Source organism: Haemaphysalis longicornis, unplaced genomic scaffold (genome assembly GCF_048455015.1).
Source record: "Haemaphysalis longicornis isolate Haplotype H1 unplaced genomic scaffold, Haemaphysalis longicornis Haplotype H1 scaffold_9, whole genome shotgun sequence".
Taxonomy (NCBI): Eukaryota; Metazoa; Arthropoda; class Arachnida; order Ixodida; family Ixodidae; genus Haemaphysalis; species Haemaphysalis longicornis.
In genome coordinates, this window is record NW_027526460.1 from 34,252,044 (window position 1) to 34,395,638 (window position 143,595).

General features: G+C 49.0%; 4 protein-coding genes, 2 non-coding genes and 3 pseudogenes across 7 annotated transcripts in view; 3 read left to right on the plus strand and 6 right to left on the minus strand.

Annotated features, from left to right (window-relative positions):
- The first annotated feature begins 5,598 nt into the window (after positions 1-5,598).
- Positions 5,599-6,983, plus strand: LOC144151673 (very long chain fatty acid elongase AAEL008004 pseudogene; annotated as a pseudogene).
- A 15,149-nt stretch (positions 6,984-22,132) lies between these two features.
- Positions 22,133-24,127, minus strand: LOC144152359 (membrane metallo-endopeptidase-like 1). The gene has a single exon (XM_077683625.1). It carries the CDS (start codon positions 24,125-24,127, stop codon positions 22,133-22,135), a length of 1,995 nt encoding a protein of 664 aa, XP_077539751.1.
- A 28,502-nt stretch (positions 24,128-52,629) lies between these two features.
- LOC144152892 (uncharacterized) lies at positions 52,630-54,306 on the minus strand (annotated as a pseudogene).
- Positions 54,307-54,512: 206 nt separating this feature from the next.
- Positions 54,513-65,695, minus strand: LOC144153136 (uncharacterized; annotated as a pseudogene).
- LOC144153635 (uncharacterized) lies at positions 65,511-82,401 on the plus strand. Its single transcript, XM_077685286.1, has 4 exons — positions 65,511-65,936; positions 71,336-71,650; positions 78,269-78,364; positions 82,375-82,401. The coding sequence occupies exons 1-4, from the start codon at positions 65,712-65,714 to the stop codon at positions 82,378-82,380; spliced, it is 642 nt and encodes a 213-aa protein (XP_077541412.1). The 5' UTR covers positions 65,511-65,711; the 3' UTR covers positions 82,381-82,401.
- Positions 82,402-98,147: 15,746 nt separating this feature from the next.
- On the plus strand, positions 98,148-113,058 carry LOC144151581 (vascular endothelial growth factor A-A-like). Its single transcript, XM_077682686.1, has 6 exons — positions 98,148-98,442; positions 100,014-100,110; positions 103,272-103,489; positions 104,725-104,847; positions 108,090-108,253; positions 112,991-113,058. The coding sequence occupies exons 1-6, from the start codon at positions 98,314-98,316 to the stop codon at positions 113,019-113,021; spliced, it is 762 nt and encodes a 253-aa protein (XP_077538812.1). The 5' UTR covers positions 98,148-98,313; the 3' UTR covers positions 113,022-113,058.
- A 19,170-nt stretch (positions 113,059-132,228) lies between these two features.
- LOC144154014 (U2 spliceosomal RNA) lies at positions 132,229-132,419 on the minus strand. Its single transcript, XR_013319435.1, has one exon. It is a non-coding gene; the product is annotated as a U2 spliceosomal RNA (small nuclear RNA).
- A 3,747-nt stretch (positions 132,420-136,166) lies between these two features.
- Positions 136,167-136,357, minus strand: LOC144154015 (U2 spliceosomal RNA). Its single transcript, XR_013319436.1, has one exon. It is a non-coding gene; the product is annotated as a U2 spliceosomal RNA (small nuclear RNA).
- LOC144152658 (organic cation transporter protein-like) overlaps positions 136,178-143,595 on the minus strand; it is a 56,261-nt gene continuing 48,843 nt past the window's right edge. For both annotated transcript variants that reach the window (XM_077684023.1, XM_077684024.1), the window contains exon 11: positions 136,178-142,696. In XM_077684023.1, coding sequence (XP_077540149.1) covers positions 142,621-142,696 — 76 coding nt within the window. In that variant the 3' untranslated portion in view covers positions 136,178-142,620. The remainder of the gene's footprint in view (positions 142,697-143,595) is intronic.

Sequence of the window (143,595 nt, forward strand, 5' to 3'; positions counted from 1 at the left end):
GCTTGATATGCATTTATTCTGAAGACACTGTAGCATACTGGTGCCTCCGTAGCATTACCGGCTCTAGTAGGGGTTGATTTTTGCGTGTGCGTTGAGCATTCTGCTACAATATTACGGCCCCCTCGTTATAATTAACAGACCAGTCGGACAAGGCAGTTACGTTGTAGTTACGTTACTTTAGGTAACAATCACCAAACGTTTGTGATAATGAATCGTTAGCCTTCTTCATCATTTCTAGATTTAAGCATTTACCGCGCAAGTAGGACAAAGGCCGTATATATTTACTCTTCGCTCCTAATTTTTTTAGTCTCGTCGTAATATATATCAACGACTATTATTGGCGCACATTTGAGGTTCAGCGGCAACCAGTGCTTGCCAGGTTATAATATGCAGGCACACGGAATCTTGGGCAAATAATTAGGCCCCCGCAGTCAACATAAATTATGGCACTGTGGTGGTTCGGAGCGGTGTTTTTCATTCCAAACAAATATTACCTTACCGAGGCATATACTTGCAAAATAAGTAATGTGGTGGTCTTGGTTCTGTTACTTTGTAGGAATGCATTTTACCTTTTAACCTGGAAAGAACTTCTATCAGGATTGGCCCCTTGTTTGAGTTTCGCCAGAAATTGGGTTTTTGAACACTGTTGTAAGCCCATAGGGAAAGAAAACCGACGCGTTTAACGAAGCAGGTATTTCCTGAACAAATGTGACTATGTTTCTGGAACGGAACGAAACACCCCCGGTCAAAGTACAGCAGTATTCCCCATCCTTCATAAATCTAGAATCCAATGTGAACATTCACGTCCGTCGCATCAAAAAAAAAAAAAAAAAAAGAAAGAAAAACGAATTCGACCGTTTTACAAAGTATCTAACGTAGTGTAGTATATTCTCTGTCATCAAGCACAGCCATCTCGGTTGTCGCTTCCGTATGTTATCAAACATCCCGGCGTGCATTATCCTGCTTAGGATTACGGCATGGTTAACGTATGCCTCGTTTGGCGTTCGTGCATACTTTTTGAATACGAAAATTGTACATATAAGTGCTATCAACCCCAACAACGACAAGTATCATTCACAAGGAAACACGCCGAAAAGAGCATGGCAGAGGCGGCTGATCCGGCCGGAAGTCCAGGTATGACGTTTTTCAGCCCGCTTTCGCCCGCGCTCTTCGGTCTTCCGGCACCGCGTGGCGAGATGGAGGCGGGGCATCGGGCCATTTTCGTTTGCGCATTGCGCCGCTTCTATTGGATGTATTGCGAAAATATTTCGTACACGGGAACTATTCAATGTGTACTTGCTGCTAGTCAACTTTTCTTTTAATTCTTCTAATTCTAAAAAAATCCGGATCACGCCTGGGTTTTTTATTCATTTAAGATACGCATACCCGGCGGCGACCATTTTGTTGACCGGACAACCGCGATTTCTCTCAGAATTAGGCACTTGAAACTTTTGAGATTACTTATGTAGAATAAATTCTGGAGTCCGAAAATCATGTTTCGTCCGCTCTGGATGCGTTCACGTGAATTTATTTCGTAGAAAGATAAATTCAAAAGTGCGGTTTTCTTTTCTGCATCCTCCTCTCCGATTTCCGATGACGTTTCCGATGACGCACCCTCTTTAGAATTGGCTTGACTGCACGGACCAGAAACTTAAGCGCTTATCACGTAGAGATCAAAAAAGCTAGGCGATGAAGACCGCTTTAGAAAACTGCTTGCTCTGTCAAGCAGGTCTTCCTATCTTTGCATGAAAGGCTACTACCCATAGTTATTTTTAAAAGGTAAGCGTTCTTTGCGGGACCAACACCAACACTGTAATATCTTCTGCACCTGGCATAATTCCTAACGCCTAATTTCCCCTCGTTCGCGAACATGAGGGTCGGCCGGATATATGCACATGTCTTGCTGCGTATTAGATATCCGAAACACGGCGTTTTACCCGCGTTTCACGTTATCCACAAAACAAATTCCGTTTGTTTGTAATTTGCGATTGAGCCTACTTCCTGAGCAATTTGCTGAATGGAACTTGGAAGGGCTCGAGCTTTATTCTGGCGGACAAACGTGGATCTGTGTTTCCTTCCCGCGTCTCAGGCATATTACTGTCTGTGTGACACACCAACGCAATCAGCTTGACCACTGAGGCACCGGGCTGGTCGCATTGGGCTGCTTAACATGCACGTCTAAACCTCCCGCCAGCACAACAGACAGGTCATCAATAAGGGAGTGAAACCTATAACTGCGCGTGTACCATCCACCCTTCTTATAAGCCGCGCACAAATAAACCGGCAACCGGTTATCTACGCGCGCTTAAAAGTGGAAAACACAGTGGAGACGTCGCTCTGAAAGCCCTTCTAGCTGAACAAGAAATATTGGCTCACGTCGGCGTACAAAGCGGGCAAGTTGCTATTCATTCGGAAGCGATTTGCAGCTTCTCGACGAGCTGAATTTTGCGGCGGCAACGACGGCGGCAGTGGCTTTCAGTTGTTTTGCGGTATTTGGCGCTCTTGTTCCGGCCGACACTCCTCCGATTTCCGCTCTTCTTCCTAAGAGCGATCGACACGTGTCCGCGTCCCATAGCGAGTTATGGGAAGGACTGTAGACAGGAAGACAGGAAGAACCTGTAAGGACTCGAGCTTTATTCTAGCGGACAAACATTCAGGTGTCTGTTTCCCTCACGCGTATTGGACATCTTATAAGAGGGTTTTAGCTGACCGTTTCTGACGGTCCGCTCCGCTCCTATAGCTAGTGGGGGGCGCCAATGCGCATGCGTGGCGCGCAAGGCGCGATAGCGGTGATACCGGAGCGGCCCTCCGCTCCGCTAACCGGGGCCTCTTAGCGTACCGTCGTGGCAGCTTACGTTACCGTGCGGAATAACAACATGGCTGCCCCGCTATGCGAGCGCGCTCCCGCGAACTCCGTTTCTTTCGTTGAAACGCGAGCGACGAAATCGCGAAAGCTCTTCCGAATAAGCAAAGGTGCCACACTCCTCAACGAGCTTTAGTACGGAAGCGAAAAACGTCGACCGAAGCGCGTGTCTACTGTGTCTACTTCTATGCAGCACCGAGAAAATCAGCCTTGTCTTGGCTATTCCAAAGTTTATCGGCTTCTTTAAAATAATTTAGAACCATTATACCGTGTAAAAAGGTGAAATGAGGCACTAAACACGGTACTTTACACTACTTGAGCTACCAAATTCCAATTCGTATCTTTATTACTTTGCGATGACGTTTGCACACGCGCAGGGCACGACCAGTGACGCGAATCATTCCCCGTCGAGGGAGATACGGTTATAGCTAAGCTAAAAGCCTTTCTGCCGTTGACGCTGTGGTTGGGCTTAGCGCGCCGTCGCGAGCATAGCGGAGCGTCAAAAACGGTCAGCTAAAACTCTCTATAGTCTGTGTAACACACCAACCCAAACCGCTCGGCCACGGACGACAGCTGACAGGGCGCATTGAGCCACGAGACTTCCACGTTTAAATCTTCCACCAGCATAACGGGCGCGTCATCAGCAGCGGCACAAAGCTGTTGGGACTGGGCCATCTCACCGCAGTCACTACTGCTGCGACTGGCCATCCGAGCTCAATCACCACTGTTGCGACGTTGCCTTGCTCCGTCGGCTACCGACGCGGCGCAGAGCAGAGCGATGAAGTTCTCGAGCCGACGAAGAGTTGAAGCAACATTTATATACAGTATATACAAGGGTAACAAAAGTGTTACATGGCTCGCACAAAGGCGACAGCACGTCTCAACTCGGTGTCTCCGAAAAGTTCCGCCCTCGCCGATGCTTCCGGGTTGTTTTATACCCCCGGGGGTCTGTTGCAGCCGCGAGCGGTTTGAATCGCTCCAATCATGACTCTCGCTAGCCGAAGTTTGAATCCGACGAATGGAGGCGAAGTGGTTGCGTCAGCCGAGCCGGGAGGACGGGGAAAGGGAAGGCGACTCAGCGGCGCCGTCTCCAGGCATGTCGCTGCGGGTCTGCCGCGGGCCGTTCGTCCGAGGCATGATGTGGTCCAGCCGTTGCGAAGGAGAAAGGAGAGACGACTGCGAGCGCCGTCAAGTTGGGGCACGTCTGCCGCGGGGGGTTTGTCAGAGGCGCGAATCGGCCCCGCAGTCGTGCGTCGGACACAGCGCATTTGAGCTGGGCGCCCTGGCACAACAAAGCGGAGCTGTGCGTGCACGCCTCTTTCCTTCCACCCCGAACCTGTGCGCGCATAAACCGGCAACCGGTGAAGGGCGCGTGCTTAGGCGGGAAATACACGGGCGAAAATGCCGCGCGGAAACCCTTTCAAGCTCAGGAGGAATTATGGGCTCACGTCGGCTTTCAAAAAGGGCAAGTTGCTCTTCATTCGGAAGAGATTCACTGCTGTTCCACGAGGCAGAAGTCGAGGCGGCAATGGTGGTGGCTACACGTTCGGCGGCGGCGCCTTCCCGTCGTTTATACGCCCATTCGCGCTTCTGTTGATTCTTCGCAATCATTCGATAACGGTGCCACAGCCGCTATCAGCCGGTTGCGCAACTTGTGAAAGAGACATCGGGGGTGGCGAGAGAAATAACAGTTGTGGAAGAGGGGTCGGCGGGGCAGCGCCGGAGCAGCGCCAAGTTAAGCGGTTTCACGGAGTGAAAACTGGAGGGTAGCGGGGGAGAGTTGGACATACACTGCTTCGCAGTTAAGACAACATCGCCTTTGAACTTGACGCTACAGCCACTAATGACATCATGTTCTTGCTCGCCGATCTCAACCTGCGCTGATAAAAGGCTAGAAACAAGTGCGGCGGAGAATGTTGAACGTTGTTATACGCCAGGTTAACCAACGTGCAAGGGTAACCACGATATGGGAGCACCCATGCCGCGGGCCACTTATCATCATCATCATAAGCCTGGTTGTGTCCAGTGCAGGACGAAAACCTTTTCCGAGGATCTCCAACCACGCCTGTCGAGTGCTACCTGAGTCCATGCGTTCCCCCAAATTTTCGTAGCTCATATCTCCATCGAGTTCTCGGCCGACGCCTATATCGTTTGCGGTCTATTGGCAACCCCTCTGTTAATCGGATAGTCCAGCTTTTGTCCATCATACGCACTTCGCGACCCGCCCATGCCTATTTCCTTCGCTTAATTTGAAGTAGAATGTCCTCCACCTTATTCTGCTCCCTAATCCATGCGGCTGTTTTCTTATGCCTCAGCGTGACCCCTAGCCTTCTCCGTTCCAATGCCCGTTGGGCCGATCGAAGTAAATCCTTTGGTGAGACCCCAAGCCGCGCACCACTAACAGACGTTAATCCAGCTGTGCGCATTCATGAAATCCGACTTCGAAAGCCCACGTCTTTTCCGTCCGCTGTGGCGGCACGAAGGTTATCCGCACTAAACTTCTGGTTTTGCGCTATTGCGTCGTACCATGCAGTATCAGTAATCTATAAGGCCTTCCGCGTCACCAAATCGCGCGGCGACACACACGCGCCGCAATGAGCTTGATGCAGATGACTCAGGAGGAAAGCGTCCATCACTCGGAGCGGATTCTATAAACGATGCGCTGACACGCGTTGCGCGCCTCGGCCAGGCTTTCCGCTACGCGAGGAAGCGCCGGGCGAGGAAAGTGATTCCACTCTTTTCACTTCACTGCGGCCGGGGACGAGTTCTTCCGCTCGCAGCGAAGTTATCGCGGTGGCAGGCAGGAAGGGGCGGGATGGTGATAGCCCTGATCAATCCGAGGATGGTGGGCGAGGAGGTGGGCGAGTGGGGCCTCCGGCGGGCCAGCATTGCATAACGACATTGACCCAGGAAGGGTCTATAAATGGCGGCTGGCCTAGTTTGGTAAAAAAAGAGGAAAGCCCGGCCTTGGCGGCTTTCTCCGCGCAAGGTGCATTGACTCGGCTGGGAGAGGGGCCGATCGGAGGGCGGCGCGGTATAAGAGGCGCGGGGGCCCGATCTGGGCCAGTCGAGCATGGCCAACTCCGAGGTCCACCCCGCGTCGCAGCAGCACTCGCTGTCGTCCATGCTGCTGTCGGGGGGTGACCCCCGGGTGCGGCATTGGCCCCTCATGGGCTCGCCGGCGGTCATCGTGTCCATCCTGGCCGGCTACCTCTACTTCTCGTTACGCCTCGGGCCGGCGCTCATGAAGAACCGCAGGCCCTTCCCCATCCGGCCGCTCGTGGTCGCCTACAACGGCGTGATGGTGCTGCTGAGCGTGTACTTCTTCGTCCTCACGCTGAGCCTGACCTACCTGCGCGACCCGGCCTCGACGCAGCAGCTGCTCAAGCCCTACAGCCTCTTCTGCCAGGGCACCGACCCCACCGTGGACGCGAACCCGCTGCTGTACCACGGCTGGTTCTACATGCTCATGAAGGTGGGCGAGCTGCTCGACACGGTCTTCTTCGTGCTGCTCAAGAAGAACGGCCACATCAGCTTCCTGCACCTGCTGCACCACTCGCTCGCGCTGTCCACCGTCTGGATGGACATCAACAACGGCATCACGGGCCAGGTGGCCATGTTCCCCATCCTGAACACGGCCGTGCACATGGTCATGTACACCTACTACGGCCTCTCGGCCCTGTCGCCCGAGCGGCGGCCCAACCTGTGGTGGAAGAAGTACGTCACCCAGCTGCAGATCGCCCAGTTCTTCGCGCTCATGGTGCACGGCGGCATTCCGCTCTTCTACGACTGCGGCTTCCCGCGCGTCATGGCCTGCTTCATGGTGCTCGAGACGGCGCTGTTCACGGGACTCTTTTCCGATTTCTACTACCGCAACTACCTGCTGCGGAAGGCCGATTGAGTCACCTGTTCCTCCGTGCCCCCCGCCCTCCCCCTCAAGGACTCGCCGCCGGTGAGCTCGGCGCGCCTCCGTGTGCTTCTGCCGTGGCGTGCCGTGTGCTCCTCCTGTACATAGTTGACCGCGCGCTAGCGTGCATGTTGTGTTCGTGTGTGTTTCTTCTGCCCGGTTATTATTTTTTTAGCGTCATTGAAAATAAATCCGTGCTTTTACGTACCCTGAGGCTGGTGGATTGCTGCGCAAGCGCGCCGGTGCGCCCACGCCCTGGTGTCACCCTCACGCTCTCGGTAAGGCAGCCCCGTCGTTCCTGGTGAAATCTAAGCTCTCGGATAGCGTAATCGGTCAAGGCCTTGTGCTCTTTGCACTCCTGTTCCTCCGCAGCGCGGCACGCCAGGTGGTGGGACACATCGCGTCGCCGCGTACGTCGCTTCTAGGCCAAGGCGCGTCGACGCTGGCGCACTCGGGGCGCGTCCCCGCGCACCCGGACCGTCCCCAGTAGGTCAGTGAAAGTGTGTTCTCCGGCGTTCGACGTTTCCCGTTTTCGGATACACCCCGGGATGCCAACGCGACCCCAACATGGCGGCGGCCCGGAAAGGACAGTGACCGGCGGGGACGTGCCGGCATCCTGTCCAGTGGCCGGACCCCTCCCCGAGCCGGGGCCCCACGCCGGAATGCTGCTCCCCGTACCGGGGGCCCACGGTCAGGCACGCCGGAGCAGGAAAGGGGCCGGCGAACTTCCCCCGTTGTCGCCCTCTCCGAAGAGCGGCTCCGAGAATGTTGCCAAATTTATCGCATCACCGGGCGTATGCGCCTCTCGACGCGTTCTCAATCGAGCCAGCAGGAAATCCTGAAATAGAAAGCGAAAGCTCGAAAAGTAGGCTAGACGAGCCGGCGGCAAAGAGGAAGGAAGGCTCGCGGGCCCGTTGCGAGGGAGAGGCCACTTTTTTTGTCAACAGCGGCGATCGAGACCTCGTTCTGCTCCCACCTCTTCCGACTGCCGCCGGCGTCGTCGTCTTCGCGATGCGGAGCCGCATCTCCCCGCCATCGCCGCCGCAAGCCGGTTCTCTCGGGGCGCCCTGCAGAACACTGCGGCGGCGGCGGCGGGGGGCTCAGCGTAACAGCGCCGTACTTCCGCATCACGGCCGAGACACGCTCGGCGGCGCCCTGGTTTCACTGGAAGGGGCTTTTCCCCTTCCGGATTCACTGCGGCCGTCCTCGGCCGAGCCGCAGACGGCCGCCGATCTGGAGGTCGTTACGCAGGCCTTGACCCCTTCTCAACATAGAAGCTATACCCGATGCGGAAACGCCCGCGGGCTGCATTGTTGGCATGCGTCCGCCCAAACAACACGGTTCACATCACGCGGAAGGGCTGCGCAGTTAAAATTTTAGTTCCACACGATCACTAAGCACGAATTTGACGCAAGCATACCACGCACTAAAAGACGTTCAGCATCTGTGCGTGGATTAAAACTTTGATGGCATCGCAAACAAGTTCAACACAACCAAGCAGTCGTCTACTTTGCAGTTGACGGCACGGTTTATCTACAAATTTTTCGGACTCCTGTATGCGCTGATATGGATAACGTTCGGCAAATACGTGCTATGGTTATCACTGGGAACCATGTGGGAGAAAAAATAAATAATTTCGCTTCAGTTTTAGCTACAATGTTTCCGTTCCTACGGTCCAGACGTAAGTATTTAGGTAACATCACTGCTATCAGACAAGAGCACAACCTGTTAGAGGGCTGAGTCATGATGTTTTATTTTTCCGGTCCGTGATGTTGTAATCCGCCCGTGCTCGTAAAAAGGCCGTGTGTTTCATCACACGTAAACATAAGTCGCTCACCAAGTTGTGCAAAAGCGAAGAAAAAGGAAAAGGATCCACCGAAAGTGACGTTGACATTGTGCGGCACTTTTTTTTTGTACGCGAGAGGAAGCGTCCCAAAACTGCTGAACACTTATTTCTTTATTTTGATTTGCAGGTAATGGCGGGACTGCATAATGTCGCAAGTTGCAACTTCGTCAAGGCCGGTTTGTCGAACGATTGCGTCATGAGTCTTCTCACAGCGACTCAGAGTAAGGCTCACAGATGTTTCTGCCGACACTGAAAACAAAAATCGCGTAAAGACGACGGCGTAACTTTTGCCATCCCTGAAATACAAACATCATCGTCGCGTCTAATTTGGGAGCAGGTTACGCCCCTTCATGAAAGAGGAAACGAGAGATAGTTCAAAAAAAAAAAAAAAAAAAACAACGGCGCCCACCACGCGCGTTTCTTTCTCAAGATCGTTATGAGAGCAGCTTGCATTTATGCTGATGGCCTGGCATGATTTGTATTATCTGTTCCTCTCAACGGTAGCTGTTAGCATTTCCGGTTTCGCAGCAATATTTATCGTTTATGTTATCGTGCTAATAATTCCGATGCAGTAACACGAGGATCACAGAAGTAAGCAGGAACATTACGGGGGATGCTTGGAGCTTTCAAAGGCGAAAGCCTAGTTTTTTTTTTTAGTTTATTTTACAAGTACTGCCAGCCTTGTTACAAGGCCTTAGGTATAGGAGTGGGCATTCGGTACAAGCACAGATCAACAAGATAGAAGACAATAAACAAAAAAAATGCACGATATTCAGCACAAAGAAATGCTCTTCCTTGTCACTTCAGAAGCAACAAAAATTAAACAAGATAGCAGACAACCAAGAAGAAACTGCACAATAATCAGCACGAAATATCTTTCCGTGCCGTGATTTTACGGGGACAGGCGGGAGATCAAAGCTATGATTTATTCGGAAGTGCAGAAAGAAATGATTCGCTTTTCAGCCTTCTGTTGAGCTTTCGTATTTCTTGCGTCGGGCCGCTGGCGCAGCGCCACCCACAGCCGGTTCTTCCGACGGCGGGTACGATGAGTGGCATTTCGAGCTGCTCTAGCCTCCTCCGCCGTGGCGTGCTTTCACTAAGACGTGGTGCGTCGTCACCCATAGCGAGCGGCAACGTATTCCAGGCGCATGTACAACGTTCTACGTTCCGTCGCCTTTTCTCAGAACCCTCCTCCGGCACAGCTGTTCCCCTCTCTCTTTCGCGTGCTCGCCGAGAGAGAGTGCGAGAAACAACTATATTGCGCAATAATGTACCAAAGTGCTCGCCGACTCGCGCTCCGATCCTCTCTACTTATCACGCTTCATGAAACGTACGTGGAACCAAGGCTTCCGGCTGAAAACGTATCACGCACGCAAAAAGGGCTGTACTATGATTGGCGTCGCTACAACACTGTAGCCATCTCCCTAGCGTCTGCAGTCAAGTTTTTTACTCAGCGCCCTTAAACAGGACTCTATTCGTTTTTAATTTTTATTCTTTCTTTTTTTTCTTATCTTTGTCTCCTACTCTTCTTCTACCACCTTCTTCCTTTGTTTCCTTCTCCCCCCTTCCCCGCAGAGTAGCATGTCAGCGAATTCATGCTGGCAAACCTCTCTGCTTTCTCTGTAATAAAGAGTCTCTCTCTCTCTCTCTCTCTCTCTCTCTCTGGGGATGCTGAAGCTGACCTCCAGCACTTGTTGTGGTCCTGCATCTCCTTGCGTTCGAGGAGGAGGCGGAATCGCGCAGGCGAAGGGCCTCCGCGCAGACGACACACCTGCTTGCTTTGCGTGGATACTGGGACCCCATCATTCGTTCCCTTCTGGACATCATTCGTGAGCGAACCGTTTCCTATTCATCAGAACAGCTTTCCTTGTGATCATCTCATCAGCCACCTTTATTTATGCTTTACGGGAAAACAAACACTTAAAAAGTAAAACTTTTGCAAGCGGGGAAATGGATAGTGCCTGCTCGTATTTACGCGCCACATGACAGGGACTTTGAAAGAACGTTGTTCTGTTAATAACTACGCTAAGTAATAGTTAAGTGGCCTGGGTATTTTTAAGAATCTAACGGCACTGCTTGTGCATCATTTACGCGCCTTTTAGCCAGTGCCTTCTGTGAATGGCCGTTTTATAACAGCGGTTTCATTGATACGTGTCAACAGGCCAAGATAACTCCTTATACGCGCTTGTATTTTGTATAACTTTAGAAAACGACAAAAGCCTCAGCTGATCCTCTGTGCAGTCACGTCAAGAGAATCTGTGCGACTGTTAGCGATAGCAAACCGTGGGCTTTTGCAACGCGCGATGTGTGAACAGCCCCAGCGCGCACATGTAGTTGCCGGCTGCCAGAGCATCCTTTGTAGACCGTCGCTATCGCAACATAAAATCACGTTTTTGAAACTACACGGTCCCTGCCCAACTTACATGTGTCGAAGCTGTTACCATTGAAATACAAATACTACTTTTGCTATTTTTTTTCCGCCAGTATTAGTGATCGTTAACACAGGATTGTTATTGTTCGTTAACAGTACAGCGAAACCACTGCATCCTAGTTGTTTCATCCGAAAGTTGCAAGGGTGGTCGGGGCGCATGCTTCGTGGGCCAAGGTTTCACGGGGTGCCATTTTTGTTCCACTTGTTCCGAACGTTGCGCAACGTTTTCGTCTGCAAGTATTTCAACCAAATGGTCCTCGGTCAGTTTAGGTCGCTATTGTCGCTGTACCCCCCTCCCCTCCTTTATGTTTCGCCATCGCGCGCTCAGAAAAACAAATTCTATACTGTCTGCAGGATTCGCTACCCAAGCTGTGCCTGGGATTTTTTATGGACACTAGCACTGCCACACCAGATATGTACAAAAAAAATGATTTGCACTGCTTTTTAAGGTTTGAATACTCATTCGAGATACACAAATGTATTCATCTTGAGACAAGTAAACGGTAAACAATACTGCAGTGCTTTTATGAATATTGCTATGGAGCATTCCTCCTTGATGAAGCTGAAGCAATGAAGCAACATCGACCAGTAGGATATGTGGCCCAGCCCGAAGGAAGACGATGACTACAATCGCTGGAGCGCGGGACATTAACAGCTGCTGTGTCTCCGATCCGATGTATCCACCTATAGAGCCATTCCAACCGTCTACTTCTCAATATATTATTAACAAGCGCCGCGAGATCGATATTTCGGAGGTAACTATTGTTTTTTATTTATATTTCCCCAGCCAGAGGCGTATGCACAATAAAATTTCAAAGTTATAAATTTAAAATTTAAAGCCTCACAGGGGTTGGAAGCCGAAATACTGCGAATACATATTGGGTGTTTCCTCCAATCTCTATTAGATCTCACCTCCTACCTCAACCAGATATGGCGGGCTGGTGTTCTCCCAGCTGAATGGAAAACGGTGGAGGTCCGCCTAATACCGAAGCCGGGAAAACCACCTAGCATAGAAAATTTACGCCCCATTTCCCTCACGTCCTGCGTGGGGAAGCTCCTGGAACATATTGTCCTCAACCGGCTTCAAACGTACCTAGAAGACACAGGAAAGCTTCTCGGGACTATGGTAGGCTTCCACCGTAATCTTTCCACGCAAGATATCCTACTTCAAATTAAAGAGGAGGTAATGGCACCTGCCACACGAAATTCTCCTACTGCCATTTTGGCACTGGACCTAAAGGGCGCATTTGACCATGTGAAGCACACCGCCATCTTGCTTCGACTCAACTTCCTTGGCTGTGGCGCAAGAACCTACCAGTACGTCCGAGACTTCCTCACCACCAGGCAAGCCATCCTCAAGGTCGGGAACCACGCCACTGATCTTTTCTCTGTGGGTGGGCGCGGCACACCTCAGGGGGCAGTCCTATCCCCCCTGCTGTTTAACATCGCCCTGCTCGGCCTTCCTTCTCTCTTAAACGACATACCGGGTATCCGGCACGGCCTATATGCGGACGACATTACCATCTGGTTGTCCACTGGATCGACAGGGGAGATTGAGAACCGTTTGCAAATGGCGGCGGACGTAGTGAACCACTACGCCCAATCGAGCGGTCTTAGTTGTGCCCCCCAGAAGTCTGAACTGCTACTGGTCTCCCGCCAAAAAAACCAACCACCTGGATCTCCGACGATCAAAATCCGCATGGACGGCCATACCATCAGCCCCTCTCAACACATCAAGATCCTTGGCATGACATTTCAAGCAGACCGCACATCCTCCATTCTAATCAACAAGTTAAAACACACCACAGAACAAGTAACCCACATGATCAGACGCATTGCCTCCAAAACGCGAGGTATGGGGGAGGCAGACACGCTTCGACTAGTCCAAGCGTTCATAATATCCCGGATCACCTACGCTATACCGTATGCTCTTCTGTCCGCGGCAGAACTCAAGAAAGTTGATACGATAATCCGGAAAGCCTACAAGCAAGCCATCGGACTCCCAGCAAGCACCTCCACAGACCGACTTCTCCAGCTTGGAATCCATAACACCGCAGAAGAATTAATCGAGGCCCACCTCTCAAGCCAAAGAGTGCGACTGGGAGCCACAAAAGCGGGCAGAGCCATTCTCTCCCGCCTGGAACTTTCAGTCCCACTTCAACACTCACCTCCTGACCTAAGAAGCATACCACACACAATCCGTCAATGCCTCATTGTTCCCCCTCTACCGTGCAACATCAACCCTGTGCACCACGCGGCGAGACGAGAGGCCAGAGCGAGAGCCATTTCGAGGCGATACGGAAACGAATCCGACAGTGCCTACACGGATGCTGCCACATACCCCGGGATTCAGGCCACGACCGCTGTTGTAGTCATGAAGAAACACCACCACACCAGTCTCACTATACCACACCACAACCCATTGCAAGCGGAGGAAGCGGCCGTCGCCCTCGCCGTGAGTCAAACCACAGCTACTGTCATCATCACGGACTCGCAGCAGGCGTGCCGAAATTTCGCTAACGAAAGAATCCACCGCAGAACCCTCAAGATTCTTGCACAACGCCCTCCAAACCGTTTCATCAAGATCATCTGGGCCCCCGCTCATCTCGACGTTCCTGGCAACGAGACCGCCCATCTCCTGGCTCGAGAGCTATCCCTCAGAGCCGCTGTTGCCGGAAGTGAGCCTGAGCGCATGCATCCGATGGCCACGTACCGAGAAATCACGCTACACTACCGACTAGAGCGACAGCATTACCCCCCAGCGCACAAACAACTCCCCAGAGATCTGGAGCGACTCCTACGTGCCATTCAAACGAATACTCTCCCCCACCCCACCAGAAGTCACATTTTGGCCCCTACCTGTTTCACCCCACAGTGCCGCTTCTGCGAGGCCCCCGGGACACTCTATCATATTGTAGGAGGCTGCGACCAAGCTCCGCTTCCCCGCCCCAATCCCTATCCCACCCATGAGCTTTGGGAGAGAGCTTTGGCCAGCTCCACCCTCGAGGATCAGCGTCAGCTGGTCGAGAGGGCTGTGGACGGGGCCCGAGCTCAAGGCGTCCTGGACTAGGGAAGCCACCCCGAAGACTCCATTTTAGTTTTTTTTTCTCAATAAAGAAAGTTGATTCTCTCTCCTCCAATGCAGACGGCCGCCACCGTTCTTGGAATCAAGACTCTTTTGCTTACCCTCATTGGCTGTTTCCTCCAATGCAGACGGCCGCCACCGTTCTTGGATTCAAGACTCTCTTCCTTACCCTCATTGGCTGTTTCCTCCAATGCAGACGGCCGCCACCATTCTTGGATTCAAGCCTCTCTTCCTTACCCTCATTGGTTGTTTCCTCCAATGCAGACGGCCGCCACCGTTCTTGGATTCAAGACTGTCCTCATTACCCTCATTGTCTGTTTCCTCCAATGCATACGGCCGCCACCGTTCTTGGATTCAAGACTCTCTTCCTTACCCTCATTGTCTGTTTCCTCCAATGCAGACGGCCGCCACCGTTCTTGGATTTAACACTCTCTTGTTACCCTCATTGGCTGTTTCCTCCAATGCAGACGGCCGCCACAGTTCTTGGATTCAAGACTCTCTTCCTTACCCTCATTGGCTGTTTCCTCCAATGCAGACGGCCACCACCATTCTTGGATTCAAGCCTCTCTTCCTTACCCTCATTGGCTGTTTCCTCCAATGCAGACGGCCGCCACCGTTCTTGGATTCAAGACTCTCTTCCTTACCCTCATTGTCTGTTTCCTCCAATGCAGACGGCCGCCACCGTTCTTGGATTCAAGACTCTCTTCCTTACCCTTATTGTCTGTTTCCTCCAATGCAGACGGCCGCCACCGTTCTTGGATTTAACACTCTCTTGTTACCCTCATTGGCTGTTTCCTCCAATGCAGACGGCCGCCACCGTTCTTGGATTCAAGACTCTCTTCCTTACCCTCATTGTCTGTTTCCTCCAATGCAGACGGCCGCCACCGTTCTTGGATTTAACACTCTCTTGTTACCCTCATTGGCTGTTTCCTCCAATGCAGACGGCCGCCACAGTTCTTGGATTCAAGACTCTCTTCCTTACCCTCATTGGCTGTTTCCTCCAATGCAGACGGCCGCCACCATTCTTGGATTCAAGCCTCTCTTCCTTACCCTCATTGGCTGTTTCCTCCAATGCAGACGGCCGCCACCGTTCTTGGATTCAAGACTCTCTTCCTTACCCTCATTGTCTGTTTCCTCCAATGCAGACGGCCGCCACCGTTCTTGGATTCAAGACTCTCTTCCTTACCCTCATTGTCTGTTTCCTCCAATGCAGACGGCCGCCACCGTTCTTGGATTTAACACTCTCTTGTTACCCTCATTGGCTGTTTCCTCCAATGCAGACGGCCGCCACCGTTCTTGGATTCAAGGTAGGTAGGTAGTGGTTCGTTTGAAAAGGAAAAGAAATGGACTGGGGATAATTTTGAGCCCATCTGGGGGCTTACCGGCATGCAACCCAGTCCGGGGGGTAGGGAATATAGATGGGAGTGAATAGGATGGGGTAGAGAAAAAGGAGATAGGTAAAGAAAGAAAAGAGAAAAACCTCCATCGCATGCCCCCGCGCGAGGGACACGAGTAAATGCAGAGCATTGGGGGTGGTCACGTGGCGTAGGTTGTGGTAGTTGGCGGTGGTAGTTGTAGTTGTTGCTGTCGTAGGGGTTGGGTAGTTGGGTTTCGACACGAGAGAGAGAGAGAGAGAGAGAGAGAGACGAGAGACGTAAGTACGTAACATGTTATTTATTGTCATCGTTTGCACCCCACCCTCTCTGCGGGGCAATCGGTTGGATCTTGATTATTATTCTTTTCTTTTCTTTCTTATTATCCCTCTCGGGAGGGCAGTGCGCCATCGTCGAAGTTCATAAGCGATGGAAGCAACACCTTCAACCAGTACCGCGACGCGAGCCATTGTCATCGTTGCAGTACCAGTTCAAGACATCGTGCCATCCTCTTCATCGACGGCGGCAGAAGACAAGGCGTCGAAACGGCGTGCTGCCGACGCCGAACGCAAGCGTCTGAAGCGCGCTGCCGACGCCGAACTTCGTGCACGAGAAGCCGCGGCCAAACGTCAACGTCGGGCCGCGGATCCTTCGCTCGGGCAACGAGTATATTCGTAGCGGGCGCAGTAGAGGGAGAGGAGGCAGCACCTGCTGCTGTAACGCCTCTTTCAGCGCCGGAGCACGCGCATGCGCCCCCGCACCTGTTGTTGAGAGCGAGGAAGAGCGGGGAAGGGGCGCATGTGCTGGCTGGCTAAGGACGCCGAGTTACGGACGCATAACATCGTGATTTAAATAAATGCTCTGCATTTAAAAGTTAAGGCGCCGTGAAGAAAACAAGCGTTGCCACAGTCACTGGGGGCCCCCGAACGCAGTACACACCACAAACACAGGTCCTGGCGCCATGCTGCGTCCGGGAGAAGTTCTCGAGGGGAGCGGTGAAGCGTAGAGGCGAGGGTTTGCTGCGATGAGTCGTGCACGTTGGTCCGAAATGAGGGGAGCTTACTGGGTGAAATTCCAGGCAGACGAGCGCTTACTCGCGAGCGGGAGCTAGCGCTCGACGGCCCCACGCAGCAGAGCACGCGCCGCCCGAAACAATCACCCATGGCTCGCGACGCTCACTTCCTTATCCTCATTGGCTGTTTCCTCCAATGCAGACGGCCGCCACCGTGCTTGGCTGCAAGCTTCTCCACCATACCCCCATTGGCTGTCTCCTCCGATGCAGACGGCCGCCACCGTTCTTGGATTCAAGACTCTCTTGCTTACCCTCATTGGCTGTTTCCTCCAATGCAGACGGCCGCCACCGTTCTTGGATTCAAGACTCTCTTCCTTACCCTCATTGTCTGTTTCCTCCAATGGAGATGGCCGCCACCATCCTTGGCTGTAAGCCTCTCCTCCATGCCCTAATTGGCTGTTTCCTCCGATGCAGACGGCGCCACCGTGCTCGGCTTCAAGACTCTCTTGCTTACGCTCATTGGCTGTTTCCTCCAATACAGACGCCCGCCACCGTTCTTGGATTCAAAACTCTCTTTCTTACCCTCATTGGCTGTTTCCTCCAATGCAGACGAACGCCACCGTTTTTGGATTCAAGCCTCTCTTCCTTACCCTCATTGGCTGTTTGCTCCAATGCAGACGGCCACCACCGTTCTTGGATTAAAGACTCTCTTGCTTAACCTCATTGGCTCTTTCCTCCAATGCAGACGGCCGCCACCGTTCTTGATTAAAGAATCTCTGGAATTTCCCTCATTGGCTGTTTCCTCCAATTCAAACGGCCGCCACCGTTCTTGGATTCAAGACTCTCTTCCTTACCCTCATTGTCTGTTTCCTCCAATGCAGACGGCCGCCACCGTTCTTGGATTCAAGCCTCTCTTCCTTACCCTCAATGGCTGTTTCCTCCAATGCAGACGGCCGCCCTCGCTCTTGGATTCAAGCCTCTCTTCCTTACCCTCATTGGCTGTTTCCTCCAATGCAGACGGCCACCACCATTCTTGGATTCAAGACTCTCTTCCTTACCCTCATTGGCTGTTTCCTCCAATGCAGACGGCCGCCCTCGTTCTTGGATTCAAGCCTCTCTTCCTTACCCTCATTGGCTGTTTCCTCCAATGCAGATGGCCGCCACCATTCTTGGATTCAAGACTCTCTTGCTTACTCTCATTGGCTGTTTCCTCCAATGCAGACGGCCGCCCTCGCTCTTGGATTCAAGCCTCTCTTCCTTACCCTCATTGGCTGTTTCCTCCAATGCAGACGGCCGCCACCGTTCTTGGATTCAAGCCTCTCTTCTTTACCCTCATTGGCTGTTTCCTCCAATGCAGACGGCCGCCACCGTTCTTGGATTCAAGACTCTCTTCCTTACCCTCATTGTCTGTTTCCTCCAAAGGAGATGGCCGCCACCGTGCTTGGCTGCAAGCCTCTCCTCCATGCCCTCATTTGCTGTTTCCTCCGATGCAGACGGCCGCCACCGTGCTCGGCTTCAAGACTCTCTTGCTTAAGCTCATTGGCTGTTTCCTCCAATGCAGACGCCCGCCACCGTTCTTGGATTCAAGACTCTCTTCCTTACCCTCATTGGCTGTTTCCTCCAATGCAGACGAACGCCACCGTTCTTGGATTCAAGCCTCTCTTCCTTACCCTCATTAGCTGTTTCCTCCAATGCAGACGGCCGCCCTCGCTCTTGGATTCAAGCCACTCTTCCTTACCCTCATTGGCTGTTTCCTCCAATGCAGACGGCCGCCACCATTCTTGGATTCAAGACTCTCTTCCTTACCCTCATTGGCTGTTTCCTCCAATGCAGACGGCCGCCCTCGTTCTTGGATTCAAGCCTCTCTTCCTTACCCTCATTGGCTGTTTCCTCCAATGCAGACGGCCGCCACCGTTCTTGGATTCAAAACTCTCTTGCTTACCCTCATTGGCTGTTTCCTCCAATGCAGACAGCTTCCACCGTTCTTGGATTCAAGACTCTCTTCCTTACCCTCATTGGCTGTTTCCTCCAATGCAGACGGCCGCCACCATTCTTGGATTCAAGACTCTCGTCCTTACCCTCATTGGCTGTTTCCTCCAATGCAGACGGCCGCCCTCGTTCTTGGATTCAAGCCTCTCTTCCTTACCCTCATTCGCTGTTTCCTCCAATGCAGATTGGCCGCCACCGTTCTTGGATTCAAGCCTGTATTCCTTACCCTCATTGGCTGTTTCCTACAATGCAGACGGCTGCCACCGTTCTTGGATTCAAGACTCTCTTGCTTACCCTCATTGGCTGTTTCCTCCAATGCAGACGGTCGACACCGCTTTTGTCTTCCATACTGTCTTCCTTACCCTCATTGGCTGTTAATGCAGATGGCCGCCACCGTTCTTGGATTCAAGCCTCTCTTCCTTACCCTCATTGGCTGTTTCCTCCAATGCAGACGGCCACCACCATGCTTGGCTGCAAGCCTCTCCTCCATACCCTCATTGGCTGTTTCCTCCGATGCAGACGGCCACCATCGTGCTCGGCTTCAAGCGGAAGGCGCACATAGCGGCAGCGGCTCCAATGTTATTTGCCTTGGAGCACATCGGCAACTGCAGAGCCCTCACTCACGTGTATACGATGATGGCTCAGTGACGGCTGCATAGCCGGCGATAGGTCACATCGCCGGTCTATTGGTCACTCATTACCCAGACAATAAACATTATTATTATTATTATTATTGTTATGTCATTCCAAATTTATGTGCCGTATTTATTTTAAGCAAATCACGTTCTTGCTTGTTTGTTTTTCACTTTTCCTGTTTTTGCGTTGCTTGAATTTCTGTAGGTTTGAGTGTCAGTGCTTGTAACGCTGAACCTCTTCTTTCCATTTTGAAACTTCCTAACATTTTGTTATACAACCTTCGTTTTTATGCGTATAACCTATCTCTGTCATGTTCATTGAGTGTTTGCTTATATATTTCTTATTTTTCACGTACTTTGAAAATTTCGCTGTCCGAGTGTCATGGCTTGCAACACTAGGCCTCCTGTTTCTTTTTTATTTTTGCTGTTTTGCTTTCAGAGATCTGTAACTATTTTTACTTTATTGTTTCTGTCATGCATATGGTTTTGTGTGTTGTGTTGTCTTGATTTTAGTTTGTTTTTATTAATGTTTTGTATGTGGTGTACCAGTACCAAGACGCTAGGGTTGTTCCTGGGCACCGAAAATAAAGGTTGATTGATTGATTGATCGATTGATTATTATTATTAAAGGCAGATATATAAGGTTCGCCTTTAAAATGCTTCGAAACAACTGCACACCACCGGTTGCTTAAAAACGCAGCTGTAGTCCAAAGAGATGTCCATATCTGCGTTCCAGTGAGCCTTTCTGCTCCATGTCTTGCAGCTACGTTTTGTAAGCTTCTTACGTGCTCGGGGAAGTACACAATCTCGGGCTTCAATAACACCCACAGTAGCAAATTTGATACGTGGTGTTTGCCCTTAGCATCGTTTTTGATACCCTGACGGAGTTTTCTCGTGTGTGTAGACAAGAAGGGTGCGGCCGGGGGTTTTTTGTCTGCCCAAAAAATGCTCGCACCGGAAGCTCGCGCGGTGGCATCCTACCGGTATCATTTTCTTAAAAAAAGAGCAAGTATTTCCCTCTTTTTGGTTCTACATTTGGGTATTTTCTTCTTCAGAAAATGCTTCGCAGCCAAAATAATCTCTGTTGTCGGTTTTGATGGCCGCCCACTGTTTATCGTTGCTTCCAAATTTTCTTGTTACATTGAATACAGTGGACCTTCATTGATGGCAGAATTTTCGTATCGTTGGTACTACGTTTTTTAATACAGTTTTCAACAGTAAGCATTTTACCAGTTTGCCATAGTTGCCGTCGAAGATGGCTGCGAAGAGGCGAACCATTTCGAGATAAGCGGTGATGACCATGAAGACCACAAATAGCGAAAGGGATTGATCACAAACAGTCAAACAGCCCACCGAACAGGTGAAATGGTATGATCGCAATGCTTGAACCTACGTTGACGACCCCTGCCCAACGACCCCTGCCCTGCAATTGTTGGCGTGTAAAAGTTTTATGGGGGATTGACAAGCATAAGAATCGGGCGTCGCTGCTTAAGTATACCATCGCTCCAGGCGCTGGTATAAGTATACCACACATCTTCATCTGCGTCGTGAATGCCTGAAATGTCCACAGGCTCCAGAGCCATCTCTTCCTATCCTTCGAACCCCCCTTTCCCTTCCCTGGACTGGGTTGTATGAGGGTGAATTCCCTGTTGAGCTCAACAATATCCCCAGGCCTTTTCTCTTCCCTCCTTTGTTAATAAATCCCCACCAGGAGTTGCCACTGAAGCTGAGGACCTTCATTGCCAATCTATCGGAAAGCCTGAACTCCGAAGGAAAATGCCAAGTGGACAGCCGGCCAAGTTGCATTCTACTGTGCAGAAGACGAAGGTCACGCCGAGTCAGTCCCACGACGACGTTCGGAGAGACGGGGTTTGGAATCTTCCACTTGAGACGACCAAGCGACTTCGATACAGCAGCTGTTTACCAAGCGCTAGCACGGTTGTGTTGAAAATTCAATGTTAACTGTCCGCCTGAAAAAAGCAACGCAACTGCTCCTTACAACACCAATCACCAAATGAGTGCAGCTGGCAAGGAGATAGCACCTTTTTGTTTTTGTATGAATGCAGTCCCATTGGACCTCAAAGGACCCTGCAACACTTTTGAAAAACGCTTCCCTCTTTCCGTCGCGTCTGGAATTACTTCGCAAGCTAAGTTATCGCCAGCACGGAGCGGCACTGCGGTGCTTGCTCGTCGCACCAGATACGCCTTCCGTTTCTGCTTTGTTTTTGTGGCTTTGTTTTTAAATTTGCTATCGAAAAGCGTTTTTTTTTTTTTGCTGCAATTGAAGGAAAACCGGCCAACAGCCGCTCCATGGCCTCAGTGACGTAATTCGGGCCGTCGAAGAATGCCAAGACCGGGAATGAGAAATCTTTTGAACGAGTTTACAAGTTATATGATGGTCATACAGCAGTAATTTTTGGCTGATGTACTTTGCGATCCCCTAATCTAAGTACTGGGTGTGTTGGGTGGCTACATTCTGCGAGCATTTAAGATTTTAAAAAATAGTTCTTTAAAAAAGGTACACACGTTTCTGGAATTTTTATTTTGCGTGTAAATATGCTTGGGCTTTTTGGGGTTAAGGCACTGTGTTTTTTGCCGCTCCAAGAAGGTTTACTGCAGAGTAATTCATCGTACTGGCCCAGATTAGCGCCTTACTGCAAAAGGTGAACACGCGTGAGGAATAGCTGGCAACACAAAGTAGAAAATAAAAATAAATACCGAAATAATGCATAAGAAATTAATGAAAAATGTGTGCTACCATCACAGGGTAATTCGCTGAAACTAGTCATGCCGCAAAATAAAGCAATTCAGGCAACGGCAACAGAGTCGAATGCGTGATCAGGTACACAAGGCCACAAGGTGCACAAACATCAACGTTGATACCATTTTGTTAAGCGGAACGCACAAATGGTACTAGCGAGATCAAAATACGCACAGAAGTGCAAAGAATGCAAAAGCAATAAGAAAAACTGAATGTTCGGTGAGCGTTCTTCAAGCAAAGAATTCACATTTGTCCGTCGGATTCATGCGAGTGCCCGGGGGGCACTGAAAAGCTTGGGCAAAAGCGCGGGTGTGCTGAAGAGGCACGTTGCACTTGAGCTTATCAAGCACCGTATAGGAGCAAGTCATGAGGCAGTAGGTGAGAAAAAACACCTGGGCGTCGGTGAACTTTTCAAGGTTTCCAAGCCGGACGTCGTACGCGTTCTCGTACTCCCGCGTCCCGTCGGCGGCGGCCTTACGGAGCGCAGCGTACGAGGCCGCCAACGCTGGTGGTAGCGGGAACAAAGCCGAAAGCAACTGCTGCTTCTGGTCCTCGTTAGGGTTGACGAGATTCGCCCCTAGCAGGTCGCACTCGGCGCGCTTCTTGTAGTCGGTCGAATTGGGGTTCCACCACCAGACGGAAGAGTTGCCCTTCTCGTCGACCAGGACCCCGTGCGTGTCGAACGATCGCACCATGCACTCGGCGAGCAACGTGCCCAGGCTCCCGTAAATCATGGCGAGCGAGCCTGACTGGTACAGTATGGGCGGCTGAAGCGCTCCCAGCGAGAGGAACGCGATGTTGTAGTAGTAATTGTAGCGGCTCGGGGCGCCCCCAGACTGCCGCTTCGAGTAGACCTCGATGTAATCGTTCAGACCAATGATGCGCCGGTAGGCCTTGGCGAAGTTTATGTAGTTCTGCATGAATAAGGTGCTGACATCGGCGGAGAAGTCCTTGTACAAAGTTGTTAGCCCGTCAGGCGCGAAAAAGTGCTCACTGGGCAAAGCGTTGAGGCCGATGGCCGCGAGTTTTGAGTGGACTTTCTGCTTGACGGCCGCTTCGATCCAGCCGGAACGTTCCACCGCCTTCATCACCTGAGCCCCAGTTGTGCTGAATATCCTCTTCAGAGTCTCGCGCAGGGCCTCGTCGTAGCGCGTGCGAATGTGCTTAGCCATGACGACGAGGCCGAAGGATTCCTCCACGAAACGCAGGCAGGCCGTTTGCAGCCCGGCCTTGCTGCCTTTGGGGAGCAAGTCTGGCTTTCCCACGACGACCCAGAGGTTCTCTTGAATGAAAACCCAGGAGAACCCTTTCAGCAGCAGCGATACACGTTCTTTGAAGTGCTCCAGTAAACTGTCGAGGTTGGTGAGTATTTTGGGGTCTTCGAGGAACAAAGGGCTTTCATCGTTCCAGGTGAAATCGGGGCGATGCAGTTCGTTAACGTACTCCATTAAGAGGCGGGATCTGGAGGGCATATACGACGTCGTGTTCTTCAGTGGTATTTCGCGCTCCTTGGTGGTGCCCGGAGGAGCGATCTGAGACTGTTTGGTCATATTACGGACAGCGTCGTACACCTCCTTGATGTGTTTCTCGCTTAGCTCTGTGGCGTTCAGTTCACGGCAATGCTGCTTAACCCTCTCACTGAAGCCCTCCAAGGCGTCCTTCAGCCATTCGTGGTGAAGTTTGCCGCGCCTGATGTAAAGCGTGGCCGGTCTTCCTCTGTACTGGGGGAAGGCTCGCAAGTTGAAGAGCATGTGGTAGTTCCAGTTGATGCTCAGGTTCAGCAGCAGCTTTAGTGGGTGGGTCTTTTCGCGTTGCTCCTTCTCGGGCCACATGAGACCCACGTCCTGCTTGAAACGCGTGAACGCGTCTATCTCGCCCTTCAGGTCTTCCGGCGTACGCTTCTTCACGCAAGTCTGGTAATACATGGCCGCTGCCGGCAGCGCGGGGTCCTTCGTGTTCTCCATCTCTGCGACGGCGATCCTGGCGGACTCGCGGAAGATGCGCCTAACCATGGAGTCTTCCTTGTCCTTGCGCACCAAGGATCCGCAGGTGAACCTGTGGAAGTCGTCGCAGGGACTGACGCTGGTGTCCATGGCGGCATTCAGCTCCTTGGCGTGCGTTAGGCAACACTCTGTCTTGCAGAAGAACACAGATGAGCCGGACCGCAGCCATACCAGAAGCAAGACCACGACTAACAAGATGATGAGAGCGGCACCAATGACCATCGCGATGCTCATCTGGGATAGAAGTTTCCGGGGGTCCCTGGAGGCGCCCTTGGGAAAAGGAAAAAAAAGAATTGTCAGGGAATGGCTGCTCTCAAACTAGAACAACATTACAGTCGATGAGGCTATCTTTCCTTTCGGTGAATCCCGAAGTCGGTACAAAATAATGCCGCATTTTGCGAATACTTTACGACTCAGCAGCTTAATGCGGATCAGTGGATTCGTTACAAATAAAGCGAATCTGTATGGTATTTGTTACTAGGAACAACAATAGCGCTCGTGTCGGTTGCCGAAGAGCACGAATAGCTTGGTAGGCCAGCAGAGCTCAGAGCGGTAGAAGTGCTCTATATATGAATTGTACTTTCTTTGACTTGACTCTGCAAAAGACCCGACAATGAACATACGTGCGGGAATCGCTGGCTGTCATATTATAATGAGCAACGTACGGGTCGCAATTACTTTATTTGACACCGTGCTGTGAAGTAGGCCTATGAATGCGCCTTAATCCACGCACTGTCAGCTTGTCTGCTCCTCTCGGTGGAACAAAAGCCAGAAACGTTACATGCGCGCAACCTAGGATTAATATGCGTTGCGGGCTCGGGCAATAAAGACATTTGTTGTTACGGTGTTGAGACTGCAGGTTTTGGCTGATGAGGCATTTGTAATGAAAGCGAAGAAAATTAGAAGAGATACTTCCAAGGGTTTCTGGGGTGTGTAGAGGGCTGGGGAACTCCGTCAGCTCGTCTGTGCCTTTAGCCCCAGTCTCTTCTTGCTTAGACGAGAAAAAAAAAATGTTTTTTTTGCAAATTCAAATTCAAAATTTGTGAGATAGCATTAACTTGCCTACCGTGCCGCCGTTAGTGAGCCCATGCGCACACGCCTGACCGCCTACCATCCTGCCTGCCTGCCAGGCGCATATTATCATTAAGAGAATGCTTGACTTACCTCTGCTGGGTCATGTAACGGGAAAAGGTCTAATGCGAGACCCTGAAAAAAGAAAACATCGTCAAACAATCCACATGCATCCAACGTTGAACAGTTGCAGTAGATTTACTACGTCCAACGCTTATCGCTATCATGCTCTTATCAAAAGTTCAGTCTCAACACTTGTTTTAATCCGGCTGTTTTAAAGCGTATTACATCGTGGCTTGCCGCCGCAAATATCTGCAAGCGTGTGGAATTTAATTCAGCTTACTACATTTTTAAACACCTTTAGGTTGGCTTTGAAAACAGCGCCTACTATAGTAGTGAACGTCGACATTCTATGTATTAGCTCGTACAAAAAAACCAGAAGTGTGGGAGGTTGTTGGGAATGAACTGTACCATTAGTAGTAGAGTAAGTAGAGTACGAACTCGCATAACCTCTGTTGCGGCAAAGTGAACTGTGATTGCTGGCCGTTCAATAAATGTATATATACATGCTTTCTATCCTATGAGTAGCCCTCGCATCTGCGACCGTACGTAAGTAATGCTTATGAGGGAACAATATTGTAGTTTATTACTCACTCACTGGTCAAATTTTCATCCTAGTACCTGGAAATACCGGTACCCGTATCCACCTGGCGCATGTTATTATTATAAGAAAACGCTTGACTTACATGTGTTGTCTCGGGTAGAGGGAAATGGTCTGATCCGAGACTCTGGAGTGGAGCACTCTTGAAAAAAAGAAAAGGTGGTGGCACTTACTAACAGAACACTAACCAGCTACTTGCCCCACTATAAACTAAATACTCAGTGCCTTTACTAACTGGTCATGCATAACCCAGTAAAAAGCTACGCGTGACAACATGGATCTGCTGAGCGCGAAGCACGACACAGACACATTAAACACGCACATATCACACGTATACAACCAACAAGAAAATTGAGCAAGAAAACCAACGGGGGGGGGGGGGGGGGGTAAAGAGAATTTATTATAGCACACATATCAGGGTGCAGCGACTAGTGATAACAGCGCTGCCCTCCAATCAGTTTGCGTGTAACATGGTCATTCTACACACTACACAAAGTTTTTGGCATGGTCAACAAGCCACTACAAATCAAGGCACACAAAGTTCACCAGTGTTAAAAAAATGAGTTCATAAACTATACTGAACTCAGTACGGCACTAGAGAAACGCTCAGGATGTTGCTCCTGACCACTATAAAGCGCGTAGATCAACGCAAAAGGAAGGCTTCTTCCCCTAGAGCTGCCAACTCATGCTCCAAATGTCTCATCAGAGTCGACCGGATACGCCACAGCAGTGGGAGCATTGCCCGTTTCGGCCGGGTACGAAGACATGCAGCACCACGATTTCTCCACAAAACGTAAGAATCAGCGCACATCAGAAAGTTGACGAACACATCTTTTGAACGAGCGTCCATTCGAAGTGCGAGTCCAAACATCCTGCTTAATACAGTCCAGAACGTTGCCGCTACACGACAGTGAAACAAGGTATGTTCTGATGTTTCAGTGTGGCCGCAGTGTGGACACCGTGCGGAACGCACAACGCCGAATCTCGCCAGACGGTCACACGTCGGGAGAACTTCCCAGCCACGTAACCAGCCGAAATCCCGAACATCAGCCGGAAGTGCCGCCGAAGTCAGCTGATGCCAACGGACACTGCGTGACCTTCCTATCTGTTGGTTGTCTAATTGGGTTATTGCCAATTTTTCGCACACTTCACTTGCCGTACTTTTCCTAAAACTTAGGCTTGGCAAGGAATACTGGATATTTCGCAATGTTTTTATAACATACGCGTAAAATGGCGGCGGCTGCTTAGCCGAAGGACCGGCGATGTGCACGGCATAAAATAATGACCGGGAAGTTCCCAGAAAGTTCTGTAGCAGCGCCTTTCCTGGGTACTCGTCTGAGTCTACAAGGTCGATCACTGCACGTACCGCCAGCACGCTGCTCATGGTTTGTAAACAAGGCAGACTAAAACCACCCATTGAATTGGGCAGCCTCAGCAGCGCTCGTGACACTGTTTCTGTTTTGCCCGCCCAGAAGAACGATCCAAACTTCGTGGCGAACTGTCGGGTGAAATGGCGCGGCGGTTTTGCTCCGCGTGCTACATAAAAAAGCGCCGCCGAGACGGACGACTTAATTATGTAGCTTCGATCTGAAAGGGAAAGCCTGAACTTTCCTGCAACTGCAAGACGCTGCTCCGCAGTCTCAAGGAGGCGCTTCCACGTACTACGCGCCACTTCACCGAGGAATGGAAAACCACACCTAGTACTCGAACACCCGTCACCCATTCTACATCGCCCGCCAAGCCAGACGCAAATGTGCCGAAACGCACCACCATACTTTTTCCCCTGTTCAGTCGAGCTCCAGACAGCTCACCGTACTCCTGAAATAACCGCTTAAACGCTTGGTAGCTGTCCTCGTCCCGAATGAACAGGGACACGTCGTCCACATACGCGGACAATTTAACTTGGCCTATGCCTGGCAACGGAAAGCCGCGGATGGCAGTGCTTGCATCAACACGGCACAGCAGTGGGTCGAGACAAATGACAAAAAGCAAAGGTGACAAAGGGCAGCCCTGCCTTATCCCAGGGGTGACAGAGAACGGACTACTTAAAAGCCCGTTGACAAGGATTCGAACGCTCACGTCCGAGTACAACAGCTCGAGCATAGCGACAAAGTCTGCCGGAAAGCCGTATTGGTGCAAAACGCCCAGCAAGTATCGGGGCTCCACTCTGTCAAAAGCTTTCGCTTGATCGAGAGAGATGAAGCACCCAGACGGGCAAAACGGTACTGGTGCGTCTGGCCAAAATGGATGCTACAATCTTGTAGTCAGTGTTCAGTAGTGTAATTGGTCGATATGCCTGCAGCTGCGTAGGATCCCCGCCTGGTTTTCCGATCAAGATGACACGGCCTTCACTGAAGGAGTCAGGTCGCACTCCGCGCTGAAGAAAGCCGTTCATCATGTCGAGGAGTGCACCCCGAATGGCCGGAAAAAACTTCTTGTGAAATCCAGCAGGGATACTGTCAGGCCCAGTCGCCGACGCACCGTTCAATTTTTTAACACACTCAACTCGTCGGTATCCGCAGGAGCACACAGCTACTCAACCAGGTGACCTGGCACCCATAGCAGCACCGCACAAAATGCGCTAAGCTGGTCCTTGAATTCCTCTGCATCCCAAGACACGCTCTCGGTCGAGAAAAGGGTGGCGAAATGTCCCACGAATGCCTCGGCTATGTCTCCAGCCCTCGTGCTAACCGAACCATCGGCGTCGGCGAGTGTAACTTGTGGAACAGCGGCTAACCCAACCTCGTCAAGCGAGCCAGCTCTAATATGCCGGAGTACGGAGGGGCCCGAGACAGGCCTACCCAGGTCTGCGCACGGCTCGCCGCTTGTGATGACTGCCGTAACAAGGACTCGTAGCGTATTTTCAGCAGGTTGACATATTCCCGCATCGCGAAGGTTAAAGTGCCCCCTCTCTGTACGATGCGAAGTCTCCTCAAAGTGTCGTTAAGCGCGGCCGTGATGCGCACCTTACGCGCACGACCCTCCTTAACTAAAAGCACGCGCCAGTGGTCCTTTAACTCGTCCCAAGTGTACTCGCTGAACTGTACTCGCACAGAGCAGTCAACGAAGCCGTTAGTGCTGCAGAACTGTCCCTGTCGGCTAGCAGACGCTCGTCGATCCTCCACATCTGCGTACAGTTGCCAAGGTTAAGCGGTGCTAACACAGGCCGGGGGTCGGACACGCGACGAACTCCAGCCGGGAAGGACAGGACGTCACAGCATTCCACGTAGCAGCTCAGCTCGGGTGGAAAATAGAACTTATCTAGCCGACTGCCACATTGTCCTATTTCCCAAGTGGCGGCAAACCTGTCGCCGTGAAGCTGCACCCACGCGTCGGAAGGATGGAATTGACCGATCAGGTCCTTTAACTCCTGGGAACCGCTTGGGTCGATCTTCCCCACGTCCCCGTACATCACGCTGAGATCCGGTTACACAATAAAATCACCCACCAAAAATGTTGGGTAAGGTTCGATAAGGAGTTAGTAATTACGGCCGTTACTACCCTTTTACGAGCTTTTTTGTTAAGAGTGAATCACAAGGTGTTGTGTGTCACCGATTCACCTTTTATGTCGCGCGTTCCCCGAGTAGAATTAAGCCCGGCTGTGAGGCTAGCTCTTGACGCTGCTGGAAGCTGGACCAGAGTAGAGTTAAGCCCTGCTGGGAGGCTAGGCCAGGAGGCTAGCGCGTGCCCTCCGCTGTTATCTGACGTGTGCTGCTTTCGTGCTCTTCCTCCTCACCAGGAGGCACCGCGCGCTTTTTTTTTCCTTGTTTTTTTTTTTTTTTGCTCACGCCACCGGACCACGCTCAAGCTTAAGAAGCTCTGCTGTTAGAAATTGCGGAAACTTCTAAATGGGAACTGTCACCATCAATGCGAAAGCGTTCTGCTGTATACACTGAGTTCCTTCAAATATGCTTTACTACTATACACATAAACGTTACTCGGGGACAACTTTCTGTGAAAATGGAGTCAAGGCTACAGAGCAGAACCACGCCGTTTCGTTGCACAGCTAAAAGTAGTTCAACAAAAAGAATTGGATGGGTGCAACCTGAGCGATTAAAAATATATATATTGTGGTGAAACAGCGCTCAAGACAGTGCGCAAAAATATATATTCTTATTTTTTAGCGTTGAATTGATAATGCCAATAAAATGATGGCCAGAATATGTGAAACAAAGGGCATTATTTTTAGTCTTTCGGGTTCTTTCGGTTGCCGCATTCGCCACTGATGTCGCATGGGTTCTCTTGAAAAAAAAACAAGAAAACATGGCGACCTTGTTGACGGCAACTTTCTTTCCGTCCGGTAGCTCGCCACTTCATCCGCAGCATTGGATTGATAAGAAGCTTGACAACCAAAGCTGTTGAAACAAACAAAGCAAAGAGACTAACGCAACCGGGACCCTTCGTCGTTTCCGCATTTCGTTCGGTTAGACAGCTTTCGTAGCGTCGCGCGGCCCAGGGCGGAGGTTCTGACTGGTACGCTGACGTCGCCAAAGGGTAAAACGGCTACATTTGGAGACTGGAAGACCGCCTGGAGTTACGGAATGGCAAGAGTGCAGCGGTGCTATAGTATCACCCTTCAACGCACTCAAAGCGATACAAATGGGAATTGACTTAGCGCTGCAATGTGTGTGTGTGTGTGTGCTGCCCTTTCGTTATACAGTCGAACCTCGTTATAAGGAAGTAGTATAGGGACAGTAAATTAGTTCGTTATATCCGATATTCGTTATAACCGTAGATGTAAAAATCGGCTTTAATTAATCGGCAATCTGGCTCGAGCAACAACTTTGTTCTAGGCTTCCAACCTACTATAAACGAAGTACTCCTTATCCGACTCCTTGTGGCATTTCAAACTAAACAGAGCGAAACGTGATAACGTGAAATTACGACAGAACAAAATTCGTTCGGCAAAACAGGCCGGTTTTCTTATTTACTTGGAGGAGGATGGGGCCTTCGCCTGGTGGCATTTCACAGTCTGAACGGAATGAAGCTTTTCACAGTGTCCACGCAATAGAGGGTCTTAAGCTACTAAAAATGCAGTTGTTCTGTGTCCCTTTTTTGAAATTTTGCTTTTGTTATTCTAGCTGCCGAGTTTTGAGCCTCGCGGGAACCAAATATTTCTTCGTTATAGCCGATATCGCGCGGCTCTCGAGGTTTCGGTTTCGTTATAAAAAGGTGTCATTGAAATTAAACGTGACCAAAAACTTCAGATTTAGTTCGCTATATCCGATAATTCGCTATATCAGTGTTCGCTTTACAGTCAAACCCAACTATAATGAACCTGGATAGAGCGAATTATGCTATATATCGAACAAAAATAAATCAGTTACGGAAATACACGCAAAACATATTCCTTATAACGAACTTCACGTCTGATATATCGAACTCGGCGTGCCTAGAATGGCCGCCAAAATGCATGGTCTCAGAGCGGCGATTGAGATGTTGACTGGCCGCGACCACTGAGCAAAGACCGCGACTGAGACATTGCGCCTCGTATGGAGTGACATGACGCCCAACACTTTCCGTAACTTTCCGACGCGCGGAACTCGCGATGGAACCCGCCCAGTCAGTGAGTCCGGTACAAGACGGCAGCTCGCCAACGTTCCCGATGCTGTGCCGAAAGCAGTGTCCTTCGAAGGAGTGTCTACGATGACGTTGCCGTCACTGTAAGCCCCTCGGACGCGGGCACCGTCAGTATCACCGTCGTAATGCTGGGGAAAAGCACCGAGGAGGCAAAGCATGTCGCGAGTGAAAACCAACCGACGCTTAATGAATTGCTTTCGGTAGTAGATGTCCTCCGCCAATATTTCTTCGATATTGAAGGACTCCAACTGGTGCAAACAATGTCTCGTCTAAAGAACGCTGTGCTAGTTGATGCTGCCGAAACGAAAAAGAAAACAAAAATCACCACTTTTTTTTTTGAAGTAGGCGGTTAAGTCGTTAAGGGGGACTGTAGTTTTATTATTTGCAATAAATCGATTGTTTTCTGTATGGTAATGACCTACTTTTGTTCGTATCTGAATGCGGGGATGGCAAGGGGATTCCGACGTATTGCAAACTCGTAAAAATAAACTCGTTAAAGGCAGGTTCGGCTATATCGAACTATTGGATATGTCGAACTAATCGTGGCGCATATTGGAGTTCGCTATAACCGGGTTTGACTGTATCAGTGTTCGCTATAACGAAATTAGACTCTACCATGACTGCGGTGATGCCCAGTTTTTAGCTTCAGAATAGTTTACATATCAGTGCATGCCCTCAAAACTGCAGCGCTGACAAAATTCACGTCATTTCTGGACGCTACGGAGTTGGACGGAGTCATCCACGTTATAGTTTATTAAGTCGGTCCGAGTTCTCCAGTCAAAGCGTTGGCTTGTGTTGAGAAACAAATGAAGCGTAGGGAAGGAGAGCTATTATGCCTGCATGCTTGATTGATTGATTTGATTAATCGGAGGGTTTAACGCGCCGATGCAACGCAGGCGATGAGGCGCGCCGTAGTAAAGGGCTCCGGAATAATTTTGACCACCTGGGTATCTTTAACGTGCGCCGAAATCTCGTACACACGGGTGTTTTTGCTTTTCGCCTCCATCAGAAAAGCGGCCACTGCGGCCAGTAACCGAACCCGCGACCTTGTGCTCGGCAGTGCAACGCCTTAGCCACTGAGGTTCCCTGTCAAAGGTTATTTCAGTTACTTTTTAGTGGCTGCATTAAGCAGGCACGTTTGTATTGAATTAGACGCAATCGTGTTTCTACGCAGTTTCATTTGGCAGAATTCTTCTAGCTCACCCGTACTCCTGGATATCGAACTGCGAAATTTAATTGCCGTTCGCGTGATCACGCATGCTAGACAGCGACGATCGGCGCAAAGCCCCTCCCCCTTTGTTCTGTGTTTCGATAGCGGTTCCGCCTACTACAGATTGCGATAACTCCAGCCAAGACTGAAAGGGTGCCAGTTATTACTTTTGCCTGTGCCCCCTCGCCGTTGACGAACTAAGCACCGTACACAGCAGGCACGTCACAAAAGGGAGGAGCCTCGCGCCGGTCTTACTGTCTTGCATACGTAATCGTGCGAACGGCAATTAAGCTTCGCAGTTCGATATCTCGGAGTACTGATGCGCTAGAAGAATTCTGCCAAATGAAGCTGCGGATTTATTTCAGAGTGAAAAACCGCGTGATTTGTACCTGGCGCTTCCCCACGAGCTTGACACAACACGGTATACTCCGAAAAAGCAGGGTCACTTATCCCCGTATTCACAAACGTAACTTAAGTATCGCTTTTGCCTTTTGACACTTTTCGGTGTCATAACGCGTTTCAAGGAAAGGGCATCTTTTTGCAAACTTGATGCTCTTTTGTGCCATCAAAATTGTTGAGAGGGTGCTAGATGGGATACAATACCGGGAGGCGACAATCTTAGTTCTCGCCGATGGCGGCAGTATTTAAAATTGCGAGCTTTTTTTTGAAAAGTTTTCTGGCAGCAGAACTCATCACCGACAAACCGACAACAAAGACAGCCGTGAGGCGTGACTAGCCGCCGACAGGCAGGGCTAGCACCTAACCGACGCCGCACTCACACGTGTAAACGCACGGTAGTTTGTGATGTGGGTGCAATTCGCTAAATTAGTGTGTTTTCCAGTCGATTTTCCAGAAAAGTGCAAAAAAAAAAAAAAAAAAACGGCTCATCAGCGTAGCGGATTCATTACATCGAAGTTAACCGTCGCAACTCTTCCGTTACATAGAGGTCTCCAGCACATGGGCTTCAATGGGGGTGGCAATGGGGAATTTAAAAACTTCGTTAAATCCAGAAATTCGTTGCATAAAGGTTCGTTACATCCAGGTTTAACTCTATATACACCGAGCCAGCTTAAAGCCGGCTTTGTTATCATATCAACGTGCATTGCTAGAAAGAACAGTGCAATATAAGAAGTCTTCTAAAAGTATGGTGCTCATGCCTCTGAAGCCTCTAAAGCACTAGAGGCATCCATAGCAGCGAAAAAAATGCAACGCGAAAATTTCGTCAGTATTCATTTAAGTACCTGCCTAAGACTGCATGCATGCCTATGAAGCGCCATACACGGAACTCCTTTCAAGTCGGCTTTGCAACTGCACAAAAGTGCATTGCTGGGGATACTTTTTTTCTGGGCCACAATAAGGAGCTTGGTGGAATCCAAATAAAAAGTTCCTAGCTTCTTTTATTGTATACATCCGGGTTCCCCATATATTCCAATGAAGCTAAAGCGCTATGCGCCGAGTTCCTTTGAACTCGGTTTCACAAATGCCTGGCTCAAAAAACATCTTTATGGGTGATGTAAGAGGTGTTATATCAAGAAGACCCCAGGTACGTGGAATGCAGGTACGTGGAATGCACACCTCTACAAAACCCTATGTATCCCCCCAAAAAAACGCCGCGCTTCCAGCCCGTTTAAAGTCAGCCTCACTACTTCGCATGCATGTATTGCCGAAAAGGAATTGTCCCAGGAGCAATCTAGGTGGTTTTTGCGGCGAAACTGACACATCGAGCATTATTAGACCACCAGAATGGCCCCATAGAAGTGCTAAAGAATTTAAAACCTTGCAGAAGCATCAAGCAGAATGACCTGCACTGACCAAAGTCGCCGAACCAACCTTTCTAATCGTTAATATTATCAATTACACAAAATTTTCAATGGTAGTGACGAGCACTTTACACTCTTTCCCAATCAGAAAAGATAGCCGGGCGTTGCTAGACACCAGGACTCGCACACAGCGCGTAAAAGTAGGCTGAGGGATGAGTCGCACACGGGGAAAGCAACGACGAACTTCATCACAGTCGCACACGGGGAAAGCAACAACGAAATCTAATACTTACGTTTCGGCAAGTGGACTTGCCTTCATCACAGTATAATTCTACTCTCGCGAGTATAATTGTGCCTGTGCTACGCGGTCTACAGTTGAACGCTCACCTAAAAGTTCGCCCTATGTATTTACAATGGGGCACTCGATCGACAAATGGTTCGAAGGCCTTCGAAAGGCATTTGAAACCGCCGTGTAGCACAGGTATTACTCATGATGAAGGGCGGACTCCGGCGGAAACTTTGAATAACCCCTTCTGTTTTTACAGACACCATGCAGACACCGTGCTGGCACTGATAGACACCATGCTGGTCGGCCCCACCGACACCATGCTGGTGCGCGTGCGTGCGAGCCCACACGCGCACACTCAGCTATTATTACGCTTTAGCGCGTCTCCTTCTGTGACTATAAGTACTACGCGTATGTCAATGTACAACGGAGTTCACCAAACCGAGCCGTGGATCAGCTTGGTTTATGTGAAAGCCATAGATCACAAATGCAGCAGTAACGGAATTTACAGCTTACGCCAGGAAGATTTCATTCATGAATTTGTCTTTACCAAATTTCTAACCCTTGAATGTATATTGGAACGGAAATGAATGGATATTCCCTTAATAAATAGCTGTCTACAATTTACCGCATGTCAGTGCGTCAATCAGGATGTCTCGGTAGCTACGATCGAGCCTTTTCGGCGGCAGAGATCGCTCACCTGGACTGTGGTGGCTTCCGCAGTCGAAAGCGAGTGCGTTCGTCCCTTCGAGTCCTTTCCCGGCTGGCGTGTTTTCGGCTTTTTCGGCGTTGTTCCCGAAGCCGCCTGGGTGATTTTCTGTGAGCAAAGAAAAAAGAAACTGTGGTTGCTTCCTCTTTTATAGGAATCGGTAAAACACGAAAGTGAAAGGTCAGCGAAATCTGCAGCTGAGCATGACTTGCGGGTCGGCGGCTGTCTTGTGGGTGTGCTTGGCGAGCGACGTCCTTCTGGCGGGTCACTTCGGCAAAGGTGTACTGGCGTCATTTACGTGACGGATATGACGTCAGTGAGATCTTGGTGTATCAAAACACTTTCGTGTTAAAATATAAAACCCGAAAAGGAACAACCTATAAGTATAACACCCTTAAATATTAAAAGCCTTTAGTACTAAAGGTTTATTCTCCGCAAGAAGGCCCTGTGGGCAGGGGTGCACCCACTACAGGCCGCTTGCTTCGTTGTACTGGCGTCATTTCCGTGGCGAATATGACGTATGTGAAATCTTTGTGTATCCGGGAATGAAACGCTTTCGTGTAAAAAAAAAACAATTCCGCGAAACACTCAAAACTGCTTATGTGTGGGAATAGGAAATCATTGCCGCTGAAGCAGACGACATGTAAGATGCGCGCACACAATCTCACGCGGCCGCTGAAAGCTTCTCGAGAAGACGGGAGATAGTTTGCGCTCTTTTAATGCCATCCCAACTTCCCCAGTATCAGCGTTCTCCGTAGCTGGGGTGCGGCTGTTCCCTTCACGTGCCGTCACTTGCTCCTGCCACACGATATGACGTCAGCGCTGCACTCTTTTTCCGCCGCAGGAAACGTAGTGTGGTGGCAACGCACTCGGATCTTAATTTAGAGACCCTCGTTCGACTTCCATACGTACGCCAGTGAAGAGAAGTTAAAATTCATTAATTTACTCACAAATTCAAATAAATGCGTAGCATTCCTTGCCGAGTACCCCCCCAGCCAGAACCGTGTAACGCCCTGCATTTCCTCAAAAATGTAGATATCGTGGAAGTGCCACCTGTAATCGCTATAATGGGGCAAATGGAGGTAACTGGTCACACAAAATTTTGAAAAACTAAAAAATAAGAAAATTGTAAAAAAAAAGTGCGGAAAATGGCGAAGCATGTAACGCCCCGAATTTCTACAATAATGCAGATTTAGCAAAAGTTCCACCTGTAATAGTTATAATAGCGTAAACGGATAATAGCGTAAACGGAGATCATTGGTCAAACGAAATTTTGAAAAATTGAAAAAAAATAAGAAAAATGTCCAATCACGGAAACTGGCAAACCGTGTAACACCCTGCATTTCCAACATAATGAAGATTTCGAAAAAGTTCCAGATGTAATCGTTTTAATAACGTAAATGGAGATAATCGGTCGGACGAAATTTTGAAAAACTAAAAAATAAAAAAAAATATTTTAAAAATTACGGGAAATGGCAAAACGTATAACACATGGCATTTACACAATAGTGCTGATTTCATGAAGGTTCCACCTGTAGTCGTTATAATACAGTAAATGAAGATAATTGGTCGGACGAAACTTTGAAAAAAATAAATAACATATGAAAAAATACGAAAATGGCAAATCGTATAACGCCGTGCATTTCCACAATAATGCAGATTTCGCGAATGTTCCACTTCTAATCGTTATAATGGCGTAGATGGAGATAATTGGTCGGACAGGATTTAGAAAAACAAAAAAAAAAAAAGCTGGCTAGGAAAAACTCACACTCAAGACAGGCGGCGTAAGAAAGCTACGCATTAGTAGATGATTCTCTGAATTTCTGCAGAATTTTTTTACTTCAATTTATTGAAGATCGATGTATTTATTCTCATTAATGTTCTATTTTTATTATTTTTATTTATTTATATTTATTTTTATTTGAAATTTACGGTTTATTTTAGGTTTACCTAATTTACTTAAATAAATCTTATTTTCGAAGTTTAGTTTTGAAATAACTTTACTTTCATGCAGTGATTTCCTCCATTGCATGTTTTTTAGCCTATAAAGCTGCGGGCTTCCAAGAGTGGAAAACACCTAGTAGAGTGGCTCGATTTTTAGTGTCAAAGGGCACGACGTCTGAGTGCCCTGGGCGTTGGAATTCTCGCATGGACGATGGATGGTATCTTCGTCATCGGGACACCGCTGGCTGTTCTGATAAACCGGACTTGTATTGTGCTTTCATGACCCCTTTAAGGTGGTATGTCGGTCGGCCGTACGTGCAGTCTTTTCCGCTAGAATACCGCAGCGTCGTTACATCACTGAATTCCTTGTCCTATGAAATTGTGCCGCTGAATGGGTATACGCTGCTAAGTGTGGCTGTTGGATAATGCGGTATGTATACCTACCTCGAGGCTTCATTATGATTCAGTTTAATTACGCTTATTTCGCCAGTTAGCTCAGAAAAAAGCCCCGAACCGTAAATCAAAATTAAACCCTTTCCACTCAATGTGAAAAATGTCTAAAGTGCAGAGCAGTGATTCGCCATAATGGGCTGTAGCGCCGTTATCCGCTCACTGCTACCACCCAATGGAATTCAAATTTCCCGCCTTCGCAGTGCTGGTGCGCCCCCTGCCTGAAGCTGCGCCTACGGTACTTCTGTTCTTTTTGTGCTTGCTTTTCCTCCCGCACGGGCTGGCGTCGCACTGCCACTTTTTTTTTCGCTTAGTATCATAAAAACCAACCCAACGAACGTTCCTAACTGAATGAACGCGGGCGCGGCCGGTTAATTACGTATATTTGGCCTCAAATGTACCTCCAGTTTTCATTGCGCTAAACAACGGGGAGATGTATGACAAGCGCCAGCGGTTCACGTGTTTCGAACGTTTATGACTATATAAACCGCTTGGCTTTCGAAGCCTCTGGGTTACACCGCGACGACAGCCGCTACGACGGAACGCCGTGTGGCTCTACTTGAGTCCAACGAGCGAGCTACGACTACAAGGCGAGCCCCTAAAGTGCTCTGAACTTAAAAGAGCAGCCAAATGGAACAACTTGCCAATGGTAACTGAAGCACGCTCCGACATTCAGCACACGTACAACATAAAAAAATAAAGGTATCGATTGTTTTGCAGGCGAGCAACCCGTAGAGAACATTTTGAATATTAGGCACTGCAATAATAAATAGTAAAATCGATATACCAACGATTAATGCGCCATTACCCCAAAGACTACGTGTGAACACGTATGAAAACCAATGTGACATGGCAATAAAACACCGCTTATTAATTAATTAAACAGTACAGATGAAATATAAATTTCTTGCGTAGGAAATTGAAATTCATGCCTAACTCTGTTGACGCATGCAGATCGGCGTTGCAATTGTTTTAGCTGCAGCAACAGCGCCCTCCAATTAGCAAATATTGTGGAATTGGAGTTTGAGCTGCTGAAGCGGTGATCACTGTCAACACAAATTTTGTGGCTACGAATCCGATAAATTGTATTATTTGCAACCGTTTCTATTCAGCTGTGTGATGAGCACAAAATATTTGAAAAACTGCTCCCTGTTAAGTAGCGGCAGTTTTATTTGAGGCTGCGTCTAATCGCACGGCAGCCGTGAGAATAACTTCCGGGAAATTATCACAGTAGTTTCCATAAAAGCTGTCTGGCCTAAAATTTGCTGCATAATATTACGTCCCAACGTAACGTACGGTTGGAGACAAATGGGCTGATATGTAGGCAACGGCACGGGTTTGGCCAAGGGCTTTCCACGCTATCCCAACTGGTTGAAACCCTCCACGATTTTGCCGCTGCTGTAGATAACGAGGAACAAGTCGATGTAATATGCATAGACTTTGCAAAAGCGTCCGACAAGGTCTCGCACCATAAATTCTTCTTCAAGCTCAAAGAAACAAGCGTAAACGAAAATATTTTAAAGTGGATTCAGGCATACTTAACGAACCGCAAGCAGTCGGTGCGAATTGATGGGTTTGAGTCTGAATCTCTTGATGTTTATTCCGGTGTGCCACAAGGGTCCGTGTTGGGCCCGTTGCTGTTTTTGGTGTATTATAAATGATGTGGTTGATGTCGCTGACCCTCCTGTAAAAATTAGATTGTTTGCCGACGATTGTTTAATCTATGCCCCAGTGACGTGTTTAAATGACCAAGATGTAATTAATGATTGCCTCCAGGATGTTCAAACATGGTGCGATAAATTGGAAATGAAAACAAATTACTCTAAGACAACATATACGCACATAACTAATAAGAAAAATATTCTACCATTGGCCTACAGCATTGGACGTAATTACTTACCGCAGGTAGGTGCATTTAAATATTTGGGAATGCATATTACGAGTGACCTGAAATGGTGTGCCCATGTTGAGAAAGTATGCTGTGCCTCTTACAGAAAACTGCGTTTCTTGCGTACTAAATTACCGAATGCTAACGAAATACGTCAAGCTGCTTGCATAAAACATTTGTGCGCCCTGTTTTAGAATATGCTGGTGCAGCCTAGTGTCCCCACCAAAATGATTTAATAGGTAAACTGGAACGAATTCAGAGAGTTTCCGCACTATTTATATGTTCGAAGTATAAAAGAACGGATTCAGTTACCGATATGCTAAAACTAAGCGGTTTGGAAACTCTGGAAACTAGACGAGAAAAGCAACGCTGAAAAGTATTCTTCCAGATATTACAAAGTCAAAAAATAGATAAAATAAATTACGTACACCCCCTGAATAAGCTCAGCAGCCGAATAAACCATGACGGGGCAGTTCGCCCTTTCGGTGCTCGCACGGACGTCTTTCGTAATTCGTTTTTTACTGATGTTATAGAAGCATAGGACAAATTGCCGCGACATATTGTTGAAAGTCGTAACGTTAAGAAATTTGAATGTGCTCTTGATGTTTACTTCGCGCAACAATGAATATGTGATTGTGTTTTTGTTATTAGTTGCTGAAAGCGTCAATGTCTATTTGATTTCCGTATCGTTTGCTGCCTTCTCTGTAATGACCCTCAAGGGAGGGTTGACAGTATAAATAAATAAATAATAAATAAATAAATATCGTAACATAACCTCCTCGAACCAAACATAAGCTAACCGAACGCGTTATACCTACCCAAAACCAGCCCAACTGCAACAAACCCAATCTAACCCAGCCCAATGACACAGAACACAGCCTATATTAAACATTCTAGAAGTCCTGTGCGTCGATCTCTTGATATAGTAAAAACCACAGTAAAAAAAGCATTAAGAAAATCACGATGACCGAAAAATTCCAAATGTTTAAAAACAAACATCGCAATGATGGACTCGAACTTGAGACTTCTCGTTTATAACCAAGCACTATACCACAGCACTACAGGGGAAGCTGCAAACACCGCTTTTTAGGGAATATTTATACCATAGCATCTCCGGGTAGCGTTCTTAGCCGTGAGAAATTTCTGACGGTAATTCTCACGGTTCCCGTGATAATAGCCACTACCTTTATTTGATTCACTCAGATTTCTCAGGATTTGAAGCCATCCTAAAAGCTTCTGCGAACGCCGTTGGAAACGATTGGTTCATTGCAAGCGCCATCCTACTTCGCCCCCTCTGTGACGAAAAGGCAAAGTTACCAGGCTGTTTTCAGCTAGCGTTATCAGATGACGGGCAAAACAAGAGTATTCTTAGATGCACTTATTTTTCCCCTCCCTTTTCAAATTTCGAAATATTCCAAGTTAGAAAATTTGCTGTGAGTGAAAATTCCTTAACTGCGTTTTGCAAGTTGGCGTCTCATCAGCATTCGCTATAGACATGCAGCTCTATCCCAGAGACGAGAAAGCCCGTGCGAGAGGGTAATATTTCCTCGAACCCTCCGTTAACGTGACGTTCACAATAACACGACTGAGGCAGCCCACCGCTGTGCCGTAAGAAAGCGCATGACGACGTCACTCGGCCCAGCGCCAAGGGTCGGAGAGCGCTAGCTGGACCAATAGGAAACCTCTGCGCCTTGTCGGCTACCCTTGAGCTATAGTGAACTAGAATATTCTAGTTCACTGTACCTTGAGCTGCGGGAGTGCGCGTTGCAGAGTTACCAGGTCGAAGGCTAGGAGTCCCCAATCTCTCGGGCGAGGATGGCAGCCACAGCACGCGGCCTACCGGAATAGGATGGCCACACCTGCCTCTAGCTTTTTTTTCCCCCATTACCCCTTCTCTTGTTGTTCCAATAAACTACTTTCTTTCTCTTTCTCTGTCTCTCGTCGGCTGAAAAACGGCTTCGGTTGATGACTTGCCGCTGTGCTCTCGTTGGCCTGTGTTAACTCTCCATGCTTGGTTGGCGCTCGATATTCCTCCGTTGTGCGAGTACTAGCAAATCCGAGGGAGCCCTCGTTGGGCTCCCAAAGGGCCCACAAAATCTGCGGTGCTTCGTGTTCGGGACAGGGTTACGTCGCTGAACGGCGAAACACTTGGGCGGAAAAGGACGCGTGTGCCCAAGCGTCTCCCGCATCTAGAACCGGTTTTGTTGCCGGAAAACCCCCGGACGGGCTGCTGCCGCGCTAGTCCAACCTGCTGGATATTTCGCCGCGCCGCGTAGGAAACCGGATTGCTCACCCGCACATGCGTCCTTCGCTGGACGTCGCAGAGGTCCCGTGGTTACTTGTGCGGTAACAGCTTAAAACCTCAAAACCCCGAGAATCCGCCGGCGCTACTTGCTCGAACACAACACGATGGCTGGCCCAAAGGTTTCAGGCACTCACCCCAGATTTGGACGAGGTCTTGCTAAAAGAGGTGGTCGACGTCGTTGTCCTGGAGGCCCTGGGCTTCCTGACGGAAGCGTCGCCCCTGGTCGCTGTTTTGGGAGGCATTGGTAGTCGCTGGTTCGAGGGTGACGGGGTACGTCTTCGACAGCGGAGGAGAACTCGCGGTGGAAGCGGCTGCGTTCGGCCGCTGTCGTCCGGGGAGCGCGTGAATTAGTGCTCGTGACTACCGCGGGCTCGAGATTGTTATCGGCAACTCCTTCGTTTTCACTAGGCCGAGCTGCTGCGAAAAACACTAAAAAGGTTTTTGAATGTCACCTCGGCCACCAGAAGACACCTACATTGATACGCGCGTTCCCTTATGTACCCTTCCCAATTACGGATTTTGTCTAGTTTTTTTCTCATCTGTCTTTCTTATTTGTATTGTCACAGTGTGCGTCAGGCGCTGAACAGTGCAACGATAGTACGTAGGACCAAGCATTGTGGACATGCGCTATGGCTCAGCTAAAAAGAAGAAGACGCTAGGCACGCCGAGGCTCCGAAGGGCCGCTAGAAAAAGAGAAAGAGATTCGTGCTATGGTCAACATTCGTTAAATGTATTGCTTTGATTCCCGAGAATATAGTTTTTCTCGGTGAGCGCCCCTTTCCTTGCCAATCCCCCTGAGTGCGTATGAACTCTATCTTCTGGCACCCACACCACCACGGTGTTCGCTTCTCTGCAAATTCATGTGCTAAATTGTTGTTGTTGTTTTTGTTGTTGCGCCTTTAGATATGGCACAGACCCAATCAGGGGATCGACCAATCAACAGGGGACGGTTAAAATAAATGGAATTATTATCTAATTACGAGACGCTTAGAAAAGATAATTTAGACCTGTTGAAAAGAGTTCTGGTTCCATAAACAACAGAAAAAAATGCAAAATCAAAGCGAGGGTGACCAATCGCAACCATAAAGTGAATCTACTGGAATTTTCAATGAAGCGCAGGAGGGCAGAGCATAGATCCTGGCGGCAGAACCCCATTTCGGATGCCCCGAAGGATAGTAGAGCCGGCACTGTTAGGGATATCCCCATACTTCAAAGCGGCACCTCCAGGGACTGACGTCTGAGACGTGAAAAACGTCGGCATGTCAAGAGGTGGTGTTCCACAGAACTCGCCTTCGTTACAATAGCTGCACAGAGCTGTTGGCGCCAGACGAGACCTGTGTAAGTACCTATTTAACTGGGGTACTCGACAACTTAGGGCTGTAATAATCACCTCTAAGTTGCGCGAAGGGCACCATTGAGGTTTTCATGAGAATTTCAGATGGTTAAAATTACTTAATGACAATAAAACTGATTCTTGCTGTTCTTGGAGTTTCAGCACCCAACGGTACCTAGCGGCGGTTATTAAAGGTGTCGGCTCAACAACGTCTACTACAGGCCCAGAAAGTGCGATCCTCGCTAGAGAGATGAGAAAGGAGAAAGGAACTTCTGTACCAAAGTGATTTACGGTCATAAGGATATGGACCATTGGAGCACCAGAAACGCAGCTGGTTCAGCAATAAAGATGAACTGCTCCCTGTTCACCCCAGACCTATAAGCTCTCGGAAAAGTTTCCACAGTAAGTATCCGACACCTATAAGGCAGTGTGATCCCCGCATGACCAGGAACCTAAAAAAGGTTAATTTCAGTGAGGTGAGGTGGCAGGAGTGACCGAAACGTCCGCTGAAGGGGGATTTCTTTAGGGGAAGAAAGGGCTAAACATACAGAAAAAGAATCTGAAATTATGATTGGAGTTGTAATTGATGCATCCAGCTTTCGTAGTGTCAGGACAATTACCAGGAATTCCGCGTAGAATATGGGGATAAAATCAGCCAGACGAACCGAAAAGGACCAGTTAAGGGAAAGGGAAAATATACCTATACCGGATTTTTCTTCTCGTTGAGAGGCATCTGTATATATTATAGCACCTGGCTGCATGAAGGCCAAATATTCTTGGAGAAGACGATTGAGCAGTCGGGCTGGTAACAGTTTAGTATTTTTGGGGAAAATGTTCCGGAAATAGATAGACAGAGGAGAACTCCTGTCAAGATATGTAATAACCTGATTTATTGCTACACCCAATGGAGAAAGGAACCTCTGTACCAAAGTGATTTACGGACATAAGGATATGGACCATTGGAGCACCAGAAACGCAGCTGGTTCAGCAATAAAGATGAACTGCTCCCTGTTCACCCCAGAGCTATAAACTCTCGGAAAATTTCCACAGTAAGTATCCGAAACCTATAAGGCAGAGGAGGAACGCGCGCTTCCAAGTAAACTACTGCATTAGCTGCATTCTTAGGTAACCCTAAGCAGCAGCGAAGAACCTGGCGTTCCAGAAGAACCAGACGATGTAACTTATACGCCACGGACCCAGCGAATAGCACACACCCAAACTCTAAAATGGGGCGAACGCACATTTTGTATATCATAACGAGTCTCTCTCTGCGCATATATACCTTTTCTTTCTATGACTGAGACGCCTCAACATCCCAACAGCACGTGGACCTTTGGCCTCTATGAGGGCTATATGGCAGGTAACAGTGCAAACTGGACGAAAACACGAAAAGGGAGAGACCGAAACAAGCGCTGACTTACAACTGATTTTATTCGAAAAAAAAAAACACAGAATTATATACATATGTCGCATACTCATGGAGCATACGCGAAAAAAAAAAAGATGGAGAAAGAAACACCCTAACTGCTTACACCGGCGGTACAGAATGTACAACTTACATTTTACCCTATGCCCAGATAAGAGATCTCTTTTTCATGTAAAAGAACAGAAGGCTGGCTGACACAATCCGTCGATCGATTAATAATGTGCGCAGCCTCGACCAGCTCCCTGGCCGTCTGGTTCCTATGGGATAACAAAATCGAAGAGTGGGCAAAACGGGGTGTGCAACCGCACTGCTTGCAATGTGGCCCCTTCGATTGAATTGTAATGTTCTCTTAATCGCACGTTAAGGCAGCGCCCCGTCTGCCCTACGTAGACACGCTTGCCAGGCAGAGGAATGGAATAGACAACGGAAGTACGGCAAGGTACATAGCTATGAATACGCTTCACAGTGCAGCCAGGCATGGCAACTGCCTGTTTTTTGTTTATGCGGCGATCGACTTTCGCGCACAATCGGGCCACCCTGTTGCGCGCAGAAATTAACACCTGTACACCATAGCGAGATGCAACCTTTTTTAGGACATGAGTAAAGCCATGTATGAAGGGCAATACAGCAATTTTCTTGCGTTCTTTTTCTTTTTCAGCGGATGCGAGCTCGATTCTACCAACTTTATTAATGTTCTGAACCAGCTTTTGGCAAGCCAAAGAGAGCATGTCCAGCGGAAAGCCAGCGTATTTTAGTTACTGCGCCTGACCAGTCAAGCTCTCTCCCTTGATCAAATGGGAGCACGACTTAGCTACCGCCGAACGAAAGCAGGAAATAACCAGGGCGTTTTTCACTAAATTGCTATGCTCTGAGCTGTACTTTAGCAAAGGTTTGACCGACCTTGGAGCTCCATGTCCGAATCTGAAGAGGGCGAAAGGGGGGGGGGGGGGATACGAAATACGCTGTGTCGACCGTAGAACCACGAACAGACGAAGTACCAGCTAGCCTCAGTGCAAGTAAGACGTTCCGATCCACGCACAGAAGTAGTGAGAGTAGGCGAGACAATAACAGAATCCGAGGCAAGATTTGCTGCTGAGAGCAGCGGTCTGTCAGGGGCGGTGGAAACTTGTAGAATCACTTGGGGAGAAGAGGTACACGAAAGCGGAGCGGGCTGCAAATATGGCACCAGCTGAGTCACCACTGTGCGAGACACGCACTCGATTATGCGGAAGTTAACTGCGTGATTACTGAAGGGACACACTTCTCAACAGCCGCTGCAACTACGGAAGCAAAAGCTGGGTCAGCGAGGGAAGGCTGCGTTGGAGCTTGGCAACGGATTTTTCCACCGCTGCAACAATGGTACTCCCTACGTCTGGATCAGCGAGTGACGGAGAGTGCTTAGCCGTAACTCCAGCGTAACCATGTGGCCTTTCTTTGACAATGGCAACAGCATCCACGCGCGAGTAGCGACGCTTACGCATGACCTCGACAACTTGGACTTCTTGAGCTCTAGCAGGGCAATTTGAATAGTCAGCTACTCCTTCGTTTTCACGTCTTCCTCTCCGTAACATCTCGATGGATGTCACTACTATATTTTTACTGCGGTCACTGTATTCTTACGTATGCACCTTTAACTGAATAACATCTTCGTCATTTCGCATCTCTCCACCTGTGCTCCCCACCTCCCCTTCCCAACTCAGAGTAACTGGCCAGAGCACTTCTTCAGGACGTCCTCTCTGTCTTTCCTTTCACAAAAGTTTATTTCTCTCTCAAACCGTTTACAAGCCCTGGTCAGTCCCCCTCCGTGTGTGTATGCGTTCACTATCGTAAAAGAAAAGAAGAAAAACACGGGTTTCTACCATAGAGTTTCATACTAATATATACTAGAGGAAAATCTGGCACCACTGTCTAGGGGAGCCGCGATTCGGCGAGCCTTCCGTCACGAACCGGACAGGCATGCTCCACTTGTCCTTGGCAAGGCTCATGAACAGGCGGAAAATTTTACTCGGGCTACAAAAAAAGCAACAATATTACTGTAAAGGTTCATCAAATTTGTTCTGTTATTATAAAATTGAACCCTTAAAAGATTAAATTGTTAGAGTGATTATTTAGAAGCTTCAGGCACGATGATAAAAAAAATGTTACCCTTTTTTATTGATTTTGGCTTCGAGACAAAAAGGAAGCCATATGGCTAGCTAAGCCAAGTAGGCGAGGAGCGTTGCTAGCGGCAATGGCGTGGCCCACGGCGGCCCGCGACAGCGACAGATTTCCCTCTAGTATATATTAGTATGAAACTCTATGATTTCTACAGAGCATCATTCATCATCATCATCACCACCGTTATTCATCATCCCATTTTAGTAGCCCTGAGTCCGCAAAGGCTTTTCCGCGAAATGTCACAATAGTCGCAAAGGAGATTACGCGGTCTCTACCTCAGATTCACGGGGGGTATGCAGGCTCAATCCTAAATAATGACGACTTTGTTCTGTTAGTGTTTTTCAAGTATTTGCTATTAGTTTCCGCCGACACACGACACACGATGTGCTAAGATGATTGGGGTACTGCTAAAGGCAATTAAAGCCTAAACATTTCTTTGCACTGTACGCGAAAGTTATGCGACGTTCAGTGCCAACTAAAAACGCTCAAACGTGTCGTTCATATTCGGGAGGGGTCATGAAGGCAACACAAAATTGTGAATCGTTCAAAATATCTGATGTTTTGTAGATTGTAATGCTCTCAGCGCTTGTCTTTCAACAAGCGATGCTGTGTTCATTGAGAAACTTACCGACTGAAGACAAAATTTCAAACCATCCGCTTCCTGTCACCAGCGGTGATGTGAGAGATGGAAGTACCTAAAACGAATAGTTAGTATGTTGACTCCATGTAGCATCCAAAAGCTGCAAACCAACAGGAACTGGAACTGAGGTTGCCATCATTAACAATAATATCTATGTCTAGTGCGCATTCCGTTACGAGTTTTCCAGCTACGGACAAGACAGCTCTCACCGAGGAGCTTGGGCTTGAATTCAACGTCTCAAGCCGACTTGAACTATCCATGCTGCTACAAGCACGAGTGGCTGAGGTTTAAGCATATTGGAAACGTGCACGAGACTACTTTTCAGTTCCCTCAATATGTCGCTGTCTGAGTCATAGACCCTGTATTCTGTCATTTCGCTGCTCGCAATGTTCTTTGCTCATCATCATCATCATCGTCGTTGTCGTCGTCGTCGTCGTCGTCGTACTCAGGTCCACTGCAGGATGAAGGCCTCTCCCATTGACCTCCAACCGCTCTTGTACTGCGATGCTCGAGTCCACAGTCGACCCCGATTTTTTTTTATTTCATCCCTTCATCGGGGCAATGGCCTTCCCCTTCTTCTAGAGCCATCTCTTGGTATCCACTCTGTTACCCTAATTGTCCACCGGTTGTCGGTTCGTCTCACTACATGGCCAGCACAAGTCCATTCCTTTTTCTTTATTTGAACTATGATATCGTCAACTCTAGTTTGTTCTCTGATCCAGGTAGCTCGTTTCCTGTCCCTGAGTGTTACTCCTAACAATATTCGTTCCATGACCTGTTGAGCCGACGTACGTTTGCTTTTTAATTGTTCAGTAAGACACCAAGTTTCAGTACGTTATAACCGGCAGTATGCACTGGCCGTAGATTTTTCTTTTAAGTGACACAGGTAGCTTACTTTTCATTATTTGGAGTACTTGCCGAGTGCTCCCCAACCCATACCTTTTCTCTTGCCTTTTTTTCTTTTTTCTTTTTCAGGTGCAGCATTCGGAAGAACGCAGTGCAGGGACATTAAAGAGCAGCCAAGGTCTTGTTTTCTTATACCAAGTCAACCAGCGGTCGGGCTTGTAGTTTCGTCGACCCCTTACAAGCTTACAGCACACCTTTCATTCGTCATAGCAAGACGCCACAAGGAGACCTCACATATACCTTTTGAAATTAAAACGTCTTTGGTTAACGCTTGCCTTTTCTATGCCACCCGAGCTCGCTGGATGCACCAGCCTGAGGATGGTGCAAGTGGATCAACCCAAATAAGCTACGTATCGCACTAAGGAATCGGGATGATAAGGAAACAGCACCTGTACAGAACGTTCGTTTGAGACGGAGAGCAAGAGCTACCCTCGTTTTGTGAAGCGTTCCTAACTACAGACAGACATTGCCAAGTACATCATGAGTTCCGCGGGGAAGCTGTCGAGGAACATTCGTAAATAAATCCTTATGCAGTGTCAGGAATTCCTTCGCAGCGCCTTGACGTTCGTCATCGGCCACAGAATCCACTAGCTTCACCCCCAACTGCACCTTCCCAGCACTGCACTGACATCACGGGTGGTGATATCACCCGTCGAGGGACAATCACTTCCGCGGTGACATCGCTTTCAAGGAATTCGCTGTATTTGATATGCCGTACTCAACAACTTCATGGTGTAACGTGACGCGCAGGTGCATGAACATTACGGATGCACAGATGGCTTGCATTATAATTTGCGAGCTTGCGGGAGGAGATCACAGCCGTTTTTTTTTAATATGTACAGCTTTTGCTTCAAAGTTGGCTTTGCCGCAGTTCACTTCCTCAATATTGCCCTTTGTGCAATTATACGGGGTCCGGTTACGGGCCCCATGTAAGAGGGGCGGTTGGAGCAGGTGAATGGCCTACGCGAAAGTAGATTATATCAAAACAGAAATAAACGCCAATAAACAGCGCGTTTCATAGGTACAAAGTTTAAGCTGATAAGTACGCCGATTGCTTCACCCCGCATTCCAGCAGCCGCTCCTCGTGTCAACGTCCGAGGGGATGTCGTCGTGTGATAGAGGGAGGCCCGGCAAACCGCGCTTGATCCCGTGACCAGTTTTCCTCAGGGCGCCAATAAAAATTTACTTCAATAAACACTTTCTGGCATAAAAAAATTATTCGATGAAAACCTTCTGACGGGCGCCAGTAAAAAGAAACAAGAAATTAAACATCACTTTCTTGCTGACGGGCACCACGAGGTGAGGTCGAATCATAAGAAGTAATAACGCCGTGAATGTAGACGATGTGTGTTACAAGATTCGGCTGGTTTAGTGGATGGTGAACGGCTGTTTGTCTAGAACACCGTTAGGCGCAGCAAAGAAGACGAAGGACGTAAAAGACAGGGACTGGCGCTACTTACAACTGAACTTTAATAACAACAGAGGGACATATATGAATAGAAAAAGAACACGTGTTCAATGACCATAGATCCGGTCATTCCGCAGCCCACCACGCACCCCGTCATCCCCGTCGTTTCCGTTTCGTGGCCGTTGAGAGTGACGGTAAAAAAATTGAAAACTATTCACGTGCCATCTTTTTTGGCGAAAGCAAGAGAGGAAAATGCGCGCACACAAAGAATGACGCCCTTCAGACACCGCACTCTCAATACGGCGAGCTGAAGCAGGCAATCCTTCAACGGCTATGTGTATTGTACGGGATCACCCAACAATTGAATATATTGGTATTCTATTCGAGCGTGTTTTATTATACATTTATATAATTTAGTAACATGGGCACATTTGGTGTAGGAACAGAAATTTGTCTCGGCCATACAGGACACGAAAAGTCATACGGAGCGTGAACGCCGGTTGCACGCAGGCGCGTGGAACGTAGCGCTCGGTCTAACTCGTCCCTTGTTCTCTTGCCTCCGCACGCTGGCGACCTAACCGGTCGAGTCTGCGGCAGAGTAACCGCTTTGGCAGGTCATCCTATTATGCGGCGGTAAGACAAGGTCACAAACCACAATAGATGATGCAGTAATTCAGTGAGCGGCCATGACAGCAGAAACACAGGACTGGGAGACATTCTGTCCCTCTTATATTCAAATGCTGGTTGATCATGACGCAGTATTCTAGCAGTGCACGTTTCTTCCAGTTACCGACAACCCCCGTTCAGGTCGCAGCCCATAGACGGATGCAGTGGCAATGCCCCATGCGATGAAAAGTCCTTGCCGCGATGATGATGGGCTGGGTCAACCCAGTGGCTCTACCTGGATCTACCCACTGACTCTGGATCTGCCTGGATCCAGAGCCAGTGGATCCAGGGTCATGGATCCTGGATCCATCTCTGGATCTACCTGTATCTACCCACTGGCTCTGGATCTACCCACTGGCCTAAACAGCCTGACCATTGGCACCAACATCGGACTAGAGGGCGGAGTGTTACGGCAGAGTGCTCTTGTCTGGTAGCGGCTGGTCTCGCCTTCGTTGATCGTGGTTTACAATCTGAGGACATCAGCGTTTTCACAGATTCACTAGCCAATCATGTCAACTGGGCGCAGTGCCGACCCCTATTTCCCCCAAGGTACGTATGCATAAGATTCAAAGCTACACGGCCCTTGTAAAAAGTTTAGCTCGTCGCAAAGTGTTTCTGTCTAGACGACGATGACAAAAAATTCAGACCCACGTACCACTAGCTTCGATGTAAACAAGGGTAGAAATCAGCCTTTAAAGCCGGATAAGGTAATGAAAGCCACATAAAGGCGTTTAATTCATCCTAAAAACAGTGCATCAGGACTCTTCTTTCCGTCGATTATACAGCACTCACTGCCGCCCCCTCATCGCCTGAAATTCGGACAGACAACACGCTCACTACAGCCGTAAAGGCGTAGAAGAAGTACCGGCTCTATTACGCCGTAGTTTTTGCACCTGACGCAGAATGGTACATTACCTCCGCGCTTTATTAAAAAACGTTTTTCCGTCCCGCATCATTTTTAAATGCGATAGCACTACAAAATGATGCACCTTGAATAACTTAGGGTACCCATTCTGGGGCGTAATTGTAGCATAACTGAAGGTACTCATACCCCTAGAGGCACAGGTCTGTTTCCTTTTCGCGGGGGCTGGCCAGAAGAAAACGATTGTGGCGCCCCCAGAGCTATCGCTGGAAGTCGGCTGGCCTAGCAGGATGGAGACCTGTCGGCGTCACATTATTGGTACTTTTACAGGATGGGCACGTCAACAACAGGTTATTCAGTTTTCTTGGCAATAACAGCAAATTTGCTGGTGAACGGTAATTGTAGCGTGGTGACCGCAATTGGTTCTTCGCAGGGCGAGGGCCTCTCCAAAGTGATTGAATTGGATTGAATAAACTTTATTTAAGCCGTCAGAACGACGTTTTTACGCGCCGCGGCGTGGGCCTCAGCGTAGTCCTGGTGGTTAGCTACTAGTCAGCCGAGATATAAGCTCGCCGTTGCCGACTCGCGAGTCTCAAAAGCCTTTCGAGCGCCCGCAGGACCTGCTGGGCGGCCAAGTATTGATGCGCGTAGGTGTAGCTCCTTGCGGCTTCTGCAAGCTGTGGCGGGATGGTTCTTGACGTCGCTTCTACAGGGTTCATGACACAGCCCCACAAGATGTGCTTCTGGTCTGCAGTCTCCCTGCAGCAGAGCTGGCACTTGTCGGTCGGGTACCCCCTCTTTACGACATCCTCCCAGGGAGGGAGGCCACTGCGGAGATCTGTTCCGCACGGTGGGATAAGAGCCTGTGTGGCGCGACGAATACCTTCCTTTTACTGCAGAAATTGTTCATTTGGGTCTCGTGTAAGCGGCGTCAGCGGCAGTGGAGTGATTGGCCGTCACCGAACAGTGAGCGGGGTAAGGATCACGACGAATTCGTAGAAGACGGATCGGAAAAAGAAATGCGTACAGCGTGGTGCGGATGCTTCTTGAGACAGTGGAGAGGCGAGGCGGTGTAAATGTCGTTTTTGCGCCGTAAAACCCGCCCATAGTTTTTGACTTGCACTATCAGAAGCTTGAAGGAAAGCTGGCGCTAGCGCCTGTAGCCCGTCCCGCATGGCTGAGAGCAAGCACATATAGCGCTCAAACAACATGGTAATAGAGAATTTTACATTCTTTCTATTCCGTATGTTCAGTATGTACCGTGCGTACCGGTACTGCGATTAGGTACTGCGGTACTGCAATTAGGTACCGGTACTGCGCAGTACCGGTACCGGTACTGCGGGCACTGCGATTAGGGCTGCACATGCACCAGAACGAAAGCAGGACGAGGAGGAGTGAAACTTTATTTTTGATCAGAATAAAAGAGAGTTAGGGCCTGTGGCCCTCCGCACAGGTGCAGTCCCTATTCCGGGACCCCATTTGTCAAGGCCGCCACCCTCGCCCGTCGAACTAGAGCCCTTTGAGACTCCAGCCCCGAGCAATTGAGCAAGGCTGGCTCCCATGCCTCTCTGGTAGGGGAAGGGTTGGGGGATAACGCAGGGTTGCGCTGGCATGCCCACACCATGTGGAAGGTGTCGGACACCTCCCCACAGTGCAGACACCGCCCATCTGTTTTAGGGTCGAAATGCTTTGCTACTGCAGGGCACATAAATGTGTTCGTCTGCAGGCGCCGCAGTATTCGCTCATCGGCCTTGCTCAGACCCTTTGCAGGGGCTGGGTAAAGCCGGCGGTTATCGCAGTAATGTTTGACGATTTCTCTAAACCGCAGAAGTGGTTTGCTAATCTCCGAGCCGGGAGAGCATGGGTGAGGCGCCCGGTGGGTAAGCGCTCGGGCAGCCGCGTGCGCGGCCTCGTTACCTCTCAGACCCTGATGCCCCGGAGACCACACAATTTCTTTAGGTGCGGGGTCTACGAACCGCACCACTCGTTTTAAAATTCTGTAGGCCAAGGGTGGTACCGTGCCCGCTAAATACCTTTCACAGGCTCGGCGAGAGTCCGTTATTGTTGTCCTTGACTTCGGGTCCGAGGCGGCGAGCGCTATGGCAATCGCCTCGGCTTGCGTGGAGTTAGGAGCCCGGTAGGAGAGCCCATCGACTTGCTGGTCCCTGTGAATTACAGCGGCAGTGAAGAACCCTAGAGGCGACGGTCCTGCCACATCAACGTAGAACACACCTCGCCCATTTCCGTATTTCCTTTCCAGGGTCTTAGCGCGTGCTTCCCTCCTGCCTTCGTGAGTGTGCTTTTGCATGTTACGCGGAAGTGGATGCACCCAGAGCCTGTGCCGCCACAACTCTGGGAGTTTGCACGTCTCCTCTGGGATGCACTCATGTTTGATTTGTAGGCGATTAAGCAAGTGACGCCCGGACGCCGTTTGTGCGAGTCTATTGTACTGATTTGTGAGATGAGCCTATTTCAGCTCTTGATACGAATTGAGCACTCCCAGCGCCGATAACCTGGTGTTGGAGGTAGCCACCGGGAGGTCAAGGGCTCGTTTTGTGGCCTTCCTAATGATGACGTCAATGCGAGTATCGTGTTGTTTGTTCGTACGGAGGTAGGGTACGGAGAAGAGGATCCTACTGGTTACGAAGGCATGGGCGAGCCGGAGCGCGTCTCTGCCCCGTAACCCTCCGCGCTTGTTGGATACGCGTTGTATCATTTGTCCGACCTGTTCACCTGTTCGCTTCAGTTTGGCAATGGTGGTCTCTGGACTAAGTTTGTTGTGAATAAGCAGGCCCAGTATCCTAATTTCTTCCACTTCTCTGATAGAACCACCAGTTAAAGAGATGCAAAGCCTTGTGTTCTCTTTAGGATTGGGTTTAATGTGCAAAAGTTCTGATTTTGTTGGGGCACATTGGAGGCCGCAGTCATTAGCATAGCTTTCGACAATGCTGGCAGCCCTTTGAAGGCGGTCCTCCATTTCCCCAAGGCTGCCTTCTGTGCTCCAGATTGTTATGTCATCGGCGTAAAGGGCATGTTGTATACCCTCTACCCGAGCTAATTTGTGCGGCAGCTGCATCATAGCGATGTTAAAGAGTAGCTGCGATAGAACCGCTCCTTGTGGAGTACCCCTTGTACCCATGTAATATGGACCGTACTCCTCATCTTCAATCTTCAGGAATGCTTGACGCTTGGAGAGGAAATCTCTGACGTACGCGAAGGCTTTCTGACCACAATTCGTTCTACTTAAGTTTTCTAGTATGCTGCTGTGCCGGACGTTGTCAAATGCCCCCTTGAGATCTAGGGCAAGGATGGCTTTATCGTTTTGTCGCATTGTAGTTGGTCGAATCACGTCGCGGTGTAGCTGGAGAAGGACGTCCTGTGCTGACATATGTGGGCGGAACCCGAACATAGTGTCAGCAAAGAGGCCCGTGGACTCAATGTGTGGAGAGAGACGATCCCGGACCATCGCCTCCATGAGCTTACCCGCGCATGAGGTGAGCGAAATTGGCCTCCGATTATCAATATTAACAATTTTTCCTGCTTTGGGTATAAAAGTGATCAAGGAGGTCTTCCATTCTGGGGGGAGTGGACGGCCGTCCCAGATTTGATTTATGTAATCTAACAGTTGCAAGTAGGCCGAGTCCGAGAGGTTCGCCAATAGTTGGACTGTTATACGGTCTCTTCCTGGGGTCGTACCTCGTCGCATCTTAGCTAAAGCTGCCCGAAGATCTTGCAGTGTAAAGGGGGCATCCATGTGGGGGTTCTGCTTGCCTGCGTATTGATACTCAGGTCCATTGGGGTCTTCCGTGCGGCAGAGATATCTGTCACATAGAGTATCCGCGAGTTGGGTCGTCGTACCTTAGTACCCGTGTGGGGCTCTTCGGAGTTGACGTTGTGTTTCCCCTCTCGTCTGAATTGGGTCAATGAGACTGCGAAAAAGGCGCCATGTCCCCTTGGATCCCATTTGACGCGCAGCTTAATTGCATCTCTCTATCCAATTTGCGTCGCTAAGTTGGACAGCGTATTCTGCCGCTTTTTCAAGTCAGTTCACTGATGCGGGCTCGAAGCTTGCGATTAAGTTTCTGTTTGTTCCATCTTTTAGTAAGGCTCCGGCGTGCCTCCCATATATGCATCAGATGGTTGTCCACAGTTGGGTTCTTTTCGGTGGTCTGCATTGTTAAAATCCCCAACTGTCACGAGGGGTGCTTTGTCGGCCGATTTAAGTGGTCGATAGAAAACTTCGTTAAAAGTTATGCGGGGCTTGTGCGGGGGGCTGTAAATGTTCAGTACATGTATTGGAGGATCACGACGTCTAAGTGGAAGGACCTTTACCATACTGTATTCCTGTTCGTTTTCCAGACCTAGACCGACTTGGAGCGCCGTGTACGCCTTGTTGAACAGGATGCAAGTCGTAGGGCCCCCCTGGAATGAGCTATACCCTGGAAGTTTAGCATCTGCTTCAGGCTCTTGAAGAGCCAGAATAGCTGGTGCGGGGCCGATGGACTGGTGATATAATTGGAGATGCGACCTTTTTTTCCTATTCCGAAATCCTCTACAGTTTCATTGTATGATCACGAATTTCTCATCTGGAATTTTGCTTCGGGCTTTCCGCTGCGGTCGGTTAGCCATGATTGAAGATTATTGAGATTTAAGAAACATGGCCTCCTCCCTGGATTAACGGTGTCTCTAACGGAGGCACCAGTGGTTCCATGGGGGTAGTGGCCGAACTGAATTCCTGCAAGCCTGTGGCCGGGCGAGGCACCACCTTACGCCTATGCGAATCCGATCGCGGGGATCGTGAGCGGGAGCGATTGTCTCTGAGTTGTGTGCTGACCCAATCCTGAACTGTGTACATGACTGAGTCAGTTACCGCTAGAACTATTTGCGAAAGTTCCTGCTGCCAGAGCTCTGCAAAGGATGCCCTGACTCCTTCTAGAATTTTCTTTGGCAGTTCCTCTATGGTGCGTTCCAGTTTTGTCAGCCGCTGTTCCACCTGTGGCACACGTTGCACAAATGTGCAGTCTGAGCATCGGGAAGCGCTAGACACCCCAGACACGACCGAGGCGCTCTCATCCCGCTCTGGTGGGTCGGACTGCTGCATTGGCTCCGAAGTCCCAGCTGTTGTTTGGGACTCCGTGAGCCCAGCTAGCCTCGTTTCTAACTCTTGAATTTTGTTCGCAAGAATTTCGCTCTGGCGCCTTAGCTCCGCATTTTGTCGCTGTAGGGCTACTTCGGTTGGGATTGTGAGGAGGGAAGGGGAGCAGCGAGGCCGGGAGGCAGTCCTAACCCAATCACTCACCCCGTTTTGGCCGTTAGGCAGGGTTGGAAAGTCCTCGGCGCTGAAAATCTGCGTCCTTGACACGGTCCGGGATCCGGTGTTGTTCTTGACCGGAGAAGGTCTGCCCGACACTGGGGTCGAAGTCTTGTGGCTTCCCTGGCTTGCTTGAATTTTCTTGAAGTCTTCTTTCCGTTTGTCGGGGGTTGGTGAGGTTCCCGGCTTGATCGGTTTCCGGTATTTGCCGTTACATCCAGAGGTGTCGGTGAGATGTTCGCCCCCGCAGATGAGGCAACGGGGAGTGCATTTGTGTTCGACAGGGCCCTCGGGAGTGGTAGCCACCTAGGAGCCGCATTGGTCGCAGCGTCCCGGCTTGGGTCTCGGGCAGATATCCACCCTGTGTCCCACCGTGTCGCAACGATGACAGGCGGGGATCGTTTTCTTGTACAATCTCACCGGGATGCCCTGGTCGTTGTAGCAGATTTGGCGGGGAACAAATTTCCCCTCGAAGATGACCACAGCGACGTTGCTGCTGCCAAGTCTTCTCACGGAAAGAATTTCGCCGTTTTCCCATCGCAGCTTGGGTTTGAGAGAGGCCGACGTATCATTGGGATCGATGGTGATGACCCCTTTGCAGACGTGGCCTGTGGCTTTGGCATGTCCCCGGAAGGGGAGCTGGCGGCCGTCGACTGTCAGCGTGACATCACCGAGCAGTCGTCGGGCGGCAGGCTCTGAGTTGCGTCCACACACTATCACGTTTTGTTCCCACACCGGCCACACAGACAGTTCCACGTTCCCGCATTAGCGTAGGAGATTGCGCACTGCGGATCCGACTTGGCCTGGAGCAAAAGTTGCCTTCAAATCCAGCGTTGTGCTCGGCTTGAGAACCACGATGAGTTTGTCGCGCCCAATGTGGGGCGTGTGCTTCGGTCGCCACTGGGGCTTGCTGGAGCGCGCGCATGGCGAGGCGAGGCGGCCCGTCAGCGGACGTAAGCCACCCTACTGGAACGAAAGCCTAAGTGCCCAGCGCATACATCGGGTCCCGGTGAATACGGAAAGTGCGGAACGCACAGAATACACGGAATGCTAAAACTCTCTAATAAAAGAGCAACTGTGTGTGGATGCACAGGCGGCTGATTACTATGGTAACGCTCCGCCAGCACGTCATCTCTCTCTCTCTCTCTCTCTCTCTCTCTCTCTCTCTCTCTCTCTCTCTCTCTCTCTCTCTCTCTCTCTCTCTCTCTCTCTCTCTCTCTCTCTCTCTCTCTCTCTCTCTCTCTCTCTCTCTCTCTCTCTCTCTCTCTCTCTCTCTCTCTGTGTTTCCCCGTTGCATGTGCCGATGCCGCAGTTGCCGTTGCCCCTTACGGCTTGACACGGAGGAACCGAATAGAAATACCTATCGTTGCACCGATATATGCTAACACGTCCGGTATTTCATGGCTACGTTTCCTGTGCGGACATAGCGGTTCCTCCTGGCTGTCCCACGAACAGATATGACACTTTCAAATAAATATGCAGCGCCCATTGGTTTACCCTGCAAGTGGCTATGTCCCATCTGTGCCCCCCTGTATAGTGGTTATGTGTCATCACTCGCATTGGCACATTAACATCAACGCGAACATGACCAAAGCAAGAACTAGAAAATGGCGATGTCGACCACACTAAGGCACCAACCAGGGCAATCCAATTAGGCTGACTTTTATCTCGCTTTCCCGCTCCTCTTTCTTTCTTTTTTCTCTCTCTCTCTCTGTCTTGACCATACGGGCTGAATTCTTTCTCCTTCTTCATTCGTTTGCCTTAAATGATATTTTCATAAGAAAAGAACAAAAACTCTCAATGGTCAATCCTTCTCAGTGGGTATGCGCCATTTCGTGCGCCACCCCCACCACACCAGCCAGAGAGCAGTGAACCAACAAATCAACCAACCACGACAGTCGAGGCCTCCCCATGACCGGTCGGCCGGTGCAGATGCCCTTCTTCGTACCACCGGCGGGCCGGCAGGGATACACCGGTGGTCCGCAGTTCCCGACTCCCGGCCGACAGCAGTCGCTACTGACCAGTGCTACCCTTGGCCTCCTTGGACGCGACCAACCTCGCCAGGCAGCAGCTTTCTCCCGTCGAGGTCAGGGTTTGTTTTAGTCGCAGCACTTGGATGCGCGATGCCGTGCTTTTGCGTCGGCGGTGTCGATGTCTGCGTAACCGAGTGAGAAAACGAGGCACCGAAGGCAGAAAAAAAACGCAGTGTCTAGAGTGCCGTCCGAAGGCACTCTAGCTGATCGCTGTATGCATGGCTAGAGTGCTGTCCGACGACATTCGAACATAAAACACTAGGCTATCACCGGCCGAAGTATCTGTCGTTGTGGTTTAGAGGATCCGTCTTAGCTTCTTGATCCAAGGTCGGTGGTTCAAGACCGGGTTTCGTCGGTTGTTTTCGTTTTTTAACTTTAAATTGAACCACAATTTTTATGCCTTAAGTTAGTTTTGGGCTTTAAATTATTTCTGTGTGTGCGTTAGGTTATCTTATGTTGTGTTTAGGTTAGGTTGCCTAGTTTTACGTTATGTACAACGAAGTAGTGCCAGACGCGGCAATTTTGTCACAAAACGCTGGTGGACGTCGATATAGTGGAGTGCTTATAATACCGTGGGACGGCACTCTAGACACGGCCGAAAAAACGGACAGGAGCTCTGGCGCAAGTGTGAGGGGGATAGCGGCACGCGCTGCTATGGCGTCATCTCTCTCACTGCCTCCCCCTCACACTTTGGCCATACGTCGCCGCCGAGGTGGGTGGTGGTGGTGATTTATTAACAAAGGAGGGAAGAGAAAAGGCCTGGGGATATTGTTGAACTCAACGGGGAGTTCACCCTCTACGACCCAGTCCAGGGAAGGGGATTGGGGCTTCAAAGGATAGGAAGAGAGAAGGGGGAAGAGAAGAGCGGTAGAAGAGTGGGAGATAGTCTATATCGCGTTCGTTTAGTCCATGACTCGATGGCTACAAACGCAGCGTTAGTCCTGTTGTAACCAGGAAGTTGACTAGGTGCTGGAAGACCTCCCGTCGGATGGCGTCCGGTCCCGTGGGGAACAGGAAGTCTTCTAGCTTGTGGCTTGGGGCACCGAGTCGCTGGAGTTCGGCCCGGAGTTGTGCCCTTGCGGTGTCGTGCGGCGGTCAAGAGCACAGCAAGTGCTCTAGCGTCTCGGGCTCTGGGCAGGCGGCGCAGGTGGGGGATGCTCGGCGGCCTTGGTGGTGCAAGCGCGCTCCCACGTTGCAGCAATTGAGCCGCAGGCGAAAAAGGAGCGACCGGGCGTCTCTGCTAATGCGTCCGGGAAAGACCCATGGGGCCTGGCCACTGACTACTCGGCCGTCGAGGAGCGCCCTGCCTCAGACACTTTCACCAGACACTCCTCCGTTCGCGGCTCATCCGCACCACGCGAGATTTGCGCGGGAGGTTCAAACACGATTTTCAACATGCTCGACAGCGGCGACGCGCTGCGAGAAAACGGTAGAGTAGCGCGCGTCGCCGTACGTTCGCCGATCACGCGATCGCTTCCTGAGACGCAGCAGCTATGCGCCGTGAACGAGAAGGATGCATGCAGTTCGCGCTGCACAAGAATTCCGCATTAGGCAGTATAATAATCGTCAGTGCCTTTTTTAGCCTTATGTGACGTTTTTTTCTTATGGATGTTTCACCGGTTACGTGCCTGAAGTTTCCCAGAACATACTACGAAGAAATGCGGGTGCCTACTTGAGCGCGGGTGCCTACGCAGCCGCGCCAGTGGAAATCGCTCTTTATATGATGTCCAACTCCGTAGGCCTAGTCACGGCTAATGGGGTCCCAATTAGTTTTATGCGAACTTTTTGCAAAGGGGTGCGCAGGCGTAGCTTGTTCGTGTGAACATTATAAAATGACAACGAAGGACATAGCGCACGTTCGGGTAAATCATTAATCGCACCTACATGACCACAGACCTTAACGCTTCCTCAATGGAATTCAAAGTATAGCCTTAGCCAGCCCCTGCTTGTAGTTATGATAAGGTGGTTATGACAACGTAATTAGTTATAATAACGATACAGGGATCAAGTACTTCTGCTGCTAAGCGGCGATTCGTTGTTTCGATACCTTGCCCGAAGTTCGTAATTCTGGATAGTTATAATAACATTATAATGCCTTCTTTCTTGATCATGTAGTGTGTTAGGTTCACGCAATGGTACACCTGCACACATGTATAGTAGCTTACGCCTGGCCAGCACCCTGTTAGTGTGCCTACTGTACGCGAGGTGTTTCCGACAGTTGTTAAAGTCGCGAACCCAGTTTGTGTGCTATGCCCGAGGCGAGTAAACTGCTTTGCTTTCACTGCAATGCACAAATGTGTTGCGTTCAGGTAAAGATTCGTTCACGTGTTGGTTTGGCCTAAAATTTGTCGGCTCCGTTTGAGTCTTTTTAAAGTTTTTTGCGGTTGCTCAATGAAGCTTTCTTTACATTTTAATGCGTAGAATTTTTTGCCGGGTACCCCCACAGCCAGGTCCGTGTAACGCCCTGCATTTCCACAAAAAGGCCGATATCTTCGGAAGTTACACCTGTAATGGCTCTAATGGAGTAAATCGAGATAACTGGTCGCACGAAATTTTGAAAAACTAAAGAATAGGAAAAATAAAAAGAACTTGCGGAAAATGGCGAAACGTGTAACGCCCTGCATTTTCCCAACAATGCAGATATCGCGAAAGTTCCACCCGTAATCGTAATAACAGCGTAAATGGAGATAATTGGCTGAACTAAATTTTCAAAAACTGAAAAAATAAGAAAAATATAAAGTATTTACGGAAAATGGTGAACTACGTGACGCCCTGCATTTCAGCAATAATGCAGATTTCGAGAAAGTTCTAAATGTAAGCGTTATAATAGCGTGAATGGAGATAACTCGTCGGAAGAAATTTCGAAAAACTAAAAAATAAGAAAAATATTTAAAAACTTACAGTAATAGGCAAAACGATAACGCATGGCGTTTCCGCAGTAATTCAGATGTAGTAAAAGTTTCACCTGCAAACGTTAAAATAGTGTAAATGGAGATAATTGGTCGAACAAAATTTTGAAAAACTAAGAAATAAGAAAAACAAAATACTAACGGGAAATGTCGAACCGCGTAACACCCTTCATTTCCACAATAATGGAGATTTCAAGAAAGTTCCAAATGTAATCGTTAGACTAACCCAAATGGAGATAAATGGTCGGACGAAATTTTGAAAAACTAAGAAAATAAAAGATTACGGAAAATGACAAAACGTATAACGCATGGCATTTCCACAATAATGCATATTTCGCGAAAGTTTCACCTTTAATCGTTACAATTGCGTAAATGGACATAAGTGGTCGAACGAAATTTTGAAAAGCTAAGAAATGGGAAAAATATAAAATAATTACGGAAAATGGCGAACCGTGTAACGCCCTGCATTTCCTCAATAATGCAGATTTCGCGAAAGTTACAAATGCAATCGTTAAAATACCGTAAATGGCGATAATTGGTCGGACAATATTTAGAAAAGCAAAAAAAAAATTTGGCTGGAAACGACTCAAACTCAAGGTAAGTGGCATAAGAATGCTACGCATAAGTGGATAATTCTTAACTTCGGCAGATCTTTTTAGCTCCTGCGTTCTTACGATTGTGCATTTCCACAATAATGCAGATTTCGCGACATTTACAAATGCGATTTGGCGATAATTGGTCGCACAGGATTTAGAAAAAAAAATGGCTGGAAACGACTCACACTCAATACAAGTGGCACAAGAATGCTACGCCTTAGTGGATAATTCTCTGAACTTCTGCACAATTTTTTTGCTCCTGCGTTCTTATAATTGTCGGTTGGGCTCATGCTTTATGCGCGTCGGCGCCAATCCTCTCGTCAATCCTGGAGCCGTTGCCTGAGTGGACATTTATCAAGGATCTGTGCTGTGAGAGTGCGCGAGCCTTTGAGCCTGCGCCTTCGCCTGGCCCAAAAAATGTGATACAGGCTTTCCCTGTTATATTTTTGCGGTGGACGTAGGGCAATTACCCCAGTGAAGAAGGGGACGTCTGATCGTGCAGCGTTCGTGTAAAAAAGAAGGAAGAGGAAGATGATCGGAAACGGTGTACATTCATAGCGGTCTCATGAGAATAGAGTTATTCTTTCCTTTTACGGCGGCTTCGGACTCCTTTCTTCCACATTCCCACTGGAAAGATGCTGAGACGGCCATGCGTCTTACGTAAAAAAAAACGTTTGTCATTGAGGATTGTACACATCTGCTCACTGCCGCAATCTCTGGTGCCACTAAGACGCGCCTCCAAACACAATTTACTTGGGTGTCTCTTTCTTGATGTCGGCCGCGAGCCGGTCGCTCACCCACTTAGGTGCTGCTTTGCTTGCCTGCTAGCTGGCTGTCTTGCAAAATAGGAAGGTTTATTTTAAAGCTAAGCTGGCTTGGTCTCACTGATAGCAGCGTCGTATGCAAAACGCACTGCAGAAAAGCCACTTTTACACAATGAGAAAACATACGACGATGACGACGAGGTCGACGACTATGGTGGTGGTGGTGTGGTGGCGGTGATGATGACGACGACGACTATGATGATGATGATGGTGATGATGATGAAAGTAGAAAAAACGTTTCCCGTGGTCAGAACCGGAACCGGACCGGGGTCCCTCGCGTTATGGAGCCGACGTCGTATTCGGGTCGTTCAGCATTTCATTTGGGTTCGTTGCGCGGGCGTTGGGTTTGTACTCTGGCAGAGGTGAAATGTACTTTGGCCTTGGACTTCGGCAGTTGGGGTTTTGGACGATGACGATGGTCTAACGACGACGATTGGGGGAGGGGGGGGGGATGCGCGCAGCTATCTCGTGAGGGATTCGGTTACTGTTCTCTGAGTTCAGACTTTTATCGTTGACTCTTGGACTTTGACTCTCAGGCGCTTTGCACTTTGATCGTTGACGCTTTGACTTGCATTGCAGCGGCTTTGCGTTTGGCATTTCGCCGTTTGATTTTAGCACCCGATGAAGCTTCGCATTTCAACCATCGCCGTCGTTCGACTGAGGAGCGTCTGATTTTTTTGCATTTCTTGCATTCGACAAATTTATCAATAAATTAAACTATGGCGATGCAGGCCTATGGCGATGCACGCAGTCTGTTGCGACCCAAAGAATTTAAACTCTTACGATTTTTCCGAACGCCAGATGTTTTGAAGCCGGCTTTTTTCCATTGCTGCGAAGTTGTGCAAGGTTGCCACTTTACGGAAAGGACGTTGGTATTTTTGACGCAAGAGCGCGTTGATTTGACCGTAATAGACACGTATCAATATTCTCTGACTTTTCCCCCGGTAAAAACTCCTTTCTCACACCCTTAACGTTCATCCCAATTAGCAATTCACAGTTCACAAGTAACCTAGGAGACATCCATGGTTAAGAATAACTGCTGATTCGTGGATGAAATTTGGGCCAGTTGGTGTCTGCATAACTTTTACAAGGGGTTTGTTCCGTCAGATGCTTATTCTCGTCCTTCGTCTCGCCTTTCTTGAATTTTCTACTTGCTCCAGTAACCACGAACTGCTGCCAAATTTCCCGAGCGTTCCTGTGATAACGATTTTTTTTTTCTTTCTTCGGAAAACAGCAGACTTGCATCCAGGCAGACGGCACTGCTGCGTTTGGTAAACGATTCTATGGTTGGTTATTGTAGTTTAACTACCCCACATGCAAGCCCCGTGGTTCATGCAAACGCGCCAAAATGAAGCGTGGATGCCAAAGTAGCTGAGATCTTTCCGTGAAGTAAGCCGCTACGGAGCGCCCTAGTACTGCAAGCAGGTCTACACAGCCCTTCTTATTTCTTTGTTACTTATTATATACTTTTTTATATACATTACTATATTATGTAGTGGTACTTCTTATATATCACCTCAAAAATTTGCACGGCAGCAGTTTTTCGTCAAACTGAGCAGTTCTGGCGGATTTAGAGGACATTATTGCCTCTCATTGTTAAAATCTATAAAATAAATAAAATTGGGTCCTTGAAATCAGGCAGGACGTTAGGCTACTGTGCGCCATTGTTTTAAGAGTATTGTAACCCAGAACTAAACTTGGGGCCCAGGGGCAATGGAAGTAACTTCGCTGTCAGAAACGCCGTACTGAACAACGTCATAAAGATTCATGAGGCGATGTTTATTACACGTATGCCAGAGGCTGTGTAGACATTCGTATTCTATTTCGCCCACAGAGGAAGTAACTGCCCCTTGTAGCTTTGCGTTGACACTGTAGTGGGCATCCAAACCCGCAACTAGCGAATTGTTTTAGTACACGAAGTGGGCTCCTGCAAAGGTTTACAGTCGCGCTCAAAATGACTTGCACCATTATTAGTACAAAACATAGCACTAACTCCCTTTTCAACCGAAGCTGAAACAAATGGGTGCTAAGGAGAAAATCATGCGGCCCACCAAACCTGCCACTGGTACTTCAAGGCAAGAACGCATTCTGCTAACGTTGGATAAATCAAAGTATCCTGCAACGCTCGGCACTTCACAGATTTGCACCACGTCCGTTCGAACTGGACTCTGAAAACTTTACCATCTCTTCTTAAAGAAAGTGGAGAGAAGTGCGGAAGTTTTCTAACCTCAAAACTGCGCCACAACTGCGTCAAAACATTTGCTCAAGTTGCGTCCAACATTCGCCGAAAGTGCGTCCAATTGATCGTTAAATTTTCAAAGACCCAAATTGCAAACGAAGAGCTACCCATTCGACGATTTTTCGCGCAGTGAGTAGACGCACCGTAACGAACGATCTAAACGTATACCGATACGTGGTTCATGAGGTAAAAATATACTATTACACTCTTTCTTCACGACTGTCTAATCGAGAACCGTTCCTTTTTCGCGATTTTGAAGTAACCGTTTTGACACAATGGAAGCCCCGTTTCACGCATGCGTCGTGTGTCCAGAGATCATATCGGAGCTTTTAGGTCGACCAACCGGTCCTACGGGGAAATCGCTTAGTTTTTTGACAGGACGTCATCGGTTTCACTAAGAAAGCTTTCGCTTTGAAAACACAATGGGCGGTCGTTCGTAAAACTTGCCCCCGTATAGTATTGGTCGAACGAACTCCACAAGCATCGTCAGTCTCTTGGTATACGTCACTCGACTCCAGAGCGCTTTGTTGGGCCACACCGCAGGCCCGACCATCTTCCTTCCGGAACTGCCCTCCGTCCTGCCGCTCGGTACACGGCCCTTCCCGCCCGGCGCCATCATCCGGGTCCCTGGCATGCCGCCGATGGTGGCCGGTGAGCCGATCCCGTTGGAGCCTGGCGAGACGGTTCCCGCCATCATTCCGCCGCGTCCTTTCCCGACACCAGGAGCGTCCAAGGGTCCCCAGCGTCTCATAATCGTACCCCCGTCACAGGGCTCTTCAGCCCCTGCCGTTCTTCCGATCCCGATGCCGATGCCCATGCCCATGCCTTCGGCGGCGCCCGCGTGCAACTCGCCTCACGTACGTACGGCTGCGATTGCACCCACGAGAAAGCACGTTCGCTACAGTTTCCAAAGCGAAAACTGTTTTTACGCGCACACGCGTGCGCACGGTCTGCTAAATCGGCATGATTAAAGGGATCCTGCAACACTTTTTTCAGCCTTTTTTGAAATCCTAAATGCTTGCAAAATGTGGTCCCCCAATACACCTAGTACTTAGATTAGGTGGTCGCAAAGTACTTCAACCAAAAATTACTGCTCTATGCCCATCAGATAACTTGTAAACTCGCTCAAAAGATTTTTCTCTCTTTCCCGGTCTTGACGTTTTTCGATGGCTCGAATTACGTCATTAAGGCCGTGTAGCGGCTGTTGGCCGGTTTTCCTTCAGTTGCAGCGATGAACGCTTTTCGATAGTAACTTAAAAAAAATTCACAAAAACAAAGCAGAAATGGAAGGCGTATCTGGTGTGATGAGCAAATCACGCAGTTCCGCTCCGTGCTGGCGATAACTATAGCTTTCGCAGTGGTTGCAGACGCGAAGGAAAGAGTGAAAGTGCTTATCGAAAGTGTTGCATGGTTCCTTTAACGCTGAGCATTCTGCTGGGGTGAAATATAAATGCCACGAGTGAGCCCGAGGGCCAAACAAACGTTTAACGTTTCCTATCGTTTGATGCAGCCCAAGTGCAAGCCGCTTTCGGGTCTCTGTATCCCAAAAAAAAACTTTGTTGTCGCGGATGCACTAGGCAAATTGTGATACGCGTACGTGTACAAAAAACCACCGTGTCTGATTGCTAGCATATTCCAGCTTGAACTCATAAAAAATAAGGGGTTGGCCTTCTGAGCCCCCAGGCTACGTGCGTATAAAACGAAGCCAGTTGAGCCCCAAAATTTCCCGGCAAAATTGGTAGGGTGTAACGCGCCGACGCAACGCAGGCGATGAGGAGCGCCGTAGTGGAGGGCTCCGGATTACCTTTGACCACCTGGGGATCTTTAACGTGCGCCGAAATCTCGTACACGATGGCGTTTTTGCTTTTCGCCTCCATCAGAAAAGCGGCCACCGCGGCCGGGAATCGAACCCGCGTCCTCGTGCTCAGCAGCACAATGCCTTAGCCACGAGCCACCGCGGCGGGTTCTTCGGCAACAGTTATAAAATCGTATATATGTGTGTAGAGAAGAACGCAGGGCTAAAAAAAATTGGCCGCGTATCTGCTCCTTTCGTTGCAAATTTCGTCAAAAGACGATAGTCATTGCAGACATTTCCCAAGGAAATGCCCCCCTTTACTTTCCCGCTCACCTCTCATGCTGTTCCTGTACCGTCGTGCTCATCCAAAGGTAAACACAGTAAAGGTTTGCGCAAGGCGATTTGAATTTACCGCGTTCCACTGGTACAGGCCGGGTTCCTCGATGCCAGCACTGCAGTACGGCGGAGACGCGCGTGAATGGAGGCGGCCGACTACAAGGTTTATAGAACCGCGTGGTCGTGCTCCACGTGCGTTCCAAGCAGAACGTGGAACCTAGCTAGTGGAACCTTTCGTTGCTGTTGCCGCGTGATTTTTCATATGCATGCCGCCAGGAGCGGCGGTTTTCTGCAGTAAATGTAGAATATCATTTGCTATCGAAAAACCAAGCATCCATAATATTTTTAATAAAGGAACACTGTAAATATCCCTTGTGTACTAATTTTCTGTGTTATATTTGCGTAATGTCTTTTCTTGTTCAACAAAGTTGACAAGTATGAACATATAAACCGGGCTTAGACGTTTACATTTGGCTGTGAGTATATGTGAGTATATGAGTATATGAGTATATGAGTATATGTGAGTATATGAGTATATGAGTACTTCTGGAGTTCCGCAGGGCAGCGTCCTGGGCCCGTTACTGTTCCTGATCTACATAAATGACCTGCCCCTCAACATCTCATCACGGATACGACTCTTTGCTGACGATTGTATTACATATCGTACGATTACTAGCCTTAACGACCACCTTTCCTTACAAAATGACAGGGGTAATGACACAAAAATTTTGCATCTTGTTTTTTTTTTTGTTGTTGCGATAAGTAGCTAGTGACCTACTTATAACCTGTAGAAACCTCATTTGCTTCAGCGAGCGATGGTTGTTTAATTAGAGGCATTTTCAATACGGCCAGTCTGAGTTTCGGTTTCAGCGGGTGCCGCGAAACGATGGATTTTGTGTGAACAAAGCTGACCACGTGACCGTCGGAGGGATATCACAGAGCAGGACCGCCGTAGCACTGTCGAATCCGCATAGACGGCCATTTCTGCGAATGCCCCCACGTACTGATCTAGTGAGGCGCTTAATTAAAAAGTGACCGTGGATGTGACGCAGGCGCTGCGAGTGCAAATGCTATCGCGGCTAAAGAACAACGCGCGACGCTCGAGGCGGTGGGTGGCAAGACGCGCGCTGGGAGCAGCCGGCCGGTCTGCCTACAGGTCCGCCTACAGATGTGTTCGGCTTAGCACTGCGGCGGATATTCGAGTGCCGCTCTCGTAAGCGGTGCAGATGGCAATTTTTAATGCAACCCGCCATCGCATCATTAACTCCTTTCTCATGTAAGCCACCATGGTCGGGACTTGGGGACAATTTCGTGCAGTGATAACAAGCTATCACTCGAGCTACCTGCGCCGGCCTGGGCCACTTCGCGGCCGTGTTCGCCGCCTGCACAGCGACCGTGCGGCTAGCTCAGTGGGCTTTTCGTGCCTCCGGCGCGTTTTCGCATCCAATGGTAATAAACAGTAATAGAAACAGAGTGCCTGGAATCGCTGTAGAACTTTGGTCGCGGCCAGCTGCCCGATTATAGCTGACGAAATCACGGCGCCTCCGCCGCCAACGATCGGGTCGTTCGTTCTCGAGAGCAGAAGCTCCGCCCTCCGGCCCTCCGATTGGAGCGGCGAGCCGGGCGAGCCGGCGAAAAACGCCGGCAGTGCGGAAGCGGCAAACACGAACTCGTGACGTGTTTGGATGTTGTTTATTTACACGATATCCTCCGGATGTCGATTGCGCGTGGTTCTCTGCTGGCTGCTCGGTTGCATTTCGCACACTTTAAAGTTTATTTTAAATATGTTCTAGGCTGTATTCGCCGCTGATATTTTGCAGATGATGTATATGTGTTCCCACCAATCTATCTCCGAAGTTATCTCGCCTTCAAAATTTTGTGCCAGTGCCCCTCTAAACATAATCTACAATTGGTGTAATACATGACAAATGTCACTTAATTTGAGTAAATGCAAAGTAATATCTTTTAGTCGGAAACACGATAATTCAGATTTTCTTTATTCCATCAACCACAGTGCAGTTTCGCAAGCCGCTTCCTATAAATATCTTGGTGTTCATCTAACACCTAATCTCTCTTGGAGTACCCACATTTCCGCCTCTAAATCGCTCGGTTATCTGCGACGAAATTTACGATGCGCACCAGCCCTTGTCCGCAAACATGCGTATCTAACCTTTATTTGTCCACAGCTAGAATTCGCGTCGGCAATCTGGTCCCCTCACCAAAACTACCTAATCGTCCAGCTGGAATCTATTCAAAACAGAGCCGCCAGACTTATTACACGCAAGTACGACCGTCATCTTTGCGTTACCCAAATCAAACAAGAGTTATCACTTCAGCCGCTAGATACCCGTCGCCCTATCGCGCTATTATGCCTTTTTCATAAATACATAGTTCGCGTTAGGCCTAAACCGCTTCCTCTTACCGCCACAGTACGTACGTCACGACACCTTCATAATAGTCATAGTTTCACGCGCATTTTCGGCAAGACGCTTGCTTTCAGTTCATCGGCATTGCCTCGAGCAATCATGCACTGGAATGATCTTCCTGACCAATTTGCATCCATACTTAGTCAAGACAGCTTTACCGAAAATCTGCACCGACATTTTTCTTAGTAATTGTGTAATGATGAATTGCTAGAATAATATTGTTACTGTTTATGGGTGTTTCCTCCTTGTATTTGTGTTTTTGTGATGTTTTTTATTCCACAAAAACCCTGTGCGTTTGTGATAATTGTCTGTTAGAAACGTGTATGACGTGTTTTATTTACGTCTGTAAGCCGATTACCCAAACTCTATATTGTGTACTTGTCTTTTCTTCTTTTTCCCCACTATTTTTTTATGTTCTTTCAAAAATGTAACCCCCCTTACTCAATGCTCTTCAATGGTCCTGTAAAGTATAATAAATGAATAAATAAATAAATAAATAAATAAATAAATAAATAAATAAATAAATAAATAAATAAATAAATAAATAAATAAATAAGACTATTGCGCAGTATCAATTTTACTTTGGCCGGGTGGCTTAATCGAGTCACAGACAGACAGACAGACAGACCAAAATTTCTGGGTGTAAGTAGCCCAAGAAAGACTATCCCAAGAAAGAAAGAATAGGGCAGCGTTAATTTTGGCATACACCACCAAATAGCCACCATAACCAATGAAGATGATGATGGATGCGCAAGGCAAGGGATTCGATGATGACAGCCAACGCGTGAAGGCGATGTTGATGATAGGAGTGCTTCTGGATAGTGGTAGCGATGGTGAGCATGGACACTTAAGAGATCGCTGGGAAGGTGGGACGCACAATAGATAGAAGCCGAGTCGATAAGTGTTCGTGGCCTTAAGCATAAGCCTAGGTCTCATCACTAGAGCCCATAAGCGAGCTAAATTCACCATTCTAAACTGTATTGCTAGATGACGTGGAGTTGCACGACGTCACCAGTCCAAAGGATGGAGGTACAAGGCGCTCACAGTGTGGGCACCACGAACCATCCGTTTCTCACATGACACCAGGCCGGGCTGGGGCGACGACTAGAAACAAATTTCCAACTCATGAAAGTCGCCTTCCTCTATCATAACCCCCGACCCCTCTGCCAAAGACTCTGCCACTCTTTGCCTACATATCGCCACCGCATTTCCCTTCTTAAAAGCCAACACCCCAGGTCTAGGAGAACCAGATCACCGGCACATCGTTGTCAGATCAGCTACGACTGACCGGCCAATCCGAGGCGGCGGCTATCGCCCGTGGAACGCTGGACTCAGAGCTCCGCCCGGACATAATCATGCATTGAAAGAATGACAATGAATTTAATAATTAATTCATTCGTAAAAGAAGTGGGATGCAAAAGTAATGTCCGGGTAGACACCTCAGTCCAAAAGCGATAGCCGCCGCCTTGGCGGGGTCAATTAATTGTAGCTGACCCAGGAACGATGTGAGGGCTTGATCTGGGCAAAACGTTTTGTCCTTTTTTTTTTTTTTTTTTACAAATAAACGTTTATACGACGACCCCCACCGAACTTGTCGAACACGACGAGGCTCGGCATTCATCTTTCCGACTTTCTAGTCCCTGTCACTGCACAGGTCGTGAAGGCCACAGCGCATACGTACCCTTCTCGCCTCGCCCAGGGCCCCATCATCATATCGCCCCACCAGCCATCCTCTTCTTCTGCCCCTCCCGCATTCTACCTCCCGCCGCCTCCCCCGCCGGCCCAGAATACAACAAGCGCGGACGAGACGATGGCCATCATGATGCTGATGATGCAGTTCAACGCCATGGACGACTACGACTACTCGGGTGACGAAGAGGACCAGGAGAGAGAAGAAAGGAGGCGCGAGAAGAAGCAGAGGAAGAAGGAGAGGAAGAAGGAGCGTGCCAAAGAGAGGGCACAAAGGCAGAAGGCCCGCGAGGAGGCCGAGAGGCAGATGAAGCAACCGCAGAAGGTGGGTGCACGTCAGCTCCGTAAGGGGGCGCTATGTAAGAGGGCACTACTGCATCGCAGTAGTGGTGGAGCGAATGCATTCCAGGACCATTAAAACTATGGTTCGTTAACTGGCTACTTCAACTTTGGCCTACCTGCCTGCCTGCTGGCTTGCTTGCATGCCTTCCCACCTGTCTGTCTGTCTGTCTGTCTGTCTGTCTGTCTGTCTGTCTGTCTGTCTGTCTGTCTGTCTGTCTGTCTGTCTGTCTGTCTGTCTGTCTGTCTGTCTGTCTGTCTGTAATCAAATTCAGCCACCACGCCAAAATATGAAGTGCATGCTGCGGCAGATATCGGGAAACCAATATCATACTCGGTAGCCATTCGGGAACCATAGATTGGTAACCATAGATCAATACGAGAGGCAGCGCATTGCTCTTAGAAGCACGGGCGGGGTTGCTGAGAACCCGGGCATACACGGGTATCTACAGGCAGCATGATGAAACATGTGCGCGCTGCCGCAGTGGTCGGGAAACTATAGACCATACTGTCAGGGACTGCACAGAGATACGACCGTCTCGGGGCGAGTGGGAAACGAAGTTGGCGGATGCTTTAGGATTTGGAGTGAGGGGGAGCCTCAACTTCAGAGCCACAGAGGTGACGAAGACGCGGCTGCAATGGTGGCGGAGGAAAAGCAGAGAAGAGATGGGTCGCAGGGGGAGCAATCATACGGATGAGAATTTAGAATAGCGGGGCGAAAAAAAAGGCGGAGGAAGCGATGGAAGTTTAAAACGGGGGGGAAGCTGGGGTGAGGCAAATTTATTAGGTTAGCTAAGAGTAGGTCAAGTAAGTGAATAAAACAGGCAAGTCGGTTGCTGACAACCAACGTCCCGATCCAAAGGAAGAGCCACTATTCGTCATCATCGGCGAAAAAAAAAGGTGACCATATTCCTGTTGGTAGAAAACGGGACACCCCAGCGCAGGAGGAGAAGGGAGGTGGAGGGACGTACAAGAATCAAAAGTTTTAGATTCGGGGAAAACATTTTAATGCCAGAACTGCCCTTATTTAAAGCGCTATACATTTTGCACTGCGCCCCATTTGAGGCCGAGGGAACAATCCCCCTCACAGTTCACTTGCATGCATTTATTTCGAAGGTGCCGCTTCAGGTCCTTTGTTGGCGTATTTTGCTGACGATTGAATTTATTTAAGCAAAATTTTGTCCCGCAACACTCGGTTGCAAAATTTTTCGCACATACGGAAAGTTCAACCCACAAGTATACAGCTATGTTCAGACCGACGTAACAGCCATATCGTGCGCTATGGACGTAAAGAAAAAGGCATTTCACGCAGTTAGGTTGGCTGAGACGTCAAATGACATCATTGTTTAAAGATATTACGACAGTCGCGACAACAGTCTGAACTCGGCCTAACACAGCACGCAATGTCCACGTCGAGTTCACAAGGAAAAAAAAAACGCTCTCCACTAGATTGATTTGATCGTTTGTCGGGTTTAACAGGCCGAAGCTGCACAGGCGATGAGGCGCGCCGTAGTGGAGGGCTCCGGATTAATTTTGACCACCTGGGGATCTTTACGGTAGCCGGAATCTCGAACACACGGGCGCTTTTGCTTTTCGCCCTTTCCAGACAGAGCTCCACTAGAGCCGTGGTTCCAGGAAAATACAGGCCCAGTTTCGCGACGCATGAAATCGTAGCGCAGCGTCCATCCTGTTGTCACCTGTTTAAAGACTTGCACCCGTCCCTCAGAGTCCAAAATACCCAAAGAGTTCCACTATCCTAGCTTCTTTTCAATGTTTTGCTTGACAATAGTCAAAATTATGCCTCTTCAAAATCGCCTTCGCCAAGAAACTTCAAAGCGTCCTCTGGTAAGAATAGATCTAAATCGTACACCCTTGGTAACTATTTTAAAGTACTCAATGTCATATTTTTAAAATATGCTCGTAACGGGTCGGCCCACTCTTGGTTTGATATACTTGCTTGGCGCCAATTTTGAAGCTATGCGGTCCTGCGAAAACGGGACATTATTGTTTACTGGGACAAAAATAAGGGGTGGGACGACAGAAGCGGACCTCAAAAACGGGACGATCCCGTCCAAAACAGGACGTCTGGTTACCCTACGAAAAACGTGTTTGAAAACGAAGCTATGAGTCGTCTGTGGGGATCCGTGGAAATTGAGCAGAAGGGATTCAACTTATCTTCTAAGAATGTGCTGGTATCAGTCCAAGTTTCTGTGAGGTAGATGTCCGTCTTCCCAAGCACTGGGATTTAGGGGTAGTGAGCCGAAGTTTTACTAGAACTGCAAGAACATTGAAATACCGGAGAAGGAGAGCGGAACAAGTATACCACCTGTTATGAACTAAAACTTTCCTCTCAGCCCTGCCGCTTATGGCAGCGCCAAGATTTGGGAGGTAGTCTATAGGGTAGAAGCATTGGATCCAATGATAAGGTGGCACAGTTCACGGCCCGGTACAAAAGGGAAGCTCGTAATAATAACCATCGTCAGCAGCAACATTCGGTACCCGTGTTTTTGAAAATGTGCACCCCTGAAAGTGCACAGGGACGATAAGAGTAATTATACAGTATCTATTCAAATCTATAAATCCAGGTCAGGGGATCGTTCTCAGTTTTGACGGCTGTGGGCTGAGGGGCAGTAAAAGGATAGCATAACGGGTGTACTGACTGGGTAGCCGGAGAGGTGACTACATTAACGTCTGAAGTGGGGCGTGTTTCTTTACTCTGAACAGGAAAACAGAGCAAAAAACGAGGACTAACAGTCAGGAGGAACACAGCGCTGTTGGAAGCTGTTTGCACTCGTTTTTTTTTACTCCGTTTTCCTGTTCAGAGGTTGCTATAGAACTAGGCTATAGCCTAGTTCTATTCTATAGAATAGTGGTGAAAAATGATCGAGGGGAAATCCTACCCTGCTGCTCGCGTTTTGCGAAGAAGGTTTGCATAAAATTTACGTTTTGACATTCGTGCTGCACAATTTGATATAGCTCCGTGATCATTTCCCGGTCTCAGCGGTTTGTTTTATTTTGAGAGGCAAGCAATCTCTTTCCCGAGTTGCTCCAAAAACAGCGTAGAGACCCGAAAGAAATGCTTCGTTTTTACGGTCGAAGCATCTTAAGGCCGAGGCTTGTCCGTCCGGAGTCCGGCGTCTCTGCTCACGGCACATCACCGTGTAAATCGAAACATCTGTGAACAAAAGGTTCACAAAAATGAGAGAGAGAGAGAGAGAGAGAGAGAGAGAGAGAGAGAGAGAGAGAGAGAGAGAGAGAGAGAGAGAGAGAGAGAGAGAGAGAGAGAGACGCACAGCACCGTGTAAATCGAAACAACATCTGTCAACAAAACGTTCACAAAACGTTAACAAGAATAAAATGAAAGGTTCACACAAGGTTAGAGAGAGAGAGAGAGAGAGAGAGAGAGAGAGAGTGCTCCTGGAGAGCCGTGCTGCGCATGTGCGAGGAGAATTGGATTGGATTAGATTTGGATTGGATTGGATTGAATTGGATTGGGTGGAAATGGATTGGATTGGAAATCCGTTTAGCAGCAGTAAGCACTCTCACGGGTGATTTAAAGAACGATCCCGGGCAGTGCTTCGCCCGCTCGTCATGATTCACTTCGTGGAGATGCGTAAATTTTTTTTCTTGCTTTCTGCTTCCAGCAAGTTTGCAGCACTACTGAACAACTTTCTTATGCTACCACTCCGCAGAAAGACCGGCCACGAAGGGGAATTTGGGAACTTCTAGCGAGTACCTGGGCTTCCGGGATTTGACAATTGGATACAGGGCGGGAAGGAAAGGTGACTGGAGTGTCTATTCCATCTACAGTGTGCAGCGCTGTTACAGATACGATGTGTGCAGAAGAATTCACAATGCTCAGGGGAAAAAAATGGTTGCGCACCTTCACTGCAGACATCGTTGAAAGACGAGTCTTTCGCCGCCTCTCCCACGTCAATGCACCTCTTCTATCCCCCGCCCGCCTGTGAGGCTCTTCCCCTTCTTTAGATCCTCCCACGACAAACACGAAGGAAGATTGCTAAAGCTAATTCAATTTTCCCGCGTTGCACTGATCGCGCCATCTAGTGGAATTTCCTGTTACCGTTGAACTTAGAACGCTGCCAGGTTCAGACTCGCGTTAGCTCTTTTTTTATTGTTGGGTAAAAATGTTTTCAACGCGTATACGCCTCGAGCGCGGCCTGTAGGGGCGCCACTGAAATCCCCCTAGCGGCCCGTTTCAAAAGCAGCCGCGGGAGTCCGCGCCCCGCTCCCCAGTGCCGCCGCTGCTTTTGCGGCACATTCATGCCTGAGATTTACCCTTTGGGGGCGCTTGAAATCTATGTTTATGTGGAGCAGTCACTCTGTTCGCAAATAAAGTGTGTTTACGAGAGTGTAAATGTTTCTGACGCGATCTTAGTGTGGTATAGTGGGTCTGTATAAGCGCCAGGTGTGTGTCACAGGCCAGCGTCGCGGAAGCGGCGTATGATGGAGCCGATTGTAATTACACTGACCTGAATTTACTAGCCGTGTCTCCGTAACGACCGGTTCCGCAGATGTTCATGCTACGGCTATACACTACGATTTAAATCGGTTTTGTGCGCTTACATAATCAGCGGAGCACTCATACCTGATCGCACGCCAGATAAGTTTGCCAATTATACCTCTATATTGACCACCACCATTTACAAGCCCGTCTGTGTTAATTTTGGGAATATTTAACAAAAGTACGATGGACAATGCATAATTATACTCGGGGATCAGCACACGACAGAGTCGTCTTGTCGTGAGGTGAGCGCCCGCAAACATTCATCTGCTACATATATACTCTGCGAGCAGCGCGGAAAAATATAATCCGCGTCCGCGACTAAATGCTTCTTCGAAATATCGTCATATGGCACAGGGGGCCTGCAGAATAAAGCAGAAACTGAAATCAGAAGGCCTTATCACATACCACACTCTTCCAACGACACCTTTCATCGTTTGTTGAACAGCCTACCCTGTATACTTCCAAAAATGCGTCCGCCGTACGATCGGCTCTTCGTTGAAGTAGAAAAACAAAATGAAAGTAAACGAGAAATGTGTGTGTGGGATTACTAAAACGTTCATTGCTTGATTCCGCTCCGAATTTGTACACAGCGTCCCCCTCCCCTCCCCCCCCCCTCCCCCCTTACCGATGACTCGCGAAATAGCACTGCATTTCCCGTATAGTTGGTCTTGTGAACCCTACCTGGCTTAAGTTTCGATGAACGTCTTTAGCATGTCAGAAGCTGCACTGTTTTTTTTTTTTTTTTTTTCATTTCCGTTAGAGCTATGATGTTTCTTAATTCCGCACTTGCACAGCATTTATTTTTCCGTGGTTTCATTACCTCCCCTTGGTTCTTGCTATATGGCGTGTGTGAACACATATTTAACGACGCACAGGCTTGGAATATACTTAACATTTTCGAAGGTTTATATTCTTATAAAAGGCATAAGTTATTGTCCGGGATTGGGTAATCACATCACCAAAACATATTTTTCTGCGACGTATATATTCGAAACGAAGCCGCATTCGTTGCCACGCTGCAAAATGAAGCCGACTTCTCATTGTGACAGTATCAGGTCTAAACGAGGCGACAGTAAAATTCATTTGTTCCTGATGTTTTGGAGGTGACATGGGTGGTATGTTGCTGCCGTCGCCGACGCCCGGAAGAGCGGCGACGAAGCGCGCAGAACCGCGTCCCCGGGTAGCTCTTGCAGGCGATCGCGTACTCTACGAATACGCAGCTGCTTTTTAAGTGACCTAAACGTACTCTTCGCCTATAGACGTCACCATAACAAGTTTTTTTAGGGCACGGAAAGGCGAAAAGAAGCGAAAGAGAACCAAAACACTGCACGAGCCCCTATGAGCCACGCAGCGCAAATCCCGTCAACGCCGCGGATAAGCGGCGGCAGGCGGCGCAGCGATCGCGAAGCTCGAGGCGTATATTTTATTTGCTATCGCAAATATAAACCACGAATTCATTTCCCGCCAAAAGAAAATTGCGAGTACCATTTTTGCATTGATGTTTTGCCTCAAATATGCCTGTTTTTTTTTTTCGTTTTTTTTACTCAACAATGTTCACACGTGCATGCACACACGTGCATGCAATGTTCACACGTGCATGCACAATGTTCACACGTGCATGCACGTATGTACCATGTTTCCAGATTTAGTTGTTTGGAAAGGTTTTGCCTATATAAACAGTCCATTCCAGAATTCTATACTTTTGGCCTGGTGGCTGAATCGACGTACAAGCAGGCAGGCAGGCAGGCAGGCAGGCAGGCGAGACGCTCGTGAGCGGCGGCACTTGTAGAAAGCGTGAGGTGGGATGCAGTTTGACATGCTCCTCGTTGCGTGGCTCATCCGATCCACGTGACGTTTGCGCGGCAGGTTCAAACATGATTTACGACATGCGCGTAGGCGGCGACGTGCTGAGAGATAACGGCAGAGTAGCATGCACCGCCGCGCGTTCGCTGATCACGTGATAACTTCCTGAGACTCGGAAGCTATGCACCGTGACCGAGAAGACTGCAGTCCACGCTGCGCACAAATTTCGCATCGGAAAGTATAATAATCGTCGCTCTTCTTTTTTACTTAACGCAGCAAATGCCAGAAATGTCCAGAAAGAGCCGAAGCAAGTCTGACGGCACCAGCACCGTCGCGATCGGGCGACTGAAGCAATCGGACGACAAAACGACCGTACGTTGCGTATCTCCTTACGTCATTACGGGGATAAAGGGTGTTTTTTTCTGCGCAGGGCACGGTAGTTAAAATCGGGCACAATCTGAGTGCGTGCGTGCGTGCGTGCGTGTGTGCGCGTGCGTATGCGTGTGTGTGTGTGTGGGTGCATGTGGGCGTGTGTGTGTGTGTGTGCGTGTGTGTGCTTGTGTGTGTGAGCGTGCGTGTGTGTGCTTGTGTGTGTGAGCGTGTGTGCGCGTGTGCGTGCGTGTGTGTGCGCGCGTGCGTGTGTGTGTTGTGCGTGTGTGTGTTGTGCGTGTGTGTGTGCGTGTGTGTGCGTGCGTGTGTGTGTGCGTGCGTGTGTGTGCTTGTGTGTGTGAGCGTGCGTGTGTGTGTGTGTGTGTGCGTGTGCGTGCGTGCGTGTGTGTGTGTGCGCGTGCGTGTGTGTGTGCGTGTGTGTGTGTTGTGCGTGTGTGTGTGTGTGGTGTTTATCTGGTTAACCAGCAACCAAAGCTAAGCAGCGTGTAAATATTGAATTTGTGCAAGGGAAATAGTGGTGCTAACATTTGTGAAAAGTATTTTTGTGGACTTGTCATTCTCTCTCCTCGGTTTTGTTTTGTTTGTTTGAAATGAAATCGAAAAAAAAAAACACAACTTCTTATCGGGGAGTCACGCAAAGACGAAATTACTTCGAGTAGATGACGGAAGCGCCTCCATATTTATAACCGGATTGCACTTTATTGCGGGGTCACTGTGAGAATGGCGAAAGGAATAATGCGAGTTTACGACGAAGATATAAAGGCGAAACCACATGCAACGTTTTGGTCGCGTCTTGCGGCCGTCTGCGGCGCCTGGCGCCGACGCGGAACGGGCGTTGGAGAGGGCGAGCAACCACATGAGACGCGCGAAGAGAGCTTCTCCCATCCAAGTTGCAATACTTACTTTGGTAAAGGCAGCATCGTTCTGTTTAAGTCATTCCTAATAAACTGAAGAATAATCAAAACTTCAACAAACAAAACACGTTAAATTGATGCCCTATTAAATAATGTGCTAAATAGCCGCCAAATAAAGAGCCGCCATGTTGCGTGCGGAGGGGGACCGGAAATTGAGGATAGCAACATCCGGCGCAGACGCCGAAAACGGACCGAAAATCTGGGATGCGCAGACACCGGCGCTCTGAGCGCGCTGCTGTGTATTTGGTGGCGCGCGCTGAACGCGCGTCGCCGCGGACGGTCTCCAAACGCGACCAAAACGTCGCATGTGGTTGCGCCTTAAGTGATTGCGTGTCAGGAGATTTTAATCCTCTCTGCCATAACCTATGTTTTCCCCTTTCTATCGTAATGATTTATTTGCACCATCATTTCCGTCAAGACGACCGAAAGAAGAAACAAGAAATAGCACGAGCTACACATTGATATCGCAATTGGGGCGCCATGAACATTATTTTTAAAAATAGAATAAAAATTGTAGGCACCAGAGCTTTGTAGCCCGAATGAGGACAAATTGTGCAACGAGGTCATATTCGTGGGTATAGCATTAGCTTCAGTGCATGTACTCGAACTCGCCAACTGTTTGTCCTTAGCTAAGAATCAACTCGCGAGGGTCCAAGGATTTTCGAATGCGATGCCATTTCTTCAAACAGTTTCAGTCATTTTCAACTAAACGAAAATCCGCCCGAATACCCAAGAAAAACAAAGAAACGCCCGTGGTAGGCGTGTGCACTAGTCATGTTTTAGTCCGGGAAAACTCGCAATTCATAGCGTATACGCGAACAATTGAATTTGCATGGATCGGTGATCGGAAATATGCCACGGAGGTATAGAGACCGTATCCTACGAATGTTCCCGAAAGCCTCCGAATGCTTTCCCACGCATTCTTGGTGGCATTCAACCACTCATGCTTTCAACTGAATGCAATGGGATGCCTTGTGTTTCTAGGTTTCGCCCGTGCAGCATCTCTGAGCGATATTTGCGGCATAGTTTTCACTAGAGAATTGCCGAAACTGCTCTCTCGTAAAAAAGAAAACTCAGTGTTTCGCCGGTACTTCTTTCTACGCCGTGGCGGCCAACGGTAACCTGGTGCACGCGTTCAATTTACTTTGTCAACTTGACGCCTTTTCGGACGAACGAAAGACATGAGTACATAAGGTAGACTTGCGTGGCTCTGCCGAGTTTCCTGCAAGAGCATCCTGCGGGTTTCCGGGCGCAGTCGTTAGAGTGCTGGCTGAACCCTGCGGGCTGAATGTTTGTTCTGGATTCTTTCCTTGAATTTTTTCCCTTCTGGTGCGAAAAATCAAACATAGCTGTTGCGTGACCATTCGAAGCTTGGGTAGTCCATGCGTTGTAAAGACGTAAGAAGAAGACGAGAACGTTTTCCCGGTTAAAGAGAGCAGAAATAAATTACAAGGTGACTCTGGTCTCGCTTAATATCAATGAGACTTCGCGCGCAGCCGCAGTCATCAACACCTGCAAGACGCAGACCTCTCCTACTGCCGCCTAGTTCGCAAAGCTCATAGCCATTACGGGTGTGCGCACGGCACACAGGCACACACGCACACGCATGTACACCCAAGAGCAGAAGTTTACGGACCACGAAAACAGCAATTTTGAGTTATTTCTCTGCCGCACGGCAACCCGGAGTACTATGTGCAGTAGTTTTCATTAGTTCAGTACTCATACGACATCTCGCATGCATTCGGCAGTTTGTCGGGCTGCTGTAGGAAGAGAAGTAACCCAAAATTGCCATTCCCTTGGTCCGTCAACTTTTGATCGTGGCTGTACATATGTATGATGATGATTATCAGTAAGATGTTGGACACACGTTAACAGCAATGACGAAGAAGTTTACTTGCGTTTCGGCCATAGGATTTGTACTGGACTGCGGTCAAAGTTGGCACATTTGTGAGATACGTGTATTAGAACACAACTTATCCCTGCCCCTGTTATACTAGACCAGAAACCCGTGTGTCCTTGAGACTGAGCGAAAAGAAAAAAATCCCACACATTATTAGATGTCAGATGGGAACTATCAACGCTGAATGCCCAACACGTGGCGGGATTGGGTTTTGTTATCTGGCAAACGTAGTGTAGTTTTAACTAGTATACGCAATTTATGACGCCGAATATATCCGCTTACCGGTGGCACTAGTTCATCATCGACGTATCTGCATATCGGTTCTGCTAAACGAATCTTTATTGCCTGACTTCGACTTCGCAATACAGGGATACCGCAATAGTGCACGTGCACGCATACACAAAATGTTGCGTATCCGAGCTTGACTGGCGTTGCCACATGAAACTGTCTTGGTAGCTAACAAAGGTTCGATTCTTGGCAGCCATTCTGGCACACAGGCTTTTAATAGCGGAACTGTTTAAGCTTCAGTTGGGTCCGGCGTCGTTAGCAAAAAAAATACTAAGAAAAAATGCGCCGCCTGTAAAGGGTGCACCGCCGCAAGTGGGGCATTAAAACAGTGAAGCCGGCTTTTGCGACTGCTCGAGTGTGAGCACAAGGGGCGTATACGTATGCGCACCCCTTACTATACAATTTTAAACGTGATTGTCTTTCCCGGGCTACTAAAATTAACGCAAAAAGAAACTGCTGCAGCTTGCACTAGAGGTGCACGGCTAGAAAAACAGTGGAGCTGGGGGTCAATCTAGCTCCTTCCCTTCTGGGATACGCTGTCAGTGTGGGGGACCGACCGGAACAGCCTTGTAAAATCCGGCTAAACTTGACCTCACCCCCCTGAACACTTAGCCTAGCAAGAACCTTGCAAAACCTAACATAACTTAGCAAAGCCTAGCAAAACCGGAAGCAGTTAGGTCGACCCCCACCTCCGCTGTTTTAACAGCATTGCAGTACTAGCGCAAGCTGAACCAATTTTTTTTTCGCACCTCAAAAAAAAAAAAGGCACAACTAAGGGATAACATTCAACAGCTCACTACATGCACGGTGTCTCTCAGAGAGCTCTTGTTATTAGCAATGTCTGTGTTAGAACGTGAGCACGTTTCTCTTTTTTTCGTATTTTTTTCCAGCATTAGAATTACCGGAAGGCCCCACGCAAGACCTCCTCCTGGCCTGGAATCCTGCTCACGTCGATGCTTTGACAATACTCCTCAATTATTCGTAATAATAGCTGCAACCATTCAACGAAAATGCTCATACCAAAAATAATTTACGCTAGTTCAGGTAAATTTCGCCTCGGGATAAGGCGACATATATGTCGCCTGGGAAAGACGCGTCAGAAATGTAAGGTTACTATAGTAACCTTACATTTCTGACGCGTCTTTCCCAGGCTTGCTTTGCGTGTTTTTTCATGGAATCAACACCGTTTTTTGAACATTAAATTTGGTTTTACAACATTCGTAGGGAAGTGCAGTGGTATTTGCTGACAGCCGTTAACAGAGCAATCAATTTGTCACTCTTTTGGTAGTAGGCCTCCAAAATTGATTCAGAAAAAGTCTTAAACACTGGATAGCGAGACAGAAAATTCAGAAAGAAACTAGCGCCTAGCATTGGTAAGAAGTGAACTTCATTAATGTTTATCGTGAACACTGAAATCCCCATACTGAGGTCAACACAGTTCAGCCCGATATCTGGTCTAAAGTAAAAATAAGGGTGGCAAAAGAACCATGTCTCAATTAGTAAATTTGTATCATTTGATAGGCAGTGACATATCGATGAATCAATGTGCTTCGGAAAAACACCCATGTAATAGCCCTACAGGGGGGAAACGTAAATGTAGTTATCAGCGACGCCAATCATTCTGTGCGCAGCGATTTCTGTCAATCAAACAGCGGATCTTACATTAAAAGGTCATAGTAAAGATTGCTGACGTAACGTACGTCCGGGCTTGCGTACGTGCAAACATTGCATCTGGCAACTCTGGTAGGTAGCTACTACTACTGTGTAGCTGAATGCATCGCTGGTCAGTACCCGATTTGCGACGTGTAGCTCCATGCTATGAAAAGAAGGAAAGAAAAATTATGACCATCCTTTTTTTCTATATAATAATTTCCGTAAAAGTAACATCGTGCCGAAAAAAATGATAGAATGTCATGAAAGGTCTAATATTCTATGAATACGATATAACCTTTCTTCACTCTCCCTTTCAAAATTAATGTAAAAAGTTTTTAAAAATTTCAACGCTATAATGTCTTACGAGCATTCCTGCTATTCATTCAAAAAGGCTTAAACGGCATACGTCGGGGCACTTAAAGGAGCCACACGCCTCGTTAGAGTCACACTGACACCACCTTTAACGTAAACTTCGCTCAAATAAGCTGTACAATTAGGAAAGAAGGGAATGGCCTTGCGACCCACACGCTTATTTCACGCAACAGAACCTATGATGTCATACCAGACAGCTCTGCCATTCGCGGAGAGCGGCAAAAGCAAACGCGAATTAGGCAAAGCTTATAAGCTTGCAGAACGAGCTATTTGCGCCTCAATGTAATGCATATCAAATTTACAGCAGTAAGAATTGTACGGTAAACAGCAAAAGTTACGAAAATACACGTAAACATAGAAGTACCGATGCGCACTGCTGTTGGTACTGGGCGCACTATGCTTGCTTTAGCTGCACAGCAGTCCGACGCTTTGGAGTTGTTTTATACGACGCTGGCCGATTGGCCTAAGCGACGTTGTCTTACGTGACCCTGTTTGTCAAGCATACCCCAATTTTCACGAAACAATTATTTTCTACCGTAACAAAAACAAGCCAGGTGTAAACACGATCAGAAACAAAGCAACGGCGGAGGTCTGCGTATGCTAGCTCCATCTGGGAGGTTTGACGGCAGCAAGGCTGCAGAGCCGAATGACGCAGTGGAAGTTCTTTTATATACGCGCCAGTTATGACTTCATTGTAGACGTTACCAAAACACACGATTTGGCGGGAGAATAAAAATTTTAACCTAAATTGGTCAATTTCTCAGTGAATATGCCATCATTTGCTGCCGCGGAAGCGCTGGGGACACTCTAAAACACGAAATTTTTCCAATAAAACAAACTTGTATTTTGTCTTCATGGCTCCTTTAAGTCAGCTTACGTGCCTTGAATGCGAAAGCCTAATGGCTCCCCTAGGGGTACGTAAGTAGACTCATGGACCCGACATTTTTTTAAATATTTTATCCAGTATTATAAAAACGCAGTAACCTTCTGCCTTCATGGCACTACTTTCACGGAATCGGGTTCTCCGTTGTAAGGTGCACCTGTTCTCCTCAGGTGCCGTCAGGTGCTGCGTTTCGTACCACCCGGTGTGAACGACTGACGACGACGGATTTTTAACACGAAAGTGTTTTATTCCGGGGTACAACAAGACCCCACCGACGTCATATCCGGCACGGAAATGACACCGCCAGAAAAAAATTGCCCCCACCTCCCCGAAGGGAATCGTGAGGAAGTGCGAATGCATTTCTTGCGCCGAGAGTACACGGCGTAGTAATTCTGCCATCGCCTTGAGAGGCGCAGTACCGGCGAGGGGGAGCTGTCAGGCGAGGGGACAGGCGCACGCCGAGGGTGAGTGCAAACCTAACGGGGGGAGAGGCGCGCCAGCTGCAGAGCATGTGACGTCACGGCGCGAGGAGAGGGGGAGCAGACGCAAAGGCGCCAGCGCGCGGTCACGTGGGAGTGTGACGTCACGGCGCGAGGTGCGGTGCGGGAGGCGGAGCGCGCGCGGGTCACGTGGGGTGTGACGTCGCTGCGCCGTTGCTACAGACGCTCCTCTCCGCTCCTCGCGCCGTTGCTAGGGGAGAGGAGGAGGAGCAATGCGGACGGCGGATTCAGGGTCGCTTATAAAGTGCATCGCACTTAAAAGTTCCACTGACAAAGCGACGCTAGGTTTCGAGCCCACAATGCCTCTGGCCGCAACGGGAGGTGTCAGGCGCTTTGTCGACTGGGCTATCACTCACGCCTGTTTAGCTCTACGCACGCGCCTCATACCCTTTCCTACAAGAATCTTTATTCAGGTGGTGCTGTCGTCTAGGAGAGGTCAAACAAAGTAGTGCGTTGTGACACTAATGAGCCCCGATAGTTGGCGCTACTGCTGCGGGCCGCGAACTCTGTCTCTTGTGTTCCACAAGCTGAGCTCTTCGCAACTCAACCATTTGCCGTACACGCCACGGAGCACGACCGAAGTGGCCACACCTTTGCCGAAGCAACCCGCCGGGAGGACTTCGGTCTCCAAACACACCCACAAGACAGCTGCCGACCTGCAAATCATGCTGATTTTGCTGCAGCGAACTGTGAATTTACCAAACGATTCACTGACAACCCGTTCGGCTTCGTTCGCACGGTTTGCGAGCGCCGGTGGTTTCAGTCGGATACGCAATGCTCCGGCGCGTGTAATCCAGTGTCTAATGTTGGTGCGTCTAGCGGTGCCATACTGATGAAACATAAATAGCAATGTGCAAGTTCACATCGATGCACAATAAACATTCAAGTGCTGTGAAGGCACATTTCACTTTCGTGTTGTGCCGATTCCTGTGAAAGAGAGATCAACCACATTTTTATTCTTGTAAAGCATTAAATGCCCTCACATTTAAACGCGTGGTGCAGACGGTTTGCTTGCGCTAAAATTTGTCGGGGCACTAAAGTCTGCTTACAAGCTTTGAAGGCGAAAGCCTGGCGATATACTTAACTTCCTTGGGGCAACATCGTATCTGCGTCTCGTTCTCGCTTTCCTTTCTTTGTTGTTGGGACAAGCTACTTCCACCGGCTTCTTTTCTGCTACACCGGGTTTGCGCCTGTTTCATCGCCTTCGTTCCTTCGTCTTACGGTGCGACTAACCTCAGCAAGCACACTGGAACACGCCACAGCTTCCCTAGAATCGTGGTTATGCGCGGCTGGTCATGTGACCTGTTCTACTCCCTTGCCATCACGTTCTCCCGCGGCACGCACGGTTGTACAACTTTTGCGTTTCCAATTCACAGCTTTGCGATCAACTTTATCTTCCCCAAACTGCTGATTCCTGGCCTATCACCCAAGTGGGTGGATGTAGCGTCAAAAAACTTTTAGAGTATCGGCACTCTTTTCTCTCATTGTTATGTGCCGCCAGGATTTTCATTGGTCGGTCGGCACCACGTGATATTGGTTTACTTATGGGCGCAGCCCTTTTGTTTCTGGACGCCTCTGCTCTCTCTCTCTCTCTCTCTCTCTCTCTGCTGCGCGGACGCTAGAGCGGCCGGTCGCACTCTGCCGGTCACAACCTGCGGCGGTTTCGTTGGGAGAGATGGCAACACTGCAAGCCAGAAACAAAATGGCCCCCAGTGAGGGTGTCACGAAGAGGGTAACAACAACGACAACTTTGTCCCACCGTCCGCAACCAGAGATTATTGAACATTGTTTCGTGTTGTGCCGGGACGCTGTGTTCTTCTGGGACGTTTTGCAGCGGACACTAAAAAGATTGCCCACGTATCTGGTCCTTTTGTTGCAAATGTCGACAAAAGACGATAGTCTCTGTCGACATTTGCCAAGTAAATGCCTTCCTTCGCTTTTCCGCTCACCTCTCATGTTGTTCCTCTTGCGTTGAGCTCGTCCCAAGGTAAGCACGCTAAAGGTTTGCCGCCGACGCAACGCAGGCGATGAGGCGCGCCGTAGTGGAGGGCTCCGGATTAATTTTGACCACCTGGAGATCTTTATCGTGCGCCGAAATCTCGTACACACGGGCGTTTTTGCTTTTCGCCTCCATCAGAAAAGCGGCCGCCTCGGCCGGGAATCGAACCCGCGACCTCGTGCTCAGCAGCGCAACGCCTTAGCCACTGAGCCACCGCGGCGGGTGCTAAAGGTTTGCTCAAGTCAATTTAACTTTACCGCATTCCACTGCCTCAGGCTGGGTGCCTCGATGCCAGCGCTGCCCTACTTCAACGTTTATAGTACCGTGTTGCCCTAGTCCACGTGCGTTCCAAGCAGAACGTGGAATATATCTAGTGGAACCTTTTGTAACTGTTGCCGCTTGATTTCTTAATTAAAATGCCGCCTGAAGCTACAGTGGCGCGGGCGACAGCAGGCGACAGTGTGATTTTTTTTTGCAGTGGATGTAGTATTTCATTACGCAAAAATCAATCATCTATGACTTTTTTATAAAGGAACACTGTAAACATCCCATGTGTATTAATTTTCTTCTTATATTTACGTTATGTCTCGTTCTTGTTCAACAATGTTGACAAGTATGAACATATAAACCGTACTAAGACGTTAGTATATAAGTATATAAGACTACTGCGCACACTTAGTTTCACTTTGGCCGGGTGGCTGAATCGACTCACAGACAGACAGACGAACCGACATACAGACAGACCAAAATTTCTTGGTTTAAGTAACCCAATAAAGACTATCGTCTTTAAAAAGGACTTTGACCTCACCCCGTGCAGGAGGAGGAGGAGGAACAACTTTATTGCGCATTTAATAGTAGCGCTTAAGCGCTAGATGGGGTGGTTCCCTCTTCTCGGGTACCATATGCTTCCAGGGCCTCCTGGCCCCTGGTGATCAGTGTTAGCTGGTCTTCCAAGGCGGGGCTGGTCAGCAAGATCTCCCATCGCTCGGTAAGGGCTTTATTGGGTAGGGGGAGGGGCGGGGGGGGGCGTTTTTGTGATATTGCACTCTGCTATGACATGTCGGAGTGTGCCAGCTTGTTTGCAAAAGTTGCATTCCTTTTTGTGTCTCTCTGGATACATTTTGTTCTGGAGGTATGGATGCGGGAAGGATCCGGCTTGGATCTGTCTATAAATGGCTTGCTGGGTTCTGCTAAAGGAGCGGTGTGGTTCGGGGAAGCGTTTTCTGCCGTCCCTGTAATGATTTATGATATCTTTGTAGCTCGTGATGGGTTGTTGCTCTGACCCCTCAGCCTGGAGGTTGATTTCTCGGGCCTGTTGGTGGGCAAATTCATTGCCCTCCACCGCTGTGTGCCGGTACCCATACTAGCTCTGTCTTATGGTTTGAAGGTGTTTTCTTTTTGAGGATTCTCAGCGCCGCTAGAGACACCCATCCTTTCCTGAAGTTTCTGTAAGCCTTCTGGGAGTCCGTGATTATCTTCTTTGTGCCAGGTTGGGTTAGGGCAATAGCTATCGCTGTTTCTTCGGCCTCCTCGGGGGAGGGTGACGCAATGGATGCACACGTGACTATTGTGTCTAGTTTCGTGACGGCGATCGTTGCCTTCGTTGAAAACTTGGGCAGCGAGGCATCCGTATACAAGATCCCGTCTTCTTTCAGAGTTTTGGCTAGGGCTTTCGCTCAGGCCCCTCTTCGTCCCTCGTTGCGGTCCGGTTTCATATTCCGAGGTAGTGGTTTGGTTTCAATTACTTCGGCCCAATTCTTGGGTATGGGGCCCTTCCTTTGGTGATAAGCTTCCTGGCATCCTATCTTGGCTTGGACGGCTCTTCCCGCTTTGGTTTGACTGAGCCTGACTCTGGTTGGACAGGTGGGCTTCCACCAGTCTACTGATTGTGTTGTGTTTACCCATTCCCAGGAGCTTCTCGGTGGATGAGTGGACTGGGATGCCCAAGGCCAGTTTTGTGGCTTTCCTGATGATTGCGTCTAGTTGTTCCCTGTTGCTCTTTAGTTGTTGGAGATATGGGGCTAAGTATACTATTCTTGGTGTCACGAAGGCTTGAACTAGGTTCAGGGCATCTTCTTCTTTCAATCCCCTTCTTCTGTTTGATACTCTTCTGATCATGTTCATGATCTGTTCTGATGTGGTCCTTAGTCTGCGGATCGCTGTCCCGGCCTTGCCATTTTCTTGTATGAGCAGGCCTAGGATCCTGACTTGGGGTGTCGGGTTGATGTTGGTGTCGTCTATGACGATTCTTATCTCTTTCTTTTCGTCCTTTTTCTGTCTTGGCTTTATTATCAATAACTCGGATTTTTGCGTTGAGCAGCTTAGGCAGCATGATCTTGCAAATTCGTGGACCGTTTCTGCTGATTTTTGGAGGGTCTCCTCCATCCAGCCTTCCGATCCCGCCTTCGATGTCCAGATGGTGATATCATTTGCGTAGAGTGCATGGTCTATCCCTTCTATGTTATCCAGCAAGGCCGGAAGGGGGAGTAGGGCCGGGTTAAAGGGCATGGGAGAGAGGACTGACCCTTGCAGGTGCCCCTGCGCCCAACGCTAGCGGCTGTGACTTCTTCGCTCCGATTTTCATGATTGCCATCCTGTTGCTGAGAAAGTCCTTGATATACCTATACGTCCGTTCTCCGCTACCCGTTTTGCGTAGGTTGCGAAGTATGCTCTCGTGGGTGACATTGTCAAATGCCCCTTCCAAGTCGAGTGCTAGTATCGCTCTTGGCGTCTGATTTTTTGCCTTCTTGATGACCAGTTCGTTTAGTTGTATGAGAATATCCTGGGTGCTTAGGTGCTTTCGGAAGCCGTACATGGTTGTTGGCATCTGGTCGGTGATGTCCAGACGTCTCTGAAATTTTTTGAGGACCATGCGTTCTACCACCTTCCCCACGCATTATGTGAGGGAGATGGGTCTGATGTTGTGTATGTGCGGTGTCTTCCCTGGTTTTGGTGTTAACCTAATCTACGCCTCTTTCCTTTCCTTGGGTAGCGTTCCTGTCTCCCAGGCACTGTTTATGTGTCCGAGGAGCTCGAGTCGGCTTTTGTTGCTGAGGTTATTGATCATCTTGTAGGTTATAGTGTCTCTGCCCGGAGCGCTGTCATAGTTGCTTTCGTCGATCGCCGCTGTCACTTCTTGATCGGCGAAAGGTTCGTCCAAGTCAGCGTTACTCGTTCCCTCGTATTCTGGAAGCGGCGTGGCGTTCTTTTCCGTTTTTAGGTATTTTGTCTTGAGATCTTCAATTAGCTGCTCGCTGCCTCCCTGGTAGTTGTTTAATGTGCGCGTAAGGCTGCGGTTGCTTGCGCTCTTTCCATTTAGGGGGTCTATGAGGTGTCTGAGGAGGTTTCACGTTTTTCTTGTCGACAGGGTGTCTTGCAGTCCGTCGCACAGCTGCATCCAGTTTTCTCTGCACAGCTGGGTTGCGTATTCCACAGCCTGCCTGTTAAGTTCGTGTATGCCTTTCCATTACTTCTTGTTGTGTTTTTGCTTTTTCCGTCTTCTGGTCAGGCCGTGCCTAGCCTCCCACATATGGATTAGTTTGCTGTCCACGTACGGGGTCTGCACTGTGGTAGCTATCTTTTGCGTGTACTTGTCCAGCCACTCCAAATGTTTTCGGCCCACTCTTGGTAGTACCTGAACTCCGCTTCCTCCCGCTCTTCTTCGGTTTCCGTTCCCTTCATGAGACGGTCCCAGTCCGTGATTCTTACCTGTCCTACTGAGTCCTCTTATTGTCAGGCATATAATATCGTAATCGGACCCTAGATTCGTTCCCTTGTTTTGCCAGGTTAAGTTGAGGACCCCCCCAACAGGGACATGTCCGGGGTGGTGTCCCTTGACGTGCTCGTACCAATTCCAGGGGGGGGGGGTATGGGGGGGTGTCCGGCTCTTTCATTATGACCAGGTTGTGTTGCTCTATTACGTTAGCTAGTTGTCTGCCCCTTTTCGATTGGAACTTGTATCCCCATTGTGTGTGCGGGGCGTTGAAGTCCCCCAGCATTAGTATCGGTCTTGTCTTTACTTCCCCGATGCAGTCCAGCAGAGTGCCATCGAAGTCGGGATCTTTTCTCGATGGCCGGCAGTAGGCATTGAGGACGAAAATATCCTTCTCGTTGCCTATGCTCCTGTTATGGGTCTCGATCAGCATGTGCTCGCATCCGCGTTGGGCGGTTACGTGTTGTGTTGCTGCTATGTTGCTGCGGACTAGGATCGCCGTGCTCTTTTCGCTCGGGTCCGTGTAGGTAATGTACTCCGCGAGCTTGGGCCTGTCGTTGGTTTCTTGTAGCGCTATGAGGTCTGGTTTCTGTTCTAGATTTTCGATGTGTAGGCGGAGCTCCCCTAATTTGTTCTTTATCCCTCTGCAATTCCATTGGTAAATTATCGTCGTGCTATTCTGGTTGTGTTTACTCTTCATCTTGGCTGTGTTCTGCGTTCGCGAGAATATTCCCTAGGTGTGGCCTGATGTGTAAGCGCATCCTTGAGCGATTTCTTCTTGACTAAGGTTGCATGCTTGATCTTCGCGTCGAAGGCCGTCATCCTGGCCGACATTTGATTATACTTGGCCTGGAGGTTGTCAAGCCTCGCGTCACATTCCCCATCTGTTCGGTGAGCCCTCGCACCTGCTTGGCTATTTGGGATACTTGGCTGTTGGTTTGGGTTAACTGGTTAGTGATTTGTGATAGCATGTCCATGACCGTTTGTATCGTGGGTTCCGTTTGCGGTAGCACCAGCTGGCTTGGTTCCGTTCTTTCGGCTTCATGGACACCACCGGCGGCTGTTACGGATGGGTGTCTTTTTTGGCTATTTTGCGTTTAGCGCTGTCCTCGGCGTTCCCTGATTCATCTAATGCCTCCATGCGTTCTATTAGCGCCTTAATCTGCTGATTTTGCATCTGGATCTGTTGGTTCTGCTTCGCTATCAGCTTTTTGAATTCTGAGCACTCCTTACAGTCGTTACAGGGAGGGGGAGCGGTGAGTGGGGGAAAGTCTTTATCGTTACTAAGAGCGACGGGAAACTTGTCTGCCCAACCCACCTGTTTATCGGCGATCCGCTTCGGCGTTCCGCTCTCTTTGACCTCGAACATGACTCGCGCATGCGAGTCTTGGCCGCTACACCCGGCGATGACGCTCTTGAACCCGGCCTCGATGCGCAGCTCTCGCTCCTACTTCCGCCTCTCCCGGAGAGGGAACGGCGGCTCCTGTGTCCCTGGGGAGGAGGCGACGCAGCTGTTTCCTCTCGGGGCGGTGGTGGACCTTCCGCCGTCTCGTCGTTGGCGGTTCTCTGCCGCTCCCACCTCCGCTTCCGCACCACGTACGGACTCTTGCATCGAGCCTTGCACGTCTTGCCTGCCGTGAGGTGTCTGCCTCCGCACAGGCTGCGCTTAGGTACACACTTGTGGGTGTCGTTGGGGTTCTGGACGCCGCAGCCACGGCAGATCCGGGTCGACGGATTTGGGCATACGTCCATGCGGTGGCCGAGTCGGCCACACTGGAAACAATTGTCTGTCTGCTTCCGGTAGAGTGAGCACTCGACGAGCAGGTTGCCGTACTTGACGTAGTTTGGCACCTTGGGTCCGCTGAACGCGATCACCACCGACATCGTCTTGCCTATACGGTTGGCTTGCAGGGCCGTCGGGTTGTACTCGTTGACTATAGTCGATTTCTTGGGCCGTGTCCGTGAGGGCAACCCCTCGGATGACTCCCTTGACCGTGCCGTGGGGGGCCGATTCGTAAGCGCTGACTTCTTGTTCGGCGCCGTAGACGATGAGTCGAGAGACCGCCGTGCAGAGGTCGGCGTTTTCTCTTCGTGGGGTTCTAACGACGACTATGTTCTGCTGCTTGTTACGGCATATTACGTCTTTCCATGCTTCCTTTCCGCAGATGTTCGCGGCGGCGGCAATGGCTCGGCTGATCTCAAAGCGGGAGACCTCGCTGACGTCGAGACCCCCTCTCGGCCTCATGACGATCTCGATGTCTTCCTTGGGTAACTCGGGCATTCGCGCTGCCTTGAGTAGCTTACTCTTGAAGCTAGCCGGCCGGCGACCGGCATCCGTGGGCTTCGCTGACTGGGCGTTGGTCCTTAGGCTTAGCTCCCGCTGCTGCGCTAGGGTCTTCTTCTCGCATGTGACTCGCCATCCCAGGGCTCTATTCACTTGCTCGGGTTGAATTTCCACTCCCTCCACTTTTACTCGCATAGCGTCTGCCATGTTGCAATGAAGCTTGGGTAAAAACTCCGGTCCTAGGGGTCCGCGGAGGCGACGACCTCGGCGTTCGGCCTAAGGCCCGGCGGAGCACGCCTAGGCTTAACGACGACTTCGGCCAGTAGGTCTAGCAGCCGTTAGGCTTAGCTCCAGGCGACTCGGGTGATCCCAAAAATGTCCGCAAAATTCAGAAAAACGGTCCCCTACCTCAAAATCGGGTATCCATGTATTCCTTGCGACTTTGCAGATCACTTGGTGAAACACTTTTCGGGGTGGGCGGTGAATAACCGAAACAATCGTCGAAAATCGGCGGAGCCGATGTGAAACACGTCTGATCGGTTCGGCAGCAGGTGCCCCCCACTCCCACTCCCCACCTCCCCGTGCACCATTCGCTTCTCCCACTCCTCCACATCCCCGTGCACCCTTCGCTTCTTCCAGCAGCTATGTGGAGCGGTCGCTGGCGGCCAAGCTCCATGCAGTGGAGTCCCAGGGGTGTCCACTGCGACTTCACTGGCTACCATCGCACGTGGGAATCACGGGCAACGAGGTTGCAGACGCCCTGGCCAAGGGCGCTGCTCGCCAGGCAGGGGTACCAGTCTCTCGGTATGTGGTGCCATTCGACGCTGCAAGGGTTATCCTTGCCCGATTGGTGGAGGGTCAACATCCAGATGCTCGAGTGGTCAGTGGTCAGGCCCAACGGCTCCTGCCCGGCCGCATCAGTAGAGACGCCCGGTCGCTCCTGCTTCGCCTGCGGCTTAATTGCTGCAACATGGGAGCCCGCCTGCACCACCAGGGTCGCCGGGCGTCCCCCACCTGCGTCGACTGCCCAGAGCCCGAGACGCTCGAGCACTTACTGTACTCTTTCCGCGAGTACGACACCGCGAGAGAGGAACTCCGGACCGCATTCCAGCGACTCGGGGTACCAAACCACAAGCTGGAAGACTTCCTGTTCCCCACGGGATCGGACGCTTTACGACGGGAGGTCTTCCAGCACTTCCTCAACTTCCTAGTTGTGACAGGACTAGTTCAGCGCTTGTAGCCGTTGCTCCTTGGACGAAACGAACGCTACATAGACTGTGCCCCACTCTCTTCCTTCCTTCCTCTTTCTCTCTTCCTATCCTTTGAAACCCCCTTCCCTTCCCTGGACTGGGTTGTCTGAGGGTGAACTCCCCGACTGAGGTCAACGATATCCCCAGCTCTTTTCTCCTCCCTTCTTTCTTAATAAATCACCACCACCACCCCACCATTCGCTTCTTAATCGGGTGCCATGTGACGTTTTTGTTCTCCTAGAATTGTTCAGCTTGTGGAAGTGCCACATGACTGGTCGGCATGCGGAACCCCCTAGGCCGACCAATTAGTGCATTTTTCGGGTTGGTGCGGAGCGTTTATGCTGCCCAGAGTGACCCACCGGAGTGGCTGCTTCTTTTGGATGCGTGCGTTTGCTTGCTTGCCTGAGTTCTGAAACGGTGCTGTTAGACTGATGTCCTTACCCTTCGCTGTCTGTTAGTGTTCGTGTTGTGTGTTCGTTGTCTTGGTCGAGTTTTCCTAACTTTTTCTAAAATTTTCATGCGTTAAAGAAAAAAATAACACATTGGTAGCGCAACGGGCTGCTACTGTGGGTGCCCGGGTTCAAATCCCATGGGGTCGCACAGGTGTTTTTTATTTATTTACGCTTTACAGCGGCGACTTTGACCGCACAACAACAATTTTTCGCACAGTTGGGGCGCTTCAGAGTTTCGCCTTACAGCGTCTGTGACGTCATTTGAGCTAAAATGTACCGATAATAGAGTGGCCTGTATGCGTGCTTCTACAAAACGCTTCAACGTCATGCGGAGAAACATGCGCTAATAATGTTTATTATGACGCGCGCGTGTTCCACTTTTACTGCGAAGCTGTATGTGTCTCGGTTTCCCCATATCGCGTGCGCGGACAAATCGGCGTAGAACGGAAATTTTTACGAAGGGAGTACGGTTACAGAAAAAGGCTGCCACTTGTGTTTCGTCGAACCTATATTGAAACCAATTATAGGACAATCGGCCGCTTAGACGAAGGACTCTGTCATTACGTCGAGTTTCCTTTACTTGTCATAACTAATGGACAGTAAGATTTTAAAGAGAATTTCCGTCTGCTGTCAATACATCTTTACTTATGTATTTATGTAATACGTCATATACGCCAATTCTAAAGCGCCACGAAAAGAGTTCCTTCAGGAACTCGAGGAATTTGCTTTTCGCCAAAATTTCGCTCTTGCAAAAGTCTCGGACCAACTAGGGGACCCTGGCCAGCGCTGAGTATTATTCCGAAACCTGGTTTCACTTTATTTGATCTCTCTCTCAAAAGAAAAAAAATGCATTCGAATCTATTACGCTCCGCGAATGTGACGCCCAACGGAAATGTAAAGTCAGTGTCGGTTAGCAACGCCATTACATAATGTCAAACCGATGAGCGCGCCCCGCAGGGTGACCGGTTGCGTGATTCAACGTGGTCATTGGCTGCGCCCCAAACCTAAAGCGACCTAAAACATACCAAATAACCATTATTTACAAAAACCACGCGTAGATTTGAGTTTAGAAAAATACAAATTTACAAAAAAATAGCGATAAAAAAAAGAACTCATAGACCCGCTGCGGCTTGAACCCAATCCGTCAGCAAGTATACTCAGTGTTCTACGTCGAGACTGCAGAGTCAGAACGTTGGGTTCGTTTTAGCAGGCGCTCAAAACAATAGCGCGCGCAGTGACATCACACATGTCACGTGGGTGCTCTGTGCAGCGAAGCGTTTGGAAACACGCTGACCGCGGTTGGTTCAAATCGGTGTGGCCTCACAAACCAAATATTTTCAGCAAGAATGGGGTAAACTGCTTTCTTTAGGGTCCCAACTAGAGCACTGCACGGGCCCGGGCCGGCCCGAAAGCCCTGGCCCGACCGGGCCCGCGGGCCGGGCCGGGCCGGGCCGGGCCGGGCCGGGCCACCCGAAGTCGTTTATTGGCGGGCCGGGCCCGGACTCAGTGCCACGGGCCCGGGCCGGGCTTGGGCTCAACGCCATGGGCCCGGGCCGGAATCGGGCTCAACGCCATGGGCCCGGGCCGGGCTCGGACTTGAATTCATAGCCCCGGCCATTAATAGTTCCGACGTGAAGTGTAGAAAAGAGCATAAAATTAAATATTCTGAGTTTACTTTTACGCGCTTCTTGATGTTAGTTGGACACATTGTTTTAAAAACATGTTTTACTAGGTCTGATAGTCACTATACTGTAATTTTAGTCACATTTCATGTACTGCATACACGTTTTATATTTGTGTGTATAACGTGTCAAAGATACGGTTACAAGGAATGCCCTAGCGGGGAAGAAATTAAGACACCCTGGAGCTGTACACCTGTCTATGTACGTGTGTTTTACGATGTCGAACCAACCTAATGCGGCTGCCATGGCTGGAAATCGAACTCGCGTGCCAGACAAGCGCCACCGCTTAACAACCACTGCAGGGAAAATATTTCAACGCACCGCACGTACTCGTGAATTCAAATGGGGAGCAAGAAATCTCACCAATACCAACTTGTGACCGAGACAACCACCTGAAATTGCCAAAAGTCTGGTCATCAAAGGTGATGGTGCCTCTCGTTTAAAAATACGAGCTATTATTACGCCGATGTGGCGTGAACTGCAGACGGTGTAAGCTACGTGCACTTTTAAACCCTTAATTTTTGCGTTTCAATTCAGGACGTGCTTGTACAGACTAGATGCTCCGTCTGATTTCCCGCTACGAAAACACTGGTCCAAATATAATAAACAAGTTTTCTTCAGCGTCTAAGACCGGGCCTGGTCACACACACGCGGGCCCTCCCTAGGCTCAAAAATAAATGATCGGGCCCGGGCCGGGCCTGGGCTTGAGACGGCGGTCCCGGGCCGGGCCCAGGCTAGGTTCACTTATGAATGCCCGGGCCCGGGCCGGGCCCGGGCTCGGTGTCACGGGCCCGGGTCGGGCTCGGTCTTCACAAAGCGGGCCCGGTCCGGGCTCGGGCCTTAAAATCAGGCCCGTGCAGTGCTCTAGTCCCAACACATCACATTGAAATCCAGGCCACATTGAAATCGCCGACTACAACCACAATGGTAGTGTCAACGCCCCCAAAACTTTTCCATTCCTTCCTACAAAAAGTTAGAGAAGCACGAAAACTTGCTAACATCCAAACTGCGTAAAAAATTTCGCTAAAAGTGCGCCCCATCAATCGTCGAACCTTCGAACACCCCAATCGCAAATGAAGAACGAATCCACGCGACGGTTTCTAATTCTCGCGCACGAAGTAAACGCATCTACGAACGATCTAGGTGTCTACTGATACGTGGTTTTTGAGATAAAGGTATACTATTGTACCCCTCCAGCACGATCGATGCGTGCATTGTCTTATCTAGAACAGTTCGTTTTTCGCTATTTTCAAGTAACCGTTTTGATACAATGGAAGCCCGCGGCTTCTCGCACGCGCCGTGTGTTCAAAGATCTTGTCAGAGCTTTTCAAATGCATTTTTTTTTCACAGGACGCCATCGGAACCACTAATAAAGCGCTTGCTTTAAAAAGTCCTGCTGCGGCTAGCGGTTCCTTGACGTCATTCAATCGCTGGGTAGATGGTCTGGAATCGGGGGGTTTGACGTATCCGTTCGTGGTGAAGAATCGGGGACGGCACCTTCAAGCAAAGGGTCTTTATACATACCACACATTTGGTCTGGAAATTTTCGTCGCCCCCGGCGTTCCCGGGAGTACGAACTATATATACGAGGCCTACCCATTACGACGCGACAAAAGCAGTGAAGTTCAAAACGGAGAACGGCGACTTCATGGTTTTTTTTTTTTTTTGTCGCGTGCTGATCGGCTGGCACAGTTAAACAAACAAACAAGCAAACAAGCAAGCAAGCAAGCAAAAAACAGACAGACAGAAAATCAAGAGTTTCAAAGACGCATCGGCAAAGTTCCGCAAGGCGTTTCGATGTGAGCTCCGCTGCAAAATGCGGCCTTGAACTGACTCCTCGTGGGTGAGGTCGCCAACTCCCTATAGCAGCTGAGCTGTCGATACTGGGCCAGGAAGCGACCCTTTGTCGATATAGGGCACGCCTTGGGCTGATTTCTGCGAGGACTTCCGCCGGTTCACGATGCACGGCTCCGTCGGAGGCCCGGGGCATCCGGAGACGGCCGGCACTTGGCGAGCGCCGCCAGCAGCAGCAGGAAGGCAGCATGCGCGCAACAGCACCGGCACTGGCACTGGTTGTGACCGCACTAGCGGCGGCCGCGAGAATACAGATCTCGCGCAAGGCGCTCTTCCAGGAGATCATCAGGCAACTGGCACCCCCAGGTCGCCCAAAGGTGAGCGACTATCTCGGAGTAAAAGAGAGGCTGCTGGCACATGTACGTTCGGCCACATTTGCAGCCGATCAAACATAGAAATCCCGAGCCATCTCTCCTAACGTGAAACCTGGGGAGGGTCGAAGCATGCAGTGTATAAGCGTATTGTTGGCTCCTTGGCGTTTTTGCCAACAATGATGAAACCGTTGGGGGTAGAGGTATACAGCTTTGCTGCAAAAGTCTCGTGTATTTGTAGCACGAAGCGCTACAGCGCGACGCGTAAAGGAGTGCCCCGGTGTTTCTTTAGTACGCGTCACGAGGCGTTCCAGCGCGAGGAGTAAACGAGTATCCCGGTATTTTTTTTTAGTACGTGTTACGTCCTAGCGCGAGGCGTAAACGAGTGTGCCGGAGTTTTAGTGCCGTGACTACATGAGACGACGGCGAAGATGACGACATGAGACGCCGACAGCCCGAGCCCCTAAAGGGTTGCGCCCCTAAAAGACACGTTGTTTGCTTTTTTGGAGGAATCGAAAACGCCCCTAAAAGACACGTTGTTTGCTTTTTTGGAGGAATAGAAAACAACACAAACTAGCGTATGACCAGAGCTTGAAATGAGGCTAGTTGGTTTTTAACTTGACCCATTGCTGGCGCTAAGCGGGACAGGGACAATGAAGTACGCACACGAGTGAAGCGCTCACTACCAGCTGGCTTTTAAATCCCAACAACATAGCTTATATAGAAACGTTCAGGTGACGTGACAGGAATGGGTAATCATTCTCGAAGAACAAAATAAACGATAAACAATATTCATCATTGTGTGTGCTTTGGCCTACGAGCTGTCTAGTAATGCTATTTCCGTTGTCGTCAATGCAATCGATGGCTTACTAACAGTCTTTTTCTTTTCGAATTGCGAAGGCTTCCCATATCTAGCAGGTGAGTGTGACGCAATACGAACAGCCTCACGCGGACACCGGCTATGCTTGGTCTGTCACCGCCATCGCCTGACCAATTTCTAATTGATCGGGGACGAACAGCTTCAGAGGAGCAGAACGCGGAACCTGTCTAGTGGAACCTTCCGTTGCAGTTGCCGTGTGATTTCTCAAATGCCGCCATGAGCGCGGGCAACAGCAGGCGACGGTTTTCTGCAGTAGATGTAGTATCTCATTTGCTATCGCAAAAGCCAAGCATCCATGAATTGTTTAATAAAGGAACACTGCAAATATCCCTTGCGTATTGATGTTCTGCCTTATGTTTGCGTTATGTCTTCTTCTTGTTGAATAATGTTGACAACTATGAACATTGACACCGGTCTTGGACGTTTAGATTTGTCTGTGTGTATATGTATAAGACTTGCGCAGATTTTGTTTTACTTTGGCCGGATAGCTGAATCAGACAGACAGACAGACAGACAGACAGACAGACAGACAGCCCAAAATTTCTGGGTTTGAGTAGCCCACGAAAGACTATCGTCTTTGAAACTATAGATAACGAAAGCCGATTGCTTAACCTACCTCAATCCTGCATTGTGTTGTGAGGAGCACAATGCAGGATTGAGAGTACGGATGGGTGACACAGGCGTTCTTCCTACGCAGGGAGGACCTCGTTTTGGACCAAGATTCTACGCACTCGATGATGCGCAGGGAGGACCTCGTTTTGGACCAAGCTTCTACGCATTTGATGATGCGCTTGGTGAGTTACCCCGACGGCCAATTCATTTGTTGCGAGCTATTGTTTGCCTATCAACCTCAAAGCCGGGATCTGAGTGCCAATCTGAAACTGTGAACTGCTACTAAAACATTTCTGCTTTACCGAACGGTTTGCTAATGACGAGGGTTTGGAAAAAGTGCGTCTAAGCTTATTGTGCGACTTGAATATTAGAGGCGTATAAACGTCTCCCAACCGCCAAATAGTCGAGGCTTATTTTTAGAGTTCTGGTTTAATGCGTCGAAGCCGTTATTCCTTGGATATGAGACGTGTTGTCGTGAAGGGCTACGAATTATTGTAGACAACCTGGGGATATTGAGACCGAATTCAGTCTCGAGACTTCATTAAAATATAGAATGCATAGCAGACATTTCGGGATTTTGTTTTGCCGACCCACACTTTTTTTTTTCACGAGAGGTGTGCGTTTAAATGTGGCCCTCCTCGTGCTATTTGGGGATGTCGGCTGTAACGACAGGCTCGGAAGTCCGCAGTTCCCTACACGGAAACCCATGCCACGCACGATATGCATTTTACGTAAACAGGGTACGAACGAGAACTATAAGTTGATGATAACCTTACAATGGGTGACCGCTAAACATAAGAGCACCGAGATTACACCACGCTAAATGTCATTGCCATGTCTTTGCCGTAGTCAGTGAGGGAGCCTTTTCAATGCGCAGCATTCTTTGTCGAGTGCCCCACACAGCCAGGACCGTGTAACGCCCTGCATCCACACAAAAAATGCTGCATTAACGAAAGTAACATAATTAATCGTTTTATTAGGGTAAATGCAGATAATTGATAGAACAGAATATGGAAAAACAAAAGAAATAATAAAAATATAAAAAATCAAAATTTTTCAAAATTGGTCGGACAAAATCAAAAATATCCAAATGAAAAATAAAAAAATAAGCTCCTCCAAAAACGGAAGTATAAACAAACAGGCCCGCAAAAGAACGTTCGGAATACGGATAAAAAAAATTAATTCCCTTCCACCCTGTGAAAACGGATGACCTGCGAAGCTGCACGCCCTCCACGGAGTGCACGAAACAAAATACGTTTGTTTGTAATTTACGGCTGAGCATACTTTCTAGCCAATTACGTGAATGAAATTTGGAAAGACCCGAGCTTTATCCTAGCGGACAAACGTAGAGCTGTCTCCTTACCTCCCGCGTCGATGTACCTTACTGTTTGTGTAACACGCCAACCCAATCCACTCTACCACTGAGGACACCGGAAAGGTCGCATTGGGCTGTTTGACGACCACCTCACGCCAACACAACGGACTCGTAATCAGTAAGGGCATGAAACCTTTAGCTGCACCCCCCCCCCTTCCCTCCACACCCAACCCGTGCGCGCATAAACCAGCAACCGGTGCTTAGAAGTGAAATGCACTATTGAACATGACGCTCTGAAATCTATTTAAGCTAAACAAGTGATATCGGTCCACGTAGCCGGTCCAAGCGGGCGAGTTACTGTTCACCCGGGAGGGATTCGCAGCTACTCGACCGGCTGGAACTTGAGGCGGCAACGGTGGTGGCAGCGGCTTCCCGTTGTTTTCGCGCCCATTCACGCTTCTGTTCGGGCTGACGCTTCTTTAGTTTCCGCTCTTCTCTCTCCCCTCCCCCCCCCCGGGAAAGACATGCGTCCGTCCGTCCCAGAGCGAGTTAAAACCTCGAAGGCCTCGGCCTTTATACTGGCAGACACACACTTGCGTGCCCCTTGCGCTGCCCATTCGTAGGCACCTTATTATCTGTGCAAAAATTACGCCCACCTCCCCTCGCGGAAACCCTGGTGGGATGTGACGCTGAGGGGGGTTCAAGCGCAAGCGGAGAGCAACCGTCTACCGAAAGGCCACCGGAGAGCGGCACACCGGCTATATGCGCAGCGCGCCCGAAAGAGAGGATACCGCGGAGAGAGAGAGTGCCGTGGCTATGACGCAACACAATCCAACACAATCCACTTTAATCCAATCCAATCCAAGTCAAGCCAAGCCAAGCCAATCGAATCCAATCCTATGCCCCTCGCGAGAGAGTGTTCGCTATCGGAGAGGAGAGGGGGAGTGTGGCTGCGGACAACAACGGACGCACGCGGACAACAACGGACGCACGCAGGAAGGACAGGGCCGCCGACAAGAGATGCTCTGAGCGTCGCATCTAAAATATGCCAACCCAGACCCAAACCGCTCGATTACGGAAGACAGCGGACAGGACGCATTGAGCCATGAGACTCCCGCGTTTAAATCTCCCACCAACAGAACGGGTAACGGCATTAAGCCGTGCTGTGTGTGCGTGCCCCTTCCCTCCACCCCTAATCCGTGCAAGCCTAAACCGGCAACCTGGGATGGGCGCATAAGGAACGGGCGTACAATGCCGCTTGGAATGGCTTTCAAGCTGAAGAACTACCGTAATTTTGCGCTTATAACCCGCACCAAAAATTCGATAATTTATGTGGTAAAGTAGGGGTGCGGATAATAAGCGGGGTTTTTTTTCTTTAGTGCAGCTTCACGGCAATGCGCGTTGTGCCGTGAAGCTCCACTAAACAAAAAAAAAACCCGCGTATTATCCTCCACAGTAACACTCACTAACACTTCTGTGGCAGCGATTACGCAAAACATACGAGGACAAGAAAGAAAAAAAACAAGGACGAGTGCACTCTAACAATTTTATTAGTGAATTGCGACTTTCGCCTTGCAGTCAGTGTACCATACTTGCTAAACATACGCTTTTTCTGTCGACATAGTATGTGATGCGTTGCTTGAGCAGTAGCTTTGGTGCAGGCTTTCCTGTACCAAATGTGCGGGCAATACGCGAGGATTTTCTTTTTCTTTTTCGGCGGGCTGAAAGTGGGGGTGCGGATTATATGCATGGGCGGGTTATTCGCGCGAAAATACGGTATGTGCTCAAGCCGGCGTTCTAACGGGGCAAGTTGCTTTCAAACAGCAGGGACTCGCAGCTAGTGGGCTAGGTGGAATTTGAGGCGGCAACGGCCGCGGCTACATTCTCGGCGGTGGTGGTGGTGGCGGTTGAGACATTTGAGACATTTGCAACATTTGATAGCATTGACATTTGACATTTGACAACAGACATTGAGATTGAGACATTTAATGATCTCCCACTAATAACTGTTTTCCCGCTACCTGCCAGCCGACGACTCGGGGCCGCCGTCGTGTCCCGCGGAAATCCTGCTGGCCGAGGACCGGCGGGCGTCGTGCCGTGCGCGCAAGCAGCTCGTGCCCCTGCCCCCGGGCCCGCCCGATGTCCTGCGCTTCCCGAGACTCGTGGAGCTGGAGCGCTGCCACGGGGCGTGCCAGTACGATGCGCTCCTGTGCCGCCCCACGCGCACGGAACCCGTCGTGGTACAGGTGCGAGCAGGTCCTCTTGCCGTTAAAGTTATTTCCGAAGACTGCAGTGAGCTATCATCACCAGCATCATCATACTTTATCGCCTTAAAGACCCCACAAGGGGGTATTACATAAGAGGTGGGTACGCAGAGTACAAAGAACGTTTGCTACATAAGAGGTTGTCAGTTAGTACCCGAGAGTCAGTTAGTACCCGAGGCTTACTCCCTCGCCTGTAACCGTGCGGAGTACTGCATGACCTCCCAATGTCCGTCCGCGTCCATCCGCGCGCACACCACCATCAAGCGAAAATCAAGCGAAATTCGATTTGAGCCGTGAGTTGCAGTTTCATTTAGGGAATAATGAAGGTGCAACACACGGCTCAGATCGAATGACGGTCGGGACGCAAATAGGATGTCGCTCGGGCCCAACTTGGATGTCATTTCGAGTCCCCGTACTCTGCACCCTCGCCATCATCCACGAAGTGAAGATGCTGCCATTTTTAATGAAGGTTGATGGGCAGGTGATTGTGACGATGTGGTTTGGGAGGTCGCTCCAGTCCTTCACAGCACGGGGAAAAAAGGACGCGGTGAAGGTAGCACTTCTGGCGCGGTAACGGGGAACTTGGAGGGGGTGGCTGGTGCGGTGCGAAATGTACGTCGGGGGGATGACGTATGGGGGATGGTTGAGGGACGAATGGAACAGCTCGTGAAACAGAGAAAGGGCAGCTACGCGGAGTCAAAGGGAAAGTGGCTGTAATCCAGATTGGGATTTTAAGGATGAAACACTAATGGCATAAGAATATAACGAATGTATGAATCGGGCAGAACGATTTCGAATTGACACGTTCGCACCCACGTTTGTAGCGTCTAGCACTGTCTGAAAACATTACCTGCGTATTCGGGCTCAAACTGGGCGCATTTTATTGAGCACATTTCAAATTGCGCACTTTTTGCTTATTTCGAGAACGTTTCCCGGGGGGACAAACCGGGGTATACGGTATTCGTCCCTCGAGATATTTAGTGCACCATGGCTCGTCTGTTACGAACTGTTGAGGTTGCAAACAATAAACGTTTGAACGATAGCTGAGGGGATATTCTCGCAGAAATGGTGTACAGTACTTTCGCGCGTGTTCGTGTGCGTCCCGTGTGCTGGTGGTGGAGCAAGCTTATTCCCTCGAGTCCCCCTCGATTATGCGGTGTGCCACTGCCCACTGGTTCCGTGTCCGAGTTCCCCGTTCTATGTGCCGCGTCGTGCAGGTGGTGAGCGTGAACGTGAGCAGCGGCAAGCCCGTGGCCCAGTGCGCCGAGGTGGAGATGGAGAAGCACGTCAAGTGCCGCTGCGGCTGCCGGGTGCAGAGGTCCCACTGCAGTGAACACCAGGTAACCAGGCCGCTGCTGCCAGGCTGCGAGCGAGGAGGCTTAAAGGGGCCATGAAGAGAAAACACAAGTTTGGTTCATTCAAAAGATTGTTTCGTCAGAATCATACTGACGTCACTTTTAACGTAAACTTTGCTCGAATAAGCTACATAATTAGGACAAAATGGAAAGGCCATGCGACCCACTCGCTCATTTCCCGCAACAGAACCTATGATGTCATACCAGACAGCTCTGCGATTGGTGGAGGGCGGCAAAAGCAAACGCAAATTAGACAGAGCTTATAAGCTTGCCCAAAAAGCTATTTGCGCTTAAATTTAGGGCACATTCTTTTGAAAGCACTAAGAATGGGGGGACAAACAGTGAAAGTTACGAAAGCACACGTAAAAATAGAAGTACCGATGCGTACTGCTGTCGGTACTGCGCGCACTATGCTTGGTTTAGCTGCGCAGGACTGCGGGGCAGTGTTACCAACCAATTTTGACCGGACCGCCCCACTCAGCACCTCAAGAAGCCCTACATCGCCTTACACAATATTCGAGATAGCCCTATACGCTCCGCCCTGCGCCAAAAGAATTGCAGTTTGTTTTAGTTTAAACGTTTGTATTTGTTTTGTCTTTAATATTGAACTTTTTTGTTTTTATTATACTACTTTCAGTTATTTAGCTTCGGCTACCGAATCAATGCTTCTAAAAATCTCTGCCAACTAAAAAAATTAATTGAAAAATTAAATAAATCTTTCACAATATTATTCTGATTATTATTTTTTTTTTCATTCGCAGACACCTGAGCTTGTTGGCGAGCTGCGACAAGTAATGATGAAATGCGTCTTCGCGGTTGTTACAGATATCCTATTCGATATGGCTGCACTCTCTGCATGAGTTTCGCACAGGTGCAGCGAACATGTAGCGGCAGTTCAAGCAGTTCACGTGCACTTTTGTCGCGTCTAACGAAGATAAAAGAGCAAGCAGATGCGGATATAGTTTCTCACTAGTGTACCGAGAATTTTTTCCGAGCAGCGCGCCTAAGCGAGTATTATATCTGCTAAACTTCTCCCTTCTCATCTTCCCCGCTTCAGTTACTAACAAAGGCAGCCTGTCAGCGGCTGGAGGAGGAGGAGGAGGAAAAACTTTATTTTGAGACTGGTGATGTAGGAGTGGTTCCTCAGTCCAGGAGACCATGGGACAACCGTGCTGTCTCGGCCCTGGACACCAGGAGTTGCTGGGCATTCAAGCCGGCGCTGGTCGTCAGGTTCTCCCACAACTGAGGGAGGGGAAGGGAAACGGGTAAAGGTGGGAGGGTGGAGTTATGTGCGCACCCCAAGCAAGATCATACCAATGAGCGTACATGGAAAGCAGTAGGCACCATGGTGGCCAGACAGTGCTGTTACAGTGCCGGCAAGAGGAGCAGTGGCTCAGAATCGTGCCTTAGCTGTTCTCCAGCGGCTGGTCCTCTAACGGCACGTTCACACGTGCGAGTGGGGCTACAAAATTGACGCGATTTCTGTCGCTCTAGTCGCGGTCATGAAGGAAAGAAATTTTCGTCCCCCATGGCTGCAACAACGCAGCAGCCTGTGCATGCCATAGGGCATCCACAGGGCAACACCATGGTTTGATCTTTTGTGGCTTTCTGCTGAGTCTGCTCCCATCCGCTCCCTCTCAACCGAAAGATAGGGTTGCGGAAACGTAACCTAGTGGTCAAAATTTGCGTTGCAACCAGTTCGATGAGGACATAATTTCAGATTTTCGCGGCTTCATGTGGCTTAAAATGGCAAGTTCAACAGAAAAATTTAAAATCGCCCTACGCTTGGGGCAAGAATGGCTGAACGGCCCTACGGCCCTACGGCAAGAAAAAAAATCCCCAAAACGCGCTACATGTAGGGCGAAAACCCTACAGTTGGCAACACTGCTGGGGTTGTCTCAGACGACACTGGCCGATTGACGCAAGCAACGGTGCCTTACGTGACCATATTTGTCGAGCGAGCACTATGTTTCACGAAACAATTATTTTCTCCCTGAACAAAAACAAACTAGGTTTAAATACGGTCAAAAACAAACCAAAGACAGAAAACGGCTTGCCATGGTATGGTGGCCCCATCTAGATTCAGTAACGGTAAACAAGCCTTCTCAATCGGCTGCAGAGCGGTCGCTTCCTGTGATGTCATTGCAGACAACGAAAACACGATTTAGCAGAAAAATAACGTAAATTGGTTAATTTCTTAGTGAATAAAACATCGTTTGCATCCGAACAAGCGCTGTGGGCACTATAAAACACGAAATCTTTCGAATAACACAAACTTGTATTTTGTCTTAATGGCTCCTTTAAATGGCTCCGAAAAACTCTGAGGAGAGGTCAAGCTGGCTGACGTAATTAACAAGTTTTTTTCGTAAGACTCGGGTGTATTCTGGTGCCCCGGGCTTAATATTGTTAGGGAAAGTGGAGCACGAGCAAATATATTTACACAATTTGATTGATTGATTGATTGATTGATTGATTGATTGATTGATTGATTGATTGATTGATTGATTAATTGATTGATTGATTGATTGATTGATTGATTGATTGATTGATTGATTGATTGATTGATTGATTGATTGATTGATTGATTGATTGATTGATTGATTGAACACGCTGACGCTGCCGCGGAACCACCCGCACGCTGCGCGCGGCGCGGCCGGCGGCGGCAACATGGCGGCGGCGTCGGCCGCGAAGTGGAGTCAGGAGCCCGAGTAGGTTGCCCTTCGAGCGACTGCGACCGCTTCTAAGCGCTCTTTAAAATGCATCTCATGGCACCCACGAAGTTGCTTGTGCGGTAAAGGAGCTTATAATGTGGGTGAAAACGGTACTATAAAATATCATCCGCGTCGCTAGTGGAAGCGCCCATGAAATATCTGCCGGTAAGCCTAAACATCTCTGGCGGAACCAGCCGGCTGTCTCGAGCTCTTCGAAACTGCCGCCGTGACTGAAGCGCGCGCCTCCCCATTGGCGCAAGGCGTCAGGCTCCTCCACTGCCGCGCTAAACGTGCGTCATTTTCTGAGCGAGGCAGAGGCTGCCGCGCGACGCGGGCGTCAAAAAATCGCCCGCGCAACGCCGACGCGCACGAATCGCGTGCAAAAACACGCCATGCGGTTCACGCTTTACATGTAAGAAACGCCTTCAACGACCTCCTTGAACTGGAGGCTTGAGTGGCGGGAGGTTTCCGAATACGGGGGGTAGGAGGAGCTGACGCACCGCCGTGCCCTTGCAGGTGTACGTGGCCTCTGAGTGTGCGTGCCGCTGTCCTGGCCCAAAGCTGACCCACCAGTGCAACGGTCTGAACCACGTGTGGGACCCATTACGCTGTCGATGCGCCTGCATTGACGGCGAGCAGACGTGCTCCTCGGGATACCATTTTAGCTCAGAGCTCTGCAGGTAAGCGAAATTTACTTAAGAAACATTACAAAGCGCTGTGTAGAATCAACTTTAATGTGAAGTATGCGATATACTTTGATAGAAATAAGACCTCGACTCTCCCGTCAGCTTGGTTATACACTGGAAGCTGTGAGCTTCCACATCCAGGGGCCCCTCCACTTTACTCATTGCGTAACCCTTACTGACATTTTGTTAAATGGCTGCGTGGTTAATATGCACGTGAATGTACAATCACACATGCACGTGAATATTAACCGCGAAGTAATTAAGCAATTATTGCGTGATCTAGGCTGCTATTACTAAAATAATGGTGGGTTTTAAATAGAAGATAGAAGACGGCGCTTTGAAGAAGCAGCGGATAGTGTTAGATTGACGAAAAGGCACCAAAATAGATAGCCCCTATGTCCCAGAAGACTTGTACCATTGGTGCTACTTCCCCACTGGCCTCACAATTAGCTCGTACTTGATGCATGGAGTAGATATATGTTCTTCACTAAGTTCGCTAGATAAAGATGCATGTAAAGAGCTTCGACACTTGAGGACCGCTCCTCTTCAATCTCGTAATGATCGGGGTGGCGAGACGGCTCGAAGGGATCCCGCAAGTCCGGCATACGATATACGCCGACGATATCACGTTATGGGTGCCCGGCGGCAGCGACGGGCACATCGAGAATGCACTGCAGGAAGCGGTAACGGCGATCGAAGATCACCTCGCCGACACGGGCCTCCGATGTGCGCCTCAGAAGTCCGAGCTCCTGATCGTCGCTCCCCCGGGCAGACGCGGCAAGAACAGCAACGACAAGCCCAACATCACGGTTCGCACGAGAGACGGCATCCCCATCCCGCAAGTAGCCACCCTCCGAGTCCTGGGTATGTACCTGGAGGCGAGTGGCAGCAATAAGACCACGGTGGATCGACTCCTCACCAAAATCGGCACGGCGGCGCGTCTCATCCGACGTGTGGCCACCAAACACCAAGGTATGCGAGAGGCCAGCTTGCTACGACTGCTACAATCGTTCGCTATAAGCCACGTGGCGTACGTAGGAGCGTTTCACAGTTGGCTCACGCAAGAACGCGATCGCATCAACGCCGCAATCCGCAAAGCGTACAAGACGGCCCTCGGTCTCCTACAAAGCACCAGCACCGACCGGCTGCTCTCCTTAGGGGTGCACAACACCCTGGAGGAGATCAGCGAAGCGCAACGCACGGCGCAGCTCGAGCGGCTGCAAGCGACGCGGACGGGCCGGGCTATCCTGGCCAGGCTCGGCCTGCAACGATCACCGAACGAGACGGCGCAAGCGGGGGACGTCCCATCGCTCCCACAAGAGACGCTACGACGACTCCGGGTCCTACCGCTACCCCGGAACATGCACCCGGGCCACCACCAGGATCGGCGGACAGCACGAGCACGGGCAATCACGGACGTCCACGCCACCGACACGGGCGCCAGGTACGTCGACGCCGCGGCGTACCCGGGAATGCCCGGGACCTACGTGGCGGTGGCTGTTCGAGCGACGACGGGCGAGGTGGTCAACGCCTGCAGCGTTCGAGTCAGGTCGGCGCGACAGGCAGAGGAGGCGGCGATCGCCCTGGCGCTCCAAGATCCCGGATGTACAACCGTCATCAGTGACTCAAAGACAGCCATCACAGGTTTCGCGCGGAACGCGGTGTGTGAAAGTGCAGTGAAAATAGCGAAGTGCAGTGCAGTGTGCAGTGAAACGACGCCGGCCACCTACCTTCGATGGTTCCCGGCGCACGTCGACATCAGCAACAACGGCAGCGGCCACCCCAACCGCAATGAGACGGCGGACGCCGCCGCGCGCGCACTCACCGACCGCGCGGCGACAGGCCAGGGAACCCTGAGCTGCGGTCCCGGGCGCCGGCCGAACTCGATTGTGGGTGACGGGGACGACGACGGGGGACCGGACCCCATCGTAACATACAGTGAAGTGCTAGGGTGGTACCGGTACAACCGGCGCACCATGCCGCCGCCCCACAAGGACCTCACGAGACACCAGGCGGTGCTGCTCCGGCAGTTACAGACAAATTCAGTATTAACGCCGGCACTGGCGCGCCACGTGTGTCCAGAGCTATACGCCAGTGAAAAGTGCAGTATGTGCGGTGCGGTGCCAGCAACCCTAGCCCACATCATGTGGGATTGTGAAGTGCGACCGAAAGAGGCGGCGGACCCGTACGGGCCGCTGCCCGCTAGCATCACGAACGCAGTGAGGTCCGCAGACCTGGACACGCAGACAGCCGTCGTTCAGCAACTCAAGGCTGCTCTCGCGCGGCAGACGCGGGGGGAGACGCAGCGGGGGACCCTCGGGGGCAGGACGCCTCGGGGATCCGACGCGCGCCGAACCCGCCGACGCCGGCGCGGGGCTTTAGTCATCGGGACGCGATAACCGCGTGAGGCGGGGATCGGCCCTGCGCGGCCCATATCCCACGCCTACTTGTTGGCCCCAATAAAGTGTTTCTCTCTCTCTCTCTCTCTCTTGTTTTTTCGATCCACCCAAGCGAATTTGAGGAAACAGTGAATCTTCGTTACGAAACCTAAATGCAACGCTGTCATTGCTATTACGGGATGTGCTTTGCATGTCGGCAAGGGCAAGTTTACTGCCACAAGTAAACAAAAAGCACGTAGCTAAACAATTAGTTGTTATTTTTTGATTGATTATTTACTAATATCTTGAATAATTTATTCATCCGGCCTGAAAGTCCGAGCTGTAAAAAAGAGAACTCACAAGGAGGCTGCCATGTTGGTTATGTGAAGTTCAATAAAAGGCACACTCGCATCGGGAAAATGGATTTGGCTTTTTTTTGAACCGCGCCACAACAGGACCTGGCTCACTTTTGATATGAAATACTGTCTGCGTGCACGTTCGCCGGGCGTCATCTGGCATATTTTGTTGCAACCTGTTTTCTAGGGAAACTTGCCGAGTTTTTCTTGTCGCTACAGTTTCATCTGATTTAGTTTCGGTTTTTAGATTTGGCTTATTTCGAGAGAAAAAAAAACACCGCTCACTTGCAGTTTGCACAAAACCGTTTCGGGCACAGTTGGCCACTTCTTCGGATGTCTGAACCCAGTGCACAGGTGCATGCGATGATTTCTAGGAGCAGTGAGACGTCCCACGTCAAAAGCTGACTACAGAAGCCTCCGCACGCTGAATTTGCACTATTAACAAACACTCAGGCGCTATAATCGTTGGTACTCAAAGCAGAACAATTTCTCGTGGCAAATTAAGTGACTGTGACCCAAAACCAAGCGCGGCATGACAAAACAGCCCGTCACAAAATTTATGTAAGAAAGACGCGGAAAAAACTTAGAATGAGACATTAAGGCTCTTCGATTTACAGTCTCGGACTCACCGCGGATAGTCCGCGGGTAGTCCAAGGATTCCCCGAAGCCTTAGGGATACATGGGAAAATCGAATGCCGGACTGCTTCTTGGGGAGTCCGCGGTGAGTCCGAGACTGTAAATCGAAGAGCCCCATTGTCTTTATTGCGATTATGAACTCGCATTGGCTTTGAGGTAGGGAAGCTGTATACCTTCACTTGCAGTTGGTCCCACGGCTTCACTCCTTTGGTAGGCCACATGAAAGTACCCTGCATTGATCTCTAGACAGTACGTGATAACACTTTGAACGTGCGGTAAGCAACAGCGTGACCGACGACGCTGAACGAGACGAATATTTGACAAAGTTCTCTCGCGCTGTCGTTTAACGAAACCGCATTGCTTTCATTGTGTTCTAAAAATAGTCCAGGAGCTTAAAAAAATTTGAGAAGATGGCAGAAGCCTCCGTTTGTAAATTTTGTGAGAGATCGCAAAGATTTGCAACAACAGAGCTGTTCAAACTTTTAGTTCTGCCATCGAGCGTTACTAGAAAAAATACAAAAAAAAAATACCGAGCGCACGTGACCGTGCGCCTCATGAGGGCTCCCGGCGTCGGCCAGCTTGACCTTCGAGAACACTCTGTCCAGAGTTCGTTGCGTGATCTCTTGCGTGCTGTTCTACTCGCCAGTTCACGTGCGTTCGCGCCTGAAGTGGGGAGCACAGACGCCGAGTTCGCGCTAAAGACGCCGAGTTCGCGAAGCCGGTTGCCGTGGGTTCTAGCGCGTGCTAGCGCGGTGCACTTTGTGAATGATGTGAAAGACTGCGGACAAAACGATTCAGTCCTGCCATTCATGGAGAACTTTCAGCGGCAATTTCGGAAATTCATATGAGGCGCAACGGCCGGGTCTCCGGCAAAGGGAGAGGGGCCGCCAGCTCTGCTGTGTCTCCAGCCTTACACCACTAGTCCAAGCTGCGCCAATTTTTCTTTTAACATGACGGGACGGGTCATCAAGCCTCAAAAAACCGTTTCATTGAGGGCTTTAACCAAGAATATGACAGGACTGGACCGGAAGCATAAAAAATACATTTTGTTGAGAAGTTTATAACCACGCTGGTAGTCTGAGAGCAGAGACTCCAACTCCTTCTATACCTTCCCGGTACTTGCATTCTTTTTTCGGCAGCGACGTTGTTAGAGCTCAGTCACACAGTCTGTAACATTCTTTGATTTCTGGAATATATAAGTGCAGATGGTGCTCTTTCGTCGATCATACTTATTTCACTGTCCACTGACAGCCGTAACAACAAGATTATGATGCTCAAAAAATGTTTTATGTTCCTTTGCACTGCCCTGCCGCGCGCGAATTTTCACTGACATTTGTTACTTCTCTTTCATTCTGTTTCAGATGCGTGCCGGATGAAAAGAACAACTTCTAACGCGCCCCGTGTTTTGTATAAATTTGTTCCTAGAAAATATGTGTACTGTCACCCATAATATACGTCTAACAAAGAACAATGGGTCTACCCTGCGTGAATTAATCTTCAATCCCTGTACGGACGGTGCAGTAGACAGGTTTGCCACCCGCATCAACAATGTTGTCTGCCTGTGAAGCTATAGGTGAGGGGGTATAAGAACTAATAAACTTTATTTGCGGGTAAAAAAACAGTTTTGTAGCGTGAGCTACACTGGCCGAGGTTGAGCAGTTTCGCGTGGCTTCTGGAGAGCCGTGCGGCGCATGCGCGCGGAGCAGTGACGTCTAACGGCGCACAGCTGGCGCGTCGGAGCCGCCGCCGCCGCCGCCGCCGAGACTGGATTGGATTGGATTAAATTAGATTGGATTGGAAATCAGCTAATCCTAAACCTGAGAATAACCAGCTCAACCTTAGCTCACGCTACGTATATCCTGGCATAGCCGAGCTAAGCCACTGCTAATTTTTTTTACCACTAGGTGGCTCCGCATGCCTCTCTGCAATGTACCCTTTCAGGAACTGGATCGCGTCACAAGAAACAAATCCTAGAACGATTTCCCGTCTTGCTTAAGCGGGAAAAAAAATGAATTCCTTGGGCGATACCGGGAAATATTTCTTAATTGTTCTTTACGATTATTCAACGGTACTTGGTGTAAAAAACAAGAATGAAGCAATGTTCCGGTATTTCAAGCTGGTTGCCCGCTTAACTAATTACCGCATTATTCTCGGGACTCCCGCTTTTAGTGTAGGCTAGTTGTTCCTCAGGAAGGGGTTCGATGAGGTAGATTACGATTTCCTACTCGCTCTCCGCCGACACTGTAACACTGGTGACACGACGACGGAGTAGAGCAAGGCTTGCTATGTAAACATTTCAGACAGCCTCGTTATTGGGCTGCGAACACACCTGCAGACATCCGTAGGTCAGTGTGCGAGGGCTGCCGTCTTATTTACATTTTATCTGGAGCAACACTGCTGAATGGCCCTTTCATTTAAGGCTATCAGTGACATCGTGATGAGAAACGAAGAGCTTCCTGTTCTTGGTTACGCAAACGATGTAGCCCTAATTTGCGCACAGGCATCATCACAATTGAGAAGTCCTCCAGGCAATTAGTCTGGCGAACCAGTTTTGTCGCTTTTCGGGAGCACAGCTAAACCAGCTCAAGCCGAAAGGAGCCCGGTTGGGAGAGTGAAGCTCCAAACCGAGCCATCTATTTGGAGTGAGCTGGGAGGAGGAAATGTCTGGTTAAGTGGATCATCCTCAACCAAAGCGCAGAAACTGCAGATAGATTGCAACCCAAGATGGCCGTGGGAGAGAGAGAACTTCAACCACCCAGAACTATAACAGACACATCGCCTTATCCGCAAGGGTCCGCGTATGCAGTGCGACAGTATACACCCCGCAGTGCTGTACGAGGCGCGCACAACATTGGCGCAGGCTCTGTGAATAAGCGGCATCGGTCTCGGTCTTCCTCTGGCGCTCAAACGTACGAACCAATGCACAATTCAAATCTCTTCTACTTCTTCGTAAAGGGTGGGTTGGGTATCATTAACATTGATCCCATGCTGACAGTCCAGTGCCTGAAGTAGATTCGGGGTCGACGGGATGCGTTCCTTCTGGCAGCCGCGCAAAACCTGGGTGCCGTACATTGGCAGCGCACGTGGTTCGGAGGGGCCAATATAAATCGAAAATGTAAAGGGAACGTGCCACATCAGTCCAAAATACGGTTACTCAGCTTGCACGACACCGTGTGTTTCATAATAGGTTACATTGCAACGAGAGTAAAAAAAAAGCAGGATTTTTATTCTGAATGCTGATCGGCGCCCGCGCCGCACATCCCATTTCACTGAAAGTCTTTACTGCTTTTATTCGCCAGTTGGAGAGTTCTCAAGTATACAAGCTTTAGCGCACTTATTTTTTACACGCATTTTCCTCAAAATTGTATTGTATTGTTCATTGATGTCCGCTTTTGTTCGCAAATATATTTGCTAGGGAAGCGTAGAAGTGCACTAGCGAAGCCCGATGCATGCAAATTGCATTGTTTCAGACGCGTGAACGTAACCGGGGCAAGTAGGCCCCAGAAGTTCAGACTCACTGCGTTAAGGTTGGTCAGCAACGACAATTACCCTGTGTTTTCGCAGCCTCAACATCGACAGTCTGCTTCGTTCATACAAGGGTGGACGACAAAGAATTTACCAAACGAAAAGAAAGATACGCTGCTATCGCAAATCTACAATGCGGTGTATGTGCCTCTTTTAAAAATCGTCATATTCCAGTTTTTGTTTTTGTTGTTGTTGTTGTGGTTACAGAGCGTTGCAGAAGTCGTGTTCACCCAAGCTGTAAGCCGAAGCTGCGCTTAGCCGGAAGAAACCCTGGAGGGCTTAGCAATTGCTGCACGCATTAATTTGGCGCTCGTGTAAACAATGAAACAATGGTTCCTCATGCTTACGGCTGGCGCTTTAAACCATGAGCTTCCTTTGGCAAAACAACACTGGCTGCTTCTCACAGTCGAGCAAAGAAACTCAACTGTTGCGTATTTCCGGTGCACGCCAGCCGGCCCACAAAGAATACCTTCACCAAATTTACTCACTCCACCCTCTTGATGCTCAGAATCGCCCAACAACTGAGAAACAGCGGCTTCTTAAAGATATGCCGGCGAACTTGCGTCACCCGCACTCACTATTTCCCTCCTCTTTCACCAGCACCTGTGCCAGCATAAAGCTCAAACAGCTCAAACGAGATGGTATACATTCGATGCAGTGCGTGCACGTATAGGAAGAATTTATAACTCCCGTTGGTTCTGCATGATGGCACTCCAACAATGTGGCGATGATCCAGACGAGAGGAAACATGTTCTGCGGTGAAATAAGTTTTGTTCTGTAGATGGGAATGGGGGCATATTTCGTGAAAAAAACTCAGTCCAGTCACTTGACGGCGACGTGCTAAACTTGGGATCTTCAGGCCAGACAGATTCCATTGTGGTTACGTCATCGGTACGGTTATAGTTCGAAATAAAAAAAATTACACTATCTTCCCGTGGGGAACCCTGATGAGGATGCGAAGCATCATGGAGATTCCATGTGGTTCCATTGTGTTGCCGTTATGTTGAGTGATCTGGTGTTTAGTAGCGCCAGAGGGAATTCCGCGTCCAGGTCCACACTGGTGGCAAAGGCACGCAAGTACTGTTGTGTGACAGTGAGTAGGCGGTGGTTCTCGAGGCGCCGAAACTCATCCATCATGTTCTTGTCGATGTTGTCGTCTCTGTGGTACAATCGGCACTCTCTCTCAGCGTTGGTGAGGTAAAGGTTGTTGACGTTGGTGCACCGGCTGAGAGCAACGTACACGCCCTGCTCTTCGCAGCTTTGTCTTCTTCTCCTTCTTCTTCTTCAGCGGTTCCCCTACGGGAAGATGACGACGGTGGTTGAACGCGAAGCTATCTCGTGGTGGATTCTTTCGTTGGCCAATCCCTAGGGGCATCCTGCCACAATCATCACCAGAGCGCTGCGTACGGGGCACGGACAAGTCACATCCCTCCGAGCAAGAGATGCTCCGCATCTAAGCATTGGTGATGTAAAGGTTGTTGACGTTGGTGCACCGGCTGAGAGCAACGTACACGCCCTGCTCTTCGCAGCTTTGTCTTCTTCTCCTTCTTCTTCTTCAGCGGTTCCCCTACGGGAAGATGACGACGGTGGTTGAACGCGAAGCTATCTCGTGGTGGATTTTTTGGTTGGCCAATCCCTTGGGGCATCCTGCCACAATCATCACCAGAGCGCTGCGTACGGGGCACGGACAAGTTACATCCCTCCGAGCAAGAGATGCTCCGCATCTAAAAAGACATAGTTATCCTGCGTCTTTCGAGGGAGTGTATTAAATTGGTGCGCGGGGATACCAGACATAGGTTGCGTATTCTAACTTAGGGCGAATTAGTGCTAGCGAATTATAGTGTTGCCGCGTGATTAAACCTTTTCTCAAGAATGAGGCTCATATAAGCCCATATTTCTAACAAGCTGAGCATAGCGCTGACTATTACGGCGTACCAAACTGTCCTTTCTGTCCAACGGGACTGCTATTTTACCCACTGGCCTCACATTTTGGCAGATAGACCCTTCCCTAAGTTGGCTAATAATGTTTGTTTGTTGAGCAATAGTGTGCGCGTTGCCCTAGAAAAATTAACTTGGGCAGTAAATATGTATTTATTGAATGGTAATTGAACGCTTGCAGTTTGTCCTAAACCGTTTTGTGGACTGTTGTCCTCGTTCTTCGAATGTCTGTACCCTGTGCACCCGCGTCGTGTAATACTTTCTAAGGCAACAAAACGTTCCGTATGAAGAGCTAACAATAGAAGCCTCAGCATGCTAGGTTTACATTATAAACAAAACTGAAAAATTGTATTGTTATAAATTGTAACAATTAATCGCGATAAATGAAGTGACAAAAAGCGACATGTAGCGTGACAAAGCAGCTCATCACAATTTGTTTAAGAAAGACATGGGAGGAACGTTGAACAAAACATTCATTAGCATTTTATTGCGATTATATGAGTACACTATATTGCACAATGGAGAAGATCTGGCAGTTACGTTGTACCCCTTATAAAATGTTCCCGGAACTCGCACTGGCTTTGAAAAAAGGGAAATTTTGTACCTTCATCGCTGTTGGTGACACGTCTTCACGGCTTTGATAGGCAGCCTGGAAATAACATGCATCGACACCACCGGTGAGCGAAACTTGAAACTCTCTTGCGCTGCATTTTATGATCTCGCCGCAGTGTTGCTTCAGTGTTTCATTTCTAACTTGCAAAATAAAAAAAAAAGGTTGAGCAGATGATAATAATCTCCGTTTGTCAAAGACCCCAATGACTTTTTTAAAGCGAAAGGGCTGGCTATAGGAAACATAGAATAAACGTTTCGTTGAAACGTTTAACCAAGAATATAACGGCTGAACGTATTGGTTTTAAAAATGTGTAGAAAGAACTGCAGTTTAGAGGTGTAACCAACGCCGCCTGTATAAACATTGCCTAACGCGTGAGCGAAAAATGGCCAAACAGCCACTCTCCTGTTGCTCTCTTCTACCCTTCCCGCTCCGTAGCCTTCTTGCGTGCTTTAATGTCCGCCGGCCAGCGCCGCTTCTCGGAAACTACGCAATATAGTTGGCAGTTTGTCTAACGTTACCAACACGGCGCTACGACGCCTTCTTATTTTTTATCATGCCTGTTGGTCTGTCACTGATAAAACCGCCTTTGCCACGACAGACGCAAAACCACTTGTGCTGCCGCACGCTGATGCCGGCTTTGCGCGCTTACCTACTCGGAACACAGGCCCCGAAATTTTCTCGAGTGGGGCATCCCCCCCTCTGTCCCCTCCGCATTTCGGCCTTGTTTTGTTCATGCTGTTCGAAATGCGCATTGGTACACGGCTTTAAAATTGAGGACTGTACTGTAGAAGCGCCCGGACAGCGTGGCTGGACCCTCAGCTGCTTATTCTTTTGTTTTCTACAATCTTCTCAAATTTACAAGCACGTGATATTTTTGGAAAGTAATGGTAGAAGTGTGCGCATGAATAAAAAAATGTGCACGCAATTTTTTCTTCCCTAAATCCTCGAGAGAAAAAAACGTGAGTAAAATAATGGCTGCACCATTCGCAAATATCGTTTTTCTGTTCGCTATTTGTCTGCCCGATAATTAATATGTTCTGACACTATTTCAGTTCCGCCTCCGTCAGTTAGCTTGGGGAAATGCAGCAAGTATGAAGCGAGCGACACGTTGAACGAGATCTCCAGTGCGCCCCAGAACTATCGCCCCGTCGCGGCTAAGATGTGACCGAAACATCTCTTGAAACCCAACAGGCAAGCTGACAGACATGCGTCGTAGAAGTGGGTGCAGCGTTCGCTACTCGCGAGCAGTGACGTAAGGCGAGATGTCCGCCGGCGTGCGCCACATAGCGGATGAGTGCCTGAACTAAACGTCCCTACCCATGGCCTCCGCGATCACCCCGCGCGCGTTTTGCTCGGGGGAATCTCGGAGGCCATGCCCTACCCTTCCCATTGAAAAGCTCGCGACGCGTTAGGAAATGTTTATACAGGCGGCGTTGGGTATAACCAGAGTTCGTCAATGCTTTTGACTGACTCTGGTAAAACTAAGCAGGTAGCGTTTGACTCAACGCAACCTTATCCTTAACAGCCTTACGCATTGCATTTTTCCTGCAGTTACGATGTTCGAGTTCGGTGGCACTGTACGTGAGATCTTTTTAATTCTGCAATTAAAGTTCGTTTAATACGCTTTCCCAATAAGACACATTTATATCACCGCCCCTGAAAATCGTAAAACAAAGCGATACTGTATAGAAATTGCCTTCTGTTGATTTGCACTCTCCCACTCCGAGCAAATGTTCAATCATTTTTTTTTTTCTGTCTGTTTCAGATGCGTGCCAGAGGAAGAAGACTCCTTATATGCCTCGCGTATTGCGGAAATTTTTTTGTCGGAAAAAAATGTGCACTATTGTCCACAATATATATCGAACAAAGCATAATAAATGTGTCCTGCGTTAATTAATTCTGAAATCTTGTACACACGGTACTGGAAGAACGGTTATCATAATGAGGTTACCGTGGGTGCTACAAAAACATCTTCGCCTTGGCTCAGCACTGGTTGCGGATGAAGTCGAGGACAGGATTAACGAGGGCTAAAAACACCTATGGCGATTGCACCATGGAGCGCGATGTTATTGCCATCGAAATCTGGAGTCCTACGCCCATGACGACAGAACATTATGCCTCAGTGTCAGTCTTTAGCGGACGCTGTGCCTATTGTAAGGTTTCCAGATGTTGAGGGTATATTAGGCCTAAGAAGACTTCGCCCCGAGCGCGAACACAGTCGGCCCCTGGTGGCGGCGGGACGAACCGCTCCTAGTGTGGATGGCGCTCTCGCGTCGTCTGCTTTTTCACGTTGCGTGCGGCGCAAGACGCGTGCTGCACACGACAAAACAACCAATATGTGTGCTCGTTTGGCAGTAAGCAATGACATAGTTACCTCTGCTTGCGCATTTCTTCTAGAAACGCAATAATCAGCGGCCGTTGCGCTGGTTGAACGAAACATTTTCGCCCTGGTCACCGCTTGAGTGTGAAACGTGTTATAAACATTGCTTCCACAATTGCACTTTTCGTATTGTTGAGTGCAGTCGTCTGCCGTTTCGGGAACGTCGAAGGGTGCTTTTTGAAGGTGGCGTGGTGATTATTTAAAGGATAAATGTTTAGTACGCGAAACGGGTAAGAAGCGACAAGACCTGTGCATACGCGTGCAAAATCCACACCCTTGTAAAATTGCGCTGTGTCCTTATAGAAAGAAGAAACAAACAAAAACATTTACCCTGCACACGACCCGTGCGCTATCGCCCATACATTACCGGACACGTATTTTACACCCGCAAGCGCCTGCGCGATCGTGTCCTTCCCGTACCTTTTCTAAAATAAATACCAATTTTGGACGGTCGTTGTTTATACTGAGGAGGAGTAATAAACATTTATTCAACTGTATCGAGTTGGTAATTTTACGTATTATTTAAAATACGTTTCTATGGATGCGCAAGAGTATTTAGGGGGATTTTTCGGTAAAATTAAGCAGTTGAGTTTGCGTCTGTCATGTGGCATTTCGTGTGTCATTTTCATATATATCATTTTCAAGTCCGACATGAATCACCTTGTCCAGAAACGTGTCTCACTCAGCATAACCAAATGCCTAATATGGTCACGTCTTAACCTCTTGAGGTGGATCTAAGTTTAAAGGAAGAGGAGAAAACGCATAATATAATGCACGTTTCCCACATGCGTGAGGGGTGTGTGCCATGACTCGCTGTTTTTTTTTTAATTTTTTCCCACAATGCTTGCTTTAAATACAATTTTGAAAAAGGCGAGCCACAATTCCTGGACAATCCCGGACCAAAGGGGGGTTAATCAGTTTTGAAAATACGTACTGCTTTTTCACCGCTACAGAACACGACGCCTAGTGTAGTTTTACTACTACAAATGTTTTACTACATCTGCAACAGCGCAACTTCATTTATTGCCATCTTTAGGGTTCGTAAGCGACCTTATACGCACGAATGCAAACACATCTCGCTGTGCAGGCACCTGTTAGATTTTAAAGGGACACTGAAGTGAATTTGTCAAGCTCCCGTTTTTGCTTGCACTGCGTAGACTGGCTCAAATTAGCCCACTTTTCATCGTTTATCCGGTTGACAAATCGGTAATTATTTTACAAAGCGCCAAAGAAAAAAAAACTACCATGCGCGGTTTGCGGCGGCCGCACCAACTAAAGCTGTGACGTTGGGAGGAGCGGTACCGTGATTGGACGATGCCCAAGGTGAGCAACCAAACAAGTTTCGGTTTCGGTTTCGGTTCTGTAAAACACAACCTTGGCGTTGTTGGATGGGCATTCTCAATAACTCAGTAATCATCGTACCGCGCTTCTGCCATGTTGTCAGCTGTAAAAATGCATAAAGATAAGCCTCCCAGGACGGCTTGGAATCGTAGCATTCACTAGCCGAGGCCTACGCAGTGCATGGACGCCCTCCGCGTACCCGCAGACGCACAAATGTCATGCGCTTTCCCCCCCCCTATTTGGAGCTTGCCTCACTCATGCCTGTACCGTAAAATGCGTGTTCGCACCAGGCCAAGGGTCTGTTCATTCTGGCCTGTGCCCACTGCCCGCAAGCAGTCGTTGCTTATGGACAGCACGTCAACGAGAACTCGCTAGCGCGCCAGTGCCAGCCTGCGCCCGTTCTGTGAACTAGTTCGTGGAGCCATGAACGTTGCGGCCCAAACAAAGGTGAACTCAATGTAGAAAACATCGGCAGAAAACAAAAAAGTTAACTTACAAAAAAAAAAAAAAGCACGTACCCGCGGGGACTCGAACTCGTGACTTGCAAAACACTCGGCGGCGACATACCTGCAGCCATAGACAACTCGGCCTCGAGACGGGCTACGCCGACTTTGTAGTATAAGGTATATATTGTACAACAAGTTTACATTTTTATTTAGTTTTGGCATTTCAAGCAGCTTAGGTGACTATTTGTTGTATTGTGCTCGTGCAGTAAGCGTCCCCCGAGTTTGCACACTAGCTCACGTCTAGCAATTGCATTTCGTAGACGGAAAAGCGTTCGCAGATGCGTAGTCGTGCTGCTCACCGCTGTGCTTGTTCGCCCAGCGCAAAAAAGGGCTTCCCGCACCCTATTTACGCTGTACGGTAAAAATATCAGTTGATTTTATTTCCTTAGTACCTATATTGACTTCGCTGACTCTTCTCCCGCCTTCAAGAGGCCTTATATTTTCCTACTGGCGTACCAGTCAGCGAAGCGTCGCATGTGCGCTTGTGCAGCGGTTGAGTGAAGCGACCTTGACTTGGAGCTAGATACAGAGTACAAACTAACGAAGTAAAGAAAGGCGCATTCTTCCATTCACAAACGTGTCCTGGCTTCGTTTCAACTGAGCGAACGAATTGCGACGACCCGTCGGCGTCCGGCGGACGAGACTGTCTGAAGGCCGGGGAGCCGTGCAGATAGCGCAGCCAATTGCGAGCTCGGCTCCTCTCGACGTCACACGAAAACGCCGCAGAAAATGGGCGAGCGTAAAGAGAGGAGGACAGCATTTTCGAATTAAGTTTTCTACTAAATAAAAGCGCGTAAACGTGCCCAGAGTGGTCGTAACATGGCCTGGGGACCTTGGACTACAATTTGCGCAAGTAATCCCGCAATGTTTACATATCACTTCAGTGTCCCTTTAAAAGGAACGCAAATGGTCAACAGAACAGCCGTAACAGAAAATTTGTGCTCACTGTGAGGTCCCAGAAGCTTGGTTTGCACACTGTAAACCTGCTTGTCACTTTGCGAAAACCTAGCTAAACATGAAATGTTCATTGTACTGCGTGCGTTGACAATTCAATTCGCAAGTCCACTTGCGACGAAAGCCGTAAAAAAGGGATCCGAAACCGTTATTCATCAAACCTTCCTACAGAGTCGTTAAAATTTCATTTAAAAGACCCGTCAGAGCGGTTACATTTATATCTCTGCGCTGATCAAAATTCAGTAATTTTATGTTGCCTTTTGAACACACAAAAAATATCGTCAGCTCTTAGAATTTCGGGGCAGTTAAGTAGTGTTACCGTTTCAGGGCATCCCACAAATGCAAGAATGCGTCATGCTACCAGTGAAAGCGATTGAGATTGCCGTTGTAAACTGAATTTCAGAGATCAAAGCTTCCTGATTTATTTCTATTTATGCTTTTATTGAAGGCTCAAAGCCATAGTCTGGAAAGATCGAGCTTGCTGCGAGCCACAGCGTACAAGTTCATTGTCACAATTACGGCTGAGATTCCCGATGAGTCGTCGCTTTTTTTGGCGTAGTAATGACTAACTGACAAACACTTCCATGCTATACATTCAACGTTGAGGAACAGAACTACAGCATACCACTATTGTTTGCGCCTTTTGTGCGCACATACGGCGGGAAAAAGGCACGAAGCGCGCCCACAGTGTGCATTCTTACGGGCATCCACATCCACATCCACACTATACTCGGTTACAACTCAAGAACGGCACCACCTCATGTAGTGTATCACTCCGTCAAAGCGCCGGACCCGTGACGTCAGTGCGCGCGCGTTTTGAAAGGGGTTTGCTATGAATGCGTGATCGTGCGTGATATCGTCTGCCTTGTCTCACGCAGTTTGTTTGTCGTCACTGGAGTCGTTTATAAGCATATTAAGGCCAAAAAATCACGGGAACGGCTCACGCCATGCTCAAAATATTCCCAGTAACGCCCTACTTGCGCCGCGCGGAGAAACATCCGGCTACGGTGATAAGGCACAGCGGCAACTTCCGGTGCCGTTCTTAAGTTGTCACCGAGTATAGCAGCGCGACGCTGTCGCCACCTACATGTCGAGCTCGCGGCGAATACAGCCCATCTTCAATTGTAATGCGTGCCTTCAAATACATAGGACAAACTTCTCAAAACGGGGTCAAACCCAAGCCAGGTTCAGTCAACCACTCGGCGACTACTTACATTTTCCTTCAGCAAATTGCAGGAAACGACTATGTGTAACAAACCGTACTACTTGCGAAACATTGTACAATACAAACATGAGTATTTCGAACCTAAAACACCGGCAGACGAACACACCAGTCCAGTTCGCGGATTGAGTCAACAGAGAGTACGAAGAGCAACAATATCAATGTAATTGCCTCCACCCTGATTAAGTCGGTACATCAGACGCGGCAACAATTCACATTGCATACATGTGCAGCCAGCTCGCGGAAAAGCAATTTTTTTAACACGAGAAAGAGGCTCCGCATGCTTATCACGCAGCACTTCCACGGGGAATGGGTCTCATCACCATAAACAAACCTAGCATTTGCTGCTACCCCAGCATGCGGCTTTAGCGTTTTGTTGGCGCCCGCAAAACGGCAGACGAAGTAGGTGTCTTAGGCCGTGTTCAGACTGTTACCGTAACTGTCGTACTAACTTTAAAAAATGACGTCATTTCACGTCTCAGTCAACCGAACTGGGTGACAGGACTTTTTTTTTTTTTTTTTACGTTCATAGATCACGATATGGCTTTTGCATCGGTAGTCGCAACATATATCCTAAAGCGCTGGACACATGTACGACTAGTTCACGCGATTCGCATGCGACTGCTCGTTACGATTGAAGCGCTGGACACATGTACGATTTGTACACGCGATTCGCATGCGACTGATCGTTACGACTGTCACCACGACTAGTCGTACGCGTGAATTTGAGACACATGACCCGATGAGTGCATGCGATGCGCCGTCGGCGTCGCTCCGCACACCGTTTTTGCTCCATGGTCAACTACGACTATCGCTGAGCTGAATTTGTAGATTCCGCTCGTTTAATCGCAAAAAAATGGATAAAGCAGGCAATCGTGAAGCGTTTCCTGCCTTCGGAAACAGTTCGCGCACACGCCGGCCGCGCCTGCCAGCTCGGACACTCAGCGGCTCGAACCGGCGCAGACCACGGTAGCAACCGCTTGTCGCTGCTCTTCTGAATCAATCTGATCGTAAAAATGAAGTTCCACATGCGAGAAAGTAGGTGTTAGTGTGGTGAAAAATTGTGCTTGGGATTGTTATCAGGGCTTATTTTAAAAGCGGCGATCAGATATCTGCCGCGATGCAAGCGTATACGCTGACCGGCCCCCGCGGCGCGCGGCGGGCGGTGCGCCGACCGGTCGAGAGACGGCAATACCTGCGCGGAAGCATCGAAACAGGCTACGCAGATGTTCAACTACGACGATCGCTGAGCTGAATTTGTAGATTCCGCGCGTTTGTTCGCAAGAAATTGATAAAGCAGGCAATCGCGAAGTGTTTTCTGCCTTCGGAAACAGTCCGCGCACACGCCGGTCGCGCCTGCCAGCTCGGCACACTCAGCGGCTCGAACCGGCGCAGACTACGGTAGCAACCGCGCTTGTCGCTGCTCTTCTGAATCAATCTGATCGCTAAAAAGAAGTAGCTTATGCGAGAAAAGGGATGATAGTGTGGTGAAAAGTTGTGTTACGGATTGTCATTCGCAGTTACACAGATAGCGGCAATCAGTGGCGTAGACTTCTTATTTTTCCGGGGGGGCAGACCTGGAGTGCGCCTCGAAGCAGCGAAGGGAGGGGGCGAGGAAGCGGTGGGGGTCCCTACGAGATGACAAGTCATCACCCCGCTACAAAGAGGCTACCACTAATCATCATCATCATAATCATCATCATCATCATCATCATAAGGGGCACCTGCAGCAGTGAGGGCCTTTTACATTGTGTCGGCTAACTACGAGATGTCCCCAAATAAGACGTCCCGCAAATCTATGAACCGTGAACTTCAGCGGTTTGACGCATCCAGGAGAAATTTCTTTGAATACGTATTTTACTGGTCACATTTATTTAAAAATATTGCATGACTGAACCATCAGCACAAAAAAACGAGTCGATTTGTTTTTCTTTTAATGGGCAGTTCGGGGGTAAAAAGAAAGGGACTCGAGAAAGGGACACGACAGGGGCGCTACGCGCTGCTATGTTCATTTCCGTTAAGAGCCCCCGAAACGGGTGTGACTTTGGCCACTCATTTTTGTATTCGTGTGTGTGTTGTGCCAGAGCGCCCGACACAAATTCGCTGCACCTGGCGACGTGCCGATGGTGGGGTTGATTCGCGCTTAGGTCAAACCGCCCGCGTCAGACTGCCGCGACTTGGCGGGAAAGGCGCCGCCGAGTCTGCTTTCCCTTTCCCATCGCGACGGCTTTACCAAATCATGCCTGGGACGAACTAATCCCCGCAGACACGCAGCAAGTAGCGCCTGGAGACGCCGCCGCAGAGTCGCCTTTCATTTCCCGGTCGTGGCAGCTCGGCTGACGCAATCGCTTCGCCTCCATTCGCGAGATTCATAATGCGGCCAGTGATAGCTCCGACTGGAGGCATTGGAACTGCACGCGGCTGCAACGGAATCCTGGGGGTATAAAACCAGCCCGGAAGCAGCGGTGGTGCGGCGGCATCTCATCGAAGGCCCTGAGTTGAGCAGTGCTATCGCGCTTGTCTTAGCCATGTAATGCTCTGGCTACCTTTGTATTTATTGTGTATAAATGCTGCTTCAAATAACCGTCAGCTCGGCTACTTCGTCGCTATGGTCTGCGCCGCGTCGATAGCGGACTGGGCAGGGCAACGTCGCAACAGTAGTGACTGAGCTGGGATGGCCCAGTCCCAACAGTGTATGTGTTTTGGAGGCTTGGAGCGGGTATCGCTCGCAGTCGACGGCCGCAGTGCACCCAGTTGCTGCCGGTGCTTGGCAGCCGTTACAGCACTGTCCAACTGCTCTGGCGTGCTTTGTGACCTCGAAAACAAAGTTTGCAGACAGGCTTTTGGGAGGCGTGATAGCTTGCACTGACGTCACTGTATTCACGTGTTGGTGCGTTGGTTGCACAGTGGAAATCTGCAGCTCCTTTTTCGAGAAGCGCTGATGAAGCTGAGAGCTATCGATAAAAAATGCGGTGTCGTCGTTATGGGCAAGCAACATGTTTTACGAGACGTTCCAAGACGCGAGCTAAAGGTAAAAACCCAACGTCTGGCGTTGGCGTTCATCATATAAAACGGCCCTCTCACGAGGCCTTCCACAGTGGGAGCTTAAACTCGGCACAAGTTGCTAGCGAGGAGTGGTCGCCCCGCCAGTAAACAGCAAATGAAGGTAGGGGAAGAACAACCACCGAAATTCACCGTCGTTGTCAGCTTCATCATTACACGGTGGCATACATGAGAAGCAGCGCATCGGGTCGCCATTCGAAAGCAAAACACTCCTCCAGCAGAAAGATGCCAGCGCGGTTCGACAAAATATGCGAGGCGAAACAAGGCGTCACACCGTTCGACTGGGCATTATGATGTCCGATTAACAACCCACAACCTGCACGGTGGGGCGATATACTCACTTGTAAATGGACACCACGAGGACATAGTCCTACCAAACCTGAGCAAAAAGTTTCAAAACGGGAGCCTAATGAAACCATGTGGTTGACACAAACCATGCAGTCAATTTGACGCGAATCACGTAAACTAACTGCGACTGTTTAAATGAGCGGTTCCTCTCACGAAAGGACTCCAGAGCATGACATGCATCCATGGAAACTGCTTAAGACCGGAAAAGAGCGACTTGGGTGCTCGTAGTGCATGCACTGTGAGCAGCCCCCACCGCTTCCCCTAAAACAATTTGAATGAAGCAAGCCGAACGACGCAGCTACGCGTTCCCAGGCCGCTCAGTTGTAAACAAAAATAACTGCTCCAATCAACAGGTGCCGTAGAAACAGAGCAACTGTGGCCGCGCTTCCCACCGGGACCTAACCACCTCGTTTTTCCCTTTTCACCGCGACCCCTTAGCGAGCGACCGCCGAAAAACGCTAACAGCGCCAAACAAGGACAGGCAAAGGAGAGAGGTGCCGTTTTCGTTGCCTGATTTTACCATCCCAGCGCCACCGCTAAATGTCCGAAACTCGTACACGTGCGTCCAGACTTGAGTTTGTGATAGAACTTGTTTGCACTGCTGTACTCATGAGTGCATGTACTCACGAGTGCATGTACTCACGAGTGCAAGCATAAGTTCTATACTCACGAGTAGTGGACTTACCCCTGTACTCATCGTCATCATACTCACTTTTTTTATTCTGGGTGTGTACTCACTCATCATCGTACTCATTCGTGAGTTTGAGTACAAATGAGTACAAATGAGTGTACTCACGAGTGAGTGCGCCGACCTATGCTCTCGACAAAATGTCGCTCTGCTGGCGTGCTGCTGAAGCCAAGCTATGGTGGCTAGAAGGGCCACCCTTCTTGCCACCATAGCCAAGCGCAGCGCTACATTGTTGTCAACAATCCGCACACTGAGCACGTCTAACTCACCGTGAAGAAAAACGACACGGCCCTGCGTTTCCCCCTGCCCATCGGGAGGACTGAACTGTCTTTCAAGATCCCAACCCCTGTTGTAAACAATAGTTGGCAGACAGGACGGCAAACAGTCCGATGTCGACGGGCGCAGAGCCGAGCCAAGCCCTTAAAAAAAATCCTCAGCGGGGGCCGGAGGGGTCTGTGCCCCCCCGTAAAGCCGTCCGGGGGGGGCACGAGCCCCACTGCCCCCCCGTAGTTGGCGCTTCTGGCGGCAATCAAATATCCGCCAGGATGCTAAGCCTAAAGTTTCCAACACCCGAGCCGACCAGAGCAACGCACGCCGGTTGCGGGAGGTTGGGGCTCAGCGGGCTCTCATTGGCTGTGGCCTCACGACGATGGCAACGATGGCACGACTGCATCTGGCTTGCCAGACGCACGTCGTGAGCCTCCTCCGACCAGCGATCGACGCCAAAACGGGTGAACTGATCAGTATCTTGTCATGCCATGCTCACCGAAGCCTAGCTTTGAGCAGCTAGCACACTATGCTGCCGCACGTCCCCACTCGGCACCATCGCCGAAAGGTACGCAGATTGCTAGCTCCGCGGTATTCAGATACTATGTTACAAACATGCATGCCCTGACTCGCACGAATCATAAGCCAAATCCCCCCAAAGGGAACAATCAAGGTCGTCTGGACGCCTGCCCCCTCAGCCCTTCGCGGCGATGAAGCAGCTCATGCTCACGCCACTGGTCGGCGACTTTGGCTAGTTTCGGTTTCCGAAATGGTGGCGATCCTAGCGGCACGGTGCTGCGGCGTGGCCCTTCCCTTTCCCTCAGTGTTTCTTTCTTTCCACACCGTCAACGCTTCCTCGCCTCCTCACGCATGCGCAACAGCTCACCGGCGCCAATATTTTTTTTCTTTCTCTCGGCGCGCACGGCGGGCCAGTTCGGTACGTGCGTGAGCGAGCCGGCGTGCGAAGGATTGCGCGGGTTGCCTAAACGCTTCCACGGGCGGAAAGTTTCGCTGCATTATAAAATACATTCGAATGTATTCTAAATATGGGGCAGCGGAGGAAGGAGTGTTACCACTCTTGCGCAGCTCTGTGGTGCAGCAACATAGGGCGGTACAGTTCGACCAAGTTTCTCGCCTTCTCCAAAGACGACAGGTAAGCAAATTAGCTTTGTACAAGTTATAGTGAACTCCTTAAAGGCCGACTGATTGCACTCTTCTGTTTTCAAAATAATTCGTGCATGTAACGTGAAGTTAATGAGACATGTCACTCGTCTTGGAGTGGAAACTAATGTGCAAATATATCCCAGCTGTGCAGGTACGCAAAGTTTTAGTAGAAGTAAACGCGTCTTTGGCACGCACACACTTGCTCGCAAGAAGAATTCGTGGTGGCATTGCCGTTTTTTGATGATTGCCTTAGTAACTGCTGGAACGTCGATTCAGTATACTTATCAAGGTATTTTTTGTTGTTTCGTGCAGCAGGTATGAGTCTAGGTTTGGGCCCCAAGTCGAGGACGGTTTGCGACTTCATTGGACGTTTCCTCCGGTGACTCTCCTCAATCCATCCAATGTCATCACGACGCACCTGCTCACAAAGAAGGCAAGCTCAACTGTACGCGCTTCTTGCCTTTCATGGCGTACCTACTACCACAGCGATTGGTGGCATGGAGGGGCTGCGCCCTAAGCATTTTTTCCTCTGCCGTCTTGCTCCAAAACGTATATTTGCGGCGAAACTACTGCCAAGCGTTGCTTCAGAGCTTCGAAACATCTGACGTAACTCCGCGGTGTTCAATGCGAGTCGATTTTCACATGAAGCAGTGGAAGGCCAAACCGAAATACATGCGTTGTCTGCAGCCGCCATTGCAAGCGTTTCGCTCATTAAAAAATAAATAAAACCAAGTAGCATTGTCGGCTTTGCTGTTCAATCTAAACTGCGCGCCCGCGCCTTGTCATCTCATCGCTAATGGGTTTGGTGTTCCATAGTTCTGAAGTTAGAATGATCATGCCGTATCGGACAGGATGAGATAAGAGGCGCTGCCCAGACACGAGTTAGAGGGTAGCTTGTAACAACCTGGCCGATATCTGCGGCTTAAAATACAGGAAAGCTTCTTTTTTTTCTGGGTGTCTTCTCCCCCCCCCCCTTCCCCCCCCGCTTTCCCTCCCACCGCCGGTAAGCAGACTGTTAATTTACGCGCCATTAAAAGAAAAGACGGGTGCGTTCGATTTGTGCTCTGTGTTCTACGACGTGCACATGGTTGGGCATTGTTTTTGTACGTAGATATAATCCAGCAAAGAGTGTCTACAGTGCGGTCATTGTGTTGCAACAGTTTTTTATGGCTGTATTTTGTTGGTGTGAACATGATTTCTCGGAAGTGTATGCAGGTTAATGGGCGGGTCAACGCTTTCTTTCAGAGTTTGCGTTAACTCGCCCGAAAGGCAGGGCTTGAAGCATACGTGTGCGTGCTTTCTTTTAACATATAGATTCCCAATTATTGTGTCTCTGAACTGAAACGAATTTTTTTATGTCTAAAGAACATTGCTGTCTCGAGGTGAGCCCAAGAAATAAGTATACATTGACTGGAACTTTCAAGTTCATTTCTTCTCCCGCCGAGGTGTGCGCGAAAAAAAATCTGTGTAGGGACTAGAACTTTCGAAGTTCTTCTTTCGTAATCAAGTATTGTGTACCTAAATGTGTATTCATGGCTGTAACTTTTGCGCAACTTTAGACGGAGACCGATACAAAAAGGGACTCGAAGACCTGTACCTGTCACCGTGTAAAGTTGCGCTAAAGTTACAGCCATGAATTCAGAATGCCAACTAGCCCGCCTAACCGTGTTATTGTAATTGTGTATGTAGCACGTTTTTTCCCTATTGTACAATATTGTATGCCTAAATTTGCATATGTCATATTTTTGCTTAGTCCAATACTGTGTACATAAAATGTATGTGCAATATATGGGTGTAGTACATGTGTTTTCATGACTTCGAATCAAAGACGTCCTCATATGAATTTTGAATAAATGCATAGCAAAAATAATGTTTGTGTAACACTCCAATTATTATCGCCACAAAGACAACAATTCGACACCAGAAAACCTACTATTACCTACATGTTTTCTTCTTTCAATTATTAAACACGTTACTGCACACATAACAAACGACGGGCGGCGGCCATTTCGAGTCATCGGCGCCGCTCGTCCAACTTTCGCGCCTGGTGCCATTGCCGAGCGGCCCATGAGGCAGCGACCGGCGGCAGACGCGAAAGTTGGACGAGCGTCGGTTTCAGGGGCCGGCGCGCGGCGGCACGTCCTGGCTGCCGCGGGATAAATGACGTCAGCAGCGTCCGCGACGTCAGCAAACACCCTTTCCCCCCTCGCCACTCGTTGCCATGGCGATTAATGCAACGTTTCTCAGAGGCCACGTACTACTAGGGGAGGATTTGGCGCTGCTGGCGCGAATTACGTGGGACCACGGTGGATGCGAGAGAGGCCGCCCCGTGCTCACGCCCGCTAACTTGCTCGCCGGGCGCCGCAAGAGGAGGCCGAGTTTAAAAAAATTTGTAGAAGGGTAGTAACTACATTGGCGCAGTAACACAAAGCAAATAACTCCCACTTCCTTCCCCTCCCCCATAGATTCCTCTCCATTGCCACAGAAAGGTGTGGTGACTGCGCCGCGTGCGCGCCCTCACTCGTACAGCTCACTATCCACGTAATGTGTTGTCAAGTTCTGACTTTGGTTTCGTAAATAGTTCCCCGAGGGGAACAGGGCTGAACCCGACGGCAGTGCAATGACGGGCCAACCCGCGGCACCGGAGGAGCAAGCCCCTGCACGGCCCCATCGAACAAAAATTGCCATAATATCCCGGATGCATATAGCAACCGTATCAGATATTAAGCTGATAAGAACAGGGTCTACATATTGATCTTAGCCAAAAGGCCGAGAAGCGATGCTAGAGCTGGGGGCGGAAAAGCACCGCCATGCTGGCAGGCCAACGACAAAGGCTGGTGGAGCACATGGCAGCACTCAAAACTGCGAATACATACGGTAATTTATGCAAACTTGTTTTCGTACATCGTAAATACAAAGGTCACGTGCGTAAGGTTTTAAATTCACTGTACTACTATAGTTAAGCACTTCGTCCTAAGTTGAGAAAAAAGCACCGCACAGAAAATCCGCAGAAGCCTTGTCGGAGCAACGCCCTTTAGGCAACAGCAGGCCTACGGATGTCACCCAACTCTAATGGACGATGTAGGCCTTGCGCTCGCGATTGAAAAAAAAAAAAAAGCCAGAGCATCAAAAGTCAAACCCTGGGTTTAAAAAAAAATGTCGTTTCAAATCGCGCGCCATCAGCTGCAAAGGTTTCGCACAACATCCGACAGATGGCGACGAGTGTACTGGCCAGTAGGAAGACGCAGTGAAACATCCCCCTCGCAAGGGGCACGATCAAATGCAGAGCATTTCCGGGGGCGCACGACGTTAAGTAGTTTGCGTTACGTTAATGTTGCTGCACTTGTGGCAACTGCTGACGAGAGAGCGCTTGTCAGCAGTAATTTGAATGAATCAACGATATAAGGCGCGTTCATAGCGTCCCATTCTGTGTCGGCTTTGTGGCGCAGTGGTTAGTGCACCATGTACATTGCGTTCCGCCCGCAGGGTCGAGGAATCGAAACCTGGCGCCAGATAGTATTTTCTTTTTATATAGTAGGGACAACTACGGTGCGGACTACGGACGTCAACGCGGGTGACATCGTGAGTTACTGAAATGCTCTGCATTTAAAAAAAAGTTCAAAGCAGTAAAATGGAACTCTACAATCGCTTCACAAGGAAAACAATGGTAAAAGGCAATGAGGGCTATTCTCTCGAAGGCGTTTGCTGGGGTCCAACGGATGTTTTCGAAGTTTGCGCTGTTCTTAGATATGGGGCAGTTGCAGCGAGGACGCTTGATTTTACATTCTGGACATTGAACTTCGATTTGACCTTGTTTGCTCTCTCTCTCCTTTTCTGTTTCGTTCTTCAGATAAAGCCAAAACTATTTTTTCTACACGACTAATATTGCAGAGGTAGTGTTCTAGCACTAAAAAAACTCGTGAAGTTTTAATGTAGATACAACCAGTTGAACATGTCGTGCATAGAACTTGCACCAATCTTACATTACACACGCAATGTGCGAATTTCAAAAGGATTTTTTTTTTTTCCACTGACACAAAAAGAGAACCGAGAGGGTTACAGCATGGTTACAGCAGTTTAAAAAATGAGAGAAACTGGAACTTGAAATTATCATGCCATCTTTGTTCAACCGGTATTTTCAAGTACTGGAAAAGATTATTCAAGGCAGTTTTCTTCACTTGGCTGCAAATTCAGATATATAATTAATGTTAGGATTTCAGAGGAGTCCATCAACGAGCTAACTAGTTCTACTTTAAAATTTTCAAAAATAGGCTTTTAATGATGACATTTTATACAAGCCTTCAAACATATTAACCAGAGTTTATTTGTGAAACGGATCGCATAGTACAAAGCTACATTATTAGAACTTTGGTACAAGGGTATATATAGTTAACGATATTTTTTTTTGGTATGTGGATTCAGTTAGTGAGATTGTACTTTGACGATAGAAGACAGTTCATGTCGATAAATGATGTAACATCATGCCAGAACAAGATAGTTTTTGGAGTACCCCAAGGTGGCATCCTCAACCCCATGCAGGGTGGTAGAAATTAAAGGCTTGAATACTCTTGAGCTGAATATTTTCAATTGTATACTTACGGCTCCAGAAGGACAGAGGACAAACCTTTACAGGAACGTGAAAACTTGGGCGAGTTGGGGATGCATGCTGAGCCACGGGAAAATTATTTACAGGAAAATTCCTGCGCGAGACAGATGTAAGGAAAGTTCCAGACAAGGATGGAGAACTAAGCACGACGGTGGTAGGTCTCCTCAAGAGCACTTCTCCACGCGGTTGCTGAGGAGCAGTGCCACAGCATTGGCACCTCCACTCGTTGCTCCACGCGGTCCCACGACAGATATGCCTGCAACTAGGAGGAGCCACGTGAAATGACCCTTGGGCCATCATCAACCCTACAAGGCTGATGACAGGGAAGAAATCTACCACGCCTTTCCAAAAGCTGCCAGCCACAATCGCACACTCAAGTCCTTGCCGACGGCATGTCTGCTTGTCTTGGTAATCGGCGATCGATTTGTGTTGACTTACCAACTCTTCGCTCCAGGCGCCCAAAAAGAACAGAACGTTATCAGTACGTTTGCCAACACAAAACCAGAGGTTTTTGTGACACCCACCTTAAATGCGTGGCTTTCATCACTGGACCACGTTGGCCCAGACGGAGCACGAGGGTTGCAAGGAGTTGACAACAGCCTTTATTGCATGTCAAACGCAGTGCAACACTCAAACGTCTACAAGATGTCATCGATGCAACGAAGGTGCTGGATGGTATAGGAATAACAGCTGAGAATGGCAGGAACTTTTAACAGGAATGCACAAAACGAGCTGTGCTAGGAGCAAGCATACATTTGAGAACGCAAGGCCATTTCTTGCTTGTAGCTGAGCAAGGGTTGCATGTGACACAACCTCCATTTTACAGCCAAAAGGAACAAACTCAAAAGTTAGCTAGGTTAAACTAGGGATGTGGTGGGGTGGCCGTGCCACATACAACAAATGCTATAGCTATTGAAAATGAAAAGAAAAATTGAACAGTTTTCTATGTAGGCGTGGTCCGAGATTCGACATCGGAGTGCAGGCATTTGCAATAGCATTGATTCCACGCAGCTTTTGAGGTTGCCGAACAGCTTAGATACCTGAACATGTATCTAAGTTAAGATACGTGTTCTACAGTACTACAGTATGGCCATACCCTGGTATGAAGCTCAAGTGCGATGACATCAGAACTTGGGGGAAGCCAACACCAACTTTTATTGAGATCTTGCATACAATGTGCTGCATGATTCGTCCAGCTTGATTTCTGTCCTTCCTTTTCATTATTCCTTTCTTTATTATTCCTTCTTTATTTATTATTCCTTCCTTTTTAATTATGTTATTGTCATCGAAATCTGGAGTCCGACACCCATGACGACAGAGCATTATGCCTCAGTGTCAGTCTTTAGCGGACGCTTTGCCTACTGTAAGGTTTCCAGATCTTTATTAGGCCTAAGAGGACTTCAGCAGTATATACAGCCGATCTTCACGTGTAATGCGTACTTTCAAATACACAAGAGGAGGAATAAACGTTTATTGTGCACAAGACAAACTTCTCAAAACTGGGGTCAAACCCAAGCCTCCCGCTGGTTCAGTCAACCACTCGGCCACAACTTACACTTTGCTTCAGCAAATTGCAGGAAACGACAATTTGTAACAAACCGCACTACTTGCGAAACATTGTACAATACAAACATGAGTAGGGTGTGGGTGGGGGTGTGGGCGGCGCAACAAATAGCCCCGACATCGAGATGCTTCGTATCTAGAACAGCCAATTCTAGCGATGTAACGTTTTCAGAAGGAACGCACTTTCCCGCCGTTCCTTCACAAACCTAACGAGTTCCCTCCCGTTACAGTTCCACCGACCCTTAATGGAACGGAGGCGTTCCTCTGAAATGGAACTACTTCGACGAACGCCGTCCCATACAACACTGACGAAATGTGTTTCCGAATTCTGACTTTGGCTTCGTAAATAGTTCCCCGAGGGGAACAGGGCTGAACCCGACGGCAGTGCAATGACGGGACAACCCACGGCACCGGAGGAGCAAGCCCCTGCACGGCCCCATCGAACAAAAATTGCCATAATATCCCGGATGCATATAGCAACCGTATCAGATATTAAGCTGATAAGAACAGGGTCTACATAATGATCTTAGCCAAAAGGCCGAGAAGCGATGCTAGAGCTGGGGGCGGAAAAGCACCGCCATGCTGGCAGGCCAACGACAAAGGCTGGTGGAGCACATGGCAGCACTCAAAACTGCGAGTACATACGGTAATTTATGCAAACTTGTTTTCGTACATCGTAAATACAAAGGTCACGTGCGTAAAGTTTTAAATTCACTGTACTACTATAGTTAAGCACTTCGTCCTAAGTTGAGAAAAAAGCACCGCACAGAAAATCCGCAGAAGCCTTGTCGGAGCAACGCCCTTTAGGCAACAGCAGGCCTCCGGATGTCACCCAACTCTAATGGACGATGTAGGCCTTGCGCTCGCAATTGAAAAAAAAAAAAAAGAAAAGAAAAGCCAAAGCATCAAAAGTCAAACCCTGGGTTAAAAAAAAAGTTCAAATAAGTAAAATGGAACTCTACAATCGCTTCACAAGGAAAACAATGTTAAAAGGCAATGAGGGCTATTCTCTCGAAGGCGTTCGCTGGGGTTCAACGGATGTTTTCGAAGTTTGCGCTGCAGCGAGGACGCTTGATTTTACATTCTGGACATTGAACTTCGATTTGAACTTGTTTGCTCTCTCTCTCCTTTTCTGCTTCGTTCTTCAGATAAAGCCAAAGCTACTTTTTCTACACGACTAATATGCAGAGGTAGCGTTCTAGCACTAACTCGCGTTCTAGCACTAACTCGTGTGAGTTTTGATGTAGATACGACCAGTTGAACATGTTGTGCATGCAACTTGCACCAATCTTACATTATACACGCGACATGCGAATTTCAAAAGGAAATTTTTTCCACACAGACACAAAAAGAAAACTGCGAGGGTGACAGCTAACAGTCCAAAACAAGTGAGAAACTGGAATTCCAAATTATCATGCCATTTTTGTTCAACCCGTATTTTCAAAAGTACTGGAAAAGATCATTCAAGGCAGCTATCTTCACTTGGCTGCAAATAGACATAACTTAATGTTAGGATTTCAGAGGAGTCCATTAACAGAGCTATAACTAGTTCTCAAGCAGAAAAAAAAAATATTTTTTTTAATTAAAAAAAAAAGCTTTTAATGATTACATTTTACACAAACCATTACATATATTAACAGGATTTTACTTGTGTAACGGACCGCATGGTACAAGGCAACATTATCAGAACATCGGTACAAGGGTATATACAGTTAACGATACGGCATTAACGTTGCATAGGGGGTGAGTTAATGAGGTTCTAAGGTTCTAATTCGACGATAGAATACAGTTCATGTCGACAAATGATGTAACGTCAGGCCAGAACAAGACAGTTTTTGGAGTACTCCAAGGTGGTATCCTCAACCCATGCAGAATAGTAGAAATTAAATGCTTGAATACTGTTGAACTGAATACTGCTTCAATTGTATACTTACGGCTCCAGGACAGAGGACAGGACCTTTACAGGAAAATTCCTGTGGGATCGAAACAGGACACAAGGAAAGTTCCAGACAAGAACAGAGAACTCAGCACAATGGTGGCAGGTCTCCTCAAGAGCACTTCTCCACACAGTTGCTATGGAGCAGTGCCACAGCACTGGAACCTCCATTGGTTGCTCCACACGGTGACACGACAGATACGCCTGCAACAAGGAGGAGCCACGTGAAATGACCCTTGGGCCATCATCAACCCTACAAGGCTGATGACAGGGGTATAGCCCATGGAAGAAATCAATAACGCCTTTCCAAAAGCTGTGAGCCACAATCACACACTCAAATCCTCGCCGGGCATGTCTGCTCGTCTTTATAATCGGTGATCGATTTGTGTTGACTTACCAACTCTTCGCTCCAGGCGCCCAAAAAGAACAGAACGTTATCAGTATGTTTGCCAACACAAAATCAGAGGTTTTTTTGACACCCACCTTTAATGTGTGGTTTCACCACTGGACCACGTTGGCCCAGACGGAGCACGATGGCTGCAAGGAGTTGACAACAGCCTTTATTGCATGCCAAATGCAGTGCAACACTCAAACGTCTACAAGATGTCATCAATGCAACGAAGGTCCTGGAAGGTATAGGAATAACAGCTGAGCACGACAGGCACTTTAACAGGAATGGACAAAACGAGCTGCGCTAGGAGCAAGCATACATTTGAGAACGCAAGGCCATTTCTTGCTCGTGGCTGAGCAAGGGTTGCATGTGACACAATCTCCATTTTACAGCACAAAGGAACAATTACTCAATAACTTGGTTAAACTAGGGATGTGGAGAGGAGGCCGTGCCACATACAACAAATGCTATAGCTAGTGAAATGAAAAAGTTTGAACAGTTTTCCAGGTAAAAGTGGTCCGAGATTTCAACATCCGAGTGCATGGCATTTGCAACAGTATTATTCCAAGCAGCTTTTGAGGTTTCTGAACAGCTTAGGCATCTGAACATGTATCAGCTCATGCACTACAGTTTGGCCATGCCCTGGTATAAAGCACAAGTGACGACCAGAACTTGGGGGAAGCCAACACCAACTTTTATTGAGATCTTGCATACAATGTGCAACATGATTCGTCCAGCTTGATTTCTGTCCTTCCTTTTTATTTGTATCATGCATTATGCCAAAAGTCCGCATGGGCCTTAAGGCAAAAAACTTTTGGCAAAGATTGGCATGCAACTTTATTGCTCTGACATGGCCACTTAATGAAAGGGAGGAATGGCCTGCCAAGTGAGCCTCTCGGCCAGTGGGGGGGTAAGTTAACAGTGGAGCTGGCCGTAATGTGTGACGCAAATGTGTTAAAAATACCAAGAAAATGCCGAGTGCTTGTGACTGCATGCCTCACAGCGACCGCCGAGCGTCCCCAGCTCGCGCAGTGGCTTTAGCAAATAAAATAAAGAAAAGAATACTGGGCAAAACCCCTGAGGAGCAAGAAAAATGTGAAGAGCCAGGCTGTACCTTCCTTCTATCAATTGGCAGTGGCTTTGATGACAAACATGAAGATCTGGTTTCCGTTTTAAAAGTGGAGCAATGGCAACATGAATACGACATTACTTGGAAGAACTGTAGTTTCCAGTTTGATAAGAAGCCACAATGGCTTTTATCCGTGAGTTTTAATCTGTCTGCAATTTTTGTAGCCAAACTCTGCATGCGCCTTCATCAACTGTGTGTCACAAATGAAGACCATGTAAAATTCACACACAGAGCCGCCGCAATTGCGTCCAATCGCGAGAGTTTTAGGGGCCCTTGTAGACGCATCCCAGAAACCAGAAGTGTCTATAATTAAAAACCAGCCACAGCGCATTGACCCTTGCTTGACAAAGCTATTTGGAACATCATAGCAACTTAGTTTTCATAAGTGTGGCAAGTTCGGCAAGTTGATATGCCTCCGTTTTTAACACAGAGCGAAAGACAGGACAAACCCACAGCTTAACAGGACAAGTGCTGACCCTTAACAATCTACACTTTTGAGAGTCAGCACTCCTCTCGTTTAATTCTTCGCCTCCTTCTCCCCTTGACCATGCTGCATTGAAAATGCAAATCTGAAATTTCGAAAACCCGTAATTTCATACCTGTTTGGCTCATCAAAAAAAAAAAAAAAAAATGAAATCCACTTCTCTCCTACCCCCTAATAACTCCGAATTTCCTAATGCAGCAAACATGTTCCAGAATTAAATATTGTACCCGCTACTAAGCGACTTTATTCACTTACCACTAAATATGAACTTTCTTTTTGACTGCACCAGTGAGATTCTCCTTTCCCAGAATTGCCGCAAGTTTAACCAGAAGTACCCAAATCAAAGGCCTTTTAGTTGCAAGCAACTGTACAAACAATGTCACCAGCCTTCACAGGGCAAAACCAGTGCCTTGATGCCTGCAAACTTTTGATACGTGTGCATTCTGTGGTGGTATGTAGGCATCCTGCAGCACCTAGTTGTTGCCACATTTGCAAGTTGTCCCTCCACAGTTCTACTTTCTAATCTTCAAGCAAGCACACATCGATGAAGCACAGAGGTGTGCGCCAAAGCCCATGCTCAGTGAGCCTAAATGTTCTGCTGCCTATGCAGCTCCGTGTTCATGTCACTAAGCCGATCAGTGTGCAAGTGCCCTTTGATCCTTGCTTTGCTTTGTTACAGGCACTACCTGTCCCAGTGGCCAGAGACGTGGGCAGCATCTCTTACACAACACTAGTGCAGTTTAAGAACCATAACAGTGCACTGGTCAGCCTACTTGTTATGCTCTAGGCATTCTACACTACATATATGGCGCTGGCTGCAATTAGGCATGGCTTACAGGCTTACAGTGCTGCCCAAGCACTTGGTACGAGTTGCAATTTAATTCATTATATTAATGACAAAGTAGTTGATATAAATGAACACAGAAAAGCTGAAAAAATGCCCAACAACAGCTTGAAATTGATCTATTTGATTGTGGGGTTTAATGCACCGACACAACGCAGACGATGAGGCGCGCCGTAGAGGAGGGCTCCGGATTAATTTTGACAACGTGGGGATCTTTAACGTGTGCCGAAATCTCGTACACATGGGCGTTTTTGCTTTTCGCCTCCTCCAGAAAGCGGCCGCGGCGGCCAGGAATCGAACCCACGTCCTCGTGCTCAGCAGCACAACGCCTTAGCCACTGAGCCACCGCGGCAGGTACAATAGCTTGAAATACTATTGCTTATTTTTCCACAAGCTCTTGTACCCTGCTTACAACTCGTAATAAAAAAAAGGAGATGCTTTCACCAGGGCAATATTTAACACACAGTAACCAGATGTTGCTACTGCTGCCTTTTCGTTGGGGCTTACATGATAACGCATCACTATCACGCGACGTTTACGATTAGCGTCTTCTCCGCTCCACCTTGTACTATCCCTCTTCTCAGCCCTGTGAAACCAGGGAATGAGCACCAAGACTTGAAGGTGTCTAGGAGATGTTTGATAAAGACAATTCCCCCTGACCATCCAGCTCACAGGCCCATCATTTGGCAGTGGTTGCTCAACACTGTTTGGATCATTTGCTGGCTAATGTTCCCCACCAGCTGTTGCATGGAGTGGAATGCTCCGTTCGAATCGGGGACTTTTAATACTTCCTCTAATAAATGGCTTCACCAAGCCCACAGCAATCCATAGTAAAATGCAGAATATTACATAAAATGAGGATACATTTGTGAAGCCCCACAACTTTTTAAATGCCAAATGCACTCAAATTTCACCTCTGCCAAATTTATTTTGAGCGTGCAGTACGTATCACCTAATCAACCGGGTCATGACTGGTAGCCCCTTTAAATGCCCTGCTAATCAGTTGGAAACGTCTAAAATTGCTCCGTTGCAGACTACGCCGCTACTGCCGGCGGATCGTACAAACATCCAAGAAGCGGAAATGACATGATGGCTGGCCGAGTGCTTGGCCCTCCGGTTAGGTAGCAGAAGCGGTCAAGCACTGCTGAGCTCCCTTTCTTGAAGACTGTCGTGCGCACAAAGCCACTGCGAGTAGGTTTGCTTTGGCCGGTCGGCCGCTCGCTTGCCGGCTGCAATGTCACCTCAGCCTGGTCGTAATGGCCGCGCTCTTCTCAATTTCGTTTTCAAAATCTCCGATTCTTTATGGTCGTTTGTGCCGTGCATACGCGTACTTCTGCTGTCACATTTTGTATCTAGCTGTCTTTTTAGGCAAACTATACGGAAATATGGCTGTCAAGGGGTTGAAATTTTGAGTGCAGTTGGCATTTAATTAGAGAAAAAGGGGGGGGGGGGGGGGGGAGGAGAAAGGAAGTGAGGTTTGAAGGGGCATCAAACAAAGATAAACATCATGATGTAGTTTCACAGACGAGTGTGTTACATCGTTGTTTGCAGACAACTCTACCAAACATGGTTTTGTAGCAAAATCTTTTTTACTGTAGTGCATAACAATATACAATAGCACGCGATGAATCTGTTCAAAGTACAAGGATAATGAGACCCTGAACGCATGGTGTGTGAAGGGACACCCCTGAGCACTAACCAAGACCACGCTACAAAATGTGCCCGAAATCCTAAACTTTGGGCTACTGTGGAAGCCGAGTGTTTAACAAAGGTTACAGTCCACGGCAAGCAGGATTATGGTCTCCTAAGAAAGCGCCTTAAGTTATTAAACTGGCTTTAGATGGAAGCCTACTACCTTTGTTCGTGCTTTTTTTTTTCAAAGGTAGCGAGCTGAGAGTAAGTACAAATGCGTGTATAAACGTATAAAAATACAACAAGACTAGCGAAAATGTCTATATATATGAACGTGTGTGCGTATACATATATATACGCGTTACTAATGAGTATCTTATTGCTCTGAGCACTGTAATCACTGCTGGGGGCTCTCGGCACTTTTGTGCTCTTCCTCCAGTACTCCCGTTGACTTGTTTGGCAGTGAACTTGGCCTGCACAGAGAGAGAGAGAGCAGAGAAAGACATGAGCAAGGCTTGTAACAGCACTATATAGCCAGGAAACTTCAGTATAGTAAACCAATTTCACACCACACCACTGATTGGATCATCACAAAATACACGTAGAACCACAAGAGCACAGTTGCCCTATATGCTTTCGAAGTGGTAGTGTCACGATTGGCTGTGAAGGGCAGTTGAAGCACTCCGTGCAGCCATGAGCACACCAAACAATGAACTCATAAAATTAATTGCAGGAAAAAAAGAAAGTGAAGGATAGCGTCAACAAAGGTGCATAAGTGGAAAAAAAAAAAAAGAAAAGAGAAAGAAAACACAACAGTTCTCCTGGTATAATACTAACCATACCACGAGGAATGCAAGTTATACCCCAGTAACACGGGCACTTTCAATCCAGATTGAAGTGAAGCTCCTTTGACTTTTCGAGCGTGCTCTACTAACCGCCGCTGCTACACGGCACGTTTCAATTCCGAGTGAGGAGTCGCATCAGTTGCACTCGTGTATGCCAGACAGCGCCGAAAATGTACTTCGCGGCTGGCGTGTGGCAACTTTGCGCGGTCGTAGGCACGTAACAATATAAATGTTACTGCAAGCTTATTTGGGTAAAGTTATTTGATACAATTTGTGGCATTAGCTGAAGTTGTCACCTTCTGTGCCATTACTCAGTGGGGACGAGAGTATCGTCCCTTTCATTAGATCGCACTAGGAAACCTCAATCGCACTTGGGGAACCAGGATGAGTTCGAGCGAGATCGGGCTCGATTGTGATCGAAACTGCCGTGTAGCAGTGCCCGATCCGGATTGAGCTTGATCCGGATCCACTCAATCGCGATTGAAAGTGCCTGTGTGACAGGGGTATTAGAAAGGAAAAACTTAAAG

Excerpts from the sequence above, each read along its gene's own strand:
- LOC144151581 (XM_077682686.1), top strand. The coding sequence starts at position 98,314 with ATGCGCGCAACAGCACCGGCACTGGCACTGGTTGTGACCGCACTAGCG. Across the intron at positions 103,490-104,724 it reads CGGAACCCGTCGTGGTACAG|GTGGTGAGCGTGAACGTGAG; the intron begins GTGCGAGCAGGT and ends CGCGTCGTGCAG. Across the intron at positions 108,254-112,990 it reads TTTAGCTCAGAGCTCTGCAG|ATGCGTGCCGGATGAAAAGA; the intron begins GTAAGCGAAATT and ends ATTCTGTTTCAG.
- LOC144152359 (XM_077683625.1), bottom strand. The coding sequence starts at position 24,127 with ATGGTCATTGGTGCCGCTCTCATCATCTTGTTAGTCGTGGTCTTGCTT.
- LOC144153635 (XM_077685286.1), top strand. The coding sequence starts at position 65,712 with ATGCCGCCGATGGTGGCCGGTGAGCCGATCCCGTTGGAGCCTGGCGAG. Across the intron at positions 65,937-71,335 it reads CCGCGTGCAACTCGCCTCAC|GGCCCCATCATCATATCGCC; the intron begins GTACGTACGGCT and ends CGCCTCGCCCAG. Across the intron at positions 71,651-78,268 it reads AGATGAAGCAACCGCAGAAG|CAAATGCCAGAAATGTCCAG; the intron begins GTGGGTGCACGT and ends TACTTAACGCAG.